Source organism: Dryobates pubescens, chromosome 5, assembly GCF_014839835.1.
Source record: "Dryobates pubescens isolate bDryPub1 chromosome 5, bDryPub1.pri, whole genome shotgun sequence".
Classification (NCBI taxonomy): domain Eukaryota; kingdom Metazoa; phylum Chordata; class Aves; order Piciformes; family Picidae; genus Dryobates; species Dryobates pubescens.
Window position 1 is genome coordinate 19,893,862 of NC_071616.1, and position 144,179 is coordinate 20,038,040.

Here is a 144,179-nt window from a genome sequence, read left to right on the forward strand (position 1 = left end):
TATCAAACCTGCACTGAATAACTGGCTGTGGCCATGGCACATTATGGGTAATGTGTTTCTCAGCTTTCACAGACACTTTTGAAAGCATGTTTACCTTTATACTGTCCTGTTCTGTGGACATATTTTCTTGCCTGTGAAACTGCTCATTTGTGGTCACTAAGCTGATCACTTCAGCCCAGTGTAATTCCAGAATTCAAGCACAATGGAGCTGGCTAAACATTCATGTGGGTAAGAACTGAGCCCCGTGTTCATTGCAACATGAAAAAAAAAATCTCCCATAAATATAGATGCCATGTAAACTATATGTGACAATAACCAATTTAACTCAAGTCATTTCTGCATTCCCAAAGCTTTCTTCTAATGGTCTTTTGAGAAGATATTTTAAGCTTTTATGACAGACTAGTGGGCAACAACACAGCTCTGTTAATCCTCTCCTCTCAACTCAGAAGCTGAGGATGAATCTTCTTAATCAAAACTACAGAAGTTCAAAGATACATTATCTTAATTCATTAATTTCCCCATTGTTCATGTCCAGTGCACTGGAAAAAAAGACACCTCATTTCGACATGCATCACCACCAGTGCTTCCAACATTGCCTAGGTGATGAGTAAAGGTTACAAATTAGACAAAGCTGGAAATTAAATCTCCTGAAACAAAGCTACCATTTCTTCCTGTGAATCCTGTTAGAATAAACTCATAGAACTATCAAACTAATCAAAATCCAGCCAGGAAAACAAATATGACAAGAGTCCCAAATCCCAGAGCAGCACTTGGCCAAACCAAACCAAACCTCAGCACAGCATAGACCCAGACAGTAAGAAGCAAGAAGCTTCAGCAACAGACAAAACCAAATCTTCCACTCTGAACACTTTGTACCCTATAGGGAAATGTGGATCTCAGTCAACACTTTGAGTCCTCAGACTCTTTTCAGTTGTTCATCACCCTGTTCCTAGTGATTTTAACAAGCTCTTCATGAATGCAGTCATCCCACATCATGGGAGAAGGGCTCACAGAGATCATATGGAAAAATAGGTTTCAGCAGGCCTCTGAGGAATAAACTCTACAACCATACAAAGACAGCTTAGGTGACCGCAGGGCTGACAGTTTGCTGTTTTCTAACTTGGGTCACTGACTTGTCAACAACTTAAGAATTAACAGGGGAGGCAGATGAGAAGATTGAGAAATTATGAAGCTACTCCATTCATCTATGGCCACTACTGCCATGGCCACATCACTCTGTAACTGTCTCCTTGCAATCATGCCCATGTCCTTTCTGCAGAGGTTTCCATTTTAACACATCTGGAGAGCGCCAAGCACGTTCTTTGTGAAAGAAGAACAAAGAGGTCATGCTGAGAGCAGACACAGATCCCCCTTTTTACAACTATCGTAAACCAATCCTGAATATTATCTTTTAGTCACAATCCATCTCAAAACCACTTCTATGAATTGAGCAAACAGCAGGCACACTATTGCACAGGAACATGCCATGACCTGTGAAATGTCAGCTCCAGCACAGGACAAACAAATGCCCTGACCATGAAGTGTGTTGATATCTACTGAAACACAGGGCATTATCAAACACAGCTCTGTCTTGGAGGGAAACATCTCTCTGTCATTGGGAAGATATCTCTCATTACAATTTATAACTTCTTTACAAATTCTAATATCACAGCAATAATAATTTCATTCTTAAACTGAAAGGTCAGGCCAAAGTCTGTAGTCTTCTGCATATGCAGATTAAGTGAGAGGGTACCACAAATTCAATTTCATGGTGCTACTGATACACACCTCTGCTTTTCTTCAAGCATGTTTTATATTCAGCAGTTTTTGTAAGGTATGACTACTTCAATTAGACAGACAAATGCTGGTAAAAAATAAAATGCTTTTGTCATTTAAAGACACTTTCAAACCAGAGATCAATTTACTAATATCCATCAGTCTAACAAGACAAGTTTCATACTTCACAGACCTTTATACTGTATTTGATTCTGATGTCTGCTCTATCCTCTTATGCTCAAAAGTTCAAATATATAAATCATGGCTCAGTATAATAGTTGCTTGTTTTGCTGGCATGTGGGAAACAGATGCTGAAATCCAGCTGTTTAAATCCTTGATCAGCCATTTAAGTTGAAACCCAGCAACAGAATGACGAAAAGGTATGTTTTCAGAGCAGTGTGCCAAACTGTACCCCAGGGATTTCCACTCAATATATTAAAAAGTCCTGAATCCCTTCAATATGTAAAGAATACAACATACAGATGTTGCTTTGTAAGGAAAATGCATTACAAATTACTCACAGATTAAGCTGGGAAGATAATGTTGAGTTTTGAGTTAGTGTTGAGTTTGACCCTAATCATAAGGCTAAAAATTTAAAGATTTGCCTCTTTAATTACCATCAGTGATGACTATATGAAGTGATCAGATATCCTGCATGGAACTGAATTTCTGAATTCATGAACCTTTAGTGTCACCCAAGAGCAATGCACACTGTAGGCCAATTTACAGAAGTTAGCAATGGCTAAACTTCCACTGGCACTGAGAGAGGAAAACTACACTGGCTTATACCCCTTTTAGAAAGCCCACCCCACAGAGATTGGCCCCAGGGCACTAAACCACCATAGGTACCATATGGTCCCCAGGGACACAGTCCAACAGTTACCAGTTTCTTTCTTTGGGTGATACACTGTGCAGCACAGAGAATTGTGGAGGAACTAGCAATGTGTCTCAGTGACAAGAGCAGCCTCTGTATGTCCCAGGTACACAGTCTTTTTCAACTGAGAAAACATCTCAGTTTCTTAAATGCAAGGAGCCAGTGTTAAAAACTTGATTAAAATTGGCTGCTCTGTTGTTTTCGTGTTTTGGTTGTTTTATTGCATGTATAGGCCTGTGTCTACATAGAGTTTGTGTGTGAGGCAAAGGTTTCCCAAATCTCCTTCTAATATGTAAGAAACAGGCAGTGGCTCTAGGCAAAGCAGCAAAGATTTTGCCCACTCAGTATTCCTGCCTGACCCAAAGGCAAATGTGGAATGAGAATTCTCCATGTCACAGGAACGCAGGAACTTCAAACCATGGTCCAAGGGACTGTTTTGGGGTGTGGTCTTGTAACAGCCATTAAGGGAGTTTTAGCACTAAATCCCCTGGGCATTCAATCTTGACAATGTGCCTAAAGAAGGCTCAATGCATTTCATTCAGAGGTGGTTTTATTGAGAATTTTTCCTTCACCAAACCTGTTTGGCAAATAGGAGTAGGAAACAGCTGGAGGCACTAAGTACAGCTCCCTACATCTTCTCTAATCCTGTCTTCAACACTGAGGAAAAGAAACTTAACTTCTCTAATTCCCACACAGAGGCCATCTTAAAGGTGCCACACACCTATGGAGATTGGAGACAGGCAACTTTTCAGGTTGCCCCTCTCTACGAATTCCTATCACATGGCATGAAATTTCATCAGGGCTACCGGAGATGTCAGATGCACTGCCAATGCATCAGTGAAGTGCTCATCTATACCCAAACAATTGTTGGTATGTGCAACAAAACTGTAGCGTCCAACCACTAGAACAGCACAGGCAATCAAAGAAAGGGATCTAAACTCAGCCTCTGACTGACATGGCTATGACAACCTTATCCATACAGTAGGGGGACAGGAGTGTTTTCCTGGATGTAAATAGATTGGACATATTAAAAAATTACTTGTTTCCCTAATTTCTTGAACACTTGATCATCCCTGAAGGAAGATAAATGTTGAAACGTACTTCACCTCTTCTGCTTCCACCTCATCGTAGCACTCTCAATTACAGCACTTCTTTCCAAACTCACATTTTTCCCCAGAGTCCCTTCTCTGCAGGCGTGGGTCAGAGTAGTGCACTTTAGAGTCATAGAATCATGGAATTATTTTGATTGGAAAAGACATCTGAGATCATTGAGTCCAACTGTTAACCTAAGGACACCATAGCCATGCAACCATATCCCAAAGTGCCATGTCCACATGTTTCCTGAACACCTCCAGGGACAGTGACTCTACCACCTCCCTGAGCAACCTATTCCAATGCCTGACCAATCTTTCTGCAAATAAATTTTTCCTAATAGCCAATCTTAACCTCCCCTGGCAAAATTTCAGGCCATTTCCTCTCATTCTATTACTTAAAACTAGGAAGAAGAGACCAACACACAACTCACTGTAACCTCCTTTCAGGTAGCCGTAGAAAGCAATGATCTCCAGACACTTCACCAGCTTTGTTGCCCTTCTTGCAAGGTACCTTCTTCCATGGTCTACAAAACATCAGTCCATTTCCATTGCAGGGTGCAAAACCAGACAGTGGGATGCTTCTCTGCATCACACTGCCATTTACTGCAGTCTGCACAAAAAAACCTCTCCCGTACGTATTTGGTACTCTACACATGAAGAAAGTGAAGAAGCTGCTTAATTTCCACTTTTTCCTCACACCAGAGACTAGGTAAGCAGTTTTTTCTTAAGACAGGATGTTTTAGGTAAGTAACAGAGAGTCTCAGTGGAGAAAAGAGAGCATCTTAATACCACTGGTCAGACACCACATCAGGAAAAGGTTGCTCCTGCTCTTGAAAGAAAAAAAAAAATAAATATTCCTTTCAGTTTCCCCAGTAGCTGAGAATCACCTTTTGAACAATGCTGCCCTGTTCATAACCTAGTTGTGTCTAGACAGCCCTAGAAAAAAAACTACTTAGCATCAAGGGGTTGTGTTTTATTGTGCGTGCTAAAGTGTTTAACTGTAAGCTCACGTACTGGTCACGAATAATGCAGTGTAAATGTATTCGGTATTTCTCTGGAGCTGATGGGTGCATTACTGCAAGACAGGCAGGAAGCAAACCAGAATCACATCTTCTCTCTGAAGGTTAGATCCATAAAAGCTTTTTAGAGGTCATCCAGCTAATATACACACAATAGTAGATGATATTAATAGGATAAATGTACAGCAGGAAGAGGAAATGAGTTCACATCACTCCCATTAGTTTCCCATATAGACACAGCAGATTTGTCCAATCTCTTCACAGATCTTTATTTCACTTTTGGTGACAGCAACATGACTTCCATCATTGACTCTGGCAGGAAGAGAATTAAGTCCTGCAGTTTACAGGAGAGCTGTACTTAATCTCTCTCATTATGATCTGTACTTAAAAAAGGGAGGATTTCCATTGTTCATCAAGTGTGAGTGTGCCCAAGGCAAAAATAACAGAATATTCTTCTGGGGTTTGTTTTGGGGATTAAAAAAGAATTCCCTTCTGCAGTGGAACAAACTCTGTCCTGAATTAACACACATCTTTTTCCTACATATCCTCAAGTCTGAGCATCCGATTGCATTTGGGTCATTACTGACTGTCCAGGTCTTTCACGTCCTCACTTTAGCAGAGGATGCCTTTCTTCTAGAAAAGGTAGGTGAGAATCTTGATTTGATGTGCCAGGGGATCCCACAAAAGGGTGGGTAGTGAGAGTATGAGATATGGAGGGTAGCAGAAGCAGGTTCAGACAAAACTGCTGGAGCCTACATGAGTTCCAGGTCACAGGCATATAGCTTGGGAGTGCAGTGACTTTGGCATTATGGGTTAAGGGTTGCCTCTTTCCCCAGAAAGAGTTCAGGACAGGTTGAAATACGGACTCTGATTAAGAGGAAGAAAAAGAAAACTGAATGAGAGTGGGTACATGCCAGCTGGGATAAGGATGGAACAGGAGGTGCCCAGTCACTGAGGTGCTCAGGGAGGTGTGTTGTGGGATGGAAAACCTAAGGATTAGGAAGCCATGGGGGAGTGTGTGAGGGTTACTCTATAGCACTCTCTCTTCAAGAGAGGGAAAAGTCAGACCCCTAGACAGCAGGTACGTCCTCCCTGCATCACTCACGCTCCCATGCCAACAGCAAAGGAACACTGAAAACCCTTCTTCTCATCATCTGCCCAGTCTTCCCTGTACAGGCAAAAAGATAACCACCCCAACTCTGCAAAGAGACATTTCCAGACAGGAAGACATTACTCACAAAAATGTATTAGCATGAACAAACTGATGAAAATAATGAATGAGAATGACAGAATGTGAACACATGGAAAACAATTCAAGGCTATAGTAAAGGAAAATACATTTCAAAGCTGCATTTTGGGGACTTCAATCACTACCATGTCAGGCAGCACAGATGGAGCAAGCCCATAAGAAAGTGAAGTCATAATAGTTTAACTGACAGCTAGTATTACCATAGCAAGCTTGAGATAACTGCTCCTAAGCCTAACATGTATTTTGCACATCCTGGCTATGGAAAAAGATTGTTGCAAGGGAAGTGCTTCTCCTTCACCTTTTTTGTCTTTCTGTTCTGTTCATTAAAGCACTGAGATATGCTACTTAGCCCAGTTCTGCATTAAAATTATCCTACCATAATGAATGAAGGTTGGTCAAACAGTCATCCCATGAAATCAAGCTTATGCAGAAATGACAGCTTGAACACTGGTAACTGAGTTATGTATTACTGCAGGGTCTGGATTTCATGCTCACACTCCCTGCTGCCATCATGATGCAATCAAAACAGGATAGTCTATGTCAGTGACTAATTGAAGACCAGTCAAAAAAAAACAAACAACAAGCAACAGTATGACATTAAATGGCCTATTTATAGGCTCTGCATTTCTAGGGAATAAATCCAAGCATTTACATTTAATTATTAGATTTCAAATCCTGGTAATAGGTTGGGCATTGTTCCATTAAGTTATCTGCTGCATACATTTCATTGCCAACGATTTGAAACTGGTTTGGTAATTTAGAATAGGAAAAGAAAGCAGTTTAATGACAGTGGATTTAGCAGGGATGTAAATAATTCTCGATTAAAAGGGCACCAAAAAATGGGGTGGACTATGTGGTGCCTTAGCAGTGTGATTAGTTTAGTTATCTCTTTTCCTAGGCCCTGAATTCATAAGCTAAAGGGTTGACTCAGTACAGAGATAGTACCTGATGCAAGGCAGCATGCCCCTGCATTTAAATGCTAGGCTCCTTTTTGATTTGGAAAACTCTGAAGCACTTGATAGAAACCAGAGAGCTGCTGTTGGAATAGCAGACAAGGAGCCTTGTACACCTTTATGGTGAAGTTTCCCAAGGAAGCAAATTCTGTGTTATCACATCACATGCTCCTGATTGCAGGAAACTGTCCTCTCTTCTCCACAGCTTCTACCTCAGTTAAGTTCAACCATGAGAGGTCACTGCCTCAGAATGGCTCCTGTCAGCCATACCTACAAAACTGTACAGGAAAGACATAGGAAGCCAAGAGTCAGTAGTTGTACTGATCTGGAATGGTTTGATCTTTGTTACTGAAGTGTACTTGAACTGCACAGGAAATTACTAACATGCGCTCTTTGCAACAAAACAAAACAAGGAGATGGAAATTCAGAGAAAAAGAACTGGAAAAAAATGTAAAGTTGGTGAACTAAAATATCATGGGACAACAGACACCTCTGCTTTCCCACATTTTGACAAAAACCTGCAAACAGCAGTAACTCCCTATTAGAAGATTCAAAACAGCTTAAGCAGCCTGTGAGGACCTGATCTTTACAGATATCAATCTCAAATACACCTAACCTGAGGCGTTACATCTCAAGGAGCTGGGGGGGTGATAACTGCACTCTACTTTCTAGGAACAGAGGAGGGCATGACACGTTGAAGATTAAAGGGGACTTACACAAACCTTCTCTGAAGCAGAGCTCTTGAAAGCAGCTCCTTTTTTTCCCCCTCATTTGTCCTGTGTTGCGAATTTTCCAGCTTACCATTGGCAGAATTAGCTCTAGAGCAAGAGGAAGAAAAAGTGGAGGGAAAAAAATTCCTTCTTTGGATGATCTTTTATTAGTCAAATCAAAGCCCTCATCTACTCTGTCTTTAGATGTTCTGTTGCATTTATGGCAGAAGCACTTCTAAACATTGCAGCAAGTTTATAGAAGTCAAAGTTTTCAAAGTACTTTACCAACAAACTCTGAATAAGCAAATAGACAAGCCCTGGGATTTGAAGCAGGGGAGGGGCCTTTTAATTATTCACATTGGAAATTTTACATATATTTGATAGATTTAAGATCATTACACAGAAATAGAATTTAAACTGAAAAAAACAAGTTTCTGCCAAAGTAGGTCCAGTGAGGTAGATTCACAGGACCTCTCTCTTGAAACAATTCGACCCCAGAGTCAGTTCTTTAGCTAATCACATGGAAAGGTATTTGGATAAGGCTAAAATACCCACAGGTCCATCATCACTAGTCCTCTCTTTTGATAATTTTGAATGGAACAATGATTTTTGCTTAAATTCAGCCCATTGGAAGCCTTCAAGCTTGTGTTTGCAGAAACAGGAGCCTGGCATCACTCAGCAGCTTGAGAAGAAAGGGGGAGTGGGGCACCACACCACAGCAGGAAATACTTTCCTTTGTACCCCCAGGAGCTGCTTTTGTCTGGCTAGAATTGGTATTTGAAATCTAGTGCATAATCACCAACCATGACAATTACAGTCTGATGAATGCCATGGACAGCAAAGAGCAATAATATCCCTTCATGTTTTTTAGTCTGTGGACTAATAAACTAATTACCACTGTCTGAATTTCCTTGCTACAGAAATCAAGACTGTGTTTTACCAAGTTTCAGTTTACCCAAAGATCTGTCAACTGCAGACTTCAGCCTGCTGCCTCCAAGATGCTTCAAAAAGAACACCAAGGCTTGTCTTGGATTACAGCAGTTATGTATACAATGATTTTCCACATTATCTACACAGCCAAAGTAGCATCTAGAAAAGCATGGGAGTCACCACACAGCCTTAGTGGTGACAGATGGGCATAAACTGTAGTTGCACTCAGTCCCTTTTACAGAATTAAAAGATAAAACTGAGCTGGACTGTTTGACCAGTTTGCTTATGACGTTCGCTTCCTCAGAAGATTCAAAAGCTGACCCAAGCCTGCTCAATGCAAAACAGGTTTGCAGGTAAACTCTGCCTTTTGCTGATGGAGGTCTACAAAGGTGGCTGTACAAAGGCATTGTCTTTGCCTTCTTTGCTTTCAGAGCAGTTATGTTTGCACTTCCTTCTGCTTTGGCTGGCAGCTGAGCACACACATCCTCAACATACCACTCCACCAGCCAGATGTGCTATATGTATTTCCTCCTGCGTTGCTGCTTCCTCTGTTGGTGAAGTGCAGAAGCTTGGAACACAAGCAAAAACTTGTCCCAGGTGGTGACGAGGGAAGAATTTCAAAACCAAGAACAACCCTTTCTGATTCTCTTTTTGGAAGACCTTCCTGGATTCAGGGATAATGCAAAAGAAGTTCCCAGACATTTTCAACTGTGTATCAAAGGTATAAGCCACAGCCCAGCCACACGAAATATGTATTCCCATCCCTTCCTGAGTGACTCCTAACTTCTCACACCTTCTGCAATTTCAGAAAGTACCAAATGGCCAAAATTAATGGAGAGGGGAAAAAACAGCAAAACAGAACACAGAAACAAACAAATTAAAACACAACCCAGAAAAACAGTGAAACACAGTGTTTCAGTATGCCGGGTTTCCATGAGATGGAGACGTTCAGAAAAGCCCACAGTCACCACTTACCCACACTGGGTTGGTATACTTTCTTTCAAGGAATTTACTAAAAAATTCAGGATATTCACTTTGGCTTCATCATTTCATCTTTAAAATCATAGATAGTGCTGAACTTCTAATGCAAGACCTCATACCAGTTTCTAATTTAATGCACAAGCTATTGCGTTACTGCAGATTGAAGCAGTAATTGAATACAGACTTGGGGACAGCCTCCACCTGCACATAGAACTGCTCTCTGTAGGCCACAGACTTGCGAACTGGCGCCCCAACTTAGTGCAAGATAAACTAGGCACTCTATTATATGAGAAATCAAAGTGTTTGGGAGAAGGAAAGACAGACAAAAGATTAGCAAAGCAATTATCGTTACCCAAAAGTACAAAACTCTTTTTCTTTTTTAACCTCCAATCCTTCAAAGTTTGTTTTCTACTTTGCAAGTCCTGAAGGCCAGCTTACTGCATGTACTCACTTGGCTTTTAACTTTTTTGGAAAAATACCTGACTTGCAATAAGAAAGATACATAAGGTTCTTCAGTGATCAGAATATTGTCTTACAAGTATTTAAAGAGATTTGTGAGAATGAGTTCTTCTGGGGGGGAAAAAAAAGGCATAGACAAGCCAACTGCTGAAAATATGATTTGGAAAAAAAGATCAAAATTGTAAAGAATTGGGCTACTAGAATATCCCAAGCAGGAAAGACGTAGATGTTTAATACATCCTGCCTTTTTATTGTAGCATTCTCCTGTGCTTCTGCTAAGGCCATTTACCAGCATTGACTCTTACCCAGGCTCTATCCATGGCTCTCTCCAGAGGGTGTTTCCTGTGTATGTGACCATCTTAAGCCCTTCGCTTCGCTTCCAAACTGCAAGGTAAGTAGCACAAGGACTGAAACAGTAGAATGATGCTGTAGAAGAAAAAGTTACTTCAGCAGCTGCAAAGTGTAGAGCTCAAAGGGTTTATAAAGAACACTGTGTGGTTCTTTTCTGCATCGAGGGCTCTTTACCTCCCTCACAAGCGTAGCTATATGCAGTACAAGGATATTCATCACCATGAGAGGACCTTTAAAAAAAAACAAAGCAACTTAAATGAAAAATGAGCATTTACTATTGCAATTCTAGCAAACTTAAAAAGTACCACCTCACCATTTTACTTGGTTTTTTGTTGGTTGTTACCTCCTCTCCCAAGTCGTTCCCCATCCCCCCCAAGAGTGTCCTTACATTTAAATACATGCTAATTGGTATCTGATTGCAGGAAGCTCGCCATTGAAAAGGTACAAGTTTAGAGGGAAGAAAGGTAGAATAAAAAGCCAAGCACCTGGAAAACACTTCATTGCTTCTTTATTTAGATGCACCCACAGTACAGAGCCTCTTGAGCATGTGTAAAAGAGGAAGATTACACTTTTATAGCTGGGAGCACCATTAGTTATTTTCTTTGATACCATTTTAAAGAAAGTAAACTATTTCCAAAGAGTGACATTTGAATCCGAGATCTTAATAAGACCTGCTTGTACTTTATCCAGAGGTGGAAGGTGTTTTCCTTTTATTATTACTTTGAGCAGAAGACATTTTCAAAGTCTGGTTAGACCAGTCTATATATTTTCATATGCACCTTTTAAGATATATAAAAAGTGTTCCGTTCCCCCCCACCCACCCACAGATAGTTAAACGCATCTAAGATTAAAAACAGTAATGGACCAGAGCATTCCTACGGGGAAAAATGAACTTTTGCTGCCCTCTCCTGCTTAAACAATGAAATGCTAAAATATTAAGATCTATGGATCTAATGCTAACCTTTAAACAAAAAGCATGACAGGTCATTCGCTATACTACAATCAAAAATAGGACAACAACAAGAAAAGTATTGGTACTATTTATATTTGAAAACTCCTCACTGTTACATGAGGTTATGATTACAACATATTTACAGGAAGTGATCCAAATAACAAAACCTTGTATTCAGAGAGGTCATGATAAAAAATGTACGCTTCTGTGGATGGGAAGCAACACTCAGATAAAGGTTTTGAATCAAAATTAGTTCCATTCTGTTTCAAGATACTGTATTGTAGACTTCAAAAACTGGGCTATACAAAATCTGCTGCATGTGCCAACTAGAAAGACTAATTGGTGACTCACTCCAGAGCTGCTTGGGGAAGCAGGTGAGCCAAACTAAAAAACCACATAAAAATAAAAACATTCTTCAGTCTTGCGCTTTGTCACCTTTCTTCTGTTTTAGGGCAACTGCTTCAGGATGGTGCTGTTACACAAGAGAGAAAAGGCCATCTTTGTTTTCCAAGACAGAACTAAAAGCAAATTATTTCACTTTTACTTGGGGGTAGAAGAATTTAGTCTTTCCCCCTCCTCACAAACAACAAAGAGGATTTTAAAGCTCCTGATATTTTCCTTTCCAGAGAGTGAGAGACCCTGAGGCTGTACTTACATATAATGTTAAGTACAGCTACTGCATTTCTTACTCAGGCAATTCTTTGCTCGAACACCCTCAGTTATTCCATATCTAGGAGGAGCTAAAAAAATAAATTAAATCCTTTTATTTATGCTAACAAACCCAAGATTACATTTACTATAAGCCTGCTAATGAATGCTCCAATGGCATTAGAATACTTTTTATTGAAAGCATTCCAACCTTTGGAAGAGAAACAAAAAACACTCAAAAGCAATGAAAGGAAAACAGTAAGAAAGACTTCCAAGATGAAGAAAGCAACGTGTGCTCAATTTAAAGTACGTGAGAGTAACTTTACTTCTACAGTTGTTATATCCCCATGACCTGATGCAATGCCCTACTATTGAAAACACAGCTTTTTCCTTTTAACCAGAGCATTCAATCCCTTCTCCTGAAACCAATATGGTACAGGACACAAGTGACCACGCAACAAGTGCTGTACACACAGTTAATAAAGACATTTACACAAACGAAAGGTAGTTTCTAGAACTCAAGAAGCAAACAAAAGCGTAATTAAATGGATGCACTGATCATGCTTGGGCCCATATGCTGCCACCTTCTTTGCCTACAACTCCAACTGATAGCAATGGGAGCTCTGCAGAGCGGCAGGACATCACCTTTGGATTGCGGCAAACAGTGGATCCCGGGGGTACAGTCGTATCACTGTGGCAAGTGCTTCTTCAGGTACATCGCACAGTGCAACCTAGTGCACGTCAGCCTCTTAAGAGTCAAGTGACTAATATCACATCATCTTGTTCACTTTAAAGAAACATTCCTTCTTGGAAGTGATAAATCTTCTATAAACTTTAGATAGTCCCCACCATCCCCACATCAGAGGTAACATCAGAGGTAACAAAATATTGCAACCCATCAGGTTCTCATCATTTTTGTATGATCAATACCAGAATGTCACATGAAAACAAAAAAACCAAACAGGTATGAACAAACAACACCCACCTAAGCTCTAAGTACAGGACAAGGTGCTTTTTCTAATTTCATATTGTTGTGTTTTACTCCACGAGGTGGAAAACATTTATCTTTTGTTTTCACAACTGAATATAGTCTTGGAGCATGAGTCTAAGTCCACTATCCTGTATAGTATGATCATTTCACACAGAAATCACACTAGCAAGTATTTTTTTGGTAACAGAAATAAAAGACTGTCAAAATCAATGGGCTAAGGGACATGATTTGTTATAAATTTATTTAATCTTCAGTATTTCAGCTTGTACCTTTGCTTCAGCACTTTAAAATAAAATGTTTCAACCTTGACAGTAACTGCCTAATTTACATTGCGTCCCAGTCAATGTTCTTAAAAGCAGCTCATATTAATCCCGTTAAACCACGTTATGTTTGGTGTTGCGTGACTAGTTCCACTGTTTTTTCCCCAGAATTAACAGTGTCAGGTTTTTACAAAATCATTGAGCTTACAACATTTGTGTGCGCAGACCCAGGAGTACAAACTGTGACATGATAATCCTGAAACAGTCAGTAGTCTGGAAGGGAATTCTTTTTCACCTCTTTTCCTTGCCTGAAAACAAGAAAACTTCAAATCCTACTGCATATATAAATGGTAGGAAGAAAAATAGACAAGCTTGTATTTATACTGTATTTCTATCAATGGTAACAGGTCATAAATTCATGTTTGCAACTATCACAAAGACTCATGAACACCAATTCAGTTTTATACTCTAAATACTGCTGGATTGATGGTTTAGGATTATCAATTCACTGTTGTCATATGTCTAGAACAGTTCAAAAGCATCCTGGAGAAAAATCCTGAAACACATACCTTTCGGTATAGAATAATGCAACTGCATTAGCTAAATATATACTGTACATAAGTCTTATCAGCATTTTACCTACCAAAGATGTAAGATTCCACTTTCAAATACAAAGCAGATAGCCAATAATGCATACTTATAATACAGCCCTCCTCTTTGTTTTTGTATATTTTTTTTCTTTTCTTTTAAACAATTTGGTCACAATGCACCTTTGATATAAAAGCATTTTAAACTTTATTATTAATACTCAGAACATTAGGATTTCCAGAATTTTTTTTTTCAGTAGCATTTGTAGAACCACTTTTGGTAACAAATACAGTAGTTAGGAATGAGCATCCAGATGAGAATGCAGAAGTATATTATCCAGAATCCTTTCCAGCTAAGACCATAGGGCTGGTACTGTGATGAGTAATAGGACTAGAACCACAAAAACACTATAATATGTTTCTTAGAGGCTACATCCTCTTTTGCTGGAACACTTTATAAATACATATTAAAAAGTAAGGCAACAACTCCAAACAGTTCAAACTGCTATCTCAACTCAACTTCCAATTAGATCCATGACCACTGGAGATCAGTTTCATGCTTGCACTGTTTAGTGTTTGTCTTTATTCTTACGAAATGGTCCAATAAAAACATACTGTAACAATTTAGCAATTAGTATCTCTAGAACATCTCCTGTATGTGTGTCCAATGCTGTGTTGCTAATACTGGTTAGGTACTGAAGTCCAGCGTGTTACCACTGCCCATTTTTAAAGGATTGTGGACACTAATTTGGATTTGCAATAAATAGGTGCATGAATCCAAAACTCCCTTTCCCTACTATGTTTATCACCTACTTGTTTTTTAACTCCTAATGTTCAAATTAAGGAAGTACCAGAGACACTCTGATACTAAAAAAAAAAAAAGAAGAAGAAAAAAAAAAAAAAAACCACTAAAAAAATGCTCACACCAGTAAACAAAACTTTTATTCAGGGCCTTTGTTTTTCACAGCCCTGATCTGAATGGACATTCAATTCATGAAGATGTGCAAAAGGAAAAAAAGTCAAATTACAGTAAAGTTATCCAGAGAAGGAGGATGTTACACAAACTCATAAGGAAATGACAGTCTTTCTTCTCTTTTACTATAAATACACTGAACATTTTAGCAGAAAGACAAGCTAAATTTTAAGATTGTTCACATTTGAAAGTTGTATTATACTCTCTGCTAACGATAAATAAGGAACAGGTCCTGACAATGGAATTTGACATTGCAATTTTCATCAACAGATCTTTGAAGACTGGTTTTAAAGAAGGGTTAAAACAATGATTATGTTTGCAAAGTTCTGAGAAGTCCATCTGCTGTCCAAACTTTGGATTAAAGTCCTTATTTTTTTCCTTTACTTAGAGACAGGTATATACAGTGCTGTTGTAATAATGAAACAAATGTGAAATCTACTGTAAAGTTGCACAATACAGAAAACTGTTGCTCCATCTTCTACTACATAAATGTGTGACTCCACAGGTTAATAATGTTGTTTTGTTTTTTTGTTAAGTTGGAATTATTCCATCACGTCTAAGACCTCTCTTCAATTCCAGATCCTCCAGTTTTTTCCACAGTTCTTCACGTTCTTTCTCTTTCTTCTTCTCACTGAGAGATGAAATAAAACAAACAGTTAGCAGGAGAGATGACTGTAGAATGTTTATGTTATAAAAGAAATAGCTGACATTAATTAGCAGTACTCATTTTTTTGAACACAATTGTCATTTTCCTAACTTTTTAAAATGTTTGTTACCTACATAAATATCACTACAGATAGCAAATTCCTACAAGATCTATGGAGCATTTGCTTTAGCATCAGACTTTAATGGGTGATTTGATCAAATTCAACAGCTAACCTAACATTTCCTGTCTCTGCCATAGCTTACTTTGAATAAATCTCCTCGATACTGCAAGGCACAAAATGCTTTGCGTCTCTGCTACATCACTTTGTAGGTTCATATGAAATGGACATCTAGTAATTACAGAGACAGAGTCTCTGCCAGTCACATTAGGGAATTCTTGGAAAAAAAAAACATTTCAGCAGAGTAGGAACATTCCTACACATCTTGATTGAGTGAAAATGCAACATCTGGCTCATTTATTTGGAATTTTAATTTCCCAAGAGTATTTTTAACGTGTATTTTTTAAAAAATACAAACAACATTCAGATAAATCCCTGAAGAACTGTAAAGCCCACCGGGACTAGAAATTATTTAACATTAAATAGAAGTGAAATAGCCTGGCATTCTCAGGCTACTTACTGACATTTATCTCCTAATTATGAAATACATGCCTGCTTACCTAAAAGACTGCTAGAGGATCACCTCATCCAACTTATCTATTAATATAGAATTATCTATATTATATATTATCTATATATTATATATTTATATATAATATATATTATATGTTATATATTATATATTATCTCTATTATCTATATATTATCTATTAATATAGAACATAGTTCTCAAGATTGAAGTGGTACCCTTTGAAATGTAGTTTTATTAAGATGCAAAAAAGTCTCTGTAAACATTGAAGTAAATAAACCCAGTTTATACATTTATCTACTTGTTTTAAAATTACAAGCAGCAAGAAAAAATAGTAAAATGGTTAGCACCAGGCTTGACAGGATACAGTGTCAGCAGGTGCAAGAAAAATTCTTTGTGCAGTTCAGTCAACGAACGTCACTCATTATCCTGACACGGGACATACTACCCCAGTGTCTAGTCTTGTAAAGAGCAGAGTTCCTCATCATAAGGGGCAAAGTGCAATTACAAGTTGATTTAATTCACTGATGTCCCTAAGTAAATGGCTGGAATACATGACCAGTCCTAAGATTCTCTTCCTTTTCTGCTAGAAACCCATGCAGTGTTGTTATGCACACCTATCCTACATCTTAGCTCAAACCTACACCCAAGTCCCTAAAAGTAAAATACTGTAATAATGAAAACAGTACAGACTTTTGTTGTGTAGAAAACTTTGTATTTTGCAACAACCACACAGAACAAAAGGACAGTGTGACTCCAGTCACGCAGTTCAAAAAATAGGGCCTCCAAGTGACCTTAGAGCCCATAACAACCTAACAAGGTCTGACAATGTACAGTACACTTTGCCTTGCTCAGGGGAGCCCTGAGTCACAAAAAAGGTATGACTTAAATATGACTTGCAAACTCTCCAGAATTCCTAAAACTTCCTCATGTTTGTGCCCTGATGCTTTGGTAAGCTGATGCTTTTGAGGAAAAACAATGCATTGTAATTGGAAAAGGAAGATTAAAGAAAACAGGAAAAATAACGAAAGCATTTTAGTAGAGTAGAACTAATGATCATGTGAGTGGTGTATCTAATGGATCCTACATGCTAAAAGACTCAGAGCAGATACTGTGAAGAAGAAATGAAAGGGTTGAGAGATGCACCTCTTTGCTTTAGATAAAATCTAGCCTACAAACAGTAGTTTGTAAAATCAAGTCTTAGAGTTTTCCCTCATGTTTCTTCCCAAAACTCAGTGTAACTTTTTTGAAGTATTTAAGCAAAGTGTTGTCTTTAAACCCTCGCTTTTATTTTATCATTAAAGGTCTTGATACATTTAAGTCTTTTGGAATACAGAGTCAAAAGATTCTGCATTTCACAGGGAGAAGGCTAAAAAGCATGCAAGGGGAAAAATGAGGCATTGGATCTATTATGTGCGATATTACGCAACTGCATCTGAATGTAAGGGAAAAACTAAACAGCAGGCCTTATGCACAGCTGACAAAAAAAGCTTTAAAAGTTACCGCTGACGATCTGACTTGTAAGTGGCTGTCAGCTCATCAAACATGGTGCTGTTCATTTCCATAAATGCCTTCAACACATTGTAGACTAAAGCCACAATAGCCCTGTGTAACATTAAAAAAAGAAAAAGAAAGGAGTCTATTAGTTTCAGGTGAAATCAAATGCAAAACAAGTGCTCTTACCAGTGTTTCCGCAACCATTTCTGCTCTTGCAAGCATGATAATGTGAAATTACTTTTGATTAACATATTTAAAGGTGAGAATCAGCTTTCACGTCTTTACTGACTACTTAAATGGAGCAAGCCAAAACTCTAGGGTAAAAGGTAACAACAGAAAGCTATTACATATAACTACACTCTTTCCTCAAGCTGTGGAGCAGTTCTGAATGTAACTCCAGGGATTCAAATCATCAATGCTGGCAGAAGGAAGAGAATTTAAACATGAAATGGAAGTGATTCATATTTCTTTATGATTTTTCTAGGGAGCTGAATATTCAGTGCATTTATACTAAATACAAAACTGTTTTTCAAGAGTAATTTCCTTGTACTCATACATTCACTTTGATACGGTAAAAAACCTCAAAAAGCCAAACCCCACAAGCCCTTCAGACGAGTACTACCACATCTGTATAAAACTGCATGGCTTATGTATGCATATATATAAAATGCATGTAGCATCTATAGGTCTATATAGGTGTATTTCTAAGTATTTCTATAAAGCTCCACCTTCTTTGCTTATTACTGCAACCGACCTTACCCAAAAGCCAATACAAAAGATGCTTATTTGAATTTGAGTTGCTCAGCTGCATAAAACATGACAGGCATGATCTGTTCATGCAGGAACAAATGATGTATAATAACAATTTCAAGAAGACATCAATAGCATTCTGTCTCACAAAGGTTCAAGAATGGTAGAAGCAGCTTATTCTTTCATATCATCTGACTAGATGACTCATCTAAAATACACTAGAATGTACAAAATAAGATGGGTCTGACAATAGTCTAGAGGTCAAAACTTTCTGGAAGAGTTGAAGACAAAGAAACAAGAAATGAAACTGAATAGGTAGAAGGGAAAGAAACACATTTTGAAAACTTTCAAGTAATTTGGAATAGATAATCAATCAAGAGATCCTAGTTCCCGATCAGACATGGGGCTTAGTAAGAAACAGCTTTTCAGCCAGGAGGCAGCCAACCAACATTTCAGGTTCCAGAAACCTTTGGAGCACATCCATACAGCAGATAAACTATGTGCTGTTTCTTACCACCCCTGTCTATCATTCACCTCTTCAATAAACTTTCTTTTTTGTTGCCAACATTTGCAAACGTTCTTAGAAAGGTTCTTTAGATACCGTCTTTATTTTACATGTATCATAATGTGCTTGTGTGTCAAAGGTACAAAATTCCTGTGGGTATGAAATCCACAAACTGGGATACTGGAACATTCTCGTTACCAGAAGCATCCCAGAGCATATGATAAATGGTTGGGCAGGAGCACGGGCAAGCTGGAGATCAGTAATGCAGTGCTATGCCATGGAAAGTGTCTTTGTGTGACCAGTCCTAGGCCAGGTACAGAACAAGAAGACTAATGTTTGAAAAGATGAAATATTTTACAAATACTTTACAATAAAGGACTTGCATCAACTGGGACCTGAACATAGCACAGCTTATTAAAAATACTCGGTTTAATAAACAGTGACCATCTTGACAGAGGAAAACATTTCAACTCAAGTATAGAATACATCTAAGTGCAATAGCATTTTTCATTAAAACACTTTCTACTGGGTCACTCAGTTCAAAAATAAGAATACCAAATGAAGAGGGTATCAGTATGAAGCAACTGTTCCATTGCTGTGCACACGGGAACAGCTGAATTGAAATAAATTTAGGAAGAACAACCCAACCTAAGACTGTAGTGTTGTCTAATTACTTCATAGATCTTTATTAAAAAATGCTAGTACCAGAGCTATCAGTATGATCCATGACATAGTCACAAAGCTTGAGTAACGCAAAGCAATTGTCTTCTAGACAATTTACAAATCAGGCTGAAGACATTAACTAGTTTATAAAAAACCGGTGTGGGAGAAAGGCTGGATGAGTAACACACTTTCTTCAATAACAATGTAACATCTAATTTTTCTTTTTTTTCCAGCCTGTGAGAAGGTCTATTTTTATTCCATTTTTGTACACATACCAGATAATTAAAAACGTTTTGAGATAAGATCAAGTACAGACTAATTTATATTGGCATTAACAGAGCTGCACCTGCTCGTGCTAGCTTTGGGTTTGCATCACTTCCGTTCAGATGTTGTTCTGCTACCACTCCCTCTATTTATCAGCGGCACGTCAAATGTTAAGTGTAATAGCAAAAACTTACGGATTCCAGTGCTCTTTAGAAATCCTATAAAGGCTGGAAAACATGATGGGAAGTATAACATTGGAATTCTCCTCTATCAAACTCATGATGTATTCGTTATTCCAATAATACAGTGCTCTTTCAGCCACCTTTGAGTCAAAGGAAAAGAATAATGGAGATTCAGATACCTACAATTTTGCAAATTTCTAAAGGAAAAATATATCATAGAGAAATTTCAAGAAGATAAATTAACAAGCCATTATCTTTGGAATTACAACTCTACTTTATTCAGTAGCATAACATGCATTAAAGGAATTAAGTTTTTAGCCTATAATTCAGATCCCATAGCATCCACTCTCTCTTTCCCCTGAGCAGTGTGTTGTTACTCACTGAAGACCAGGTGCAGACACTGCATTAACGCTGCAGCTGTGGAGGGGAAGAGCAGACAGACTTTCCATCACCCCTTTCCCTTAATCCTGTGACTGCAGTCAGAAGGAAGAGAGCAGTGCTAGGATACCAAAGGAAGTAGACAGGGAAAGGCCCAGTAGCTGGGGAGAAGCTGTGGGGGTAGGAGGGGAAAACACTGATCTAAATTATAGTAAAAACAAATGTAGTCCAAGGAAGAACCAAAGTTACATCTGCCTTTGTGCCAAGCTAAGTCATTTAGCTTATATGGAGATGGCACAGGCCAGGAATCCTCTCTCCACATATGTTCCCATTCAAATCCTATTTATTCCCCTTCTTCCCATTATGCAATGGGAAGGAAACAAGCTATCACTTCTATCACCTCTAACCAGAAAACTCCTTACAGAAGGAAGGAGGAAAACAAGAATGCTGCATAATAGTGCACTAAGAAAGGGAGCAAGTAAATCCTACAGAGTATATCAGTCCAAATGCCATATGGTGAGTTCCCATCACCTACAAATCAGGACTCAGGCTTGGATACAGTTCATGACCTTATGTAGCTCAGAATGGCAACTTCTTCACTGTAAACCCAGAAACATTCATGAAGTTACTCGTGGAGCTCAGAACTAAACGTCCACTGCAACACACCTTCCTCCATAGAAAGCCAGAAGAAAAGTATTTAAAACCATGTGACATACAATAATATTTACACTGCAGGGGGTGTTATGTCTGAAATTGAAACTATGCACTCCTATGTAAACAACAACATTTACCACTAACCTGAAAATGAGGGCTGGAGACACACTTGGCAATTTGTTTAAACAAGGGTTCCTGGATTTTGACAAACTGTGACGGTTCAATTACATCCAAGATCTCCTCCAGCTCTCCTAGGAACATGACCTAAAAGCAAGGAAGGAAGCATTGAAAATAAAACATCTGAGTCAGCAAAACACTGGAACACTGGTAACTCAAATTCTACCATTTCAGGAATAATGGAAGCCTCACGAGCTCTGCAAGACCCTCTCTCAAAAACAAATCCATACTGAAAACTTAGCCTCATACAGATAAAGAATTTGGCCAAGGCTTAAACTTTGTTAACTTAGGAGAGTCTCTTAATTTTACCTCATTTTTGGAAGCAATATTCACAGGAACAGTTTTGCCATGTCAAAATCTCTTTAGGTAAAAATCAGTTTTGCATCAAGAATTTGAAATTCAGGAGAAGACTTGATAGGGTGCTTGGTTGCATGGTTTAGTTGATTAGGTGGGTTGGATGATAGGTTGGATGCAATGATCTTGAAGGTCTCTTCCAACCTGGTCTATTCTATTATATTCTAAATACAAATGCAAAGGTCAAACTGCACCTTTTATATGTTTACTAGGTAAAAGTCAGACAATAAAATACCTTCCAACCTACCTGGAGAAACACTATCCTCACAACTCCAAATCTAAGTTTTCCAATCTAAAACCTCAACTATGTTTATTTTCTCCTTTCTAAAACAAAAAGAAATTCTCTGCAGAAGCATCAGTGTTTGCTTATTTTATGAAGAGAAACTATGAATATAAATTTTTTTTTTCAGAGGCAAAACTGACCAGAACAACCAGAAATCAAGTATGGAAAAAAATCACCCACAAGAAGCAGTATCGAGATCTACTACAGCATGTGTTATATACCTGAAAATATCTACAAATTCCCTGCCTATTATATAATAGAATAAAAATAACTGTTGTGTTCATACTAGCATATCACATACCTCTTTCTGACTGCAGGTTTTTGGCCAGAACTTCATTAAACCTCTAATGACCTAAATTAGAAAGGGGGAAAAACAGGGGGTTTGTTAACTTTTCTTTCAACTGAATGAGCCATTTATGATGTTAAAAAAGTATGAAAGAAATACTTACTGGTTCTGTGAGTGAGGGGTCTTTCTCCAGAAACTGTACTATGCAATACGCCAGCTGTGAAGTGTAAAGATTTTAAAAACTGAAGTTAGGACTTTATTTCTATAAAGAAGCCACAAAGAAACTTGGCCTTTCTTTAGTTTTGTTTTTCAAATAGGACAGACTCAAGGCTACAGAGCATTCTCAAACTGCATCCGATTTTAAACTGAGATGCAAAGTCCACACTGTGCATACTCACTCAAAGTTCAGTTCATTATAAACATGAGAACACATCACCAAAAAAAAAAATAAGGTGACAAAGTAACTTTTACAATAAAAATCACATCAATTTGGAATTTTAAATACAGTTATACAATAAGCATTTTGAAGCTTCTCTTACTCTCTGAAACTGCATCTTTCTGCACATTCTATACATTGTCAAAAAACATGAAAACTCTTGTAAGATGAGCTGACATAGCTAAAACCTGGAGTAACATATTTAGAAAGCACAGCTTTATCAGCATAAGAAAGACTGCACTACCTGAACACGTGAGAGAAAGGCAACAAGTACCACTTATCAAAGGACAAATTATATCATGAAATCTAAATGCAGTATTAAGAAATCTCTGAGGGAGAATCTCAGCAAATATGCAAAAATGTGGGTATTGGTATTCAGAAAGTTGTTGGGGTGAAGCAGTATCGTATTTATCATGCAAAGCCTTTTAAATGAATTTCAAGTAAACACTCTTATGTTTTTTCCCTATTCCAGACTTCCCCCGCCCCTTTTATGTGCTACACAATTGTATTTCCATAGCAACTTAAAAAAATATATCATTCTAATTAAGCAGAAAATATTTTTATAGTTTCTACCTGTGCATGGAAGAGTGATAAACTCCTGACAGTATGTAAAGGGATCAGCACCTTCACCAGAAACTGTTTATGCTCTGCCTTAAGAGGTAAAGCGAAACCATTGATAATACTAGAAAATAGAAGAGGAATATTTGTTAGTGTTATCATGACAGAAAACATTCTTGAAGTCTAAATAAGCACTTTCTAGATTAAGATAATTTAGGAGTCAGCAAATAAATAGCAGACCCATGCTATTTGTAAACAGGTGCTAACTTTTGTCCAGCTTGATATTAACAGTGCAGTACCTATCTAGGTAGTAATTCAGTCTTAGGAATAATTACAAACAGCTGCACTAACTTTTTGCCAAACGGATAAGACCTTCTCTCTGTGGTCTGTAAATTCATATAAGCAAGGTGTTCTTAGTAACTAACTTACCAGAAATAGATTTATTTAAAATATTCACAATGTTAGTGTGGTCAAATATATTACACAGCACGTTAAGGATGAAATACGCAAATTTTACACACACAATCACTTTTTACACACTTTTGGCTGTAACTTGCATCTAGTTCTATACTCCTGGCAAAGACATGACAGAGATTTGCACATGGGCTTAATGATGAGCATTTGTGCACATCTGTTTTCAGTCTCAGGGTTAACAGCAATACTTCTTCCAAACGTGACACTATTCTGACATGTCCAGAAGGGAAGCTTCAGATAAATAATAAATAAAGATTCATTTACCTTCCTAAAATTTCCAACAGTTCAGCTACGCCATTGAAGTGTTCAGTTTCATAAACAAATCTAAAAAAAAAAAAAAAAAAAAAGGAAAGTTAAATATAAGTAATATATCAGTTTCCTAAAATGCTCATAAGGGAAAAGCACCTTCTTCCATAACTTACCGTAGAAAAATATTATTAATCTGTTTTCGGATAAATGCTCTAAGACCCAGAAACTTGCCGTAAATTCTGTGCAAGACTGTTTTTAGGTAGTCTCGTTCTCGAGGGTCTTCACTGTCAAACAGCTCCAACAGCTGTGTTTAAAGGAAAGAGAAAACAGTAGATATTTGACAAGTAAGACACAGGCTCATGACAGCATGTGCATGTAAAAATGTGGTATCTGTGCTACCAAGGTGTAGAAATACAGTATTTAAAAGTCTGGTTTCAGTGTAGCAATTTCCACTTCTGACATAAAACTTTGGAAATGTGCAAACAACTGATAACCTTTTGATTAACTGGCTCCAAAATGCTGTCTTCCTTCTCTCCCAAAATAAATAAAATAAATTCTTAGATGCTGTTACCATCTACAAAATAAGACAATTTGCCTCTTAACATCTAACTTTCATTCACCCTGAAGAACTAAAAGATCCTCATTTGCTCTAATACTTTGTTCCCACAAAACTGTGTCAAGGTCACTTTTTTCCTAATTGCTTGGCATTGATATTATGAGCTCTTGAGCCCTCGTAGTGATTGTTTGGCCTTCACACTTTGGAAAGACTCAACAGTGAAGTCTGTGCCAGCCATGGTACAGATCTCCCCCAGTCAAGGCAAATCAAAGCATCAGGGCAAAATTAATCCTCCAGGTTGAACAAAATGTTAACTTCAATACTCCATTTTAAAAAAACAAAACAACCAAATAAAAAAATCCCCAACAACAAGAGAAAACTCACCTTTGATAAGTAAATCTTAAATAAAAATTTAAGAGAGCAAAACAATTGTGTGGTACTCAAAGACAAAGCCATCAGTGTCCTGTATTGTATAAAATACATCCTGAAACACTGACACCTGAATGTCTCTAAGAATGAAGGCATGAAATGAACAGAAGGAATATCATCTTAAATGCTCTACCATGAAAGGATGAGCTTCCCCTTACCCCTTCTTTGCCATTTTTTTGACACCACAACACTGGCTATACTGGCAGACATTTGGAGTAAGTTAGAAGGTAAACAGAAAGAAACAAAAAAAATCTCAAACCTCCAAGCCTCCCCCCAGCAGATGCACAGAAAATAGGGAAGCTTAAGGTACTAATCTTAAGCAAACAGTATTTCTCTTGCTTGAAAAATAAAGTAACTGTCAACCAGTACCCATCTTCAACAGAAAGGAGGACAGTTTGTCAAAGAGCTCTTACAAATGCGTAAGATGTCAGAGAATTATTACAGGAACAGTAGAAAACAAAATTATCTTGGATTCACAAATATATAAATCTTAAGTATCTACTATAAGCAGATATGTCAGTGTATGTATACTACCTGTTAAACTGCTACATAAGTTTGAGGAGGTGAAAATGAAAAAATGACAGAAAAACATGATTGCAGTTGTTAAGCTGTCTGGTATTTTGCTTTCTAACATCCAAGTTCAGGACTGATGTACGGATTCTTCACTATTTTGCACGTTTCTGTAACTTGACATGAGGTCTCACTATCTTTTCTTTGCAACAAGAATCCAAGTTGGAAACTTCATGAGGAAATTATGAAGTTTGTCAGCTGCCCTCCAGAGGTTATAAACACATTGCTTTGTTCAATTAGTTCTATAGTTAAATAAATAAACAGTCACCTCATCCTTCCTCAAATCACAAATTTTACCCAAAGACAGCAAACAGCTGGAAACCCTTATGCTTTTAATTTCCTTATTGGATTACTTTTAGGAGTAAAATATTTGTATTTCCAGTTCTGTCACACAGATCCTCTGTGGAAACATTGCTGAACTAAGACTCAGTCTCTCATTTAAAATAAAAATTATTATTTTGGTATGTCCAATTTATTATCAACAATAAATTCTTATTTTTATGGATAAGCTGCACGACTTCCATAATTTATGTGATTATTCTGACACTAAACATACACAGAAAAGGGAAATACATTTTCCAAAATAGCAGCCTACATAACACAGACACTTGTGGATATATTTGAATAGTATGTCTCTTAGCAACCACTGCCAACCATTTCAGAGTGTATAAAAGCAGGCTTTAGAAATTAACAGTTACACTCTTAAGAACAGCATTTTATCAAACTATACAACTGAAAGCTAGAAAATATTCCCCAAAAAACCAAGTAAACAAGTAAAAGCTTAGAAGATGCACATTAAAAAAACCCACTCATCACTTTTTCTATATAGGCATTCTTACTGCCAAGAAACACTTCACTAAAGTTACTCAAATATTTTAAAAATAAAAGTCACAACAAATAAATTAATTTGGAGAGAAAGCTGATTTCAAAGATTGTGACACTTGTGCTGTCAGTGTCATGAAACATCAAACATGTTTGTCTCAAACTGGTTTCCTATGTAAGTGTCTAGTCACAGATTCTTAGGAGTTACCCTAGACACATAAGTGCAATATGAAATGGAAAGCCACTCCAGTTCCTACAGGCTGGACACAAACATACACACATGGAGAAATGTATCTACTTGCATGTAGATATAAGGCCGGAGGGAAGTTTTACAGAAAAAAGTGAATTTGAAATTGACGCAGTGTGCATAGCAATACATAAAAATGCATCAACTAACCATGTGCCTACAACTTGGACATTCTCAGAATTCTTTCAGGCTCTTAATTGTCACATCATACATTTTCAGATAGCTAGGTTTTAAAACCTCCTATTCCCCTCATTCAGTAGATACCATGCTTTCATTAGCAGATCTAATAAAGACTAATGATTATTTTTTTTTAAGTCCTTGTTTTACACCCATTCTCCTGTGCCAAACTGTAGCAAGTTTGAACACCTTGAAGGAGTGTGACTGTGATGCTACCAGTCATGACCATGTTCAGCAGCATGTAAGAAGAGCATCTAGGAATTATTTTCCCTATATTTTGAAGTAGAACATAAGCCTTCCTGTGTGGCCTAGCTTGTGTACAAGGAGACAGATGAAGTATGTGCAAAATACTTGGCTGCCAGCTGACCTACAGACAGAGGCCATCTCTTCCATTTGGCCATGAGCATGGCAAGCAAACAATAAAAATAAAGCTACCCATTCTTTTCCAGTATTTTTTATTATCGATGCTACTACTTCTTAGATGCTTTTAATAGAGTTTGAACATTTTATGGCCTTTTGATTTACTTCCTCAACAACCACTACAACATCACTGTTTTCAGTACTGTGCTGGGAATAGGTTTGTCAATGAAATTCTGCCCCTGTAGCCAGCTCTCCAGCAGACAAGAAAGGGAGAAATACTCTGCCCTTCCAACAGAAATATTTTAGCAATATTAAGACACATTAAAACTGGCATTTAAGTAGTCACTCTAGATAGCAGAATATTTAGACTACTTGAAAGTAAACCTTTCGTTTTTCAGCAGTTACTGTTTCAGCTCCCTCCCATAACCAGTAAGTCAAATATTTTGATTAAGGTATCAAAACTAGACTCAAACCACCTATTTTATATATCTATAGCAACAGAGACTGACATATAAACACACACACATTTCCCTACCTCCACAGAATGAACACTTTTGTACATGCTTTTTCAGCCTTTTTCTGTTGCAAATAACATTATGCTTTCAAATTGTAAACTAAACCTTTATTAAGAGTCTTTTTAAAAAGGCAAAAGGAAGCCCCCAAGAAAACAGATCAGCTTACCTGCAATACAAATTTCTGATCTATGTACTTTTTGGCAATGCTGGGCTGAAATTCTTGGCTTTCCAAAAATCGTATGAAAAACTCATATACAAGCTGCAAATGAAGAAACAAAAACATGGTTTAGTTAATGGCTGGATTACTATTTGTATTTAAGTATTTACCTGAATGTTGGTGGGTTTTGTTTGATTTTTCCATAGAGCAAAAGGTTAAAAAGTTCATTTCTCCTGTGTCAATTTGCTACTAATTACATGAGCTTCTAAGTTAGTTTTGCTTATTTAATTCCAGTCAAAGGCATTTCATCACCAAGAACAGGCACTGCCCTGCCATCTTTTAATGCTTGTTATCACCATGTAAAGCTTCCTAGAGTAATTGGGAAGTACATTTTAAACTATCCTCTGAACTGCTAAGTCACATCAAATACAGACCTTGTAATTCTGAAAGGGCTGGTGAAACAGCTGGAAATATTTAAATTAAATTAGAAACTGCTTAGAGTAGCATTCTACTACAACTTGAAACACAGAAAAAGAATACAAACTGGAACTTACTCAGAAATTCCTAACTTATTGTAAAGATTAGCCTCAGGGCTGAAGAGAACCTGCTTACTTTCATGCAGTTCTAAACTATTCAGTGGGACAGCCACAGACTTTTCACTTAGTGGAGAAAAACAGAAGTATAAGAATCAGGCAAAAAGAAGTGAAGTGAAACAGGAACTGCTGTGGCCTCCTGAGACAGCAATTCTGACCTGTCATTGATTGGACGAGCTACCACCTACAAATTCTGTGATGAGCCTTTTCAAGAAGAACAAACATTGAAGTTTTTTTTTCTTTCCTGACTTCCATGACTTTTGATAATGAAAGGAGAAAGGAAGTAAAAATTACATTTTAAAATAATTTTTAAAACTTTTCCATGCAAGCCCCAATATACTGCTGCTTTACATCTGTTTTCTTTGACTTCTAAAATGAGCAGTAGGAAACCAAAAAGGGGGAGAGAGGTTTAGAAATATGACATGGGAAAAGTGACAGCTTACATAACTAATATTCATCAGGAAATCAATTCCATCAACTCCTGAAAAATACTTTGGTGAATTTCTTTCTGACAATGGTAGATCACCCACTGGCTAAGAGATAACACCATTTCCATGTACATGACTTTTAAAACTACCAAAGTAGTATTAATGAACGTAACAGCCATGTGTGCCTGTACTGCTTCCACACAGGTACAACTGTTCAGAGCTGCCTTGAAGCTTTTAACATTCTTAAATTTTGTGGAAATTTAAATATAAATAAGGGATGAAAAAAAGAGATTCTAAATTTGAAAGCACAAAAGGGTGAAACAAACTGCTTACTGGCAAGGACTACTCACGCAACTGTCAAATAAAATCCTCATTTCGAGCTGCAATCAATTGTGCTCCTTTGCTCACTGAAATTCCCTGACTCCACCAACTGTTATTCAGGCAAACTTCTAAATTTACTAGTGGTGTAAGTCATCGTTCTGACTAACACAGACAGGATCTGCATCTATGTTTTCTATAAAGGAATTTAATGCATTAGCATCAATGATGCTCCAATACCAATGTCTGTTCTTCGTTCAAAATGAGATAGAGGAAGGGATGATACACAATGGTTGAACATGCATCCTGCTACAAACATCTTGAGTCAAGGAAAGAACTTGTAGATAGGGAAGTAGCTGCCAACACCTGTGTACTTTTGTATGAAAATTAACTAGACTCAGTAAAACGACACTGATAGCAGTGTCATCCCCACAATGCTCCTGCTGAAGCTGCTGAAAAAAACCCTTATGTATCAGAGCAGTTTCTAAAGCAAAATAATTCTTTTTGCTGAAGGGAAACAGGAATGAGGGACACCACCAGTGCAATTTTGAAACAAAGCGTTAGCATTTTGCAACCTCTCCAGTCTTTGTAAGCACTATGTGATGGCCATGAACAATATTAATAAATGTTAGTGCCTGACACACAAGTTCTAATACACAGGTTTAAAGAAACTGAGAAAATTATCAGACACATTAAGTTACAATAAATATTTCTGCTGAGATAAATGATCCAAAACCTGTAAATGTGGCCATGATGCCTCCAAGGTGGGCTCATCTTCTTCTGGATCAAATTCATTGCTGTCACTAGGTGGGAGAGTTCTGAAGATATTGCAAGATACCTGAAAAGTAAAACAAATAACTATGAAATCTGTTTTTCAAGTAAATACTAGATTCAGGACTCTGGAGGTCCATAGCTACTCTATCCTCCATCACACAAGCAGCACTTTTTTGCCTGCTATCCAAAAAAATTCTTCAGCAACAGCACAGGTCTAAGGAACCTGTCATTTTACAAACCTGTCACCAGCCTTGGCTTTCCTTTCCCAGCAATTTTTGTTTCATTTTTCCACAGACACTCCAGCATTATCCAGCCTTCCACCAGCTCTGTGCACCATGTTCCAGATGAGCCCAACATGTAGTCCCCAACCCATCAATGGGCTGAGATCAAAGACTGGTTAGGAGTTACAGGAAATGCCACCAACATGCATTTACAAGTGTTCATATAACACCTGGTTATTTTCCTTTGCACAGGGAAAATACTAATGATATCTGCTTAAGGTCTCATCTGTCAGCACTGGTTAAGAGTTGTCAGTGTTATTCACACATTATATGGCTGGACGCCTCATGTCAAGTACAAAACTTGGTACTAAACGCAAGCAACAAATAGCAGTTGCTTGACACAGCCTACATTTTATTTCATGGTTGGTTCACTTAATCTCATTTAGAGGCATTTTGCTGAGACTGCTTGGCTTTGTGAGGTTCATGCTATCAGCAAAGACTGAACCAGTGAGTTTCCCTGGGATAATTATAGTGCTGAATGGAGTGTACAGCTTATTATGCAGCAAATCTGATAAACTGCAAACATGCTGCAGGGCCTTTTCTGCACTTTGAAGGTGCTGTTGTGCCTTCTTTGCACTCTGCTACTGCATTTGACCCATCTCTAAGCTGGTTAATCAAACAGCTAGGAAAAGCAGTCCGTTATCTCCTAATCCCGTCTACACATGACCTCTTCATAGTAGTTCAGCCAAGCTAAGCTATTAAGAAACAAAACCAGTATGTGCTCCACTATCCTTATTCATCTTCCCAGCCTTTTACTTGCATAAATGTTTTAGTATTAATCAGCAAGGCACATTTTCAATATCTTTGTGACTTAGTAGGAAAGGGCATTTTAAATCCAAGAGTTTAAACACAATGCAAACACTGATAAAACCAGACTGAGACAGACAGTCAAGTTTTAGGATTTGCAAGACAAATAGAACAGATTCAGGTACTGCATAAACAGAAAGTTAAAACAGCAAAAAAATGGTAGGAAGGCACGTGTGGTGCATACCAGTGAGGAATATTCACTGAACACAAAGGTAAAACAAGAGTAAGAAAGGCAAACCAGTGAGCACAGAAAAGAGGTCACACGGGTTTCTGCCTGAACTTTTTCCTTCTTGCCACAAGAGGGTGTTACAGTAAAACATACTTGTAGGGAAGCCTCCACCAGGTATGTAAATCTCACATTTTCAAGTCGCGTGGTTTTCAACCTTTACAGATACAGCACTTACAGCCTGTGCTGAGAGGCACCAAACTCTGCTTGCCCCGTATGCAAACCTGCCAAGGGATTACCAGCATTTTTTACAAGATATTCTTTTTTCACCTGTCTCCATCCTCTTCTCATGACAATTACTTCCCACAAGAGCCTCTCTGTGAAAAGACTTTAGCCTCATGAGAAGTCAAAGTATTCCAGGAACACACACATGTTATAGCTTCTCTTTCCTCAAAGATTCCTGAGCTCCTCCTTCTACTGTGATATGAAAAAGCAGGAAGAAAAGTGATCAGAATTAGCAGGGCAGAGTTGTTTCTGTGTTAGAGCAAAGCTGCAAAAGAAGGTGAACAGCCTAAAATATTTTTAAATAAAAAGGGGGCGAAACATACCTATCGGTGCCTTGGATTCAAATATCTGGGATTCTGCAATACTTACTGAAGCATTTTTGATTAATGCTTCACATTCAAAAATCCCAGCTTTCTCAGGACTTGGACCAAAACAGGGAACTATTTGTTCCACAGCTAGGCATTCCACAGCTTTTTTTTTTTTTCCCTTCTTCTTTTTCCCCTGCTTTAAACCTCATTTGAAACCAGAAAGATTTTTTTTCTGCAAATTTAACCATATATAAATTAATGAAACTTGTCCCAACAGATTAAAGAAAACATAACTGTTCATCAGCTGTTCTGTTTAGAAATGGAAATAAATATTGAATTATGGCACAAGCAAAACCTGCAAAGAAAAGTATATACTTTCAGAATAAAACTAAGAAATTATTGGAAATTTTAAATTAAGTCAAACCAAGCCTCAAGCAGTTAGTGCCAAGGCCTTAATAGCTTGACAGAAGTATGGAAGGGTTCAGCAACAATTAGTTAACTGCCAGCACTGACACCTGAATCTTGAGCTTGTAACAAAACCAGTATGTCTTCTGTTGAATGCCTATTGAAAAAAAGGGAAGTCTCAAGGCAACAGAAAGTAGGTCTGTTGAATAAAATTGCTGTGCAGGATTAAAGAAAATGCAAGCTAGAATATGGTCTGAGTATACAGTTTGCTCTCTTTTAATTATTTTATTTTTTTTACACATTAGGAGTAAAGATAAGCTATATGGAACCAAAATGCAGCCACTCTCCTGAGAAGAACAGACAGAACAGGTTATCTTTAAGTGATTTCCCCAGGTTATCATCATTTTAAAAGATAATGTGTGCCATTACAGCTACATTAATCACCACAACACAGCACGATAGCTCATTTACATGCAGCGTCAATTTACAGCATGCTTATCTAAACCAGTAGCCTCTGGGAGGCTAATGTTTATAAGCCTCTAAGGGAGAAGTGAAAGCAGGAAGTTCTTCCATGCATGAACTGCCCAGCTGTACTTTCCAGAGACTTTGACAGACACCACACAAAGATGGGAATGCTGCATCAAATCTGCAAAGAGACCATGTTCTCAGATAGGCATAAAGTAGCTCTTTATTCCTGGGCCTAAGCAGCAGGCCAAAATTCCTTCAGATAGACAGCTGAATCATTTCTCCCCTGACCTCTGTTGAATCGTCAAGCGAAATGACATCCATGCCAGCCTGCATATACAGTCCCTGATGAGTCCTCCCCCATAGCCAACACCAATGATTACTGATCAATACTGACTTCCATCTTCCATTGATCAGGAACAACTCCAAGCCCAGATGATATTTTTGTAACACAAACCACAACTCTAATATTCTGGAAAGTTTAAGCATGAAAGATCTCCCCTATTATGTTGTCAAAGACATATGCAGGCTGCCCTCAATGACTGTCCCTTTCAGAAGCACACAGCAAATTGGGTATAGAAAAGTACATCACTGCTCCCCTGCTATGCAGAATTTGAACACCCAAGTGCCAGAAATCAGTTTATCAAATCAGTAAAATCTACCCAGGGCACTGAATATATAATTCCCAGGATCAAGTTGGAGATCCTGCAATGATGCTTTAATTGCAGATGCCCAGAAATCTCGAAGTGCCATGTCATTGTGTATGTCAGGCACAACTCCAAAAGCAAGATAAACACTTTTCCAAGTAATTACAAGTCAATATGTCAATTCACTGAAAACAAGCAAGATTGCAAAGGCTACTCTGATAGCCCACATAGAATGAGCTGCAAGTTCTGCACAGATCTGATGACTGGTACCTGGCAATGCAAACCATGAACATACAATTAAAAGCAGCAAGCTTCAAGAAAGCTTTGATTTTATCGCCACATTTATATTTGAAATAACTTTCCAAAAAGAAACTAAGAGGCTTAAGTCTCAAGTAGGAATAAACGTTTTGCAAAGTCCTCTTAGTCCCTCACTGAAATGTTGTGAAAATGACAATGCTGTAACAGAAACACTTCACAAATTCAATTTCAGCTCAGTGCTCTTACTCTGTGCTGTTTGAAACAAAGACTTTTATCACTAATAGTTTTCCTGAATGGAATCTGAAATGATAACATACATGCAGGGAAGCTTAATTCATTAGCTAGAGAAAACCAAGCTAAGTGAATACCCAATGAGCTCACAGGGAACACCTGTTCTTCTGGTATCAGGATCTGGAACCACGAACATACAAAACTGAAACAGAGTATCTCTGCACACACAATGTTTAAACTATTGCGCAGATTAACAACATACAGTAACAATCAAATGGAATTATGCCATAATGCAAAGCCAGGCAAACTGGGAGAAAAAATGGCCCCTGGAACAAACACTAGCTTTTGAAATATGTCTGTATGTGGGTTGTTGGTTTTGTTTTCTGGGAGGTTTACATTTTTTGATACAGATTCAGATATTTTAGAGCCTCATTTTACTACTGCAGTATCACTCAGTTATAACGTCTCAGTATAAACCATTGAACTGTTCCCAGAAGTTTGACTAGAGTACATCTTACAAAAAGTAGTATCTAATTTTATCTTAAAAGACTATAAATTATTCCATCAGCTCTCTTATCCTGAAGTTCTAGCACTAATTACACCAATGTTTCTGGCTTCAAGGTTGAATTTGCCCAATTCCCCATTGGTTCTCACTAAACCACCATACCTCTTCTAGATCTGTATATATATATTTACTTATGCAGCATCTATCTATTTATATATAGGTATTTTTGTAGAGATGGCACTTCTCAACCTCCATGCTCCTACATGGAAAGACACAGCTTCTGAACCCAGTTGTTGGTTATTCTCTATCTAATCCTGTGATTGTTTTTCCTTCCTTCCTTTGAGCTTCCAACTGTGCACAAGTGTACTGGGGTGCATTTAAATAGCCAGACCATCATCCTCTTGTTTTTTCCTGCACACTGCCATTTCAATTTATAAACATTCACTTCTTTGAACAGTGCACTGTAGCAGAAACCCATATTAACATACTCCGGATAGTAATCCACAATGCTCAGGTCCTTTTCTGCACCACTGCTTGCCTGCATACAGTCTTTTAGGGCTTAATATTAAATGCCTTCTTTTTGCCCTGCAGCATTACTCTTGACTTGGCTGCATTAAAATGAACTACATTGGACTGTGAACGGTCACCAATCCAAATCACAAGGTGAGGAAATGCTGGTTCTTGTCATCTTTTCTTGATCTCTAAGTCTTCTGAAATGCAATCAGTAAGTGCAAGAATTTAGCTCTACATCAGGGCTCCTAAACTTGTTAGCTTAGAATCACCCAAGCAGCAAAACTGAGACCCTTAGCCAATGACTCCCGTGGTAGAGAAATGCAATAGGAGCAAGCCTGTAGAACAAAAGAGCTGGTGCTCAGGTGCAACATCTACACTACTTATGTCTGGAGGGAGACTTCTTGCACTGAAATCCATTAAGCAAATTGAAAAGCATTAGGTACACTCATGCATTAGACGTTTTCTTTAAAAGAAACTTAATTTACAAACCCTAAGACTTCTCTATAACAAGCATCAAAGTCAAGTGAGAACAGAGAGGAGATCCACTTCAAGATCACATTTGCATTCTGAGTAGAAGTGCTACCACAGACCCCATGCCCAGGCAGCACCCATGTAGACCTCCTTGCTACTCGGCACTGGAGCTCTGGAATTCCACTCTATGTCTGTCACCTAGGCCTGAACCACAACAGGTTATCCTACCAGTAACAACCCTGTTCATTGCTATCTCCATGTAATTATGTTTTGAGATGAGCCAGTGGAGCAGTTATTTATTGAATGTGCCCAGATAATTCTACACAAAACAATCTAAAACATCACAGCACTAACTCTTGGACAAATTAAAACAAAGTACCACACAAAGAGATCCACACCTCTAGAGCAGGCATCAGATCAAGTGAAAGCCTGCCAACATATGAATTTGAACTCTGGACAGCATTACAAAACTCACGCTGTCTCAGACTACAAATGGAAGAACAAGCAATTCAATACCCAAGAAAACAATCCTGAGAAGATTCACATTGTGCTTACCTACAAACACAATGCTCATAAGGTAACTAAGAAGAGGACACAGCCAAAATGGGGGGGGAAAGGGGAGTGTGCAACTAAATTACTTCTTGGAACAAAAACAGATTTTCCAGTTTATTTCTTTGCTTTAGACCTAGTCACTGTACTATTATGCAGATGAAGTCTGACAAATGAAAGGTCTATGTAACCACCAGGAGGAATAATGGATGCTGGGAAATGTAATTACATACTGTCGGAAAAAATTATTAGGGACAACTACTGCAAGAGGAGCTGCCTCCAACTGATTTTTTTGAGAGGAGCATAGAATATTGGAGTCTCTGCTTTTAATAAGCATTGTAGGGTTTGTACAAACTAGGTGTATGAGAATGCGAACAATAAAAAGCAGCTAACAGAGGAATTTGGAAATCATGCATAAAAGAAAAACCAAAGTCAGATTCTTTCCTCACTTTAACAGAATTGATAACCTTCATGTTAAAGAAACTAGAACAGAATTTACAGTAAGGTATTTTTTTTCCCCCCCAACATCAATAGCATGTTTGTTCTATCATGGCTGTACCTACAAGGCAATTTTTAATCAAAGTACATTTTGGGGTGGGGAGATGGTGTCAAAGGATATTGCACCTTCCTGTCAGCATTTCAGATGGTTTCAAATCAAGCTGGTCAACTTCTACTGATTCAAGCTGAGTTTGACTCCAAATATTTTAAAGAATTCCTGAAGTTATACAAAATTCAAATCAGAAAATAAACACCCATCAATTCTTTTAAGAATATATTATATGATATGATGAATAATATTTTAAGTTCAAGAGAAATAAAGAAAATTATATGCTCTCATATCTTTAAATCTAACACAAGAAACAACAGGAACATTTGCACAGGATTTTTGCCAAATCGAAGAAGTAAGACTGAACATAGGTAAACTTTCATAAAGGTCTCTATTCAAGAACATTTTAACGTGGAAAATCCTGAACAGGATGAACATTTAGCAAGTATTCATAAGCTACAGCTAAAGCTACAGAAAATAAAGAACATCATAATGCTTATGAGGTCTACAGCTAGAAGAATACTTCTAAAAATAGGTTCCTTAACATGCTAAAAAAACCATGACTTAGTAAGATACTCTTTATGTTTAACAAGTCTGGTATAAACAAACTCCTGATTAGACTCTGCCCTCTTATCTGTTGAGACAAATCTACAGCAAAAGGAATGCAATCCCTCTAGATTTGTCAGTAGAAAGAAGAAGAAAAAAACCAAAACCAAAACAACAACAACCAAAAAACCCAAACACACACCTGACCTTTGAAATACAAATTTTGGTATTTATTTGGGTCTTCGTTTAATCAAGTGTCTTTTTCTGTGCTGCTCAAGGCAGCTTCTGAGCCACAAAACATCTAATACGATGTTTCACTTTGGCTATAGAGATTACAGTCTCATTTAACTTGATTCATCATTACCGAAAAGATAAAGCTGAAGGCATTTCTAGACCTGAAAGAGAGGAGAACAAAGTAATACTATTCTGTTCTTAAAGATTTATCTTAAAAAGTTTTATTAGCCATCTCTTATGGGCTGGCAACTGTCCACGGATATTACATAACCGTCACAGTAAAGGTCAGAGGTTGTGTTTACAATATTTGAAGTAGCCAGCAGGAGAGCTGAAACATTACTCACCAACACAAAACATCATCCAGGTTTCTCCATGTAACAGCTTGTCAATTTTTCCCATCTGATTTTTTTAAATAGAAGAAATCAGTTTCCTCAATCTATGTCTTAATATCCCAAAACCACAAAAAGCTCTACTACATACACCCTTTAGGATTCCACAGATAATAACAAACATTTATTTCTTTCAATTACCATTGTTTAATCTACCAGCAAAATCAGCATCATTACTCTAAGCGTCCACATTTTGTTTGGACAGGAACAAATTTTAGATTGTGTCCATTTACTGGCTCATAAAGTCACATTACTGCCATTTCCTTCTTACCAGAGTGGAGTTTAATTGGCAAGGGCCTTTTTTTCCTAAGACTAGCCTAATTCTAAAGAATGTCATATGTCCTTCTGAACAACAAACTGCTGGCAAAGCACACTGAGCAATACCCTCTTGAATAAGTCTGTCCAGCTTACAACCATTAGCACAAATCCCAACTGCTCTTCCCATCAACTGATATTGATGACAATGACAAGGCCACTGCAAGTCTGCTCTGGTGGCCATTAGTAAATTCAATATTTATTTTTTTTACGTTTTAAAATGACCAATAATATGTCAAACACTTCAGTATACATCAAGCTAAAGAGAGTGGTTTAAAGAAGCAGGCATGCATACAGATTGACAAATAGCCAAGTAATTTCATCTTCAGCTATATACAACATCCTATCATATGCTCAAGAGAATGAGGCGAAAGTATGTGATATCATGATTCGGGATTATGGTTTTAATGGCATGAATTTAGGACAACTAGCAGTAAAAATATACCAGAGCTGTTATGCTGGCTACCACAAATGACTGTTTTTCAAATCCTTACATCATCCTTACCATATTTTAGAAGTAATTAAAAACCTCAGTAGTAGCAGTAGTTAAAAATATCAAGAATTTTACAAGCAACGTTTTTCTATCCTAGTATCTCTAAAGTCAAACTCTTTTGGGTCATGGACAGAGAACATTAATATACACATATGTTATAAAACTTTAAAACAAAAAAGGCTCCTCCACAGATATCACTTTGGACATATTAGATAATTAAGGTAAAAAAGCACTTCAGCCATTAATCCTTCCTTATAAGTGTTAGCAACATTTTAAGCATCAAGTTCAGACTGGTGTGTCTTTTTTTATGCTTTTAAATGGTGCCAAAACTCAGAAAACAGCTTCTTTCTTTTTCACCTGTTTACAATACTTTGCTTCACCTCCAAATCACACTAGCCCAAAGGGTTAATCAGGAAATACTATCTCCTGGATTCATAAACACTAAACATAACAGTGAGGAGACCTGCCAACGGTACAAAGAAGACTTGTGCTCCATTTTGATTAATGATACTTGGTCTTTCAATCAAAACACTCCTATGACATTTGTGGCAGGCAGTCGATGGGAACACTAATGTGGTCAGAACATAGATACTGCTCTTTTCTTCACTATCATGACAAGCCAGAGATTGTCAGCTTCACATCTCCTTTGTGAACACAGTTGGAGATCTAGATGAAAATCATCAAAAGGAAATAATCGTGGCAGTTGCTCTCATGAAGCCAACTGCGTACAAACAAGTCTGTCTCCATTCATGATTATGAGCACAATGCTGTGTAAAACAAGAACATTCACTTGCTGCAAACAACAAGTTACACTGAGCATGGTACTTCAGCACAAAGTGCCCAATGCTATTCACCAGGCAGTATGTGCTGAAATTTATTTTATATAACATTAGGAGTCATATCTTTCCCTGCAGGGCCTGTATAACCGCACTCAAAAGTATAGGCAGAGACTAGGAGTAAAAACAGCACTTTTACCAGATAGCATATCTGTAAAACACAGAATACCTGCCCCACACAAAAGCCTAGTTGATGTGGGTTAGTAGAAACACTCCATTAGCATTCATTGGGATGATCAACAGATATCATTCAAGCATTTGCCATGGATTCACTCACAGAAATTCAATACCAGAGTGCAGCATCCTGCTCACATGAAATACAGCCACTGAAGTGGTTTCCCAAGAGCACATGCACCAAGAATGCTGCTTGTTGTCATAGGCACAATTAGGTATCTCCAGCTTTCCAACAGCTTACATCTTCAGCAAAGCAGAGGTGTCTGTGGCAAGCTCAAGTTTCTTACAAAATTTGAATACTACAGCGTTCCAAGGAAATTCTTTAGGAAAAAAAATAATCACAAAAATCACAGAATGCCAGGTCGCAAGGGACCCCAAAGATCACCTGGTCCAACCTTGCTAGGTGATGACCCAGAACCCTGTCAGGTAAAACTGTCTGATGTGGGAGAATCCACTGCTTCCTTTAGGAGATTATTCCAATGTCTATATGTTCTCCTGGTGAAAAAATTTCCTTCTGTATTCCAATAAGAATCTCCCCAGGAATAACTTGTACCCATTGCTGCTTGTTTTTTCCATGTGACTCCTTGTACAAAAGAAGTCTCCATACTCCTGGTAGGCATCCTTTCTATCTTGGTACATGGTAGTAAGATGTCCCCTAAGCCTTCTCTTCTCAAGGCTGAATGAACACAGTTCTCTCAGCCTTTTCCTTGTATGGAAGGTGCTCCAGTCCTGTCATCATTCTCTTGGTCCTTCTCTGGACACTTTCCAGCCTGTCTTCATGTATTTTTGTAGAGCAAGCACCAAAACTGCATGCAGCACTCCAGGTGTGTAGTCTGACAAGCACTGAATAGACCAGGATAATAACTTCTTTATCTCTGCTGGTAATGCACCCCGCGGTTATGTGTTCCCAGGTGCAAGACTCTACAATTGTCCCCACTGAACTTCATGAGGTTCTTGCTAGGCCACTCATTCAGCCTGTCCAGGTCTTCCTAGAGGGTAGTTCTCCCTTCTGGAGTGTCAACCTTCCTACTCATTTTGGTGTCATCAGGGTGCTCTTGATCCCCAACATCCAGATCACTAAGGAAGATATTGAACAGCACTGGGCCCAATATTGATCCTGGGAGACCCCACTTGTGACTGGCTGCCACGTTGAGAAAGAACTATTTACTAATAAACTCCCTGGGTAAGGCCTGTTAGCCAGTTCCCCACCCATCACACAGACCACCTATCTAGGCCACAATGTGTTGGTTTCTCTAGGAGTAGGTTGTGGGGGCCAGTGTCAAACACCTTAGAGAAGTCCAGGTAGACAATGTTAACTGCTGGCTCTGCATCAAACATGGGAGTTACTTTGTTATAGAAGGCATTCAGGTTTGTCAGGTATGATCCACCCATGATGAATCCATGTTGGCTTTTCCCAATCATGTGCTTCAGTTGACATGTCCATTTCCCTAATTACTCAGGTATCTTTTTATTAGTAAAAAATCCAAATGTGGGTAGTCAGAGGCCACTGAGTAGCCAGATACAGGACTTCTGAGTTTATTCTCAGTCCTCTCTTACTTAAGTACCCTGATACTGAGAACATATCTCATGTTCAGCACTAGAGGACAAATGCAAGGCAGAAGAAAGTAGTAGCACATAATGCAACAAAAGAATCAGGGAAATGCTGGACAAAAGTATTAGACCAGTTTTCCATCAAACATGACCAACCTGAAACTGGAATTCCTGAAGCTCCATAAGCAAATACCTGTGAAATCCACTGGAAAAATTCAGGCTTTGCCTTTACATAAAGTGACTCCTCTGTATCATAGTCGCAGACTATACTTAAGAAAATTATTTAAAACCATACTTTTCAAACTATTTAGGGCATGCATCATTTCCTTAAGACAAAAATTGGTTTGTAAACTCAATATAAGTGCAGGGACAGTAACACATGCTAGTAAAGGGCTTTGGCGTTTCTTCTACAGTTCAAGTTTGGATTGCTTCACAGGTTATGATTTATGATTCAAATTGAACTTTATGAGCAGCTATAGATCAATTCTTGTTTCTTGGAGCCAAACCTAAGACAACACAAACTTGCAGCGTCTTTATTCTACAGTTGCTTACTGTTGCAGCAATAAACAACTATAACCAAAAGTGAGAATATAACCTCAACAACACAGACTTTAAAAAAATACAACCAAACAAAATTATTCTTCCAGAAGATGAATTTGGAGGCAACTTCTACACACAGAAACATACCTAAATTTTATGAAACTAACCTATGCATCAGTGTTCTGTCTATACAAAGGGCGTGACATAATTTGTTCATCACAAAGGGTACAAGTAAGATTAAGGTAACATTTGCAAATCATTTAAATACTACAGTGCAGCACCAGCAGAAGAATTCAGTTAAAAAATCTTGTCATTCAGTATTCAGACCAGTGTTCAAATGCTGCATTAGACCACATGCTGAACAAATAACACCACAGACTGAAAAGCAGTTCATTCAGAAGATTGGCCCAATACAGAAGCGAGAAAGGGAGGGTGAGGGAAAAGGGGAAGAATCTGATCATGTATTTATATGCCTTCCGACAACGCACACACACAAAGAAGCCATATTAAGATTTTTCCATACACTCTTATAATTCTGGGTTTTTGTTTGTTGGTTTTTTTTCCCCATTATTAACTGCTTGATCATTCTGTCACAATTTACAGCTATTTTCATATATTACAGACAAGCAAGAGAGCACAACTCTGAGTGTCATAAAAGGAGGAGCATATACAATTCATTATAAAATCTATTCATGTTTTTCTTATGGCACACAGCCAGTGGATTCCACAACCACACAGTACTATTAGGAAACCAGCATTATATCTCTACTTCACTAACTGCCTTCTAAGATAGGTAACAGATTATAAGGGTTCTGCATGGTAGTACAGAGTAAACATTTTAAAGCAGTGGTTGATTTAGCCAACTGCAGTGAACATTCCTCACCAAACAGTCAGTAACTTGCACTGTTTCCACTTTTACACTGGAAACAGTATTATTTGAAAATTTATATACACAAGGCTTTATTTTTGTGCAGTTCTGCTCACCCTAGTGGCAGCTTCTATGAATCCACATAATACAACCAGGAAATTTTCACACTGATTCTGGGCAACTTTTTTAACATTAATTATTTAAAAATCATTATCCATGCACACTTTAAGCTATCTCTGCCTAAAGTACACACTCTAGAGCTTGGATAAAGTTCAAAGAAAGGTAAGAAAGTTGCAAAAATTATTGTATTATTTATACTGGGGAGGAGAGGAAGGGTAGGTGGGTGGAAATGTGAGGAACTCTGATTTTATGGCTTCTAGCTTTCTCCATTAGGAAACAATCCAGATTTCCTTTCATACACTTGTGACACTATAATAACCATCATCTACATGACTTTAATTAAGAATATATAAAAATTAATATTTTTGTCTTTGGAGAATTATCCCCAAGTGATGTCTAGTAGAAAATACAACCAAAGGCCTCATTTAATCCACCTACTCCAGGGTTCAATTTCGCCCACAATGCGTAACTGGAATTGCAAGTGGATTTAAAGAGACCATGAGAAAGAAGGAACTCACCATTCTAACTACTTCAGGGTAAGTCTGCTCTGTCAAACAGCCTCTGCTTATTGTAATGTAGTCCACCAGTTCATTAAGAGTGGAGCGCTTGTATTCTTTCATTTTAAGGTCTGAAAGCGTGTCCATGAAGTCAAATATGACACAGCACTGTTGAAGTTTCTTTAGGAACAGTTCAGGCTGCTCTGAAGATGGAACGTCTATGAAACAAGAAAGGAAATCTTTGTGAGTCTGGCATCTTATTATACAAAACAGGATTTCTTTTTGAAGATCAGTTTCAAAGGAAAGCAGCATTCATACAAATTTTTGTCAAACAGAGCTCAGATTAACAAATGCACCCCTTGTAGGAACTTTATTACTATTGTGTGATTGAGATCTTGAACAATATATTGCAGAAATAATTTAATCATTATGCATTATTAAGAAAATTAAGTTCCCAGCAAAGTCCAGGCTTAAGTGCAGAACACAAACACAACAGCATTCAAGACTTAACTCCAGCATATATCACTATTTTCATCAGTGTGACATTCACCACTGTTAACTTGCACTGCAAAGAACGATGAAAGAGCTGTCAAACAAATCAAACTTGATTAATTTATAATTCTACACTCTATCATTTATAACTCTAGACAAATACTCATGAATACATATATGAATACACAGCAAGACTATAATTCTGTAAACAGTTTCTCAGATTCAATCATCCCCACGTTGACACTTCCCATAGCAAAATCAATTTTACTGGAACACAGTGAGAATTTTTTGATGTACTATGAATATACAACATGCATTAACAGAAAAATCTTCACACAAGATAATAGCATGTGCTTGACCAACAAAGGAGGCAGAATGTCCTGCTTAATATTTTGCTTTCTTACTTCCCAGCAGATAAGAGACCTAACAATAAAACAAACTCCAAATTCTCAGTGTTTTGTTAGTTTAGCAACTGTACCAAGAGTACACAAAGATTGGTTTACCTGATGCTTACATATGGAAGAGGGTACTAATAGGCAGAAAGTTGCTGTAATGAAGTATGCCCCCAGAGTAGAGGGCACTTCACTTGCTTTGATCTACCTTTTTTGTTTTTTAAAGGCACAGAATTCAATGAATGACCAGTACAGCATGTAAAAGAAAAAATTTCCTAATTAAAAAAAAACAAAACACCCAAACAAAAAAAAAGAATTAAAATCTACTTTTTTATTGGTTAACACATGGACATACTAGTAAAAGACAACCCAAGATGGAACTTGAAGACACAAAAATATGTCAAAAGTTAAGGAATATTTCATGAACACTGGAAGCTGTTTGTAGTTGTGTAATAGTTTTAAGGATAAAAGTACCATGAACCTGTTTTAATTAAAACCACACTCACAACTGTTACTAGTTTCAAGTTCAACAGACCTATGAGACGTTACAAGGTCATAGCAGAAAGCTACATTGCTTTGAAAAGTACTGACAGGACCCCAAGGCACTTCACCTCACCTGCCTGCAGTGCTTAATCACTAAGGAGAACAAATATGGATAGCAGTACAAAGATGTTACAGGCCTCCTGAGCTGACATGGTAAAGCACAATAGTTCACTCAACCTGCTTCCACTTACAGCACTGTGGCAATAGCAGGGTTCAATAGGTTAGCAAAGTGCATCCTGCATAGAATAACCAAGATCTTGGCAAATTTCTATTGACCATATGAGGCAGCACACAGCAATCTCAAAGGGTACGTTCTAGGACAGCTTTATCCAAAGGAAATCAAAGATGAGGGAAAAGTAATATAGTTATGACAGCTCCTATCACCCTAATTGTTCACCCCATGTTCCCACAGGCTATATTCATCTGTATCAGAAAAGATGCGGGAAACATGGTCCTGCAGAGCTCCAACAAGAAAAGCTATATGGGAGAAGAGCCCCCCACTAAAGCCCTCTAGCAAAACCACAGTCAATGCCAGCTGGCTCCAAGACAGATCCGCTGCTGGCCAAGGTGAAGTTCAAGCCCAGCAGCAATGGTGATAGTATGTCTGAGATAACATATTTAAGAAGGGCAGCTACAGCCAAAGACAGCAGTGAGAATACATGAGAAACAGCTCTGCAGACACGAAGCTCAGTGAAGGAAAAGGGGGAGGAGGTGCTCCAGGTACCAGAGCAGAGATTCCCCTGCTGCCTGTGGTGTAGATCCTGATGAGGCAGGCTATCCATTCCCCTGCACCCCATGAAGGTTAATAGTGGAACACCCACCTGCAGCTTGTGGAGGACCCCATGCCAGAGCAGGTGGATGACCAAAGGAGGTTGTGACCTCATGGAAAGCTTGTGCTGGAGCAGGCTGTGGACCCACGAAGAGAGGAGCCCATATTGGAGGGGCTGTGGCAGGACTTGTGACATCCACATGGTACCATGAGGTATCCATGTTGGAGCAGTCTGTTCCTGAAGGACTGAATCCCACAGAAGGAACCCACAATGGAGCAGCTCATGAAGAACTGCAGCCTATGTGAAGGACTCAAGTTGGAGAAGTTCATGGAAGACTGTCTCCCATGGGAGAGACACCATGCTGGAGCAGGGGAAGAGTGTGAGGAGTCCTCCCCCAAAGAGAAAAGAGCAGCAGAAACAACCTGTGATGCACTGACCACAACCATTTTTCTCTCCCCTGTCCAGCTAAGGGAGTGAGAGGGGCTTTGGTGGGCACCTGGCATCCAGCTAAGGTTGAGCCAACATATACTTATGCTATCTACCATCCCACATAGAGCTTGAAAACACTGAAGTGGTATCAGTAAAATCTATGACATTCTATGAACATAATGTGGTTTTGGTTGCATTGTTCTACATGCTCTGCATACATTTTCATTGACTGACAAGGATATCCTAGTCAATGAAAAACATGAGCTGAAATCAACTGGGTATCCATTAAAATAAAATTCAGCCCAAGTAATAACCAGGCTCAAATGACTAGGTAGGGTTGGTATTGAAAAAAAACATTATAGACAATTGCTAAAGCATTAAAGATTTTTTCCCCTCCCATTAAGTAGTTGGAGGTGTGGGAACAAACCAAAAAATATAATTAAACTCTTCTCAAGAAAAACCACTCTAGAACACTAGAGTGATTTTTCATGCCAGCTGTACTACATCATGGTCTGCCAGCTTTCATGCCAGCTGTACTACATCAGTAAGTCATGCAAACTACAGAGGCAGACTAAAAAAAAAACAGCAAAGAACACCACCACAAAACAACCACAAAACAAACCACACCACCTACCACACTACAAACAACCAACCCAATCAAAAAACCAACAACACATAAATAAACAAAAAACCTTGAAGTATCCACAAAATAAAATCACAAACCCCAAGTGTTCTGGTCATATCTGTTTTCCCCCATTGAGCATTAAGTTCTAATCCACACTACAAAAATAAAATTGCAGTAAGTTTCATACAGTAATATTTCTTCTTGTTCTTTGGGGTACCTTTGGAACACCTAATGCCTAGGATTTTATTACTTGGAAACAAAAAAACATAGGGAAGTAAATTCGAGGGAGTTCTAATACACATAGCATAAGCAAAGGGCAGCAGAAATCCATAAAACCAGTACTGCAGCCTTCCCACAGGCACAATGCTATTAATTGGTATCAGGTTTGGATTTTTTTTGTAGTGGACTGGGGGGTGTTGTTTTGGGGTCAGGGTCTTTTTGTGTTTTCTTTAATCCTTTAACATCTCTTTCAAACTGTGCAAACCTTACCAAACAGTCTATAATGGATTTCCCAACCCAGACTCACACCACTAGTTGGAGGAAGGAAGGCACTGACTGGTACTTGGGGTACTTGCCTACTGAGCCCCACAGCAGAACTCAATCCTTTAATTCAATAACTTGAAATGAAACATGTAGCTCATTACAGTTGTTCATATTTAAGTGATGAAAAACAGCAAACCATTTCCTTCTCAGCAGACAGATGCTTAGAAGTTTTAATTAAATTTGCAACATTTTGCTCTTCTGCTAACACACAGCCAAGTATTTAGGCCCCTAAATTTAACAACTTTCAATATTACCATTCAGTCCATTTTCAGTTGGGAAAACTAAAAATCAAGCAACTGCTCTATTAAATCAATGCAAATACCTAGAATACTTTAATAATCTACAAAATAAAATCAAACTGACACCACTAAGTGATACGTGATTTGTATCTAATGCACAGGAGAGTATACATTTATTAAAAATCAAAATTTAAAGAAAGACCAACTTCTACCTGGGCTTGACTGTGAGAGCTCTCCTGATTTACAGAAGGTCTTTGCTACAAGTTATTTTTCAAGTTTGCCAGTTTTGTCTTTAACCATTTACAACTGCACAGAGCTTTTGACATCCACAGATTTAAAGGGAAATTAGCAGAATGAAAGTAGATACTAACACATCCAAGCAATAATCAAGACAGAATCAGAGCTTTTAACAAAATTAAGTGTTTTATAAAGTTATCAGAAAAGTTGACAGAAAGTACTGTAATTTTATTTCAGGCACAGATCAGTAATTGTTACTGCAAAGGCTGAAATACTAATTCTAAAATGGCCAAGGCAATTCAGTTTCTCCCTTAATGAACTTTAATCTGAATCCAACCAGCCCATCCTTACCAGTCATCTCTGCAGTCTCTGCCTCCTGTATCCATTTGTCAAATAAAGACACAACAATCTGCAAGCACACTTTTACTGAAAGTCTCTAACAGACATTTTAAATAAAAAAGTTTATACTGCATTCATATTTAATTAATTCACAAGTAACTGATTTTGTATCAATGTAAAAACAAAAACTGCATGAGACCAGCAAAATTGCATCCAAGAGATGAGCTATGGTTCTCCTCTCAGCAGAATCCAAGAGTGAGATACCAAACACCTGGATCAGTTCTCTGATCGTCTTCAGCCTGTAGTTTTGCCCTGAGGAGTATAATGCCAGGAAATTAATATGAGGGCAGGGATTTTGTTGCTTAAACCAGCACACAAACTGTAAGGAAAAGTCACAGGATTGCAAACAGAACACAGCATAGGGCCTAGAATTATAGGGGGGGAGAAGGGTATGGATTACATACAAAACATTAAGCAAAAGTAGGCTTTGCTCACACTGTAGACATGGAACTTAAGGACATAACAAGAGGACACAGTCTCAAGCTGCGCCAGGGGAAGTTTAGGCTTGAGGTGAGGAGAAAGTTCTTCAGAGAGAGAGTTGTTAGCCATTGGAATGGGCTGCCCAGGGAGGTGGTGGAGTCACTGTCCCTGGAAGTGTTCAAGAGGGGATTGGACGTGGCACTTGGTGCCATGGCTTAGTAGTCATGAGGTGTTGGGTGACAGGTTGGACTTGATGATCTTTTAGGTCTTTTCCAACCTTATTGATTCTATGATTCTATGACATGGTTTAATGGCCATAGTGGTGTTAGGTTGATGGTTGGACTCAATCATCTTGGAGATATTTTCCAACTAAAATAATTCTATGATTCTATTCTATACACTAGCCTGCCTGCACATATGTACTACCAGAACACATCCTAATAGTTATTCTGAAGGCATTTTGATTTTAATTGTTTCTTCCAGTATATACACTACTGTTATTAAATGGATTGAAGATGACATTTATAGAACTAGTACTGGCTTCTTTTATGATAGTAAAAGCAAACACATTAATCATGAAAAAATAAAAACGTGTACTAAAAACCAATGTCCAGAATGGACAATAGATCAACAACCTTAAGAACTTCCTTATAATTTCTCAACATCTGAGAACTCTGTATTCACTCACCTCCACCCACTGAGACTGTTTCCTGTATTCTTTCACTACCAACTCAATGGCAAAATAATTCCCCAATTTTTTCTTCAATTTCCTTATCTTCAGGATATTGAATAAAAACATGACTATTATTTTTCTAGTTATTTAAAAGCTCCTTGGGTTTAAAAGGTTTGGGGTTTCTTTTAAAATAGTATTATAAATCAAACCAACCACTTCTGCTTTGGCGTCACTTATCAAGCCACCAACTTAACCACTACTGAAAGCAAGGACCTATCCGCACAAAGTAGGTAGTTGTGCATAAATCTCTATGTCTACATCTATCCACCCTGGGTTATTATGAAGATTTTCTTTTGTAAGAAGACAACTTTCCAGTTTTTATTCATATAAAACCAGCACATCTCAGTTTGAAAGCCTTTTGGTCTTCTTTGAGAAGTACATTTCAAGGGAAGGTTTAGCAACGCCCTGCTCAAAGCTTTTGCTAATGCAAAGTCCTGTTACACATACCCCAGTACACAATGGGATCACATTTCTACAAGGCACTTTTCACAGCAGAATATTGGTCTTGAGATGCCAAGAAGTACAAATGTTTGCCCTCTCTTTATTACACACACTTCTTGAGAAAAGTAATCGCTATCCTGATTGCATTCATTTAATTTTCTTGACTGGATGTCAATATTATGAACGTTTTGTGAAGTCAGTAATCACTCATTTATAATAGGTGGCTTTTTCAAAGCTGTTTTCCCAACTCATTCTCTATACTTGGTAATTATACAGGCAGGGCAGCAGTTAGGCATTGTGTTCCAAACGTGCAGTCTAACCAGTACCAACATCATTCACACAGCAATAAATACAGTGGGACAAACTCAAGCTGACTTTCATGAGTGAAGCCACACAAAAAGAAAAGTACAATACCATCATACTGTTTGCAGCACATTCAAAAGGCATGACTGGAAACTTAACAGAGGACATACTCCACTGCTTTTCCCGGTAATCAGCATCTCTTCAGATAATCAGCCACAAAACTGAGAATTATTTGCCTGACCAAAAATTTCTCCTTTGATTAAACTGAACGAGTTCTCAAGTGGGAGTCCCCTGAGCAGTTCTGCAGAGATCCTGGATACTGCAAATCCCTCTACTGCTTGCCAATGCTCCTCAAGCATTTCACTGAGGTTTTCAACAAACATAGTTTACTTGCACAAGTAGTATGAAAGCAGTGTGGATTTGTGATTCGAGTGCACATGGAGTAGCATTACAAGCAACAGGAGATACCTCTTAAAACACACACACACACATCTACCCATACCACTCAACCCAGAGCCACAGCAGTCAAGGTTTCAATGAAAGGATTCCTTTAGGAAACACTTCGTCAGTCTGCGACCAACATTTGGTCACCCTACCACTAACCGTGCCAATGTTGTCTGTGTTATGAACATCTTTTAACTTGAGAGTGGAACAAAACCGTAACCTTGACTGTCAAAGCTACTGATGAGCCATAACAAAACACTATTACATCCATACTCGATGCAAAAAGACTGTATTATCAATGCAAATTAGCAACAATGATGTGTCACTCTGAAGTGAACAGAGAGCTTCCAGGGTGACACAGGCTTTAAAATTTGGGTGCTCTTACTCATCACTAGCATAACATGATGAATCCATTATGAAACAGTTAAACATCTCAGGTAACAAGAAGCAATCAAGGAAATACATAGGGCATATTCAGAACTGATGAGTAACTAAGAGAAGACAAGATTGCCATGGTTATTAGGGTACACAGATCACTGTTCTAGGTCTCTCAAAAATAAGAGACTGGGTAGCATACAGTATTCCTCACACTAGTACTAATAGTCAGCACTTAGTAACTGTGTAATTTCATAATCAAGCAGTAACACTTTCTTCCTTAGGTAAGTGAACAGTGCTTTTCAACCCCTTCTCATTAGGTCTTCAGTGAATGGCAGGAGTTTAAAGTAATTGAGTAATCCAAAGTAGTCAAAGTTTACTTCTCTATCTAGAAGTACATTCAAGCCAAAAATAATTCAGGTCAAAGAAGACAGCAAAGAAGGTATGAAAAAAAGTATTCAAATGACACAAATTTTAGAGAAAAATTTTCTGGGAGAAAAGCAAGTCAGTGTGTGTAGCAAGAAAACTCAGGAGACGCAGAAGAATGGGAGTACAGTTGTATTATGAGAAAGGGAAAGAATGGGAAGCCAAAGGTGGCACAGCAAGAACACAAAAGGGTATTAAAAGACCAAACAAGAATGAGATTGATCATGAACAGGAGATTTGGAAAAGACAGGGAAAAAATTGTTTAGGGAATAGGCAGCACAATAAAAGCAGCAGAACATTTTAAAAGGACTGAAAGCAGAGTTCAAAGTGTTTAAGCAAAACAGGAATGCTGAGTCAATGGTTGGGGACTAGATTTGACTAAGCAGTTACATTATCTGGAGGTGCCTGACACTCTGGAGCATCTTTAACATATCTCATTTTGTTATTTATGGTGAGTTGGAACAGACATCACATTAACTTATTTTTTTTTTTTAATCACAGGATTTGTAGGTTGCTTTCTTTCCACACCTTCTTTTTACCAGCATATCAAAAACAACGGTTGCCAATTTTTATCTTCTTTTGAAAGGAAGCAAAAAGCCTGTCAAAAATACACATAAATGTTATTTTCATTTCCTAAATTGAATACATGGCACAAAATCCCTTAATAAGACAAAAAATAGTTTGCTGAAACAGTGAGAATTATTGTGGCAAATTTTTCCTGGACTGACTGAAGTTTCTTTTATACTGGCTCAGAACATTTATGTTAGTTGTTTTAACTAGGTTATGACTGAATTGCACTTTCAAAGTACAAGCTAACCTTGCTTCAGAAGAGTCAAAGTCACTAGGTTTGCTGAACAGTCACCAGAAAGAGCTGCTGCCTGAAGTTGTCCTGCTACTTGGGAATACCAAGATGAGCTAGTGGAGAAACTATCAGGATACTTTTGCCACATACCTTCATACCTTCTTTCTTTCTTTTCAAAGTCTTCTCCAAAGGCAAGAGGTGTTTTGTTTTTAAAAAGGGGGTGGATTATAAACATTCTTTTTTTCAGAAATTGTGTGCCTTGTACATTTATAGTATTTGTAGGCAAGTTGTTTTGTTTTTTGAGGTTTCATGGTGTTTTTTTTTTTTTTTATAGGCCTGATAATTTAGCTGAGGTGTGTAAGAAATCCAACCCAACACTGTGACTAAAACCTGGTGTAGGCTTGGAGCTCCCAGAGCAGTGTTAGAACATTCTTAGGCTAATAATCAAAATATCCACAACCATAAAGATCTCTGAACTTTAACACTGTCTTCTGTTACAAACAAGACTACATGAAAATTCTTTGCCCTTGGCTTTTTTGAGCCTCTGGGATTAGTATTTACAGAAGCATCACTCCTTATACACTTGCTTAACTCTAGCTGCTAATGCTTCCAAGTGACAAACCTTCCACTGGTTCCTTTATGCTGTTACCAGGAGGAGCAGTACACCAGACTTACAACTCAGGTCTTTCTTTAGACACTTGAATAGCAAAAGCTACAAGCAGAGCAAATGCAAATCCAAAATAAACTGAACTTACCGACTTACTTGGCTCCTCTATGTTAAAACATATGATGAAGACCAGAGAGATGAACACCATATAAACAAAGTCATCTCGTTTTCCAAGTGATTTCTCAGATTACAAATGTAGAGGATAGCTACACAATAGTAACTTAGTGCTCCACTGGATCATGCAACTGCTGTCTTCCTCTCCTTTAAATTCACCAACTCCTTCAGGCTATTTTTTCAACCTTTTTTTCATTGCTTAGCTAGTCTCTAGGACCCTCCCACCCTTCATCCATTCCTAAGTTCTTAGCAGAGCAATGGAATTCCAAATGTCAATAGAGACACAAATCTCAGCTCATTATCTCAATTTTGTCATGCTATGCTTAGATCACTTTTATCTTGTACTTCATTGCTGTTAATTTTAGAAAGAATGATGGATTACACCTCAGCTTCAACTTTATCTTGCTACATTGTGTGCTCTTTTCTATATTTTTTTGGCACAGGAAATTAATGGCAAATAATGAGAAAACAGCAAGACTAGCAATTTATAATGAACATCTCATGGCTTACAGGTTCCTTGGAGGCGGTGGGGGAAATTAAAAAAATCTAAGACCCAGAGAAAGTTTTACAAGTTCCAAGCTACAATGACCTTCTGACCTAAGACTAAAGAATCCTTAAGGGGATTACTGTCTTCCTTTTGATAAGATTCTTATCAGATCACCTTTTTTTCCCCCTAGATGTCTCCATAATGACCATTAAATATAAGAACACTAACGTTACAGCAATCTTACAGTTACCTTCCATTCTAACTGCGGTCACAAGGCAGCTCAGGATTTGCAGTGAAATTTGATTGGTGCATTAAGCACATAAGGAAATCATGATAAAATCGTGTATTTGTGCATGCTTCCTGTAAGAGTGCAAAAAAAAAATGTACCTCACTTAGTAAGTGCTCTGAAACTGCCATCTGCTGAAATAAAAATATGCAATACTTGTTCTGCTCAAACTATAGAGTTGCTCTACGAAATGTATTCAGAAACACTTAGACACTTGCAAAAAAACTGAACCAAGAACACAGCAAACCCAGAACATCACTGTCATCCAAACAGGCTGTGAATAAATGCCAGGATTGCTGCTCTGTTTGATACTGACCCACTAATTTATCCCAGAAGTCACAGGAGCACTTCATTCTCCAGTGAAAAAAAGTAATTAAGTGAGAGCTATTCTACATACACAACCCACTGCCTAAGAGCTCAGGCTTCTATTTTAAAATATTTACATTAATTAACTTAAATAAGACACACACACATAAAATATATATTTCTATAACCCTATTTATACATTTACAAGAGTTTAATTGAACTCTGAAAACATAACTTCCATTCTCTTCTCATTTGGTAGCATAAATTTAATCAAGAACATACTCTACACTGATTTACCCTAACATTCTCCCAACACTTTCCAGTAGTGCTCTAGGCAATTCAACTGTCCATGATGTGTTTGCTCTCTCATTCTCTCCACAGAGGGAACAATGTGTGTAATGCCATAAGAATTGTACGGGACTGAACAAGTTTTAAGATGCTGTGGTCGTGTAAGAAAGAGACTTTAGATTTAATAATGTATCTCAAAGTTATGACAGGACGATGTGGAAATAAGCTGAGAGTTTACTCTAATGTCCCAAAACAGACCCCTCTGAAAGTTCAAGTTTTCACACACGCTTCCTCTTTACTGCAGAAGCTCCATTATGACAGAACAGAATTATTGCATTTGGCCTTCACTCTTCATTTAGTCTTCTAATACTAGTTTCAGCCCACTGAGATCCTTTCAGATGATAATCAACACCTCAAGCTGGATTCAATGCTATGCCAAAACGAGCCAAGCTGCAGAGCAAGATGCATCTGCAGCAGCACATCCCTCAGGAATACCAGCCATAGCATTCATTGCTCATCGGTGTTTCCTTCCTAAGCACAAGAACTTAACCCCTACTGCATTCCAGCAGAGCCATGAAGAAACACAGGAAAACCTGATCTATACACTGGGATAACATCTTCTGGCCAACTTATAAACTAGAAAGTACTACTCAAAAGATGCTGCATTAGGACTTTGAATCCACCAGCATTCCACAAGGCTTATTTGTTAAGAAAGGAGGTTAACACATCATTTGCCCCTTGAAGATATTTTTCTTACACAAGACTTTCTGGTGCTTAGGCTGAAACAGCTGCCCTGAGATATGGTCATCTGTAAGGCTCAGACTATGTTATTCAATACCTCATGACAGTAACTCAATTAGTCAAGCTGTTAGTCAAGGGAACACCCTTTTTCATATTGTCAAGCCCAGTAGATCTGTCTAAATAACATATCAAAAGCAAAATAAAATAAAGCAGGTTTATTTATTACTGTACAGCATTCCCACATTCCCTGGTGCTCAGAAATTTATCTCCATTCTAGAACAACCTCTTGATCTTCACATTACTCAAAATCTGAACAATTCACTAGTAAAGGAATAAAACATGACATTTATATAATACTCCACTATAACCTGTGAAGTTAGTCTGTGTTACGCTGGATACTTTATGTCATTTGTCATGATACATGCCTGTGTAGAAATACCAGCTATCCTTTTAAAAAATAGGATCTCCTCCATCACAGAATGTTCACTGTTCTGTTATACCTAAAGTGGGTATTTTTGTTAAAACTTGGAAATCTGACTGACATCAAGCACTAGGCCACTTTTCTCTTTTAAACAGCAACTTTTGGTTTGCTGCTTGAATCCTAAATGGGGTAGCCATTTTATCTCCACAACACAAAGTTCTAGAGATCTCATTTCTCAGTATTTGTTACAGTCTAAGGAACAACCCTTTCCATAGCCTTGCATTATCATAATGTGTGTGAATGTTTTTTCATATTATCTTTACCTCTGAACTCTCCCATGAAGAAAGAGGGCAAAGAACAAAAACAAAAAAAAAAAAGCAGTTTTATTTTGGCAGAACATATTTACCTGCATGCATGTATATTAACCATAGAGGTGTTTGTCCCTCAGAGATGCCTTCTGCTACCGCATGGACAAATCTATCTGATTATCTCTAGGCCCTGGCACCTGAAGTGAATTGTAATAGAGATTATCTAGCCTCTTTGCAATGTCATAATCAGCCTACATCCGTGTATTACCTTTAAAAATAAATATTTGAATCATTACAAATAAGGAGTTTTGTATTAACTTCTTCAGATTCATAAGCAAGCTCAACAAAGCTGAAAAGCCACAAAGACAAGGTTAAATACTAACTAGACATAACAGTTTAGGCATTAATAGGCATTAAACATAATCAAAACCTTTCCTCTATGGTTACCAAACAATATTCTTCATCAACTGCTACTCTCTCTATTTCTTCCAAACTACTCACTAGTTGAGGTGCTTCTTTACTGAAGATGATAAACTGAAATTAGATCATCAACAATACTTATCCTCAGCTGTTCTATGGCTGGCAACTTCCTCTTCAGTTGACACCCTGGCCAACCTGAGTCAACAGGAGCATTATGTTGATTCATTAGAATTGCAATTAGACCTCTGCTCTAATTGGCAGAAAGTTCATTTCTTACAAATCAAAAAAGAGCAAGCTCATCAATTATGTATTCCACTAAAAGAAAAACCCCAGCAAGAGAAGAGTGTGTTTTGCAGGTTAACATAAACATAAGTCTGAAAGTTCCTCTTTGTGAGGCAATGCAAATACACCATGGGGGAATTCACACACCTTACTTTTAAAAGTCATTTTTATAGAGTCTTTGCAAGTACAGACCACTGATCAAGAAAGCACATGTAGTACAGCAGCTTGCCCATACTTTTTAGGAAGTAGCAGGCTCACTATTAGATCACCAGGGAGAACTCAACTTGCACACTTTTGTGCATTTAAGAATAACACTTCAGGTGCATCCTTTTCTTTAATAATATTAATGTATTATTAAATGACAAGTAGAGCACATCATTTAAATTAAAGTGAGTATTTTAAGTAATTACTTCCAGGAGACCAAAGTTTATGAAGAGAAGGCAGGCAGCATTCTACATTCTCTTTACATGCAGGCTGTATCAGCAAGCACATATACAGATGGCCCTTTCCCAATCCAATAGTTAACATGCAGTCAAAGTAGGTCAGTGAAGAACAAAAGAGTTTGAAACTATACTAATCCTGTTACTTCAGTTTGCCAAGAAATGACAAAGGAGGGATGTGGAAACTGTTGTGGTCACAGGATGAAGTTGTAACTGTGAAGGCTAGAATGCAAAATACAGTCCCATGCTACCAAGTTCTCCTCCATGTACCTGGCATGTTACATAGGTACTTGCTCTCAGACTCCAGCAGCAGTCAACTAATGATGTTCAAGCAAGGCAACTGAACCAGCACTTCTGCGTGCTTTATTCCTTCCTCTGGCAGAGGCATTAAGTATCAATCTTTAACTTAAGACCTAACAATCTAGGGAGCTTTACACCCACTCCTCTGGTTCCTGTCATTTTCAGAGGATGTTAGAGCTTGTTTCATTTTAATATCAATGCCAGCATTATCTCTCTTGTCAGAATGGAGTGAAGAGCTCAGCTCAAGCATTCCTTCAGCAGCAGAGGCCCTTCAGTTTGAGGGCCCAATTTGGTATTGCTTCTTGACATTTCCCTGGGCTGTTCCTACCTTTGCCTGTCCATGGAGTTTCTCACAATCATGCCTGTAATACTCCTTTCTGAAGCTTGCCTCTTTGTCTTCTTTCTCTGTCTGCAGCTGAAGTCCTTCTCCAAAACAGCCCCCACCTTCTCCAAATGCCATCTATTTTTACCTAGGCGCTGCTGTCTCATTCTGGATGCTGCTAATTGGCCCCTTAGTCACAACTGGAAAAGTAACCTAGTTGAGTAACTCTTTCTGAGCATTGAGGAATATGTATGTCTCATACTTGCATTAATTCAGATGAGGAAGCTTCCACTAAACTTGTTCCCATGCAAGATGAAGCCCAGAGTTTAATTCAAATCAACCAAAATCTAGCCTCTAAGATTCTCACTCACACACATTTTTGAAGCAATGACCTTCCCACACCAGAGTTTTATGTATTTTAAGTTCTAACAGCTGTAAGAAAGCACCACGTAAAATAGGAGCTAACTGTAGCACCAGAGATCAACTGTATTCTACCCATTCACTAGTTTTGGGGTTGGTTTTCCACACACCATTACTTAGACTAATCTGCAAATTTGAGAGGATCTACTCAAAAGAAAGAACAGAAACCCCATGTACAGTTAGATTTTCAAAGAGTGAAACAAGTGAGGACAATACACACATAGAAGCAACCCATTCTGAATCAGATGGCTTTCCACCTTTCCTACATACATGACATCAACCAACCAGCTTCACAGCTACAAAATGATGTTTCAGACAACTCAGCAAGTCCTGCTTGCTTTTTAAATCACTTCAGCAATGAAAATTGAAGTTGAAGCCTTTTGGCATTTCCTCCCAATTGTTCTACTTCTGTGTAGTTATCAACCAAATTGGTACAAACAGGAAAAACAAACCATGAGACAGAGACTAGTCTGGGAGCTTTTACTAGGAAAACACTGGGAAAAGTAAATAAAAAATTATCTAAATTCATTCTAAATTACTCAGTCATTGCAATGTTTTATTATTTCACTAGAAAGGCAAATTTAAATACTGAGTATTTAAAAGCCATCACTTCGGAAATATAGAATAAAAATGAGAAAAATACCATTTTATTAAGAGACTTTGACTCATTTTTACTAAGGAAGACTGCAATAGTTTAGTAACATAAGGAATCCCTTCTAGAAATTCTGAGGCTACCACAGACACACACAGTCTGCATTTTGACAACACAAATGCAGCTATCAGATGTCCTGAACATCATCTGTAAAAACTAAAAGCAGAGCTTTTCAACAGATTAGTAATCCTGGATTCAGTTAAATACTGGCAGGATTAATACTATTTCCTAAGACGAAAGAAAGATCCTGTTCCACCCCATAAAGACAGCACAGGCTGCCAAGAGTAAAGGGAAAGGCCTTCAGCTGTGGATCATTAAGAAACAGCCATTTTAGTAAGTGGGATGTTTTGGAGAGCACAGCATCCAGCAAAACAGTGGAGTTTTTCCACATGGGCACAAGAGAACTTAAAAGTCATTTATTCTGCAAATGAGAAACTGAATGCTTCTATGGTGGTTTGTCTTGCTAAGAAAGGAACATCTTTTTACTTGAAATGAAGGCAAAAAAGATCTGCTTTAAATGTGATTCTGCTAAAAGGAACATGTCCAGCAGACTGCAAAATCCTTGCCCTACAAACTACCACCATTAATCCTGCACATCCCTACTTCCCACTCTCACATTAGTTTGGCTTTGTTTGGGCTGGTTTTGCTTTTAAAGAAATAGTTCTGTATGGTTGTGTACAGCTTTGGTCCAGATTGATTATTCCAGTAATACAGCAAGAACCCAAGGTAACTATTTTATAGAAAAGGCACGCACATCTATTTGGGTTCAAACATAAAATGCCTCAAAACCAGTGAGGAATCCTTACTTCCCATGATAGATATTCAGCGCCCAGACAGATCAGTGAATACAGGGAGAGCAAGCACCCACAGAACAACTAGAGCCCATTATATGAGCACCAAAGCAACCTGGACTCCAGAACCCAGCTCAAAAGCATCCTCCAACTCCTCATGTTTGTTGATCCAAAGAAAACGTAGAGGATTTTCTAGTTGTGGACACAACTGGGCAGGACATGGTTGCTCCCAATTACATTCTCCATGAGATATCCAGACATAGCCAAAGTAGTTTTTACACAGACCAAGGCCTGATGGTTGTTGATAGTTTTGGAGAAGGCTCCTTTCCTCCAGTCTCTGAGACCAGATGAGGTGGGCAGATAACTCACCCTCAGAGTTATGATAATCTGTGACAAGCCTAGAGACTCAAGAGGTCTCTGGTGGTACTCAAATCCACTCAGTCCAAATGCCCTAGGCTGGGCTCAGTTGCAGGAGAGGACGTAACTGCCTTTCCATGCAATGCATCCATTCACCATGTTCCCCTCCTGGCTTTGGATTTAAAGGTCCTTAGTGCCCATGGGGCTTTTCCGTCATTTCAGTATCATCTCTTGCACTCAACCAGGCCTTCCAAACATGGACGAGCTCTCCTGAGTTGTTTGTCTTCAGCTTAGACAAGGTGCAAAGAAGAACCCAGTTTGTCCTCTCTTACTGCACACAGCCTTACCTGGCCTAATGTGAGGTTTCGGTCAGGATACAGCAAGGCAGAGAAAATGTAAAAAGGCTGCTTGTGCAATGAAAAGGAAAATGGCAGGTTCTTCTGCTTTGGGCACTAGTCTTCCTACTATGAGATAATCCTTCCTTGAGGCACTGGCACCACCTTAGGGCACTCATGGTGCAAATATTTACTCCCAGCCTCCCCTTCTATTGCACTGATCAAAAAAAACCCAACCAAAAACAAAAACAAACCCACAAACAAACAAAAAACCCCACCACCCAAAAAAACCCACAAAACCAACCAGGCTGTAGACTGATACAAGTTTATGCATAGGTACTTTTGATCAAAGTTCTTGTCAGGCAAATAAAATCATATTATTGGACAATAATGTAGTTCAACTATTCAGAAATAAAATTTTATGAACATTTGTCCACATCCTCACTATCTCCGAGTTACAGCACACTAAGTAATTCTTTGGACTTTCCTCTTCTTTTCCCAATATTACAAAATACTCAGAGTTAAAGTTAAGGGAAAAATGGTTTAGGTATTAGAGCAAGCTCAGATATCACAAACAGCTTGTCTGCAGTAGCACTTCCTTCCTCTCTCACTTACAGAATAAATAAGCTCATGTAGAGCTCTCCCTGTTCCTCTGTATTCAACCCGATTCTGGTATCAAGGAGCTCAAATTCCCCTCCACTGCATTGCACCTGACCAAGCAAAGCCCAGCTCCTCCTATACAACAGGTCTGTCCAGTTCTTCTCTGCTTCCTGATTCTGTGACTGAGCAACAACTTTATTTCCTCCCTTCCCTGATCATCTTACCTTTCCCTGTTACTACTTAGCAAGTTGCCACTAACCCTTCAGGTTTTGGTTGGTCTAAGATAACAATCATACATCACTGTACATTTCTGAGCTTCCTGCACTAAAGGAGTAATGAACTCCTTTAAGTTCATGGGAAGAAGAATTTTAGAACTATTTGAAAATATTTATGTAAAGAAAACTCCAAAACTGATGTCCAGAAGAAATGTCTCAATAACTGAGACCCCTTTTTCAAAATGTTCAAAGGGTAGAATACACAGGCTAACTGGAGGTGCAATGCCAGTGCCCTTTCTTAAATCAAACAGAACCACAGTATGTTTTTTTCCCCTATAGAAATATTTAAGAACACATCACTGGTACAAAAACTTCTGGATTTATAATGTTCACATAAAAACTTGGGACAACTGAAATTCTGACCTGGATTTAAAGTCACTTTTACCTTCATTCTGCACATAATTCTCTATCTCAAATTTGAAGATAACCAGCTTATGCCCTGGTACGTTCAATGACAACGTCAAAACTCATCTTAACTTCAGCAAAAAGATGTGCAAAAATTAAAATACACTGCAACCTCTCCTTTGAATTAAAATACAGACTCTCTACCATCATTCCATACAGAGATGAGCCCTTGCCTTGTTACTGTTGCTACATACATGCACTAGTCGCAGTAACACAGACATTAATACATATGTCCCTTTAGATGTCTGCCCTTCAAACCTGCTTTAGCAGCCCTTCATCAGGCAAAGTGTTAATATAATCAAATCAGACTTGTCTTAACTCTGAAACACAGGAAAAACTGTTTCACTGTGAAGACTAACCCTGAGCTTCCTCAGGTCTTAAGTCTCTCAATGATAGAAGAATTCTGAATACAAAAACAGGTTATAAATGGATCTAATTTCCACTCACTGTTTCATAAACCTCATCATACATCTTTAAATATAAATAAATAAATAAATTAAATAAATAAACAAAATAAATAAAAAAATTAAAAAAAAAAAAGCATCAACTCTCCTCTGAGTCCATGGCTTTGCACAGACAGAATATTTTTTAATGGTATCTGCCAATGAAAGTTTATGACTGCTGAAGAAACCCATCTCAAGTTATAAACCAAACAAAAAACCATCCTCCTCAAAACTTAGAATCTAAAACATAACTAGAAAAGGCAAAACAACAAAACCCAAACAACACTAAAAAGACAAGACACCAACACCTTATCTATTGATTATGCATGAAAGTTTCACAGTCAGTAGTCACTCAAAACAGCATCTCGGGGAATTCATCCTTTAAGTACACAAGAAACTACAAGAAAAAATAAAAATGTCTTCTTTTATCAGACCTCTCTAACTTGAAAATCCTTACCTTCATTATACCCGCAAGACAAATACTGCTTCTTCAACTCAGCACTCTGAAAAATACTCCTCCTTTAACGAGAGTCCTTACTGAAGGTATGTTTTAAAGTCCAACAGTAGCCTACAGTTTAATTCACTCGTCTAACAAGTGAATTATATTCATAACTGGATGGTGATTAACACCAAACAACCCAACGCTCACACAAACACCACAGCAAATCATTCTTTTCAACCTGCCAATCGCTGAGGTCAAAACATTCATGCTTTTAAGTCAAATTACAATCAACTTCCTCCCCGCCCATTCTATTATTTGTTATTCGTGTACTGACAAGAGCATGGAAGCAACAAAAAAATCAAGGGTATCTTGAAAGAACCTATATTACTTAAAGAAGAAACACCATTTATAAACCCAGAGAGGGAAAGGCTTTATGGAGTTTTAAGAAGGGAAAGGAAAAAAAAAAGTAAGAGAAAAAAAAAGGAGGGGGGAGAAATCAAACATAATTTCTTTCCCCTTTCATTTTAGATAGTTCCCTTTATGCTCCTATCATTGTATATGCATCTGAGTCCTGCAACAACAGCCACCTTTAGCACTGAGCCAAACCAATTCCTTTCTACTCCTTTGAACCACAAGCAGTTCACAAAGTTCAGTGCTGGCCTCTGAAAAAAATGTCAGATTTACATTTTAAAACTGTAGTTGTTAACAAAAAAAAGAAGGAAAACAAACAAAACCCTGTGGCTTTCTATTGTATTGGCATTCAGATTCATGCTATAGCTCCTCTTTCTAATCTATATTAATTCCAGGAAACTATTTGCTTATAACTCAAGTATTTATAACAAAATGTTAGCAACCTCCTTGAAATACTACCTATGACAGCAGCAGCAGCAGCACACAAAAGACAAAATTCCTCAAAACTTTTAAGAGATCAAGTTTCCATGGCAGAAACTCCAAGTAGTACTGCTGACATGTTTTTGAACCTGAGAGCGTTCTAGGTTTCTGCTTACCCACCCTGGATCTTTAAAGCAGCTGTGACGTAGCAGCGACGTCCATCGTGCCCAGCTGTTTACTGTCTCTAGCTCCACTCCAGTTTTGGTGGGTAAACACGCTGGTCAGTCCTTTCATTATCTGAATAATCCCAGCTGCTTCGATTACTGGACTGTAATACCAGTGCCCGAGTGAGCTTTCATTCCTGAATGATGGCCACACAGAACACGACCCGAGGAGTGCCAAACAAGATGATTAAGCAGTGAAATATGATGAGGCATGAATTATATAGTTAATATTCCTATCTATCATTAGCCACAGAAACAAGGGGTTTCTGCAGCCAACAGCAGCTACACATAAGAAAAGCTCCGCTTTGACACACTTTCAAAGTAAAAGCCACTATTTCTTTTCAGTAATTTTATTCTTTGGCTGTATTCACAATGAACTGTATTTCAACAGTTTACACATTACTTGCTTTTTCAAGTTTTACCTTGAAACAACATTAGAGGAAATTGCTTCTTAAAAAGGCAGGCTCAAATTAGAATCCCTGACTTGCAGAGAACCAAAGCATCATCATTTTTCAGCAACTCACTGCCTGTATTTAAGTATATATCAAATCCTCACAAGTTTTGGATTTATCAGCATATTCATTTCCCAAAATCATAATTTAAAAAAAAAGGCAGCCTGTTTAAAGGAGTTTGTGTAAAACAGCCATGAAGCCTCCATATTATTTTTTTTTAAATCATATCATCACCATCTCTGAGGTTTCACTCATATCTATAAGGGCAGCCATTCCCTTCCTTCAGAGCTTTGATGATCTGTTGGACTACTTTTAAGATGTGTCTGAAAACAGGAAGGCAAATGCCTAAGAAGGGCAAAAGCTAAACAGTATAAGGACATATGTTGCAAAACATTACTGTATGTTACACCACAAAATTAGTGCAATAAACACACTGGAAGTCCACACTGATGAACTTGCTGGCACTGTAAAATACCACTTCACAGTGCTGGGAAAAGCTGTTCAATATTGCCTAAAATGTTTTGTATCAAAGAAGAAGATAGCAGGAAAACATAGAAGGCATTTCCCACTGCACTGTTTTCAGCTGACAAGGAAGATCACACAAATGCACATGGTACCAGCATTTTCCACAGCAGTAAAGAAAGAATGGAGAAAGGGCATGCAAAGGCAGTGGTGCTCAGGGCAGGCAGAAGGAAGCGAGAAAATAGAGGAGCTTAAGCAGGATCGCAGTTTCAAACTATTTTAAATCTACAGCCCTAATTTAACCTGGCAAAGCTTGATAAAATGTGCTTGTGAAAAAAAATGGACCTGATGAAGCAACAAAATAAATTATGGATGCCAGTAAAAACAATAGAAAGTACACAGCACACCACTCTTAGGAAGAAAATTTAATGTTGCATAGTGAAAGAATTGATTGTATTCATGAATTTTTAAAAATATGTAATTTATTTGACAGTTTTAGTACTTAACAACAAATAGTGTGATTAAGAAGGAAAGGACTCCTCACTCAAAAAGCCGATGAAGCTACAGTGCTCCATTCCAGATCATACCTGTATCTCACTAGCCTGTATCATTACATTTAATCAAGACTCAAAAAGTGTTTGTGACAGTCTGATCTTTTAAAATAAAAATAATTGAGTCAGATTTGTTTCTATTAAAATACTTAGCTGCAATAAAAGCAGTGAGTCTTACAGTTTGTGTAATATAATTTTTATCTCATTTTCCTCAAACAAAACAAGAGTAACATTCATAAAGACTGTCGATTTTATGCTGAATCACAAGATACTAATTAAAATACTGAGAAAGAAAAAATATCCAAATTACAAACATCCATTAATTTTCAATGCCCAGTTTGAGAAAGCCTGATTTTTCTTAACATTTACTTAGCACTGTGTAGTATTCAGAATTATTACCCATCAAGTTCACTTGCATTTTGAGTCATCACCCATTCTGTAAATCATAACCCAGTGTCTCAAGCTGAGCAGCAAGAGAGCAAGCAGTTGTGAACTAGCAGAGTATCACCCAACATAAACAGAGCAGAGGAAACAACAAAGTCTATTTCCAAGGAAACATCCAATTTGTCTAATTCACGAAAAGTCTGACTATTCCTTCTTACCGCATTTTCCAGACACTTTCAAAGCTTCTGAAATGGGTAACGCTGGGCATTTTACAGCTGCAGTAGGACACAGCAAGCTAGGAGAAGCTACCAGACCAGATAGTCTAACCTAAATGAAACAATCTCTGAGATTTCCTAAAGAAGCAATCCTCTGTGAATTAAGTTGGTAACTTGAGTTCAACTAAAACACAACTTCTCTAGAAGTCCTGACTCTTGATTTGGAAGCACACAGAGACTTTAACATCACTAAGTGCTCCTGCCTGCTCGTATTTTTCCTCACTATTAAAAACACATGCCTAATTTCTGGCTTTAGGGCAATATTTTCCCCCCATGAGACACTGACCATGTCTGCTCTCATGCTTTTTGATAAACTATTCAAATAGGTATTTTTTAATTGTATCACATAAGACATTTTCTCTGGGTCTTTGATCATTTAATGGGTCTATATCACCCTCATTTCTCCTCTATCTACTTCCAGTATGCAAAGTCCCAGACTCCATGGTGCATGCTAGTATTGATGACACCGGTGCCACAGAAAGAAGTAATGCTGATGCCTCCATCACACATTAAAAGGAAACAAATCATGCTCATTTGCTCTGTGAGGAGGTTAATGACAGATGTTAAATGGCTGATCATTCTTAATTATGATAACCCTATCTAGCTGTTGCACACAAATAATAATCTTTCCACCATCTCAGAACTCTGCCAAATTAGGGCTAGTATTCACAGACAAAGCAAAAGGCTGATACAGGGCCCCCCCCCAAAAAAAAAAATCACCACTGACAAACAGTAAGGGACCAGTAGAGAAGTCCTAAAGCAACAACTTCACATGGGTAGAAGTGCACTCTTTCAGAAAGAATTCCTTAGAAAATCCACAAGAAAAAATGAAACTTTATGAAACTGTACAGAAATTTTAGCCACACTGGTGTACAGTAACAAACAAAAGAGTAAGCAAATGACAAAAAACATATTTATGACAATTGAAAATCTCTGTCAGAACCAGAACTAGTAGCAAAGATAGATCAACACAAGACTTAGCAAAAAAACCACTTGCTATTTCTCTGTCTCAGTTTAAAAGAGAATAGTTTTGGGGTTTTTTTGCCAGAGTAACTTCACTAATCTCCTAACTTTTAGTTAAATTTGCCTAAAATTAAATTATAATTTCTGGAATAATTAGGCCAGAGATCCAAATAAGACATTATTGTTTGTATAAATATTATTTTGTGGCTCAATGTGAGGTATGGATGGGACATGCTAAAAAGGTAATTTTTTTCCCTGTTTCTACAGCACCTGCTTTAGCCACACAAAATTTAACCTATTCCCACGATAAAAAACATTACTCACCTCTTTTCACTTTTTTGCAGGTAAGTATGAAATGTATTCTACAGGAAATGCTTTTAGCCACATATGCACAAATCTCAGCTTCTGAAGCATAAATATCTCCATTGATGTTAACTATTTAATGACCCAGCACAGAGATCCTGTAATCAACTCTCCCCATGGACGAGATCATAAAGGGAACCACATTCACAAATTAATTAGAAGCTCATACTCCCTGCTTAAATTAACTACCCTAGTCCTGAGCAATGGCTTCTTTAGGCCTTTTCTCTATGTTTAGTCACGCAGCAAAACAGCTTCACACAACTTCTTTATCTCCTCACTCCACTCCCCAAAAGGGAAAACAAAAATGCTGGGGTAGCTCATTTCACATGTCCCACACAGCATGTCACAGGTCAGATATGGATAAAGTGCATTTACACTCTGGCTTGGCAACAAGATGAAAAACCAGGGCAGCTCCCAGGACTATCCAACCCAGAGGAGGCCAGAGCAGGGTTGAAGGTGGAAAAGAAGAATGCTTCCCCTTGTGGGCTGTACACAGTTTTGCATCAACCCAGTAGAAATCCAGGCCCCAGTCCCATCACCTTGCTTCTGGCTTCTTTAGGATGGTCTCAAAGGCTGCAGCACAAAATAAACCCTTTAGGTACGTTTTCAGTGTAACAGCTTAGAAAACCATTAATAGCAGCAGATACACTGAGCTTTATGAAAACTTCAGAAGACAACACTCTAGAGCTTTCAGCTTAACTTATATAATCAGAAACAGTATTACACCCTTTGAAAAGCAAAGCCCAAATGTTGCATAAACTGACATAATTTACCAAAAAAAAGTATAAGACAGGTGGGAAGAGAAAGAAGGGCTTGGGGTTAGATTATTTTGCCCTCTCACATCAACTCAAGGAAAATATTTGTAGCTGGACTCTGAGTTTTTTTATTCAAGATAAACAGCAGATTTTTATCCAGGCAGTAAGTACCTTTTTAAACCAAAAATCCTCTGTCATTTTTCCCTGCAATTCTTTTAGTCATTAAATGTTTTTTAGGCAAATCTACTAAACAGCTGCTTAATATTTTCAAGCAGTTTTGGTCCAGGTAGCATTTGCCAACCTCTTAGCTACATTTAGTATCCTCCCACAGTTGAAGCCTAACAGACTTCTCTATTGAGACTTAAATCAGCAGCCTCTTTGTCTCCATGCAACTGCTCTTTTACTGAAAATGGTATGGCAGCACTGAGAGCACAACATGAATTTAAGCACTGAAGCTGGTAGAAAACTTCTCTTTGTCCAAAAGGGAAAAATGTGAAATTCTCACTTACTTCCTCCCTGGAAAATGTAAATTGCAGGTCCTCCTTCCTCCCAACGGCCACATGGATGCTATCACAATGGCATATGCGATTGCAAAATGGACATTCCGGTGTTCAGATTCACTAACTGCTCTGCTAGCCAGCTCTCATCCCTTCCAGGCAATGGGTTAGATAGAATAATTTTTAAGGGCAGGTAGCAGAGAAAGACCATGATGCTTTACATGGCATCTTTCTTCTTTTTTTTTTTCCCCCCCTCTGTAAAGGAAATCTCTACTCATGTAAATAAGCTTCCTTACAATTTACATGTCCTCCCAGGCATCTCAGAAGTTTTATGAAAAGAGAATACTGAAATTCCATGCTAACTTTTTCCTTTGCTTTAGTATTCTAAGGACGTGGGGGTTTCAATGTTATGCATGTTCCTAACCATTCATAAGAATATTAGGACTGATGTGCCACATTTACTTAGTATTGCTGATCTTTGCTGCTTTCTAATACACAAAACTAGTAATATTTGTGTTTAAGACCAACTACCTTTCAAGAAAAAAAACTTAACAACCGAAGTACTAGTGGTGTTTGAACCCAGGCCTGCTATGTAGAGTGGCTTCATTAACAAAAAATTCTGCTGTGCAAGTTTGACATTTAACATGATCACTATCCCACCCCAAATCCAAACATCTCACAAAATCATATTGTCACTAAGTGAAATGATAAATCCATCCACCCTGACAAATGACACCTAATACCTTACTATTAGACAAAGACCTGACCTCTGACAACTCCTTTACCCATCTTCGTCAGTTACCGAAACATACAAAAGCAAGAGTAACACTTAGAAAAATAATAATTCTGCTGGATTTGCATCTGACACTTCAGTAAGTCACTTAATAAAACACTCTACCTGAAAATTACAAGCAAACATAGGGGGTTTAAATAAAATTTCGAGAGTTGATTGTTGATGACTGGTCCTTCCTGTTCTCCTACTTGAAAAATGCAGAGCTTATCAAATCCATTAAAAGAGACACCCCCAAGAGCACCAATGATCTTGGTAAAATGTCATACTTTGCCTAGTACAGGCAATTTTTTTCCTAACGTTTTCTCCTCCATTATTCTAATGAAGCAATCGTAAGGGAAGCTCTTTGTGCAATCCTTAACAAAACCAACACAACAAAATGTCAAAACCAATACAAACCAGTACCAAGATGAACTTTTTCTTTCAAGAACAGACTTCACAGCATGCATGTGCATGCACACACACACCCCTCCTTGAACCCACGTTAATGCATTCACTCAATCTCAAATGCTCAGTTCTAAGAAATGTGTGCATTAGTCTCATGCACACAGAGGTAAACATTTTTAAGTTCAATTTGACTTTGCACAATAACCACACCAAAGCAAAAGAAAAAAAATCAAAATAAAATCAATCAATTTCGTTCCCTTAAAAACTCTAAGAGATATTTAAAATTACTCAGGTGGCAAATCCTACCCCTATTTTTATCATATTTCCAGATATGAAACACTGTAAAACTTTGCTTATTTGTCCATTCCCTAGGAATGAAAATAAGTCATTTCTTCTCTTATTTGCCAAAATCTATTAATATTGACCTCAGAAACAGATTTAACCTTCCCAAACTTATACCCTTAGATTCTATCTATCACACTATACTCTTCCCCATTCCAAAGACGTAGCTCTGTAGGAGATAAAGTGGATTAAAGACATATTGAGGATTATAGATTATGCAGTTAGAACAAACACAGGCAAGTATTTCAAATAGCTGACCCTACAGAAAGGAATCACATTCTGTACTCAAGATGATAGACAAAAATAGAAAGCACATTCCACTAGGAAAATGTTTACTTAATAATTTATCATTTAAGAACACTACTGTACAAATTAAAGTACAAAGACAGCATATTGGAATTGATGTGAAGATATATATATGCAATGATTATAATACAGCTTCAATTTTGATTCTGACCAGATTTACAAAGTTTACTCTATTCCTGCCAGAATCACACTTCTGTTTTCCACAGAAGTCCTAATTATAAAACTGAATCTTTTTTTTTTTTTCTTGTAATAGAAGAGACTGAGAGACACAATTATGCCAAAAAGTCTAGAAATAAAGGATAAAAATCTCAATGTATCCAACTGGAATGAAACGCCAGTGATATATAAGAATCAATTTAGCCCAGATATTAATAACTTCCTTAATGATCTATACAATTAAAATAGCACACAGATAACATCTGAGGACATTACATAGAGAACTCTGAGTAAAGTCAGAAATAATACAATGAAACCTAAGCAAATTCCTTACACGGCCAGAAAATAAAACTGAAATTCAGTTTGGAAAAATACCAACTAACATATCTGGGGAAAAAATAACCCCAAATATTCAATATGGACAAGAAACCTGGGAAACAACATACAGAAAAACTTGCATTAACCACAAATGCAACATGAGCTCAAAAGAGGGGGAGACATTGTCTATCTAGCCACTGAATCCTAGGAATGGAAGGGAAGGTTGAGTTACTTCTCTTTCATCCATTTGACTCCTCTCCCAAAACAAAGCCCAGGCAGGTGGACACTCTACCTTTGCTGCAACTCTGGACATGAGATAGGTCCTATTGCTTGAGACATTTAAAACTATGTGGCTAAAAATTCAGTCTCTGCTTTACTATTGTTTATTATGTGCTGTCACAGAGCATTTCCATTATATTTAAAATATCAGAGGTTTTTATTCCTGAAGTGTAATACTGATTCAGAAACAAACAATCATGAAAACATGTTCATTTCCAAGACCATTTGCTTTTTATTGACCATGAAGTTTTGGAGCCTTTTTTACCACAAGTAGAGTAACTTTGAAGATGTTGGCTCTCAAATGAATTTCTGCTGCAGTGCAATAACCATTCATGTTAGGATCAATAGTGCAAAACAAGGGGAGACCACAATGCACTCATGTCAAATGAGGTCACCCCAGAATCTATTCTGAAGGGCATGTCAATTCTCTCTGCAAAATCCTTAATCAAGAAGTTCCTGCAACAGGAATGATTGTTCCTTACCAAGCAGGAAATAAAAGATGCTCAAGATACTTAAAAATCTGTTTCTAGACACTTACTTCTGTTGCAGATATTTTGGCACTCTTTTATTAGAAGAATATCCTGAAATATCTATTAGAATCTCTCAAATTCCCTTACATTCTCTCAAAACCAGCTCTAAGAATGTTTGGGGGGTTGTGAGGTTATTTTTTTCTTTTGTAAAAGGACTGCTCTGGGGTGGAGATGTCCCCCTTGAGTACATTAGCTGGAAGAATCTGTCCCACTTGAGATACCCAAACCAAACCTCACACACAGCGCTTCTTGCCCATGAAGCAACAGGCTCCAAATGCTGTTTGTTGAATTTGACTGTGTACATTATGGATGTGATAGTTTAGAGAGAACAGGACACTGAAAGAACAGGAAGAGGAACAGACTTGCCCTGAGAAATTCAACACATTTCTCCTGCCTTTGCAATTTCCTACTATAAGGAGACAAAAATATTGAGATTCTCTGATGAAATCACTGGCTCAGTGGTTGTTCTTTACTTAAAATGATTCATCTTTTTTATTTATTATTTAGGGAATTTTTGTTTGCTCTTCCTGAAATTAAGGAAAAGTGCAAACTATCACTCCCTGACCTGAAAATTTCACAGTTACTGGGAGGACAGGTTAAGCATAAACTCAAGCATCCCTTTCCTTTCGCTTTCCTTATTAGAACTCTTATGGATTCCCTGCAATGAAATGTCTAGAATTTTTCCAGGAGCCTTTTCACTAGCTTATGCCTACCTCACAATGTAGACCACAGTTGTTTATTTCTCTAATATTAAGGAACTTGATGCAGTTCTTTTTCTTGTGGCTAGCAAGATTTAAACAGGTAGCTTAGATGATATTATAAAGCAGGTTACAGTAACACATTTTTTTTCTCTTTTTTTTTTTTTCCAGATTATGGCATCCAAAATATAGGCAACCAACCACCCTGACATGCTGTCCTCTCCTTGAACTGCCTCTAGAAAGCCTTAGATCCCAAACCTCCCCCGCATAACTAACAGGTCTGCTCCCATACCTTGGCCATCCAATATATCCTGAGACAACTGCACTGCTTTTCCAAGAGCCAAAACCAGGTGGCCACAATCTCTGTCACTGAAGACAGACAACTCTGGAGCTACTCTTCTCAGTAGGCAGAAAACCCCCTTTTCACCATTAACTTTTCTAACCGGAGTGGCTTCTACGTTTTGCCAGAAGCAGATACAGATTTCTATTAAGATCTAGTCATGAGGTCTGTGGTGACAGGTTGGACTCGATGATCTTTGACATCTCTTCCAACCTTAGTGATACTGTGATCCTTTCTTAGATGCAAATCACAGTGGTGGCTATTTTCCCTCCCTCTCTTTGCCTTGCATTTTGCACATTTTAAAGATGAGTAAGACATTTCAACCACTGAAGTTTCGTCGCATTGGTTAGGAAGAAGGTTCTGTTTCTTCTAGCAATACACAGAAAGCAGGTAAAATGCTGGGGGGAGGGGAGGAGGAATCTATCTGCACAATGCATGAAGAAGAAAGGACAAGAAAAATTATTGTATGAATAACAGAAAGGGAAGACTGTCATGCAGTAAAGTCTGATTACTGCAAGAGAAGCTGGATAGCACTAGCATGCTCTTCACGGGGTGGACCTTCATCCCAACAGGTCTAGTTTTGTCTCCAGAAGTGCAAATAACTACTCTAACACACTGATGGAGCTTAAGAAGATGATCAGACTATTTTTTTTCCTTTATAAATTTATCTAATTATATTATATTGAGATTGAAAATCTCAATCTCAGCAGTCCACCTGGATTGCTTGTTTTCACATGTATCAGTGAGTTTTATCACCCTCTTGTGGAAAAACAAGTGAATTGTATCAATCAGCGGTTATAAGAAGCAGCAGAAAGTGAGACTAAGGAAGACAGTGCTAAACAACAACAAAGAACAAGCAAAGAAGAAAGGAGAAGTATAGTCTAGGTGAAATAAATTCAAAATGCAGGAGAACCAAGATTACCTAAATTTCTTTAAAAAGCTATCCCAAAAATGTTATTTGAAAACATCAAGGATAACAAGCTGCCAAATTCATCCTCCCTTGGTAACACTGACAATATTCACCAAATCAGTTATATTCTCTACAGTGACTGAAGAACTGTCTCAGCTGCAATCAGTTCCTTTTGCACCTTTGTTTTCACAAAGATGGAAAAACATATTCCCTACAAACAATTTTGAATAGTTAACCTTGTGTGAAATCAGAAAACACTTTAATAAGATCAACTTTTCTTATTTATAAAGAAACTGCATGGAACATCTGTGTCCTGTTGTTGGAATGTGAAAGAGGAGAACACACAAGCTAAACTTGCAAAGAAATCTAATGGAAGTTTCTGCATTCGCATTACAACCAATCGGGTACCATAAAAGACAAATAGCAATATTTAATTCCTCTAAAATACAGACTCATCCTTTCTTCATTTTCTGACTATACCCAACATCAAATTTTAACATGAGAAATTTGATCTGCAGTAATCTTCCTTTACAAGGCAATCCATATGACAGTATTTTCAAGACTTTAAAAGCAACAAATACATTTCCTGCCACTTGCATTTTAAAACTCAAAAATCCAAGATTGGTACAAGCACCCCCACACCCAAAAGAAGAAATCAAGAAAATCAGGATAATATTGAACTCATGAATCTGCATAGAGGCACAGAAATCACAACCAAACGAAGGCCAGCTCAGATCAGATAGGTATGACAACAAAGATTTCACACAATATATGCAAAACTGATTGAATAAGTACAAAACTTTTCAAAAATCTTCCATGAATCCCACAGAAAACTACGGACCATATCCAACACAAACCATTTTTTTTCTGAAGTTCCTCAAAAAAGAGTTAGAAACCCATTAAAAACAGTAATTCTAATTAGACTCTTAACCTTATGGTAAAAGAATACCTAAAGAAGGACTTCCCTCCCATTACACAAACCACATTTATCCCCAGCCACTATTCACAATGAAAAGCATAACATGCAATATGACAGTAAAGTACTTCTCCAGACACCATACAATTTCAGCTCAACCTTGTTTTTCATGAAGGTATCTAATTTTTCTGAATAAAAATTACTCTGAGTATTTAACTATGACCTCCAACTGGGAGGTCAAGTCCTAAAATTAATTTACCAGTAGGTACACACAGTTACCTGCATTTATTCACCATCCCTGAGGTACCACTGATGATTTCCTTTAGCCTCTGCAAAACGCCCATCAAGTAAGGAAGGCTACGTACGCGATTGATGTTTTGCAGCAGACAGATCTTTTTTAATTGATTAAAATCTTCCAAATCCCCTAATTATGCAAAACTTGTATAATCAGAATAACAAACTGCTTGCCTACACCTTGCAAACCGGTCAGTTCTGAAGTCCAACATTAAGTTATTAAAACAAGCTTTTTGGGTCAGGGAACACAAGAAGCTACTGTTACAGAAGAACCAGCAATGCATCCAACAACATTCAGACTTTACAGCAACCTGCTGTTCTATTTTTTCTTAAAGGAAGCTCCCAGAAATGGTTCCTTTTCATCCTGCCATCCATTCTGCCCATTTAACCAGGTACATCAACTCTCATAGTGTCCCAGACTCTTGCAAATACTAGGGGAAGGACTTTCCTTGCACTTCATGGGCAGGGAAAATACAAAGTTATGAATGTGTCACACACATCAGAAAGGAAAAAGTAGTGGAGAAATTAATAAAGGCCATAAAGACAAACTAGTGACCTTTTCTTGTAAAAATGCATTAGTAAAAACATCATGAAGTGTTGAAGTATTTTAAAGTTATTGTATTACACACTTGTATTACAAACAGCATGATTTAACAGAATTAATATCAGACATACTGTGACTTGAAAAACAAACTTTCTAGATGATATTTAAAAATACTAAACCAATACATACATTAAATATATATCAATATATATGTTAAACCAATCTAAGAATACAGACATTTTCAAAATTACAGACATTCCATTATCCACTAGAAACATCTAATAGTGAAAAAAAAAAATATGTAAATCATTATTACTGCTTAAATTCTAGACTTTGTCCAAAACACAATTTTTTCAATCAAGTGCAACAGTTAAGGGCACAAAAGTATTTTATGCCAGTTCTTTCAACAGCTGCCTTATCTTTGGAAAACTCTTGACAAAGATCCTCAGACTGTAGCTGCAACTTATTTATTTATTTTTTAATTCTTAAGGAGAAAACCTCACAGAGAATCTATCAACCATACATGGAAGTCCACTACTGTTTCAGTTTTTCTCAGTTAACTGCTTGAGAGGACACAAGATCAAGCACACCACTAAAATCAGGAGGAGGCATAATATTTTTAACAATCTGTTTTACACTGTGGCCCCACAGACATTTATCTCATCAAAGATGAGCAGCAGTGTACTGTAGTGTATACTTGGGAACTTCTTGAAGAAGCTCTGCCATCAGAAATAAAGCATCATGTAACTGCACCTGCAATGACAACTGACACTTAAAACCAGCGAGGTTCCAAACTAAAAGCCCAGGCATATCCTTTTGAAAGAAGACTCTAATGTTTTTCTGACAGATTTTCCTTAACTTTTTTTCAAGTATGGTGTGCCCATTTGCAGATACTTGTGGATTAGACGATTACCAAGATTACACAATTCCATCACTAATCCATAAATGCCCAACTCTATCAAAACTCACTGAATTCAGCGAGTCCTCTTGCCTGCTATTTCTGAGGATTTTTGCCTGATGGAGCCAAAGAAACAGTAATAACTTGAAGGAAAAAAAACGTAGGTGAAAGGAAGTTACCCTGAATCTAAAAATAGTTTTCTGTCCTCCTCCCACTCCCCAGAAAGCATAAATGAAAGTGCTCTGTTCTCAGGGAGGCAGTCGCACACAACGGATGAATGTGAAGGGATTGCTTGCTTACTACAAAGCACTATCAATGAGCACAAGTAGTATCCCACTTTAAGTACTGAAGTTTAAAAACAGAAACAGTTTTAAAACCTTAATGTTATATATGGCATTAAATATATAACTTATTTATACACACAGATATACATTATACACATTTAATATACACATATTTTATAAATAAACATAATAATTCCAGAGACAGAAAACGTCCCTTTCACAACAGTAAACCTCCATATCGTAACTAATTATAAAAGCAGCAGTATACTACAACAACGATGTGTACTATATAGAAATAATTGCATAGCTAAGCCATAACTTAAATTTGTCAAAGGTGCTTTGGAAAAGGAATATAAAGGAGGTACTTATTACAGAAACAGGAGGTTCTATTACAGACCCACAGGGTTACACTTGGACACAGAAAGAAAATGGTAATATTATTAAGAGAAATATTAGAGAGACATAATGTATAAACACGGACTGAAAACAAAAGTTTCTGATAGTGGTAAAGTCTAAATATTCCTGCAGAAAAATATCAAGATTTTAAAGTTATTCTTGTAAAGAATAGGAAAAATCTATTCCATGTAGTAATTCCAAGTTGGTTCACTTTAAAATTTAATTAATCAAAAAAGACAAGGAAAAGGTGGGAATGACCAGCATGTAACACATCCAGATGGTAGACAGAAATACCACAAGTGAAATAGTTACACTGAGAGCTTCATTAAAAAGCAAAATAAAAGGCACATAAGCAAACAAAAAAAGCCACTACCACCACAGCCATAGAAATATCACCAGACTTAAAAGAGACTCAGAAATAAATGCAACTGAATGGAAACCCTAGAAGATCAGGGCTAAGCCGACAGACTTTCTCACCAACTGAGTTTCAGTAGCACACTTAAAATAAGGAGGTATTCTTTTACTATGATCTTAATTTCAGGTCAGCATTTCTACACATGTTCATTCTCTACAGAACTACATTCCAAATGGGGGAAACAAAAACAAGCAAGCAAAAACAAATCAAAAAGACCATATGTTATTATTGTATGGCCCCTTCTAAACACCATCAAACAAACACTTGTTAGGAACCACCAAAAATCTTTAAGATTATTGGAAAGAATTATTCCACAACTACCAGACATTAAAATTAAAAAGAAAGTTAAGTATATACTCATAGAGAAAAACTGCCAAGGCCACAAGAGAAAGTGAAGAAAATAATTCTGTATGATAAGAATCTCATACATCTTAAGAAAAAATAATGAATAGGCTAAGTCCCTCTCCATTTTGGGATTGTGGTCCTAATCCCAGATTTTACACAAAGATGTCCCATTATGTCCAGATTTATTTCAGCCAGAATGGGCAGAAAATTCCTAAAAGCAGTTCCAGGACTGATGCTTAAGAATGCTAACCAAGCTCTAGCATTTCTTCCACAAAATGACTTAGGAGTCCTGGGATCTACTGCCAATCATGGAAAACAATATTTATTCAACCACTTTGACTCTAAATTCCTGTTTGTAAGATAGTAGAAAGTATTTAGCCCAAGTATACTACTGTTTATTGATATCAGTAAAGCATTCAAAATTTCAGTGTAGCAGAGGAGACAAGTAGCCAACCCCCATGAACTCAAGAGAAAATAGCTCTATCTTTCCTCTTCTACAACTCAACAACTAATTCCCATATGTACAGTTCTGAAGGCAGTATCCCCAAGTCTGAAATAGCCAGAATTCTTTATCATAAAGGAGATTTTTTTAAAAACCAAAAAGCAGCTATTTGAAAAAATAAATGCACATCTTGCAATTCTCAGTCAAAAGTCTTTTGGAGCTGGTATGATTTTTTACTATTTAGGAACTCCACCATTTGACCTATAGATAGCCTGTAATAAAATCTCAACTTTAGGGAAATAATACAATGATCAAAAGCAAACAGCAAGTGAAAAGAGATTCTCCCTTTTTGACCATGCAATGCTCTGCTGTTGCCACTACAGCAATTCTTTAATGCCATGGAAACTATCTGATAAACGTATTAGAAGCTTGATAAATTTCATAATATTGAGGTAGCAAAGCAACTGGTATTGTTGACAGAAAACTTCTGTTCTGATGGCCTGTTCTAAGGAAGAAAAATTCGCCAGAAATAAAAATCATATTTTGAGCTGTTTTCAATAAAAATCTACAAGAGTTTAGAAAACTTAGAAGTAAGCTACACTAATTGTATTAGATCACTGGAAAACATGGGAAGTTGATAGGAAAAAATAAAAACAGGCAAACACTGAAATTACAAAAATGGGATACACTAATTTAAAATGTAAGTCTTACTTTTGGATGGTTTGCTTTAACATGTCTTTTTAATGAGGGTGAAGGAGATGAGAAGAATACTGTTAACAACATGCAAGTTTTCTGTCCAGTTTCTCAAGATGATAAACACATATTCGTAAGACATATGATCTTTTAAGTCATCTTTATGGATGTCTTCATCCAACGGACACTCCCCTCCACTACAGATACTGGAAGAAACACAAATTAACTCCCTCTTCACCTTTTAGAGGTAATACTGAAATTGCTCTTTTTTCACATGTCCAGTACTACGGTAATACTTTTTTCCAACCAACTACTTTCTAACAATTGCTTTCTAACACTGCACTCCTACCCCTTACAGACTTGCAAGAAAACCAAGGAAGTATGCAAAGTGAAAGTAAAATAACCCTCCAATAAATAATACACCTATCCAATGCACACATGGTATTATCTTTCTCTACCCAACAAGCATGCTCGGAGGCATGCCACAAACTTAGTTAACAAATTTGGGCTGGATTTGCCTAAGGTACAGAGGTGGAAGTACTCATTCCCAGAAAAGGGCTCTTACCCGAAACTGTTTGGCTACAAATCAGTTATCCAAGAGACCTGCCAGCCCTGACCAACAGCCTCTCTTAAAAAAGTAAAGCCAAAATCCAAAGCCATACTGCACTGGCAAGAGCATGCAAACATTTTAAAATGCATTTGAGATTAAAACATATGTAGGAGTACACATACTGAAAATGAAGGGCAATTCTATCACAACTGCCATAAGCACTTCTCAACCCATTCCTCTACACTTGAAACAATGGAAAAAATGTTAATTTCTAAGATTTTGACTGGACATTAGTCATACTAAAAGAAGAGGGGGAACAGCTCCAAAACAGGTTTAGTCACAATGCAAAATATAAAAATATAATTCAATTTTCAGAAAAAGTTTAGTTTTTTGGTCTGTAGCTTTAGAAAGCCTGAACTCAGCCCAACAAAGCCCTTCAGAAGGCATGTCTTATTCTCTAAATACATTAAAAGTTTGTTTACAAAAAGATACAATACATAGACTTCTGTTAATTGGGGGGGAAAAAACACATCACACAACAGTAACAAACTAATTTACCTATTCTGGAATAAGCAATACTGAAAATTCCAGTTCTTACTACATTTCCTAAATAGCAGGTTATCCTTCAGACTTGCACATAGCATCAAAATATACTGTCCCTTCCAATTTTCTTTCTTGAAGTATTTCAACCCACCACACCAAATGAACAACAAGAAGGGTGACTTATATCTATCAGTTTTTGCAAAACAGGAGGCAACAGAATGCATTAAAACACTACCAAAACAAGCCATTTCACTATGTATGACTCTGCCCCTAGGGAAAGGAATGAGAGCAGATAAGATGTGACAGATGTGTAGTCACGTCACTTAATACACTACTGCAAGGTGCTCAAATCATTATGGTGACAGCCATAGTATAGAAACTTGCAAAAAATGAACTAAGCACTTATCTAGTTTTCTGCATACATGATTCCTGTAATCAAGAAAATACTGAAGTCCATAAAAGTGCCAAGAGAAGACAGCCTGCAAATGTCAATATGCAATGCAGTTACCAAAAAAACCCACCACAAACAGGAAAGAAGGGAGCATAGCAAGTACAGTTTTGTCAGTAAATCCCCTCTGAGACGAATATGAAATACGTCTAAGGTTGAACTCAACATCTGTCCTATAAAAACTTCCTGTACTGAAATATTTCTGAAGAGGTTTAATTAAACTTTAAATTTACACAAAACAGTAAGCTTAAATAAGCTTAGGAACTAAAGATATCCAAACTTATTTCTTTTTTCTGAGACTTTAAGAAGTATTTTGCTGAAAACTCTTTCCTGTTTTGGTCTGAAAGATCCCAACAAAAAGGATAAAATTATATATCTTACAGTTAATAGACTAAAGCAATAGAACTAGTCACTTGTTGGAAGGTTAAGTGTAAACCTAGAAGCTTAAAAAATTAGGACTTTCAGATAATTGGCCAAGAAAAGCATGGAAAAATGGACAACATTATTTCCTCTCTTCTTTCAGGTTTAGTAATACTTAATATTGTAAATATTAATGTAGGTCAAGACTACAAACAAGTAGCATGATTTTTCACTGCCAGTGTCCCTTCAGCAAGGATCAATAGCACTGCTGTTTCAGATAGATTGTTAGGCCCAAATCCTGCATCTGAGCAGGTAGACCCCTGTGCCTCTAGGAATCTGCATTAGGTCTAATACGGAAAACAACTCGCAGGATCAGATTCTTAATTTGAAGCTGGACCACAGTAACTCATTATGACACTAATCATAAATGTCTCACCAACACTCTGCTCCCCATCTGTTTGTTTTATCTTATTATAGTTTTATATCTCAATCCACTGGACTAGCTACCATAGTCAAATTAAGCACCTGCCCATGCCTGTGCTTCTGCCAGACCAGGTATTCAGACAAAGGCAACGTTCTTCTTAATGCTTGTGCACATGCCTGGTTTATCTCCTGAACTACCTAACAGAGTGAAATAACTGTAACATCAGTGTCTTCATTTATACAAATACAAGTCTCACTGTTTTCTACTTAAGTCAAAGGATAAACTATTCACCTTCAGAAGTGTAGCAATTTTCAAAGGAAATTACCTGACTATTAAAAATTACCTGCAGAAGTTTTTAACTTAAAGGAGCATCTACTTCTTTATCATAGTCACAAAACAGTCAGGAAAAAGTCATAAAACAATACTCATTGCAGACTACAAAGTCAAGTCCACTGGCACCAACAGACCCTAAACTGAGAAACGCTGAACAGGGGAGAGCATTCTTGTAGAGCATTACTCCAGGCCTCCCACCCTTCTATTCTCTGCACTTCCAAGTAGGTCACTGTCAGGCACAATGCAATTGGGCTGCATAGACCTTTCTGTTGACCCAGTACAGACATGTGTGGAGTTTCACAGGTATCCCACAGAAAGAAGACGCAGAAGTTTTAACACCACCACTAGAACTAATCCGAGAATTCTAATTTTAATTAAATTAAATGACACACATTGAATTGTGAGTCTTTTGTGGAGGTTGGTTTGGGGTTGAGGTTTTTTTGGCCATTTCTCTCCTCATATGACCAAGTGGGGTTAGGAACTAAACCAAGTGCCATAAAACATTTAATAGGTATTCCAATATTCTGATTAACAGATCTGTCAAACAGGTTGAGGAGGGAACGTAGGAAATATTTGCCCACCAAAAGTGAGACATACTACAAAAACCTATCAATCTTGCTATTTTCCAGAATTATCAGCATCAACTATGCTTATTTTCACTACTTAAAGCAGAAAAAAAAAATAGCAATGAAAAAAATTCACAAAACTAAATAAACTGTTTGAGAATTCAGTGTAAAAGAAACACTTCTGAAAGGCAATTTCCCTTCCTCATCAGACTGACATAATTCTGGGAGGTGCTTTTGGCCTCTGGATTTGTACAGAAATTCAAAGACAACTAAGATTTAGGGGAAGTATTCAAGATATTATGGAGAGACCGGCATCCTTTCAAGAGTAGTATGCTGGATTGTAAGTCTTTTTCCGCAAATTAGAGGTTAAATCTGGCAGCAGAAACTCAACCAGAGATACGATATGCAGGCTCTCAAAACAGAAGTGTCTTGCCTAAGACCTGATCTGCAGCATCTTTCCTCTTGAGAGGCTGCAGCTCATGGGACCTTTCAATTTCAAGAAGCCAGGAGCTGCAAGCTACCTATTTACAAACAGTATGAGAGAGGGTCCCATCTCACCTCTAACATCTCGCTATAGGGCATTCAAAACATGCCTCTGGGCTGCATTTGGCACCACTGTCAAAGACTGCAACCCACATATCAAGGGAAAACACTAAATACTAGTTTCCCTCTGCTCACAACTCAAGTTTACCCTTACCAAAACTAATGTTCATTTGCCTCAACTGTTGAGGGTTCACAAACTAAAATACACACAGCCTAAATGTCTTGAAAATTCAAGTCATGATACAGGTTAGCAATAGCGTTCAACACTTTCAAAAGTACTGCAAACAATTACCACACCCTCAAATCACAGATTAAATATTTTTTAGCGCTTAAGTACATACATTTATGGCACAAAATATTTCTCATTGCTGGCAAAATTTCCCTGCAATTTCTGGCAATAAAATACTTTAAATTTAGATTAAATCTATTAAAAATCCTTCTTGATCTTACCTTTTAGCAGAGGCAGGGGAGTTAACTCAATAGGCTTGCCCTGAGACCTAAACTGGGAGGAGCTCTGTGACCTCTTCTGTCTGGCTTTTCTGACGGACTTCCGAGAAAATCCGTCTACTTTATCCACTGATGGAGGAGTAGTTGGTGCTGAGGACATATCCCTACTGAAGGAAAACAAACATTACAAATATATTCCAAATGGATGAGAGAGGTAAAGATTAACATAAAATTTTTAAGAAAAAAATCTTTCTACACCGGTCCTCTAATGACCACTCACCCAGATCAACTGTTAAAGAGAGCTAATGCACATACAAACCAACGTACACACAAATTGTACAGAATACACTTAATGGAATATTGGAGTAAGACTTCTCACTTTTTTTATCTGTGTCTCTCATTTGCTAAAAATCCTTTACAGGAAAAATCCAGACCTAATGCTGACATCGTAACACCAAGAGAACTCCAAACACCTAAGACTTGACATAGGATTGTAGCCCTAACCTGTATTTTCTTTAGGACAAAGTAATTTCAAGTCATTCTGCAAGGGATCACGCATGCTAAAAAATGGGTACACTAAAGGTACAAATGAGGTTTTGGCATTAAAGTCATCAATATACATAAGACAAAAAGAAAAAGAAGGACAGAAGAAAAATTCGGTTTATTTGCACAAAACTACAGAAATTTAAGAGAGCATAGCAAAAAGCAGTGCCATGCTTCACTAACACTAACAAATTTTACACATCACTTCTTTACTCTTCATTTTACAAATACTGTTACTTTCTTGTGAGTCTCTTTACACAGTTACTCCACGTTCTAGTATTTCTGTAAGAATAGCAGTGTGGTAGCCATAACTATTCCAAGGGCAGAAACCAGACAAGGTTTGCAGGGAGAAACAGAGCCAAAAAAGGTTTCTGCAAAGTTTGTTTCCCAACTGTATCAGATGGTCTATGAAATAAGCATTGCTTCTTCCTGTAAAACTTTCCTTGGCAGTACTCCTGTAGCTGATTCCATACTAATAAGAAATACCAAAATAAAAGATTCAAACAGTGAATTAATCTATCCAGCTATTGCATTTACTAGATTTGTCCTGTCTGTTAAAAAGGCCTATCACATCTTGGTGAAGCACATGAGTAATACTTAAGGGAATCGAGCTGGGAGGAACTTAGGCCTACATATTTCAAGCAGCTCTGTGTACAGTTAACTTGAGCACCAGCATGTGCATCTCTACGGAAATCAAGAGAACTATCTGCATTAATAACATCATCACATTAACAAGAGCAGCACTGTTGATTTCAGTAAGGCTACACACTCGGGCAAAGTTAAGCATCGGCATAAGCATTTGCAGGATCAGGGTCTTAGAACATGTCCTTGGAAAGCATTACTCATCCTCAATGTCTGTTGACTTCAATTACCAAAGTGACTCGTATGCTAAAAGAAGTTGATTTCACACTATAGAGAACACTTTCCAGTACTTGTTTTATTAAAATATTTGGTTACTCAATTACTTCATAAAATATTAAATCCACTGAAATAGCCATTATTGGGGTTTTTCTTAAGAAAAGCTTTAGAAGATATGATTTATTGCAACATAAAAGCAATAATGCAAAATTACATATAAAGTGCGCTGCATCTATCAAAAATGGAAGTATAAACTCCAAAGCTTCTTGGAGGAAGCATGTGCAGCCCCCAGGAGCTGAACTGTGCAGCTGGCATTACTATAATGAAAAAGCCTTATTCCATCTTTTTGATTTCTCCTGAGGTATTCTTTCACTACCTACTTAGACTTTCTAAATATAATATACTGTCAGCAACACGAACCTGTACCTTAAACTGGTCCTGTTTATCATCGGGGGATAAAAAATGCCACCATCATCAGGGCATTCAGGCCTCAGCCAAGATTAATAAATAAAGAAGTCCGATAAACTGAAATAGAATGGCCTGTACTTTAGCAACCCACTTCTACGATTTCAACAGTCTGCTACAAAACATACAAACACAAAGTTACCTGTTACATAAACCAAATCCTGAAAATATCAGCAAAAATATATTCTTAAAGCTTGAAGTGGTTGGCCCTATTTCATCTCATCAAAAGAGATTCACCTCCTCATCACGTGCATCATTAAAGTGTAACCATTTCTGCAGAAAGGTTTGCATGCTCTCTCAAAATTACATTACCAAAAAAAAAAATAATAATGGATAGACTAAAGTAGATCACTTAAACTGCAGGATCATTGTGTCAGCAAGAGGCTTTACTGACACTTCCCTGCTGTAAATTTAGTAACAGTTTCCCTAACCTGCTTTATAAATTATTAAAATCTAATTCTAATTCAACAGGACTACATCCAGCCTAACAACCCTACAATAAACACTGATCTTTTTTTCATCTCTCCAAATGAACGTTCGCTCCACTGAATACACAGTCAAACACACCGTTTCAACCAACAGCGGATTTAAAAAAAAAAAAAAAAAGCCCTAGATTATTTATTGTGTGCCAGTAGGAAAGCTGCAAACCCAGCCACTGCCTCTCGCTTCTTTCAGCAGGGAATCCTATTTTATTCCCCAAGTATTTTGGTAAATAAGAAGCCACGCACATCAGATCCGCTGGTCCCCAGAGCGGGGGGGTGTAATCTACGGAGAGGCGAGTGGACGTGAAAATAACGACGGTTATCACAGGGGAAGGGAGCCAGAGGCTCGCTCCGCGCTGGGGAAGCAGAGGTGTAATTAGCTGCCTCCCGCCTGCTGCTATCGGCTGTCATTTCCAGAAGGGAGCCGCGGAGCACCGCAGCTGGAACATGTCCTCCCCGCAGCCCCCAGCGCCTCCTCACCGCCGCCCGGCACCCCCCCACCCCGCCTCGGCCCGCCCGCGCCTCCTCCCCGCACCACCGCCGCCGCCTCGCCGCTCCCCCGCGGGCCGGCGCGGAGGGCCGGAGGGATGAAGTTACCTTGACCCTCCTGGTAGAGAAGCCGGAGACGGGAGGGAGGCGGCGGCGGCGTGAGCCGGGCTTGGTGGAGCGCAGCCGATGCCTGGCGGCGGCGGCCCGAGTATGATACGCGCCGGGCTCGGTCCCTGCCGCGGCGGCGGCGGCGCAGGAGCCTGTAGGCCTCGGCGGCGTTGGCGGCCTCCCCAGCGCAGGGCGGCGTTGGCGGCGGGTTCAGGAGCGGGCGGCTGCTCGGGCTCCGCTCAGTCCCATGCACTCGGCGCGGCCCCCTGCCTGCGATGGCTGCTGCCTCACTCACATTCCCGGCGGAGCCCTGCGAAGGGGCCCTGAGGAGGCAGTAGGGGAGGAACGCGAGGGAAGCCGAGTGCGGGCCGAGCCGAGGGGGAGCGGCGGGCGCGGTGCAGGCGACCGGGGTGGGGGCAGGCCAGGCAGGCGGCGCGGCAGTGCTGCGTGGGGAAGAAAGGCTTTTTCCACCGGCGGCTGGCTCAGGTAAGAGGGGGGATCCCAGTGGGCGTCGGGGTCGCGCTCCGGCTCGTTCCTATTGTCACTCTCAGCGGGCTCCGGCCATGGCACTCACTCACACACACTCACTCACTCACAACCGAGCGTGCTGCCACCGCCCCCCGGCCCGCGGCCCGCCCTCCGCACCCGCCCACTGGAGCCTGCCGCTGGGATGCGCCGCCTCATTGGCGCCCGCCGCGGCCGTCGGGACAGCCGGGAAAGGGGAGTGCTGCCGGAGGAAGAGGAGGCGGTGCCGGTCGGGGGCTGCGCAGCGTCCGCGGCTAGCGGCTCGTCATCGCCATCGCCATCGCCCTTCCCGTGCCTCTGCGGGCTGGGAGCGAGGCGGACGAGCGCCGGCTGACACCAGAGTGAGGTCTGTCGGTTGAGGTAAAAAACCCGGCAATGCTGAGGTAAAATCCTGCCAACGCTGAGGTACCGCACCGGGCCTTCTTGCTGGGGTCCAAATTCCTCTTTCCGGGGAGGGCTGCTGGCAGGAGGGGCCCTCTGTGGACCCCTGGGGCCGGCCCGGCCGGGCTGGACGCCGCCAGGACCGAACCCTGCAGGCAGGGCTCGCAGTATCTGATGTCCCTCCGTCATGAGAGCCGGAAGCAGCGGCTTCTCGGCGACAGGGTTTCAGCAGCCTTCCACCCCTCACCCCCGGGTTTCTCTAGCCATCTGTATGATTGCTGTCTGAACCATTCTGCGCTTTCGCCTTTGTTTTTTTTTAAAGCGTATTTATATGTATAGCGAACAGCACAACGAGAGCTTGTAGATAGCGTTGTTGAATGCCATAAATTGAAAATTGCTTACCTAATGGCTCGGTGTTTCGTGGGTTTTGGTTTTGTTTTCTTTTTTTCCCAGAAAAAGTTACTTGTGTTAATAGGACTATTACATTTTAAAATACTATCAACTCTTTGCCCTATATTTCTGACAGAGGGAAAAAGGAAAAAAAAAACAAAAACGACGACTTACGTGAGCAGCAGACCTCATTTAGTGATGTGACCAGAACCCTCTGAGATACAGCTGCCTTTTTTTTTTTCCCTTTTTTTTTTTTTTTTTTTTCTTCTTAAGGGAATGAACTCAAGGGCAGTGCTAAGAGGTGGTTGCTTTGATGGGTTAGTCTCATCCCCCCTGCTTGTGCAGGTAGCGAGTGTCTGAACCCTCCAAACATTACTAATCTTACAAAGGATACCTAGCTCAGCTTATCCTCCAGAAATGCAAGTACCAATGTTGACATAATGGAGAAGCTGACACTGGCAGAGTCGAGTGAGAGTGATTTAAACAGTTTTGAAACGACTTTCTAAACTGCTTATTTTCAGCCAGACAAGTTACCTGGTCCAGCTCATGCTGAGGGACCTGGAGCACTACTTAAAAGCTCACTGCTACTAAAGTGTATCTGTAATGGGCATGAACAGTTTTGCCTCTTGCATACCTTAAGAAATGTGGCTTCCCCTAATTTATTTTTTTTTTCTTTTAGCTGTAGACAAAGCAATTCCACCTCATTGCAGTCCTTCCTTGCATGTCACAGTTTTAAACCTCTCAAAACGCTTGTTTCTTCTCCCTGTGTTGTCTCAAAATCCTTCACATCCTTTTTGAACTGCAGCACTCAAGACTGGACACAGTACTACAATTAAAGCCTCAACAATGCCAGCATCTGCTGTCATGCCTGTCACAGACTGTGTTCCTATTTGCACGTGCCAATACAAATGCTTTTGAGTCAGTATGATCTATTCACAATTTTGCTGACCTGCTTTACCCCTGCATCCATTTCTGCTGACCTACCAAGCCAGCTGTTTCTCCCTCAAGCAGACAGTAATGCTACTCGAGAAATTATTTACTATAACAGCTCTAATGCTATCCATTATTATTGCTGGGCAGATGGACAATCAAGCAGTCAAGACAAGTTTTAAAATAAAATTCCACACGGTTCTAAATCAGGAAACTGACTTAAATTTATAGATGTTGTCATTCTATGTAAATCAGTTGCACTTCTCAGACTAATTGTATTTAAAAAAGAAAACTAGGACTGAATAGTGCCATAGTTACAGAATGGTTGTATAATGCTTAATTTCGAAGACAGATGTGTGCACATTTAAGACTTCTAATTCACTTAAACATAACAGCTAAAATAAACCTAAATGCAAGCAAGGGTTAATAACAAAGAAGGGGTGGGAGGGATCTTATACCAATATGAGGTACAATCTGGAAAAAACAGATTTTGTCTGGTTGTCACTTGTGTTGCCCCATCAGTGAGGGAGAGATGCACGTTTTGCTTTGTTACATGAACTTAACTCTGTTAGTTGTGTTTGTCTAATTCTCAGATTTACTCGCTATCCTATGTGCTGCTTTTGATCTGGACTGAACAGCAGCAAAGAGCAGCTCGTAAAGTTATTGGCAGTGTACTCCACAGAAGCTAAGTTCTAACACGGTCTGATGGCTAGACTGGCTTTTAGGTGAAGTTGAGCATGTCATTTTACATGGTTATACTTCAGTCTTAATGGTATGAAATGAAATCAATCTTTGTAAAACACTAAAAATCTAAAACTGAAACATGTGATGTGGGTATTTATTAAAGTAACTGCCACAGAAGGGATAAAAATCACAACTGCTGTCCAAGTCCACTACCCTGAGTACCATCAAGAGTTTTTTCCCTTTCATTCTACTGAATTACTTCTCAGTATAGCTGGACAAGCTGGTAAATAATGCATTCAGCAAGTGTATTTCTTATATGGAAAATGCATCGTGTAGTATGCTTTGTTCATTTTGATTGTGTAAAGCATTTTTGTGATGTATTTTATATCAGATGATGTTTGTATGGTAACAATTCAAGAAAAATACAGGCTTTATCAGTGAGCGATCAGAACTCTTACCTTTTCTTTATCACTTGGCCAGTAGAGTTTACAGAGTTGGCCACCCTTTTATTCCCAGGTTTCTTTCTGTTTTCTACTTTGTTCCACAAAGTCTCCATCTGTGAGAAGATCAAAGACCACAACATAAGATATGCATGTAAACCTGCCAGTATTTCAACAAAGCACTGTTATGTGTCCTTCTCCTGTTCTGTTTCGTGTGTAGTTTGTAAAAATTGCTACTTCAAAAAATGAACACATGAATCCTGAGCAGAGATGGAGAAGAAATAAGTGCTAAAGGTGTTTTACATAGATGTGTATCTGTATATATTTATGAATTTGTATAAATAATATGCATTTGCAAGAATAAAAACTTACTGTGATCAGATAAAGTTCACATGACCAATATCTCCCACACAAGTGGGCATATATTTAAAGATCTGCAACACCTGCAGCCTTTCCTGAAGGATGTGCAAGCATTAATAGTTCTTTTGATCAGTGTTTCTCTACTGCTATCAAACACACAAGCCAAGCCTTTCCTTTTTAAGTTACATTGCCTTACTGTCCTACAAAAGGGACTTTTAAAAATAGCTTAGAAAGGAATTTTCAAGGCCAGCTCCTCACCAGTGAGGCACTGTCCTTTTTAGCACCTGAGCAGTCAGAACAGCAGTCAAGAGTCCTCCAAAACAGAGATTTTTGTACCAGTGACTCACATGTGTGCTGCTTCATGTTTGTGTGTGTGCATGATTGAAGTTCCACTATAGACTATCTGCTATGGCCACCCAGTCAGGAATATGGAGTTTGCATCCATAGTGGCATTCTGCTGTCTATGTAGAAGCTTATCAAAACGGGATTGTACATAGATGCCATTGTGGAAGCCCTGCTCAGCTTAGTGATAAACATAAATGGATCTAGGTGGAGCTTGTAAATGTTTCACATAGCACATCTAACATATTTGTCTACAGTTAAGGGTCACATAATGCTCCATAAAGGATCTCCTATATGTCAAAAGGATTGTTCCTGGGGGTACCATGGGATTAGTTCAGATATTCCCTGTTCCAATACTAGTAAGCAAGAAAAGACTTGATCTCCCCAGAGAACTAATTATTCAGACCAGCAGGAAAAAGACCAGAAAGTGTTCTGGAGGAAGCAGCAGTGCAGTTTGAAGAGGCAAATCAGCATGTGAACAAGCCTTTTCTGATACATCTTTTAACAAAAATGAACACAGTGGAATACTACATCAAAGGAAGTGTCCTACTCCATCAATTTGATTGAAACAGTGCAATCTGAGATGGTTTGTTTACTTTTGAATCAAATTCATATGTAACCAAAAAGCATTCAATTTAGTCTGCTTACCCTGCAGTCACCTTCTGATTCGTATGTTTAACGTTTTGGAGATAAATGGTATGTCCAGCTTTTGGGCAACACTTGTAATCACCATAGCAAGTTTTTATAATAACGAGCAAGTTCTTAACTGTGTTTTGCCTGCTGCTCCTCCCTGTACCAGCTCCGTGATAACACTGTCCGTGCCCTCGGGAGCTGAATTCCTGAGGCTTGTGTAGGGTAAGGATTTTAGGGTCACAGACACAGCTACCAGAATGGGAACTAATTCTTCCTCTCTGTTTATAGACACTGCGTCATTTGAAGTCTGTTTCTGTAGTCAACAAGGCAAGATAAGTAGGAGCTTGCTCGCCTCGGCAGCTGGCTAGCTGCCTCCCCCTAGCACAACGCTGCTTTCAGTCATTCCCCAATTCACGGGTTTGTTCTCATTTTGTTCCCCTCCCCCAGCCTCTTCACTTGCCTCCAGGCCGCAGGCGCTCCTTTAAGCCTCGTTTTCTGAATTTTCTGTTAACTTTCCTTCGTCGCCTGTTTACCTCGGCCTCCTCCGGGCTTTGCGGTGTGTTCCTCAGCCAGCCTTCGCTCTTCAACTGTCACTCCCCAACCGCCGCTGCAGGTTCCAGCCCTCCCTGCCTCTCGTCTCCCCTGGGGCAGCGCCCACGGGGCTGCCTCTGGCGTTTGCAACTACACCTGGAAACCGAGCGCCTGCCCAAGTGCTGCCTCGGCGCTGTGCCACTGGGGTACCTCTGCGTCCCAAGTGAAACGAGCACTTCTGTTTCTTTGCTTTGTGATCAAGTCGTTTCAGTTATCTCCTCATTTAGTGTGCTAATAAGCCAGTTACGTGCTATTATGGGCACCCTGTATACGGCCATCGTCTTCAGATGAGCACCCTCTACCGTGACCCGGCTTCCCACATCATCACTCCCCAAAACAAATAAAAAGGGTAAAATACCACCTTGCTGTTAAGGTGTCCAGGCAGTGCTTAAGGTGCACGAACTGCTTTCATAGCACTTTTTACACCTCATGGTAGGTGGACTACCTACCAGCTTCCCCCCAAGCTTGGTGCATCTCTCATGGTTATAGCAGCAGCTGATAAAATACTTGAGCTTTTTCCCAAGTACAGAGACCCTGAGGAAGAGTAGGCTGAGGCAGAGATGGGTTGTTTTTTTTGTTATAAAACAGAACAAACAAGTATTTGTGTTGTACTTTTTTTTTTTTCAATTTGCTTTGTCGGTTTGGTGGGTTTTTTTGTTTGTTTGTTTGTTTGTTTGTTTGTTTGTTTGGTTTTTTGGTTTTTTGGGTTTTTTTACAGCTTTAACCTAATAGATATTTTTAAATCCAAAGCTTTCAAATTCTGGCAAATTAAAGTGTTCCATAGCTCAGCATTGTTGGGAATGCCTAACATCAGAGGGAGTCTTACAGCACTTAAATAAGTTTAAAATATGACTCCTAATGGGCTGCAAAGCTTTCAGTATGCAGCTGGGCAGAGAAAGGGCTGTACAGGTGGGAGGGCACTTCCACAAAGCTTCTGAAGATCTTGTTAAGAAATGTTGGGAGCAATGCTTCTTGGAAAAAAGCAGCTGCTAGTCATGGGTGTAAGCACAAATCTTCCTGGGACTCTGCTGTGTGGATATTGGTATTCTCACACTGAACAGAGCAGCAGAGATGGTACTGTAGAGGAGCATTGGGAAGGAATCTGTGTGAATGCTGCTGAAGTAGGAATGTCAGGAAATGAAAGGTTCTGAGAGCATTTTCTAAATTTTTTCCAAATCCATTGTCAGGGTTAAACAAGTAGAATCATTTCACCACTGAGAAAATTATGTGAATAAGTAGGTTCTTAATTCTTTCCAGACCCTGTACAAAAATTACAGATACCTTATAAATCATTAAATTGTTTAGGCTGGAAAAGACCTTTTAGGATGTTCAAGTCCAACTGTAAATCTAACACTGCCAAGTCCATCAATAAACATCTAGGTGTCTTTTAATTACCTCCACCACTTCCCTGGGCAGCCTGTTCAATGCTTTACAAACCTTTTGGTGAAGAAATTTTTCCTAATATCCAACCTGAACTTCCCCTGGCACAGCATGATGCCATTTCCTCTCATCCTATCACGTTTTACTTGGGAGAAGAGACCGACGCCCACCTCACTACAATCTCCTTTTAGGTAGTTGTGGAGAGCAATAAGGGCTCCCCTCAGCCTCCTTTTCTCCAGTCCCAGTTCCCTTAGGTACTCCTTCTAAGACATGTGCTCTAGACTCTTCATCAGCTTTGTTGCAGTGCTTTGGATGCACTCCAGCACCTCAATATCCTTCTTGTAGTGAGGGGCAGTGACTAGAAAGAAAGGACTTCACATGAGACAGGAACTGGAATTGAAATCCAAAACCTATGAATCGTAGAAAAAGACAGAAATTGATTCTATTTAGACAGAAAATAGCAATGGACAACTTAATCTCCGGACCACACAAAAATAGGTAACTGGAATTGGAACAAAAATGGTGATCTTCTGTTGAAATGCTGGAAGTTTAAAAACTTAGTTGAGCAGATGGGAATGCATAGGTTTAAAGGAGCACCCTGATAAAACTGATTTTTAGGAAATACTGAGAAGGAATTGCATTGAAGCCTCTCCAGTACCTGATGAAAAAATAGATGAGAAGGCTAAGGTTAGAAAAGGAATAGCAAATAAAACAGGAAGTGCCATTATACCATTGTACAAATCCATCATGCATCCATCCTTTAACTCTGTGTAATTTGGTATAGACTGTATTTGGAAAAAAAAGAATAAAGACAAAACCGAGAAACAAGATTACTTGGTACAATTCCTGCACAAGGAGAAGATGAATACACTGGGGATTTTGAGGTCAGGGGGAAAAAAAGTTCAGGCTGAATTTGATAGAGGTTTGTCTAGATCTTCAATGGAATGAGTGACTTGTTTTTCAAAACTGCTTTGTATTGCTTGTCCTTGTGCTATCTGGCAAGATGGAATATTACAAGCTTTCACATCCTCTTATACAGGCAAAAGGTACAACTAAAACAAAATTTAGAAGTCCAGCTGCCCAAGAGTAGCAAGGAGATTAAATTGTCCTTGTGTTTTAACAGGCTTCCATAATTGCAACATGCTTTACCTATACAACACATTAATGAGTTTAGAAGCTAAATGAAAATGCACCACTATCAACTTTAAAAATCTGTTCTGTAGAGAAGTCTAGACACCAGATTTAGGGTAAGATAACACAGTAAATATAGAAGAATTTGAGCCAGTATAAAATGTGATATGTGATGATAAGATGTGACATGTTATCATTACTGAGTGGCTTCTTTGACGTGCTATCCAGTCTCCACGTTTAGAGAATTTTCAACATTATCCAGTGTCAGGTGTGTCCTGGAAGAATTTGTAGCAAGGATCAATAGCCAAGGCTTGAGTGAGAGGGAGATCAGAAATGGAGTCAAGATTTTTCCTTTAAAGAATGTGCAAGCAGGAGTTTAAACCATGATTTGCTAAGGCACCAAGTGACACCAACAGACACCTTTTAAGCTATATTCAAAGAATTTGTGGCTCCCACTCGAGCCATTTCATCTCAAGTACAGATAAAAAATAGTCAGATCCCATAGACTGTTTGCTCATCTTAAATCAATATTTAACAGAATTGTGCATTTCTGAGTTCTAGGATATGTCTTCCTAGGTGAGCTTCTACCTCTGAACAGATTCATCTCTAATGGCAATTCAGTAGGTGTGCATCTGTATTACATGTGTTAAAGTCCCTCAAAAATATACTAGACAAATTCTAACATTGAGAGCTTTTAGTACACCTGTGACTAACAAGAACTCTTCAGACAAGTTCTTCCCTGCAAGTTTCTTTTTAGAATAATTCTGGTGGTTTAATGTTACTGAGTTTTAATGATATGCTGTTGAGACAATTTTTTTTTTAGTCCTGTAACCCAAAGGTAGAGCTAAGTTCTTGTCACTGTCTTGTAGCTTGAGCATGAAATACTCCTGTGCAGCGCTGCTCAATGATTGCTTGAGTATAACTGTAAAACATTTTTTTCCTTTTCACTGATTTCTGCCTACATCAAATTCATTTTATTATTTTAGGTTTCTTTCTTGAAAACTCACTGCAGCTTCATTTAGGATCTTAAAATATTCTGTAAGCCACATCCTGAAAAACATGAACATAAATTTTCACCATCTTCTACATAAAACATCCTTTCTGAGCTAGCAAACTTTCTTCCAAAGTACACTATGTCTGATTCAGAGATTCATTCCTTAACATCCAAACTCTTCTGATTGTATCAAATGTAATTCCACTGAAACCCACTTCAGCCCTTTTCCCAATGTGATCCAGGTATTTTTCACTGGGACATTCTAGGAAGTTGCAGACTATCATTCTAATACACTTGAGTATGCTTTAGAGATATTTTTTTTCGTCATTCCTGATAGCATTGCACTTAGCAAACTGTTTTGGTACATCTGTGTAAGCAATTTAACTTGCCTCCTGTTCCCCACTAGAACTCATTTCTTTGGTTTTAACAAACTCACAGAATTGTAACAAATATGCCTGCCAAAGCTTTCACAGGGTACTGTTGCCTATCATCCCATTCAGAAGTGTTTCTTCAAGAAACCAAAACAGTGTTGGTCCCGCTGGTGACCATCTACAGTATATTTCAACCAGAATGCCATGCGTGCAGAGTATTTTGGTTTAGTTGCAAAAATATTTACCATCTGAGATGTTATCTGCTTGGTCATGCCATTAGGCAGGAATACAAGTAAGGTAGTCTGCTTTCACCTGCGATTTACAAAAGTACTCATTACTTCCATGGGAAAGAAAGGTAAAAGACATTCTCAGAAAAAAAAGTAGGGCATCTATTACTCTACATGTTTCATTTTATTTGATTTACTATACTTAATTTTTTCCCTTTGTTGGCAAAAACAACCTTAGCTGTTGCTAATGCTGTTTGCCAGCTTCTCCATCTGCATCTTTGGTTACTTCTTGGATTTGTTCTCTCAGCGTTTGCAGAATTCTGCTTGCATCCTCTGAACTCTGAAAGGAAATTTCCTCCTTTGGTGGGAGCAACATGAAGGTAGTCTGTCCTGTTTTCTGCTGACCTTTACTTCAATGATTAAGTATATGTATGTGTGCATGTATGTTTGTAATGCCTTCTATCATGCTCAAGTTCAATTTTACTGCATAAAATGAGCTTTTCTCTTGAGATTTATGTCCCAGTTGTTTTTTGGTGTTGTAACAAGTCTGCTCATACAGGGCACATCCACAGCACATCTGAATAAAAGTAAACATCCTGTGTTTCTCAGCCTTCTCTAAACCCCAACAGATGGCTGCTACTTTTACAAACTGTGCTGAATAGGAAGGCTCACATTTCCCATGCAACAGACTTATTTCTGGAATCCAAACCCAGTACACTTCTTGCAGGTGGGAACATTGATCTATCCACAAAGCAGTTTAGCCCAAATCAGTCCTGTGTAGCGATTCCTCATAGCCCAGACCTCCTTGATTTTTTAATAGATGTGCAGTGGGGCATACTATATAATGCTGATCCATGCAGAACTGCAGGATAACTAATTAAAAGCTTCCACATATAGGTCCTTGATCATCAAGTCTAAGAGTCATGATTTCCCTGCTGCAGCAGTGCACTGATGTTGTCTGTGTTTAAGCCCAGATCTGGAGTCAAGGGCACTTCAATGGCTAGGTGATTTAGCAGCAATCACAGCTTGAGTGTTGACCCTGCATGTGTTATTTTTGTTCTCTTTTTTTGTTATTTTTTTTTTTTTCCCCTAAAAAGAAGCAACAATGGAGCTACTTCTTTGGCTGTAAGTCCAGGCAAGTAGCCTCTATTTAGTCTTCAAAACATGGTGAGCATGTTTTGTCCTAAGGGAAAGGCAGTTTGGGAGTGGAATTCATCTGTTCTTGCTTAAAGGTTTTCTCCCCTGAATAACATGCTTGGTTTCAGCTCCTTATGCTCACTTTTCATTGCATGTTAAGAGTACTAATCATGATAGGGAAAAACCTTTTGGAAGACCACCTTTCATTCTTCCAGAACCTGTGTGCTATCTTTTTTGCATGGATGGTCTTCAATGGGCTACACATCTGTTCATTCGGAGGCCTTTGAAAAATATGCCATTTGTTTAGGGAGGAGTTTTGAAGAATTAAGACATTTCTGATGTTTATCCTCCAGACACACCAATTATCGAAATGGCCGGGCACAAACTAGTCTAGCAGTATTTATCCTTTTGTGCCTTCATCAGCCAGAATTTCTCTGATACATGAAAGCCTAATACACAGTACCCATACATCATGGGATATTTCCCCCCATCATACCAATATAGAAAATTCCCAGTGGCTCTTGAATACATGTTTTCATTAAGGATCTAGTAGACTGGTCACACTCCAAAACCCATCCAGTCGTCATTATTTTGTAAATCAAAGTGAGTTACATATCTGATTTCCTTTACAATTAATTTGGCTTGTAACACATTGTTGTTAAGCCAAATTTCATGGTTTTTTTAAACATTTCCATTGCATTCTATTATTTTATCATTAACCATCCTGCCCTTCTACTCACTATTTGGTCATTTCAGAGCAATCCAGGAGGCAAGAACTGTGAAAGCAGAGATTTTATAGGTCTCTCACCAGCAGTCTGGTCACAATGACATTTTTGTAACTCCCCATAATGGGAACATCCTCCTGGAGTAGTTTTTCTGTGGTTAAACAGAGTACAGCATTGGCTAAAATCTCTAACTGGTTTGAGTAACAGACAACACTCCGTTCAGCCTGTCTTCCAACAGCTTCTTCTCTTTCCTTGAAGACACGCTCTCTAGGTGGTTGTGTCCATTTTCCCACTAATGGGACTGTGTCATTGACTAGTGTACATGGCCAAAGAGTTTCTTGAGATGATGGGGTTTTTACAGAAGGTGGTACTCAGAAAAATCAATATTACAGTAGCAAAAAAAATAGTAAAAAAATCAACATTTTCCATTATAGAGAGAGGAGTTTTCATTTACTTTATCTGGTGTCCTGGCCACAGACAGATGGGCACTGAAATCAGGTGGACTACCTTCTTTCATTGATCTCTGCCACTAATTTAGCATATTTTGCTAATTGCAATATTCCAGTTATTACTTTGGTTCCAGAAGAAAGATTTTAGGACTGCTTGCACTGACTTGCTTGCAGGTGTTTTTAAATAAGCTATGAACCACAAAGTTGTGTCAATGTCTTGCCCTTTTTTTTTTCCCCAATTTTTTTACCACAGCTATGCCTCTTTGGCTTTTCCACTGAGCTTCTGAAACTCAACAAAAAAAGCACCTGTGAACCATTTTGCCTACTGCAGTAAGAGACATATTTATGCATGTAGGCTTCCCTTCTCATCTGGAAAGCTGGGCAAGGGTATAGGCCTATGCACTAGAAAACCAGACTAACTTTGCCATCTGTACACAAAATTGTGGTTCTGGCACAAGTGTGCTCAAGTAAAAACATCATGAATGATATCAATGATCAAATGAGGCATCAAAATCAGTTATCTCACACCCAGAAAGCTGGATTCAAGTGTAAGCCAAATCATGAGAGCATGTATAATTTCTACTGATGTTTGCTATATCAAGAAGCAATGGGCCATGCATATGGCTTTGCAAATGTTAAGTGGGAGAGAAGCTTCATATGAAAATGTTGATTGTAATCTCAGCCTAAACCACATGCTGCCAAAGCCCCTAGTGAACATTCAGCCTCTCGCCTTCTTACTCCATACTCATAAATAGATCTTGCATTGTATGTATCTAGCTCATGGGTTTCCTCCATTAACTTGTAACTACTGTGCATGCCTCACAGCTGGCCAAAATCTACTCAACCCATCTAGGGCTACATCACAGCTGAGAAGAGGGAAAGCAAGGTCAAGCTAATCAAGCCCTTGCAGAGGGCAGGAACCTGTGTGGCTGTTAGAGAAGGCTCAGTAAGCTCACACTGTTCAGGAGAGAAATACAAGTAACTCCTTACGAGCATAACTAAAACACATTCAAATGTGTTTAATTGTGTATGCCGGTCTGAAAATCTGGCTTATCACTCTTCTTTCCATTTCTCACTCAGAGGGTCACTAGTGCCTGAAAATGCTGTTAGGCCAGGGAAGCAAACTTCTCATGGGAGTGTGACTCTGCTCTACACAGGCATTTTTCCTTCGTGGCATAATTTAGCATGTGACTTGAAAATTCAAAATATAAACAAGAGAGAGGAGCCAGGGCCAATGATAGTGTTGCAAGCAGAATTCTCAAACCTTCCCAGTAAGTGGAAAGTGCCAATCCTCTAGAGGATTCCCATTTCTCCCAATTTATTAGCATAACCACAACTAGTTCTTTGCAGCTCTTAATGTATGGAAAAATTAGGGCAAAAATGTCATAGTCAAACACTTGTTAGGCTGTAAAAGCACACCACTCAGTGCCTCACAGCGTGACACACAATGTAAGAGGCAAGTTTTTCCCATCTCATCGTTCTCCTCTTGCTGTGGATCACTTATTTCCTTTTTCTTCTCAGGATCATTTTCTCCCATATATTTTTCTTCTTTAACACTTTTTAAATATAGTTATGAAATATATAGGTATGTATTTAAACATATATTTGTTCCTGCTGTTCTCATCCATGTTACAAATGCAAATTAAAAATATTCGGTGTATTCATGCATCATTCCAAAGAAGAAAGAACTGTCCTCGACACCATCTTTTACTAGCTTCTGTCTGTTTCTGTGTCTCAGGATACACAAAATTGCTGCAGCTTTGCAGGTTCTCCTGAAAATTGATAAATAAGGCCCCTGAGGTAAACAAATGGAAAATACACCCTGAGCACAGATGGACTTCTTTTGAAAACCACATCTGAAGTGTTGCCTTTCCTTCAGTTCCTTATAAAACCCAGTGAGTGCTGACTCTCTCCCAGTGTGGCACTGAACAGCAGGAGTAGTTGCTTAAATAATCATTGGAAGTGAACTCCAAAAGTCATCTAGTCCAGCAGTGGGGGATCCTCAACTGGATCAGGCTGCCCAGAGCCCTCGTGAGCCACGCTTTGAATATCTCCAGGGATGAGGCCCCATCCACCTCCCTTGGCAACCTGTTTCAGTGTTCCACCACCCTCATGGTAATGAACCTCTTCCTAACATCCAATCTAAATCTGCTCTTTTCTAGTTTGAAGCCATTGCCCCTAATCCTATCACTACAGGCCCTTGTAAATAGCCCTTCTGTAGGCCCCCTTCAGGTACTGGAAGGCAGCTATTAGGTCTCCCCAGAGCCTGCCTTCTTTCTTCAGGTGCAGCAACTGATTCTGCTCTGCAAGGTGACACTGGGACGTTTTTGCATAGGATCACACTGTCCTATGTGTGGAGATTCTTTACTAACAGTTATGACATCTTCCAAATCAACTGCTTTAGTAATTGCACCACTGCCTCTTTAGATGCATTGCTCATCTGGTACTCACTAAATCTCTCCAAAATCCATTCAGAGCTGTTAAAAGCTTTCATGATACACCAAGGCAACCAAGTGAACAGGGAAGCGATTGCAAAAACTACTTGCTCTTTTGGCTACTCCCTTTCTGCAGAAGAGCTCATATGCAGTTTTATTATGAAAAAGTACTCAAAAACTAAGACAAAGACACAAAACAAAAGCATGACTCTCTTCACTCAGAGCTGCACCTGCAGCATGGGCCATACCCATGCAGTCCTGAAACAATCCAGTGTTGCTGATGGCTCAAGTGCCACTTCAGAGCAAGGTTTAGAAAGGTCAGGCTGGCACAGGCATTTTAAGGGAGATGGCTTCATCTTTTGAAGTGTTTGAATATGAAGTTCAAACATTTAACCTTTCAAATTAAGGACAGCTGAGCATTTGTGGGAGTGTGGAGGGCATGATGCCTTTAAGAGAATGATAAAACTGAATTGTAATAACTTCTTAACTGCAGAGAAGACAAGGCAGAAGACTTCAAAGTTAATACCTCTGGTGAAAAGGTTTAAATATCTGTTCTCTTGCCTTTTTGTCAGTGAAAAGAGTTTGAGGAGAAAAAAATATATATTCATTAGTGTTTGCACATAGTTCTGTAGTAAATGAGTAGCTGTCATTACTTGTAAAGAAAATCCAATCTTAATTTTAGTATTTTCAGTGCTGTGGTCTTGCATGAGTGTAGACACATTGCTGAACTGGTTAATTTTGGCTTCTGAGGTTGTAATGTACCTTATTTCTCCTTTGAATGATGCCCAGTTTTGGCACCCTGTCATTTATTGATTATTGTAATATTGTTATTATCAAATGTTATTCCTGTATGCAGTCATTAACTGAAGAGTCTGCAGCACTCACAGGCTGCTGAGGCAGGGATAAGAAGCCTCTTTACAACCTTTTGTCTTCTCTCTTGTGGTTTACTTCAGTTCTGAGGAGAGGTGAAGGACAACAGGGTCTTGTGTGGGAGAGGCCATGGTGCCAGATTTGTACTCTCTAGAGACCATATTTGAATGTACGTTTCCAAGGTAGCACATACCCTCAGCACTAAGCAGAGAACCTGACTTTAGCTGGCCCATACTCACATGCACTTCAGAGGGACTATCCCATCATTTTAATGACATACAGAAAATAATTCTACAAAGATTGACTTCTATGATACACACCTGTAAAACAAAACATGCTGCATGGGAGGGAAGGCTCTCATATTTTTCTCTCAACGTTATGTCCTCTGCATGGAAAATATTGATGTATTTAGGGCTCCACTCTGTGTAGTCATCTCACCAAACCTGAAATCAGCAGACGTGTGGCAGGATTAGATACTTACATTCTTGGCTGTTGATCAATTTTACCACAAATTCTAATGTTTTTACAGAAGCCTCTGTTTCAAAAGAAATTTTAGGCATAGCCAAAGTCTGATTTTTATACATATAATGTCGGAAGGTTTTAATCTGTGAGCAGATTTCAGTGACACACAGAATGTATTATCTACTGTACTCAGTTAAAGCACTGCAAGTTAGGAGGATGACGATTATTTGTAGAGTTCAGTCAGTTATGTATATCTCTACATTGCTAATGAAGGCTGTGTTGCTATGTGAACATGTCAAGCCAGCTAAGGATTTACAGCTTGCAGGTATCTAATGATGTTGGCACTTACTCTCCATTTCCTTATGGAGGAAGAAAAAAATGCAAAACTTCAAGAAGAATGAAATAAAGGTAAAACAAACATCAAGGAAGACATTGAAACACTAGGTTTTACTCCAAACATTTACACAGGGTTGACATTCACGACAAAGTTGTCTTATGGAGCTAATTCTAGATCTGGGTCAGGTTAAGTTAACTAAGGACAGGAAGAGACTGGGAAATTCTTAGTCCCAAATGAAAAACACATTTATGCAAGTGTAAAATCCAGCCACTGGTACCACTACTCCACATAGAGAATGCCAAAAGATCCCTCAAAATGAGCTAGAGTTGGGGCTTTTTTGAGTCACAAGTATTTGTGTCTCACTGTGAGAGCTGCCCCCTTTGATTTCTGGAACAACTCATTATTTCATTTCCAGCATCCTGAGGGTAGGGAATCCATTTCAGTAAGCACAGTCCAAAGCAGGTTCATGGTGCGTGTGGTGCAGTAACATTACCATCACCTTTGCTCACAGGTGAGCCTCCTAACAGTTATCTTGGCAAGAAGCCCTGTGGAATACTGGCACTGATGAAGATGACCAAGGCCCTTGGAATAGCACTTGTACACCCCAAAACCCTCAGAGTGTGATTTTAATACAAAATATTATAATACATGCATACAGTATAAACATCACAAAGCATTTGGAGGCAGCACTGCACCAGGAGATTTGTACAATTTTCTGAGAGGACAACAGTTGCCCTCACTTCACCCAAGAGTATCTCAAGAGGTGAGGTCTGCAGCTGTGTGAAGAGGTTTTCTTCCAAATGATTTTTAAGCATACAAGGGAGGCAGAGGCAATATGCAACTTTGATTCCCAATTACGATTTTTCAGAGGGCTTTTGGGTTGATTTCATACATTTTCAGGGAAAACCTGAATGCGAAACCTGTGGTGGATTGACCCTGGCTTGGTGCCAGATGCCCACCAAGCTGCTCTATCACTCCCCTACTCAGCAGAACAGGGAGGTACAAATAAGATGGAAAAAAGCCCTTGTGCGTCAAGATAAGAGCAGTTTAAGAAAGCAAAAAGGCTACATGTGGAGGCCAAGGAAAACAAAAGGGTTGCTTTCCAATTCCCATTAGCAGGCAATGTACAGCCACTCCCCAAGAAGTAGGGCTTCAGCACCCACAGCTCAGGAAGAAAAACTAATGCCCTCCAGTCTCCTCCTTTCTCCTAGCTTTTATTGCTGAGCAGACATCATGTGGTATGGAATATTCCTTTGGATAGTCTGGGTCAGCTATCCTGGCTATGTCCCCTCCTAAGATCTCGCCCACCCTCAGCCTCCTGGTGGGGAGGGTAATATCTGAGAGACATCCTTGATGCTGTGTGAACACTGCTCAGCAGTAGCCAAAACAATGGTGTGTTATCAGCACCTTTCTAGCTATCAAAGCATGGCACTGTGAGGGCTGCTACATGGAAAACCATCCCCATCTCAGCCAGGGCCAATACAATACTAAAAAAAGTCTTCATCCTTCCTGTGATGGTGATGGGTGATCACAGCCATTTAAGACTTGCCTTGGTTTCTAAGAATGGTGATTTTAAAGGGATTGTCAGTACCTTAAATACAACACTATTAAATTGTTGGTAACCAAACAGACCCACAGGAATGCTCTATGGGTTTATCAAGCTTTAGTGAAGTGAAACAAACTTGTTTTATCATCTTTTCTTACATTATGTACAGTTGCAACCAAGCACAGCCTTGGCTCCTGCACGCACGTCACGCTATTATCCCAAGTGTGTGTGGTGTTAAGAGCTACCGCTATTTATAAAATCCACACAGGAACACAGCAGGAAAATTGAGTCACTCTAACAGAGGTCAGAAAGCAACAGCCTTTCTGTGCCCCATGGTCTATTGGTTCACACCATCTTCTCCATATCCATGCCTCAGACTCACTTTTAATGCTCTCCCCTCTGGCTCTTTAGGGGTGAAAGCACACGAATAAAAACCCAACAAGATTGCTTTAACATCACCCATGGCAAAACATCTCCATTCAACTTTATGTTGGGGCTACTTAGGATAACAGCGTGGACTTTTCCCTCACGCCAACACTCAAGACCCTCTGAATAGGCTTCTGCCTCTTGTGTTCAACCTGAACCACTTGTTGTTGAACTCTACAATTAGAAACGTTTTGCCAGCTGCTGAAGCTGTGCAGCAGTCACACATGCTGCTGAGTTGCCCTGAGTTCAATCAGATCCCACTTCAGAGTTCCCCAGCTGTAAGTCACTGAACAGTGCAGGATGGGCAACTCATTATGTTTGTGATGTGGCCTTAGAGGTGAGCAGCTGGGCAATGGGAAAGGAAGCAGGACCAAGCTCTGCACTGTTTTACTGGGACAGTTTGTACTCTAGACATGTGACATGTGCATGTAGGTGCAAAATGTAAACTGGCACAAATCCTTACTCAGGGGAGAGAAATTGAGCTAAGCACAAGCCTCAGCCCCACATCCAGGCAGAGGTGGCAGTCAGGCTGGCACAAGCAGCTGCCTGTCTGTGCTTGTCTTCCACTAGGATTCATTAGCAAGGAAAACAAAGTTGGCTGAACAGAGCTGGCAGGAATCCTACCATTGCGTTTGCTAAATGGATCTACTAAAATGTAAATAGAGATCACACTGCAGGGCATCATCATAGACTACCACAGATGACATCTTAGCTGATTCCCAAGCAGCACCCCTTCCTCCTCTTCAGTCCTGTTGCCTTTGACACTGGCTGGCACTATGCTGCTGCTCCTGTTGCACACCTTGTTCACAGTTACACTGACTTTTCCTCCTCTCTCTCCAAATGGTTACCTACTGGGTCCTATGCAGGCTCATCATTATCCCTCTGTCACCTGTGGTATAGTACTGCAGTCTCAAATCCAACAGAAGCATTGCTGTATCGCCAGCACATTTTGGAGCCAGGCAATCTCTCTGAGGCTTTCTGTTTTAGGAAAACATGACTCTGGGACCTTAATATCCACTGGACATCCCTACAGAAACCTTAAGTTTGCAATTGAGCCTTTATGGAGCACACAACAGGCCACACAAGTTACACTTGTCTTACTCCTGCTTCACTGATACACATCTAGTAGGAGTTTCAATCTCTTCTTTGTCCAACTTTCAAATGAGCATTTTCCTGCTTTCTCCTTTGCTGCCACACCTTTCTCTCCCCAGGGACTCTCAGGAAGCAACCACCAAACCATGACTGTTCTCTTTCAATAGTTCTTCAAAGCCATGTGTGCATTCCCCTCTCTGCCACCAATGTCTGCAAAACCTTGACAAAAATTGGGAAGGGGCTCAGGAATGGTTAGAGTTTCTGGCTTTGTGACTGTGACTTGGCTACACAGTATTCTCAACTCTTTACCCTTCCTTTCCTGTTCATGTGTGATTTTTTCCCACAACTGCATGTTCCATGTCTCTGTTCTCTGGGGTTCCAGACTTCAACAGAGGCTTCAAAGCTATAAATTAACAAAATAACTTTACCTCTGTTGGTAACATAATAAACTCCAGAAGAGGTCAAAGCAACAGTAGCCTTGTGGTGCAGAGGAATGAGAGAGAAGCAGGAATTCTTAGCTCTGATCCTGTTCTGGCACAAATTCCTTAACATGCAACCAGGGAGCTTTTTGCCTCATTCTCCTGCCTCATGCAACATCCACTCCCTGATTGAGACAGTTAATAAGCTAACTGGCAAGACAAACCACTGTTTGTCCACACAGCAGATACGGAGCTGTTCATCTGCACAGGGAAGCCTTGGCCTCTGCTGGTGTCTCAGCCACAATGAACAAAATGAGTAGGTAGGAACATGGGTGAGGAGTAACTTAGTGGCACTCAGAAAAGAGTTTCTTAGGGAAGCTAAAGAGAGATGCTATTTTGTATTATTCTCTAAAAGCTGATATATTTTAATGGTTTTGAAGACCATTTCAAGCATAAAATGTATAACAAAACCATCTTGACAGAACAGAATGTACATTATATAGAAACCACTGCACTTTTAGAAACCTAGATCTGGTTCTAAAGTTTAGGAGGTTTAATTGCACTCTTGAGAATAACTGTGTAACATACCTTTAAACACAAGCTGGATTACTTTAGTTATAATGGAGATAATGGAAAAAAAAAAGAAAGTTTAAATCCTGTCTAAACTCTGGGAAAAACAATCTTTGAATGACAGAACACCATTTCTTCTAGAAGATTAGCAACAGTTTATTATTCCAAGTATATATTTAGACTATATTCACTTGCAGTTGCTTTAATAACAACCACATTGAAACCTTTCTGATAGCTGTCTTCATTCATAAGTGATTCCAAGCTCCTCCATGTGTTCTGTTACACCAAACACCTCTCAGAGCAGCATTTCAGGTCTCAGCAGGGATCCCTTCACACAGGTAACACGGCAGGTGGCTGCAACACTCTGCACTTTCCACTCATTTTTTCAATATACTGCATGAAGCTACATGGCCTGAAACGTCAGCAAGAAAAACAGTGCTTTCAGAGCACCCACTCGGTAACATTCCTGCAGCGTGGGGATTAAAAACATTTATTTTAAAACAGTATGTTTCCTGTTTCTTTGGTGCTGTCCCAGTGCTTGTGCTGGTGAGCCAGTCACTTGGAAATTATCCTGGTAACTGTTGTGTTCACCATTGCCTAGAGAACAGAAATAGTTTGAGATCAAGAGGAGCAAGGCAGGGAATAAGTACAAAAGGCTCTTAGAGATACTAGAGAACTTCAGTAACTGTCTTTTTTTTTGTGTTAAGCTGACCTTGAATTGCACAGTAAATTAAATCAACTTTAAAAAAAAAAATAGGCAAAATAATGGGAAGATGACATGAACACAGCGGGAGCTCCTCTTCATATTTCCTGTGACACGTGTGTGCTGTGTTCTCCGATACCTTGGATTCTGACCCAGCAGAATGCTCTGCTCTGCATCTCCATGAGCTGCCTAGAGCCAGCTGTGGCCTTTCTTCTCTAGGGTTTGTAGGAGGGTTCACGAACATGGCACAGATGGAAACCTATGATCAACAAGAAAAAAAAGTGCAGTGGCTTTCACTTGCCCAACACTGGGGGAAAAACCAAACCAAACCGAACCAAACCAAACCAAACCAAACCGAACGTTAAGAACTTGAGGCCTTTTCTATTTTGCAAACAAAAGGAAGTTCATTTCCTCTGCTAGCTCCCCATAGCATTATGTGTGCAAAAAAACACACCTGGAGCCCTTGAAATACCTTTACTTATTTCTGCATCTACCCAATTTATTTATAGAGCCATCTGGAAAATGCTGGCTTTTCATTTCTGAGACATTACGGAACTTTTCAGAACTCTTCCATAGAACAAGCTCATGAAAAACACCCACACCTACAGAAATTGCCAACTATAAGCAAGACTTAGTATTTTTTTTTTTGGTTTTGGGTGCATCTCAGGAGTATTGACAGGACAGCTGAAACACCATATTAATGCACAAATAGGCAATTCTGCATGTGCTACCTTTACCAGGTCAATAAACCCAGCAATCAGCCAAGGTGTCTAATGTATCACACATCCCTGTACAAAACCACAACTAAAAAGCTACAAATCTCATTTGAATGCAGTCTTGGTGCATTCTAACAGTTTAGAAAAATAAATGGAAGCCAATTCTTCAGTGAAAAACAATAAACATACAGGCTTAGAACATCTGGAACAACAGTTAGGTGAAAATTGGGAAGCACAAGTGTCCTGGATGGCAGGTGAAAAGGGAAGAGAAGCTCTCACCCACTGCATGTAGCACTGAGCTAGCTCCTAATAACCAAGAATTACAGTTCACTCACCGTCTAGGCATGCTGGCAATAAACCACAACAGAAATGTTAAAATAATAACACTAATAAAAGGAAATAAGGATTTGGGCTTATTTTAGCCAAGAAGTTTTAACAAAATGCCACCATTCATTCCTTGGCAAGTGGTGGGATGCCTGTGTGCCCCTATTACATTCCTTAATTGTCTTCATACGTTCTATTATTTGAAACAGTAATTTGCAACTCAATAAATTCTACTCGACTATAAAAACTAATTCCAATAATCATTTTATTTTCCTGACACTCTAATACCACACACTTCTAGATGACTGCCCAAGATCTTTATTACTACCTTGTCAATGGCATTCCTTCTGATCCATTATATGTCTTCCTTTAGCAAAATACTTACTGCTTTCTAATAAACTTATCTAGACTTCAATTTTTGGGGTAGGAAGCACATCCTAGTTGATCCAAGAGACTGTTATCCTTATGGGTATTGTCTTTGCTGTGGCTGCATAATGAAAAGTTTAATTGTTCCCCACTTACTGATCGAATGTTGAAATACACAACTGCTTGGCATCTGAATGCTCATTTGGTAGCATAATTGTTAAATTTCCATGTTCAAGTTCACTAAGTATACACTTTTAAAAGTGTCACAGCAAAAGCAAGTCTATTTCTGTATGTTCCTACTGCTACACAAACCTTTGAAAAAATACTGTACCTCAACAAGGAACCTCCCCCTGCTTCTCCTGATCCCTCACTTATCAGTCCTAGACTGAGAGTCACCAAGGTTATTGTTACAGTGAAGTCTCAAGCCTTCTTTCTGCAAATGTTCCCCAAATTACTGCTAGAAAATGTTGCACTGTGCATTCTCTAGAAGTCCAAGTAAATAAATTCTAAAGCAGCATTTAAGATCCATCATCAAAGTGTGTCAGTCTTGATTTCTTCCAAGACCCAATGATTGTATCACATACCAGCTTGCATTCTCTGCAGCACTCTGGTGACTTCTTGTGGGCTTTGTAGTGCTGAGAGATACCCAAGAAACATCTTGAATTTTACCAAACACAGGAACATACTTGAGAGGCATGTGCAGCTGGGCAACTGCTGACAGTGCATCAGCAGAACCAGAACTTCCAGTCCAAGGTCTGTACTTCTTCCTCCCTTGCTTCTGATATGATAAGCAGAAACAAAAACACATAAAGACAGAAATTATTTTTATCTATGACAGGAGACATGAAGCTGTGAATGTAAACTTTACATTCACCAGCACAGAGTAATTCTTGGCAGGAATAATTACATTTTAAGGCAGTGTTACAAACACTTTATTTGTTTACCCTTCTGCCTCATTCCTCATATATTCACAGTACTGAAATCAAAGACTTTAAGAAATCCAAACCACTGAACCCGATTTCTACACATTGCTCTCTAGCACCTTCCAGAAATCCCAGTAAAACTTGAGTCATTTCCAGCTGGTTTGCCTGCCATGTGTGCATTCAGTGCTTTTTAAACCTGAAGTACAAAGTGTTGGCATACATTGTACTCACGGGTAGCCTACTTTGTTAGCAGTTAGGAATTCCTGTATTAAAAACACCCCAAAAGTGAATTGTGGATCTGTATTTGTCCTTCAGCTTTAGTCTGATATACTTGCCAGTATTGGCAATATTAAGTATGCTACCTGGGACACAATAGCCCTTTGCTGATGTGCTCTGCTTTTATGAGACTTCCCCAAATGATTATTTTAAATTAGCACTGAGAACTCTCTTGGTCTCCCAGCATTTCTCATTGCCAGTTCTGAGTTCATGTGGCAACAGGCTGCTCAAATACCATATTTACAGGATTCTAGCAGTATTGAATCTTTATTCAGAGCATGAGATTGTAAGACTGAAATTGATATTGAAGACATAATATACTCCCATAAAAATATTGGTGCTAAGATTGCAGCAGGATATAGAGTAGTGTTTTTTCATCCTTTGCTTCTAGAAAAGTAGGTGTCTTCCAAAATACAGATTTCAAAGTATCTAGAGCCATGAGGACACAAGACTTAGGACAGAACACTATGACAGCAAGCTGATGCCAAGCAGCCAGTGGCAGTAACTGAAGTTAACCTCACTCCCATTAGTCAGTGTATCTGTGGCAGTTTACATACTGGTGTAGAAAAAAGAAACAGAAAACAAGTCACCACAAATACTTACAGTTGGCTGTTAAGGTATCTGCAACTAAGTCTGATAAGGACCCAAGGAATGGAGCATTGTTTAATCACCTAACAGCTCAAAGTTCACAGACTGAATTGTTACCTGTAGCAGTCATCTCCACACTCACTTTTGCCTGCCTTTTTTCCATGGCACTCAAACTCCTCAAAACCCATTGGTTCCTGTAGGTTTGAGCCAGCAGTACTGGCCTGACTGGTGGCTCTCCCCACTGCTAGCAGAAGTTGAGAGTACCCAGCCCTCTGTGAGCAAACACCTTCTACCTCTGCACGCTTCACTGACTTTTATGCTCGAAGGGTGTTTATGTCTTACATAATTTATTTCTGGTCCTACCCTGCTTCTATCAAGCTAAAGATCAAGCCATTACACGTATTTTTCAAAAGGTAGAAGGCCCAGCTCTTCAGTCAAAGAACTTCACTAGACAGACATCCTGTCAGAGGGTTGGGAGGGGCCAATCTCCTTTTTTCCATTCCTCTCTTCTGCTTCCCACCCCACATTTGCTGTGGTAAGAAGTTCAGAGTCCAGCAGCCTACACTCAGGAGGAGAGCTCAGGGAGGAAAGGGACAGGACTCATTTTCCTCCTGAAAAGCTGACATTAAGACATAACTCACTGCTAAACCCCAAAAAGCACTAAGAAGCCAAATTAAATAAGACTATTTTGAAAGGATAGAGAAAAGTAATGCCAAATTGGCCATGGTGAATGCAGACAAGCTTTATAAGGTTAGCTAAAAGTGTCAATTCTTTCAGGACTACAAAAGCTTTTCTGAAAGATTGACACTGCACTTAACTGCATCCACACAGAGCCCCCATTACACTTGGGCTGGGCTCCACCCCAGGGGGCATGATGCCTTCCCACAAAACACAAGATGTGGTGCATGAGGCTTAGAAGCTGGGCACCTACACGCTTGGGAAGCCTGTTTCAGAGTGAGCACTTCAAATAGATTGCTGCCTGTAACACCATGACCTATGACCCTACATTAGATTGCTGGCCAAGAGAAACCTGTCATTCAAAAACATAGAACAAAGCTTGCACTTTACAATGTTTTACTGTATCAGCATCTTTGCTAATTAGGATTTTAATGTAGATAAGCAGTTATGTCCATGTGTGTATGCATGGGGCACGTCATACACAATTTGGTCACAAAACAGCATGTGATTGACAACTGCCTAACTACATTCCACCTAGAAATGAATTCACACCTTTATTTAAATTTGTCAAATAATTTCTGTCATCCCCTCCAGTGTAGGTAAAATCCTACACTCCTCTGAAAGAAATGATGAAGTTCCCCACTGACTGTGAGACGTCATCTTGACAGGTCTCTTACCTGAGCAACATGAAACAGAACAACAGTACTCAACAAGAGGCATGTTCAATGAGAAGCTCAACAACAGAGAAAAGACAAAATTTAGGAAAGTGCCAAAGGTAAGTAAATTTCTTTGCATGTGTTTACAGCAGGATAATCTCCTGCTGCTCAGAACTGTACACCAGGTTTACTATTGTCTTTGAATAAAGATGGGCAGTGTTTTCTGCACTTAGGCAGTCTATCTGGATTTTTACTTTTCATTTACTGCGAAAAAAATCTGATACTGCTTCCGGGATTAAAGCTTCCCCTGGGGTTAAACAATTCAGAGAGTGATGACTTCTGAATGCCTGCTACTTGAACATAGTTTCAATTACATAACTTTTATAAAGGTCAAATATGTTTCTTAACAATGCTGAAGCCAACTTACAGACATCCAAACTAACCTAAGAGATTAAATACAATCAGAGAAGTTAACTGCCTAGTTTCAAGCCTGTTTTTTGTAAGATCTCATAGGTCTTCTGCCTGTGATTTGTGCTCTATGGAACTGTGTCTGCAGTTTACAAAGACAAAGACTGCTAATTACTTGCTAATGTGTGGTTTCCATCTATGTTTATTTTGTGGATATTAACCTGAAACTAAGTCAACACGAAAGAAAATGTTTTCAGAAGCAACACAAGCCTGAGTCTCCTGCTATGATTTTGCAAAATTTTAGGATACACATATACATTTTTCTCCCTCCAGTGTTATTTATGTATGTAAAAGGGAGAACTCCAGTTCCTGAGGAAAAGCACAGCTTTAACTGTGATGAATACTCATTTGTTATGTATTTATCCAATTCAGAAGCAAGGTAACAGATACAGGTTGCATACCTCAAACAGAACTTGCATCTCTGCTTTAATTCAGAGAGACCTGGCAGAACACATCAGAATCTCACTCAATACACTTGAAAGCAAGCAGGGGGCATTTCTGTATGCAATACACAAAACTGTCTTCAAGAAATCAAATGTCAGACAGACCAAATGACCTTACTGCACTGTGTGTGTCACGATAGCAGTAGGTGAACACTTAAAACAATATATATTGTACTTATGGGTATTGAATCAAATCAGGTTTATAAGGACATTATGGTAATTCAGAGGGGCCTGAAGCTTTTGGTCCACTCAGCTACAAACCTGGCAACAACTAGTGACCTGGGAGTGTCATAGCCAGATGTGTCACAGCCCTGACACTCGCTGCCAAGTTGTCTCAAAATAGCACAAAGTAACAGAGAAGGATGTTTGGTGTAACTTGTATTTAACACGAGTAATTAAAAAAGGTAAGAGAAATTAGATGTTTAAAATGAAGTGGTAGTTAAAAAAACCCAGCAGCAACAAAAGCAAGCAAATGATCTTTATTATCACCAACAGGCAAACCCAAACCAATCCATTGTTCTGGATGAAGGACATTAACAGTCTGTAAAACATATCATGTGTAAACTTGATACTTCTGGTTGGATAGGATTTGTTTTCAGAGATCTTCAGCCTGGCTGTAACCTTACACTAGAGTTATCTTCTGTACCTCAGAAACCACTTCTGAACTCCATTCAAAACATGTTTTGAAAGAACTACCTGCCCATCCTTAGGGAAAAACAAACAAACAAACAAACAACCCCTCTTAATTCCTTTGCCAACTATTCCATAACGTAGCAATTCTTAAACACTGTTGCACTGTTTTCAGCTGTAGTCCACATACGTTAAATAGGTGGCACAATTACCAACCACCATTTGATTGCAATGGTCCTCAGAAGGCAAAAGGTAATTGTGCATGCAGAGCCAGATGCACAGGCTGTAGTCTACCAGTGGAGCAGAGTAAGCATAAAGACCCAGCTCTTGCACCACATAATAGGAACTTGATGGAACACTGAAACAAAGCTGTCCCAGGGAGATATCTAAGCATAGAGGCTCTCTGTAAAGAGAAACAGTTCTTAGAGGACACACACTAACCTCTCTAAGGTTCTGTTAAAGTCTCCTCATACTGGCCTGTTACTGCAGGAGGACAGCCTCAGAAACAGTGTTCATTTTTGGTTTACCACATTCCCACTTAGCATGTGATACCAGCTTATTTCACACACATGACTTGGGATTTTTCAGCACTACTGCTGGAACTGTACCCACCAATTTCTTTACCCACTGAAGATATCTCCAGTCTTCCAGGTGCAGCCCACACCCCCCACCCCCCCCTCCCCAAGATGCACTTACCAGGAAAGAATGAATCTGCTTGCAAGATTCTTGGGCATTTTTATGAAGGAAATATGCTGTAAATAATGCCACTTTAACACTTCTCATACACCTACAAATTAGGTGCTTGGAATCATCTATTCCTGTTTGGTTGAGTGCATTCGTATCTTTGGTACAAAAAATATGGCTCTATCAGCTGTTTCTTTATGAGCTTCTTATAAACCAGTGATATGACAGAGCAAAACAGAACTTATTTTCTGTTTCATCAAGAAGTAATTCCCTCAGGCATTAAGATGTGACATAAAAATCTTTTAATATATTGAGCAATTTCATTAAGTTTTCTGTAAAGAAAGCAATATCCATCATGAAGTACAAAAGCTTTCAAAACATGCCAGGGAATTTCAGTGGGAAGGTAACAGATTATGCTAGCCACAGGCCTATGTTACACATTAAAAAATGTTGGCTGAGACATTAAACAACCACAGAAACATTTTTATATAATATGACTTAAGATCTATTGTTCAAGAATTCAAGAGTAAACATTCACTCTTTTCTGATTAATATTAGCAACTTTAAAAAACAAAACAAGGCATTCTTCTGATGACTGAAATACATTCCCAGGCAGAATTCAAGCATCATAGTTCCTTCCACAGAATTACACCAAATAAGTCACCACCAAGCACTGCCTGAGAGATTAAATACCAGGAAAACTCTACATAGCAGAGATTCCCACTTCCAGAATGTCACTTCTTCCTGCTTTTGGAGGAGCTGTTGTGAACTCTTACACTCTTCTGCACAGAAGAAGCAATCTTCAGGGATGTTTTCTTTGTGAGGGACCTTTCCACAGCTCCAGGTTTCCATAGTAACAGCTGAGCATCCTCTCCACCCGTCAACAGAGACTCATCTGTTAGGTTCCAGCAGAAAGAGCGAACAGTGGCAGAGTGTCCTCGGGAAAGGGTACCCACCAGGCTCAGTCCATCAGTGGCACAACTGATCAGGTGAATGTTTCCTGTGGATGTTCCCCCAATAAGAAAGAGTTTGTCTGCCTTCGCGTGGTACAAGCCACCTACCAGGTAATGTAAGCTGTCATTTTCAGTGCAGACTGTCTCTCTGACATCCAGAACATGCAATAGAGTTATTGGGTCTTCAGTATCTAACTGAGCAATGTCCCACCAACAAAATCCCTCATCGTGTGTCATGCAGTAGACCTGTTTATAATCTTTCCCAGACCAGCCAATAAAACTTACTGATGAATCTGAATTGCAAGTTGATATCAAAGCATCATCTTCATTATCCTTGTTAATGTCAAACACATTAACCAACCCGTCAGTTGACCCTGACACTACCAAATTAGGTTCAACAGGATGAAAACAAATTTTAGTGACATCATCATTGTGACTTTCAGAATAGACTCCCAAAGGCTCTTTAGTTGTGCTGGCACAGTTTGTAATACCTCTTGCATCCCAGAACACCAGAAATGAGTCCTTTTCAACTTTTTCTGTTCCAGCACAAATAATGAGATCACTGCAGTTGATATCAAAGCTGATGAAAACATTGGAAGGATAGCCACTAAATATCTGCACAGCTTTCTGAGTTGCTAAACGAATATCCCAACACTTGACTGTACTGTCACTGCACGCCGACAGCACCACGCTGTCACACGTGTGCGCAAATCTGACTCCATTAAGGATCCCAGGATGGCTACTGTACTCCCGTAGGAAGTTTAACGTGTCCCTGTTATAGACCCTAATTGACTTATTGGAACAGGAAACTGCCACATAGCAACTGCTTTCAGACTGAGCAGCCTTGGAAATGTCTATGTCCAGCAAGTAAGCAGGTTCCTCGCTTAGTGCAGAACGTTTTGCTATGCGCAGATTAGCAAGCTGCTCCTCAATCTTCTCCACCGCAGTCATCTCAAATGCTGTTCCCAATGCTGTTCGAATACTGTAAGAAATAAAATGAAAGGCAAGTTTTAGTTATAACACTCTGAAATAATATTAGCTTTAAAATATATATGGAAAGGCATCTTGCACAGAGATAATGCATCTAGTCCAAGTCCAATTATCCTGCCCACTACATCTTCATTTACAGAAACGGAGCAACGGAAAGGGCTCCCCGAGTTAAGGAGTCTCTTGTGACCGCAAGCTCAACATCATATAATCCCCTTAAAAGATTAAATAGTCTACCTGTGAATCCTGTGAAAGTCACTTAGTTAAGTTTGCTTTATTATTTTTATAAAGTAAATAGTATAGTGATGTTCTCCACACATGGAATGCAAATGAAGTCATCACCACTATCCAACAAGGTACAATTTTTGTTTTAAAAAGGTTCTGGCAGTCACAGCCCACAAAGTTTCATCAGTACAATTGTAGGAGGCATCTTAGGTGAACTGTTCTGCTATGGGATGCACAAAGGGCAAAGGATAGGCAGAGAGCAAGACTGAAATTACACAGCACTGCAGCCTGAAATGGCCAGATGAGATTAATTTTACAAGTATTTAGGTGCCCAATGACGCACATGAGCACCTGTCAGCATACCACAGGGCACCTAAACAGGCTGCATTACATCAGTGCAATTCACTGAAAGAAGCTACTTCGGCTTTTTCTTCAGTTGTCCTATGAATCAAAATGGGTTTTGAGCCTCCTATAAAACCACACAATGCTGGTTTTTAAGGCACTTGATAAAAATCTTCCCCTCAGAGGCAACTGTTCTGTGGCAGTGCTGAACACTTATAGAAAGCCAAACAATTTCAGTTATGCACAAAAATTCAGATTTTAACAAGAAAACCCCTAAATAAAGTTCTCTCACATCTAAAAACTGGTGTGCCCTAAAGAAAAACAAAACAAAACAAAAATTCCCCTTTCCACAACACAAAGGAAATTCTGTAATCACAGTAAAGAGTAAAGGCTTTCTTCCATTTACTCATGAAAAATACTGAAGCATTTACATTTAAAAGAGATACTTGCCATGACAAACAGTACATGGTTTTGGTGCATTCACAAACTACAGCCAACCATTTTGAAAAGAAAAATGGAGGTGGGGTATGTTGTGTACACATATCCAACCACTTCTGGTAAAATTACAGGTTCAATTAGACTACTCTTCTGTGTCTAAAACCCCAATTGAGGTTCCCATTGAGGGAATGACAGCAAGTTCTAGGGGGTCACCACTCCAGTGACTTCTCGCTGCTACACATACTTCAGGTACAGCAGTACTCAAAAATCTCCTCAAGGACTAGGTCAGTACCCAAACCTAGTGCCCACAGACATTAAAGGACACTTTTTGGAACAGAAACAACAACAACCACCACCAAAAAAAAAAAAACCCAAGGAAAAAACCCACCAAACAAGCAGCAACCCCAAAACAAACAAACAAATCCAAACAGAAATGGAATAAAGATCAGGCAGAGCCTGAATGCAAAAAAAAGCCCATAAAATTAAAAATCTTCTCAGGCCTGCCCAGCTGTCCTCTCAGAAATGCCAAAATGTTTCTGCAAATTCTTCAGGATGGAGCTTTAGGGATGGAATAAGCAAGTTTCCACCTATTACTTGTTTTAGGGTAATTATTCTAATGGTCCATGAGAGCCTAACAACAAAGGAAAAGTTGCTATGACAAAACTGCATTCTGCTTTTTCTGTCTTCTTGGTGTTATTTGTAGTTCCAGGGTTCCTGCTATTTGGTGCATGCAAATATTCATGATGCCAAACGAGCAAATTCTTAAGAAACAGCTTAAGTAGGCACACTCATAAAAGCTTAATTCCCAAGTCACAAATAATCTTACTAAGCTATTTGACTCAGTAACATCCTGACAATGAGGTCCCCAGGTTAATCTTCCACATCAAAGCAACCTTTCAGAGAACATCTACTAAGTAATTTTTGCCATAAAACGCAGACATCCTGTGGAAACTCCTTATCCCTCTGAAGAGAAGTTCAACATGTTTTCTGGCATTAGCCAGTGTCCAACCCTACCCACAGAGCTTACGCCTTCCTTACTTTTCTGGCTATGTCCTCGAATGGAACAAGTTTTTACTAGAACTATTACATAAAGTGAACTGTTCTCAAACGGCACTTGCTACGCTGCTCAAACACAAAACTATTAAAACCCCATGCAAGTAAGTAACTTGAATTTAGCATTAAAATATTTTCTTTCTTTCTAATAAGGACAACTACTCAATCCAACGTGATGAAGAATTACAATGGAAGCCTCTATTTAAATATAATTTCAAAAGCACATGCTTGAAGGTAGAGAAAGGAGTTTTCATAAACTAGCTATCCTGGCGTGCTATGGTTACTAAAAAAACTGGGTCCTCTCTGTAAACCTTTTGTAAGAAAAATGTAGTTTTCCAGACTGACCTGAATTTCAAGCTCAGACTTTTTTTATACTCAAAAGGCCAAGTAAACTCAAACAGACATGTTCCTGACAAATGTCATCCATTTGGAAAGCCAGCTGCAGTTGTTTAAATATTACTGACTTTGACAGAGAATGAGCAGTTTCTGCAACGCTTGTGTCAGAGCTTTTACTGCTGAGGAGAATGAGGAAACTGTACACATTTCCAGAAGTTGTAAAAGGCCAGGGCCTGCAAAAGCATGATCATTCAGATTTAATAGCATTTTCTGGGAAATAAAAGGAGTCCAATATAGCTCTTAGGCTTTTATTTCTGAATGACATAGGTACATCTCTTCTGAAGTATCAGAAAATGCTGGTCATGTGTCCAGAGAGATTTGCAGTTTAGATCATCAGGAAGCTGGAGGGCACAGTTTTCAGTTCTATTCCCACTGCAACAACTAAGAAGCCTTAACATTATGTTTGATGGCAGCCAGGATTTTTCTAAAAACTCAGTAAAACTCTTACTAGGGCAGACAAGTCTTCAGACTATTATGAAATTGTGATTGAAGGTTATATAAACAATTCATGCTCAAACTTCAGGGTGTAGCTGCCAGCCCTTCCTTTTCAGAAGGGGAAGTCACTGTTGTATTCTGATGGGAAAGTTTAAATGGCAGGAATAGGATCTGTGTTAAATTTATGAGACAAATAGGAAACAATGGTCTTCCAAACACAATAGAAGATAACTAAGCATTGGACTGCAGCCACCTACAAAGCACATGGTGCTCTGCACTACTGAAGCAAAGCACTTTTAGCTTAGCACTCCTCAAGTTCAACAATAACATAGGTATTTGCTTTGTTTCTGCCACAAAGAATCCTCTGGCACAGTCAGTATCTTTGAAACCTGACACACTTTGGATATAACACAACAGCCAGTTGTGATGATCAGGGAGGAAAACTCATCATGGTACTGTGACAAACTGTCGGACACAAAGACTGTATAGGGTGCAGACACCCTTGACCTTGTTCTTGCACTGTTTCAGTCTCAGAAAAAACCACGAAGAGCAACTGATTTAAAGTCTTCTTTCCCCAAAGCACCTCCTTTGCTCAGAATGTGAGGTAGTTAATTAAATTCAAGTTCTTCACTCATTTCAACTCACAGTGGTCTATGGTCTGGATCTACAGTCCCACCACAGACAAAATCTAGGTGATGTTAAGGTGGCAGGAAAACACCACCACTTGAATGACACGAGTATCTATGGCTAGTCACTCATGTTTCAAACAGAAGTCCAAACCTATCCTCAGTGATCATCATTTCTCATATCTAACAGTTGAATCTCTCATGGGCATTCCCTGAACAAGGTAAAGCCATCTTTTACATTTAACCTTAAAACTTCTATGTTATTGTATCTAGTCCTCTGGAACCACGTTCATGTGATCTTTTCTATGAATTAACTTCATGGTTGTATGCAACCCCTGCACATCTCCTTAATATCACAACTACCAGAAACAAGAAGCTTCTCGAAGGATACTCAAAACTCATTACATCTTGGGAACTTAGAATAAATACCGTCCTTTGAAATAAGCTAAAATATTTTGACCTCTGGGGCATCCTACAAGGCCTCTTTAAGATACAAACACAACAAAACCCCAACCCATCCAAACAAATAAAACCAACCAACCAACCCAAAACAAATGAAAGGATGTTGACTTGCTGGAACGAGTCCAGAGAAGAGCAATGAAGTTGGTGAGGGGTTTGGAACACAAGCCCTATGAGGAGAGGCTGAGGGAGCTGGGGTTGCTTAGCCTGGAGAAGAGGAGACTCAGGGGTGACCTTATTACTCTCTACAACTACCTGAAGGGAGGTTGTAGACAGGCGGATGTTGGTCTCTTCTCCCAGGCAGCCAGTACCAGAACAAGAGGACATAGTCTCAGGCTGCGCCAGGGGAGGTTTAGGTTGGATGTTAGGAAGAAGTTCTATACAGAGAGAGTGATTGCCCATTGGAATGGGCTGCCTGGGGAGGTGGTGGAGTCGCCATCATTGAAGGTGTTCAGGAGGAGACTTGATGGGGTGCTTGGTGCCATGGGTTAGTTGTTTAGGTGGTTTGGATTGGTTGATGGGTTGGATGTGATGATCTTGAAGGTCTCTTCCAAACTGGTGTATTCTATGTATGTATTCTATATTTCTAGAACAGAAGGTACAAATTGGAAGGGATGCTAAAGAGACAGGACAGGGTTTTCAGATATCTTTGTGTATTTCTCACTAGTAGAGTGTGGAAACAAGGACACAGCAAGACTAGAAGCAAACAGCCAGGGGCGCCAAAAGCAGCCCTTGCTTGATGACAGAGAAATGAAAGGTAAGCACCTATCCACACAAACTAAACTTTTAACATTGTCTTTCATTAATATGCTACTGGGCTCTTTGTGCAGTATTCTAAACATTGCAGTCTCAACTCAAACCAATAAGCTCCTGAGTCCTCCTCAATACAACAAGGTTTTTTCAAAAACTAAACCAGCAATTCCTAAGTTATTTTCCTTTTACTGATGCACACAAGAAACGACAAATTACATAGCTGTCACTTCCAAAAGGGAATATTAGCTCAACAACATATAGAAGCATAAAATTAACTCCCTGAAAAATACTGTGGAAAAAGTGGGAGAAATGAAACTTTGCCTCATAGATTTAACCAGTAACTTAAGAGTAACTGATGAGTAGGAGGGTAGAAACACGTCATAAAAATGAAAACAACCTGTAGTTTTGGCAATCTTCTCTGCAGAGGTCAAATACCAAAAATAGCAAGGGATCTGAACAGCAGCAGATGAAATCTTGCATTGCTCTTTCCTACTATAAACAATACAAACAGACCCTCCCTTTATTTCCATCATTATTAAAAGTTCAAGACCAAACTAAGAACAAACCTGGAGCTCTGGGAAGCAGAAAGCAATTCATGCATGCAACATGACATGTGGTTTGCATTTTAAAAGAAGAATGCAAAGCACAAGGTTGGCTGAGGAGCACACATTAGTACGCTGCACTTCACTAAAGCAAAATGCCTTTAGAGACCTCTCCTCACTGGCACTACTTCACAACAGAAGATGGATCAGCCAACTGATCTAAGCACTGAGGAAAAGCACAAGACACCCATCAGGCATGCATAATTTCTTCAGGATCCAAACTTCTATAGTTGATGTTGTTATTTTACCAAAGCAGGGAGATAAGGTGGTTTTCCAGCATTCCCATAAAACCATTTTAAGGCAAAGAGAACATCACTTAGCCTATCAAGCAGGAAGGGAATAAGATGTACGAGAGGCTAAGCTCGTATGAGATGTAAACTGCCAAGAGAATCATTTCATCCTTTCAAATCAGCTACATCTAGTTTCCAAATGTAAAGCACAGCAACAAAAAAAAAAAATCCACGTAATTTTGCCTTTGCAGTACAGAGGAAAATATTGTATCAAGAGAGCAGAAAGAAAGATGAAACACTGCCACAAAAAAGTCTATGGGAAGAGAAAAAAAATAGGTCTACTAACTACTTGCCTTTCATGAAGACAGTTCCTATCCTCCCACCCACACAGGACTTAGGGGGCACAACCTGTTCAGCAATGGAAAGAAGAGCTGTAGGTGGGACAGAGAACCAAGTAAACGCTCTTCAACAACAATGTTGGTTAGAGGAAAAAAATAGTCAGAGGTAGGAGAGAACAAAGGGATGTCACAGGTGCTCAGTGCTTCAGGGTTCGATAATATTTTTAAAAAGGAAGCTGTAACTTTTGTGTACTCATCTTTTTGGGGGTACAAGCAAGTGTTCATGTCAATACAGAAACAAAACCCTTTTTGAAGTATTACGCAGGATATCCAGAGAGAGAGAACACACAAACAACTTTGGGTTTGACCGGGTGTAGTTTTAAATGTATAAATCACAAAAACAATATACTGAATATCTTCATCAAAGGACAACTTTAAAAATTAGGTTTTTGGTGTGAGATCTCCCATTTCCCCTAAAAAGACTTATTCCAATTTTACATCCAACACTGGAAAATATGGCAGAGGCAGGTGAGATTTAGAAATGAATTAACAGTTTGAGTTGCATAACTGAAACTCTACTGATATAAATTCATGATCAAAGAGGTGGTAAAGAGCTGCAAAGGACCCAGATGACAAGTCATCCTAAGAAAAATCTAAGCGCAGAACAATCCAATGTACAATTAAAACAGTTCAAATAAGCCAGGAAACACCACACAAAACTATAACAAAGCTCCAATTACTAATTTTGACTTCAAATTAAAGCTAAAACTCTTAAAACGTGATGCTCAGAGAACTCAACTGCCTTCTCCAGAACAGTTTAGGAGACCTAACATAAAAACACGGGAAACAGACTCTAAATACTCTAAGAAGCTGTGTCAAATTTTATTTTAGCCATGTTTGAGATGTTTCCTATTTCAGTCTTTTCACCCAATTCTATGCTAGTGACACAGACTTACTAATGGAGCAGCAGCAAAGTAAGCTCTCTTTCTTGTGGAGAAGGAGGTCTCCTAGTGCTGACCTCACCAGGTAGAGGATGTTATTGCATCCAGGTGTTGATGAGGTGGTCATCCAATAAAGGAGACTGCAAAGTAATAAGAGGATAAGAGATGTTCTATTTTATTCTCATGGCTATTGTCAGATCAAGCTGACAGAAGCTTCAGAAGCAATCCTATTTTATAAAGACAGATCCAAAAGATTTCCAGTCTAAGGTTAAATTACAGAGAGATCCTGTAATGGGGACATTTATTTTCTAAATTCAACATACTATTCTTTATTTCTGTAAGGAAAAATTGTATTTAAAAACCCTCTGCAAAAGCTGATCTTTGCCTAAATTGCACACTCGTGGCCTCTGCACAGAGAAACAACAAACTCTGCATCCTCAGGTGGATTCTACAGAACAGGCAAAAGCTCAGCATTTGCAAGGGAGCAAGTCAAATGGAGGTCAGATATGAAGTTTGTGCCTACTGCCTCTCCCCTCTCTTCTCAGGCACAGCCAATGCCCAATCTCTAGTCCAGCCCAGCAGAGTATCAACATATGGGGCAAGGCATCCGGATCATCAACTAAAAGAAGGGCAGCAGCTACAGGGAAGTCATGGCTGATTCTGCAACAATCACTAACAATCATGTCATCCTTGGATTGGACCCAGGATATTGTTTAACACTTCACAAGCAGTGGAAGGTGGACTGTATGTGTATCAAATAGCTCCAAAAAACTTCAGCCCAAGTGCTATGCAAACATCATGGCTGCCAGCTCCAGTAGATGCTAAAAAAACTCAGCTTCAGAGCACAGCACCTTTGTGTCCTGGTGTCTGTTTGTAACGAACCATGGCTCTTCAGGCAGCTCACTGCAGAACTTGAAGGGGATCCAAGTCTCGACCTTCTGCATTTGTGCTTATCTCACCAGACCACAGCGACCACAGAAAAGTTATTTCCTTTCTCTTGTGAGCACCTCCCACTGTAGGCACCACACTGACACTGACATTATTTTTTGTAACCACAAACATAAGGAAGAAGATACAGAACGAATCAGAGTATCAATTATGTGCAGCCAGCAACTGCTGGAAATCAAATGTGTGGAGTACAGTGTTCTGCACATAGTGTTAATGTTTTCTCCACTCACATTTCCTCAATATGACCACAATCAGCTAAGAGAAAGTTTATTCCTTTCTCTGAACTATTTCTCACACGTCCCTTCCCTAACACTATTTTCTTTTGTTAAAAGGTCAAACAGCTTGCTGTTTGACCTTGCACCAGAGCCATGCACCAAGATGGTCACCTCACAGATAAAGAAGAGAGAAATAAAGCTATTCATCCAAGTGGATTTGAACAAGAGACTAATCTATGAACACTGATTCTGGCAGAACGGCTTATTGAGTAATTCCCAGCAAGCTGCAACATTCAGTCTTTCTTAATCAGTGAAACAAAGGCGGTGTTTGCCCATCTTGCAATACTTATGTACACAAACATTAGCAAGTGCAGTTAGCAACGGAATTTCAAAAGAAAAAGCCCTGTTCTGAACATCCACACTACAAGGAATAACGTGAAAGTCACAGTAACACCACAGTACACCTGCAAATTGCACTACGGAAAGTGCTTTGATATCCTTTCAAGTCTGGGATTACAAGAAAGTACTCCAAGAGCAATGATTTTTAGGGCCATTTTAAGGTGAACAAAACCACTTCATGAATGGGCATCCCCAATGATCCACCCTACTGAGGAAGGTGAAAGGAAAATGCAGCTGCACAAATATTTCAGTGACTCTGAAATAACACCATTTGTTTCCTTCAGTGTAGACATTGCCACTTGGTATCAACACCCTCATATGGAAAAAAAAATTATGGAAATAGGCAAGAAGACTCTTCCTAAATATTATCAAATTTTGTGGAACTTCTTCCACAGAATTTGTTTCTATGCCACAGGAAGACTGGGAAATTTCAGGCTAAATTTAGCAGCAACTGGAATAAAAGGGTATGAAGAAATTTAGCTACAGCAGGAAAAATAGCTGCTATTACCACACACTGGTGCCAAAATACCTATAATGAGATAAAATGTTTTATTTACCAGAATCTTTTAGAAGTTTTCTTTACAACAGCAATTTAGCTTAAGTACACTTCATTACCAGAGCTCACTCTTCAAAACACAAGACTATTATGTTTAGAAGACTCTTTTCTTAAGAACCCAAGCTCAAATCAGCCACTGTGGGTCTCATCTGCAGTAGGAATGTTGCTGGTGAACTGGTAAGAAGATACTGTCCTACCTGTGCTGATGTGGCACTGGTCTTTCCTGAAGACATCTGTGTGCTTGGCAATTTTTAACACTACGCAAGCACCATTGCCCAAGCAATTCCCTGCAGTTCCAAGTATACTGCACAAGCACAAACATCTGTCAAGCTTAAGCAGGGGAAATGACTTCTCCTCATTTTCCTCATTAGCTTCCCAAAGAACATGTAGATTGCCAAGTTATCTTTGCTGGTCACATCCTACAATATCCATTTTTCATACTTCACTAATCCAGAGAATCATCATGTCAAGTAATTTGTCAGACCCTCTCCAGTATCAAAGCAACAGGAGAAACTGGAGATCCCTGTGTGTCCATGACAGTTCACAGACTATCAATTTCCAAAACATGCTCTTTGTGCACAGCCTGACAGCTGGAGGTTCTACTGAATCCTTAACATGCCCTAAGCTCAATTTTCAATGCTTTGTAGCAGACAAAAGGAAAAGGTGTCATGTAAGTGACAACAGAAGGATGAAAGAAGCTGAAATACAGAGGTTTAGAACTATGTTGAACTATCTATCCTGTTCAGAAGAATTTACCTTTCAGTCTACATAAAAAATGTTAAGGCATCAAGTATGTGTACATTGTACCCATGCAAGACATCCACTTGAGGTCTTTTGTTTTCAAGAGCCTTTAGGCAGTGTTTGCACTTGAAGCATATGCAGCACTCCAGTACTAGCATCATCAATGCCATGCACAGATAAAAATTCCTTTTTCTCCTTTCATAACATCCAAATGCACAATAATTTTCCACCATACTGCACTGTAAGTTTGCATTCAACTTCTTTTCACTATAAGAGTGATTTAGGACTCAGTCATAAGAAATGGGAGTAGTGAAAGGGAAGGGCAAAATACCAAGTACACAGGTACTGATACTCAATCCTTTCTGATCAAGAAGCCTACTGCATGCAGCAATTCCTGCTAGCAAACCACAACAAAAACCATAGCACTCAGGAAACCCTGAGATGTGGGTGGGGAATTTAGTTTTTCTGAGATCCACACAGACCCCTCCAACATCTTTGGCAGACAATGTTGTCTCAAAACAATACAAAGGTAAAAAGCAAAGTCAAGAGTTTTATAAATCTCAATAAGCCTGCTCTCTCTCAAGCCATGTTTACTCTCAATGCTTTAGTCAATCCATATTTCACAGGGTCATAGCAGGTTGCTAGCAGGGCTCTTTGCTGAAGCCTGTCTCTTGATAACAAAACCAGAGAATGGGTCAGATGATCCATGGAATGGACTGTTTATTTTACAAGTAGCTGGGATGCTTTGCCTTGTATAGCTTGGCAAAGACAGAGACTGAGATATGATTACTATCTACAAATACATCAAAGGAATAAATGCTGGGGAGGGAGGGGGGCTACTCAAGAACAATGCTGGCACAACAGTTTAAGAATATAAACTGACCATAAATAAAAGTTAGAGCAGAAATTGTAAAGTTTATCTTTCAAAATAGTTTCCAATTAAAACAGTGGGGGCAAAAAACTTTGACTGTTTTAGCCTACATTTACAGCCTCATCAGCCTGGCACCCATTGCTGCCCTTGCACGGCAAAGAACACAGAACGGAAAGCAAGACAGAAAAACACGCAACTCCCGCGATAAGCTGGCTCATCACCTCTGCAAGACACCACAGCGCCAGGCAGACAATAGCAAGACACAACTGTTGCTTACTGCATAGTTTCAGAAACTGTAATTAAGATCGCGCTAAGAGGGTACATGTGTGCACAGAGAGAATGTAATTGCAGTGTTACGGTGGCTCCTCTCCTCATGCCTCTGAAATTGTCACACTAGAAATCTTAGGACTTGTGCATGTCCCTCCAAGCAGTCAGATCTTTCTGCAAAGGCTGCTGCGTGGGGGATGCAACACTTCCCTCTCAAGTCTGAATGTTTGTCGGTTACTGCAATGTAGAACTGAAGACTTTTTGTCCTGCGCTGACAGCATCTCTCAGTGCACCATAAACACGACATCAGCGTTGCTGCAAACGTGCACTAAAGCAATCTCACAGCGAGCTGGAAGGCGTGAAGGTGTCTGACGGACACAAGCTGTTATTTCACACTCAGCCCACTTGATGTCACTAATGACCAACACTCACGAGCAGCTCAACGGCTTCCAGGAGCTGCAGAGACATTTAGACCAGGCAATTCAAAAGCCGAATACTTACTCTTTTTGTTATACTTATATATTCCTACACTCATTGTAATCAGTTCCGATAAGGTGATTGTCTCCTTCAAAAGGGTGACGTTTAAGGAAATAAAAACCTAATTTGTCATGCCAGGCACAGGAAAGAAGCCTGAAGTACTGCAAAGAACATTATTAAGGTATCAGCATTTATTTTTATTCCTTTTAAAAAGCTTCAGACCCTCTAATTACTATTAATTAAAAATCACAGCCTTCACTTAGAACTGTCTAGCATCAAACACTGAAGAATCAAAAAACCCAGATTCAACTACATTGCAACTTTCTGATCTGTCAAAGAGATTAAGAATGAGTTACAGGCTCTTTTTTTAAGCTCACATTTTGCAAATTCAGTTCAGAGCTTTTGATCTTTCAGAATTCCTGACATCAGAAGATGAGACTCTGGTATTTCCATGCAATGCACACAGAAGCACACAGATAACGACTTACTTCTGTGCATCTGTATTTGCTCTTTAAGCATCCAGTAAGTGTTAAACTCATAAACATGCATCACTAAATTTTCCCAGGAAGTGGGAACAAACCAAACCCAACAGATAAATACTCCTTCTTCTGTCACACTCACACCTGGCTCCTATGAACACTACTGAAGAAGGAACAGTTACTGAAGATATTAAACCGCTTGAATTCATTTTTCCTTAAGTCTAGTTCTTCCCCTTTAAAAACTGGGTCATGTACTTCCTTAAATATATATCAACTTCACTTACCCAAAACCAAAACAAACCAAAACAAACCCCCAAACAAACAAAAAACCTCCACAAACTGTAAACAACATTTGACTAACTCAGGTTTGCTAGTAAGAGAGCTGTGTGTTTCTAAACAAGAAGTTCTGCTTTCACAGCCATCTGCTTGTCCCTTCTGATTCCACAAGGGAATAACAACCCTTAATTCCAGCTCTCTGTCATTCCCATAGCAACAAACATGCACACATGCTTATTACTAAAAGATCCTCAAATTACTGAAAAGTAATCAGTATCTGAAACTTGCTATTCTATGTACCGCTGGCACAGCTACCTCCATCTAGAAGCAATTTGCCCATTTTAGTTAAATGGTGGGTTGTCATTTCAGCAATTGAACTGCTTACCAATTGTACAGCACTTTGTACATCCAACTGCACATCTTATTTTCAATGGGAAACTGAGTAATAGCTTTGCCTAGAAATAACAGGTATGGGAAAAAAGAAAGATGACAATAGCTACAGCTAGCTGCAGAGAGGTGGAAGTGGAAAGTTGCTAATAAACATAAATATTAAGATTCTGCTGAAGATTGAAAAAAAAATAATTGAGTGGCTACAGGTATTAACAACATCTTAATTCATCCAACTAAAATCAAAGTGAAATTGCAGGAAGTATCAACACTTTCAAAGTGAATTACTGATAATTTTAATTTAAAGCAGTTAGTTTAATCCAGCATAAGAACTATTGGAAGTTTTAATGCACCTGTTTTTTCAGAAATAAGATTCAATTGCCATACAAAACAAAGGATCTCCAGAACCTTTGGCATCAATTTTTCATTAAGTTTTCATTTAGCTGGAAAAATACATGACTAAAGAGAAATAGCAAGTGCCCTATATAAGACTTCGCTGTGACCTTGTAAAACAAGCCTCTAAGAGCAAAACAATAGGGATTAATGGGTTTTAAAACACTCCTCCATCCATTGCAACTTTTGGTCTGAAACTAAATATTACGATCACCTCAAAACGTTTTCAACAATACAAATAATAACAAAGTTCTGAAACTATTAACAGTCTGTAAATGCCTTCAGATTAATCAGAAAAGGGGAGATAAAATTATGTAAAGTCTGTAAAGGGTATAAACAGTAGTACAGATGGTTCATCTTGCAAAGGAGATGAGACAAGATAATGCAGTAGTCCTTCTGGACTGAAACACCTGACATCATTGAACAGAACGAAAACATATCAGACTACAGAGTTTTTAAGAAAATACTAGTGTGAGCTTGCCAAAACGGACAGGCGCAAGATATTTTCTTCCTGCCACTGCTTAGAAAATATTTTGATTGTTGGAAACACTTGAATATCCTGTATAAGGCCTCAAAAGAAGACAGAAATCCCTAAAATGGGACTTTGGAACAGCTAAATGCAATTACTAGTGTTCATCCTTGAGTATGTCTTTTCCATGATATAGATTGGCTTACTTTCTTCTCCCAGTAAGCTGTCCACCCCCATCTCCTGCTTTTTTCTCCCTGAAATACTTTGTTGTAACTTGCATCAAAGTATCAGCTAAGGCAAAAAACACATCACATAAGCAATTTATCCAAACTGTCTAACCTGAAGGCAGCATTTCTGTAGAAACATCCTTCTATATCTACCAAGCAACAGTCTATTAACTACAATTTCACAATCCATCCCATTTATGACAGAAGCTTTCTGCTTGGTCACATCCATGAACCAAGTGATTTCCATACTTAGCTACACATCCCTAAATTAAACACTCTAAGCTTCTTTACAGACTGCCCTGAACGTGTCCCATCTTTGCACAGTGACTGCACCAGCCCCACAAATTAATCAGACATGCTTCTGGCAGAATCAGCACCAACTCCATTTGGTTTGTAGGTACAAAGTGCTGTGGTAGAGATGTCCTTTCCATGAGCTTCAAGAGCTGCTGGTAGAAAAAAGGGTACAGTCTCAGGGCAGCCTTGAGGGGAAGAAAGTGGAAAGGAAAGGAGGTGGCAGAAGGAATGAAAGAGGACAATGCACCACCAAGAATTTATGTAACCCTCATGCTATAAGGGAAGGGACAGTACAGGAACGCAAGAAGGGGAGAGCTAAAGGAGAAGGGGACATTTGGGTTAGGATAAAGTGTGAAGAACATTTGAAATTGAACTTCCTAACCCCACATGGCTCTAGGCAACACACTCTTTTCATGCCTTTCATATGTTCTCCATTGCCCATTTTGGACCTAAACTGCATGCAAGCACATTTGTCTCCAAAACCTGGCCTTGCCAAGTCTCTGATTCACCAGTCTCAATACACTTTTCACACTGTCTGGTGTGAAACCCAGACAGGAGTTGCTAAACTACACAGAAGATGTCTTTTCACTCACAAATGAAAACTAAGTTCTAGAAGCCTGCACAGCTGACTTCACATTGACAAAGCTCATCAGCATGGTAGTGCTGATTTCCTTCTGCTATGCTTTTTTTCATAAAAGCAAGACATCTCATTATTTGCGTAGATACAGGAAGAGCATGTCAAAGCTACAGAACTCACCTGGGAAGTGCTGTCGGTACATAACAGCAATCTGGGTTACATGAGACCTCCCATGCAGTCAGGTACAGAGCAGATTCTAGGATTGCCCAGCGAAGAACAGTTGTCCCCAAGAATGATACAGTGAAAGAAAGATGAAAAGAAAATATATATATTAAAAAAAACCTTATACTTCAGTGCACTAAAAAACCCTACCTGACCACCAATCCTCCCACATACAGAGGAACTCTTATGTGGCAAAAAAAGGATAATTGTTTCCCAAAAGTCTGAGCACAAACAAGAAATAGCCAAAGCCCCATGCCACTATTGATGCATGCAGCATATTTTGTAATACCTGTTGATTATATAAAATATAATTTAAGGACATACATGTTATAGCTCTGGCAATAGTTTCTACAACTGTTTTGTTGGGTTTTTTTCTTCAAAAACACAAGACAGGTCTATTTCACTTCCCCCCCCCCCCCCCGGGGTATAACCCAAAATCAAACCTTTTATTTATTTTTCCAGATTTATTTTTTAAACAGTTGTTTTAGACTGCAACTGTTATTAAAAAAGATCCCCATCTTCACTAAATTTAGATGAGATCAGCTAGTATTTGCCAGTGTAACTTCTTAATAAGCGTGTATTATCTGCCAGTACAGGTCCTAACTTTAAACCTGGCAGCCCATAAGCAACCAGTCACAGCTGTAACCACACATGCCTGCTCAAATTAGCAATACACTGATTTAGCCCTCATGCCAGGCTCAATGTTAGCCCACCCTCTCCCAGACACTGGTATCAGAGCCAGAAAGGGTGGTCAGGCCAGTGCCAACTCTAGAGCAGCCCTCTCGCCCAAGACGATCTTCCACAGAGTTACAGGTCCCACCCTCCCCACAGCAACGCTCACACGGCAGATAGTGCCCCACGGCAGCCCTTACCCCAGCCCGGCCGCTCCAGCGGTCCTTCCACGAGCTGCCCCAGCCCGTCCTACCACCACAACAGCGTGCGCGACGCCCCTCCCCCTGCGTGCTCCTCCCCCCGAGCTCTCCCCTGGCATCCGATTGGCTGCTCTGCCTGTCTCTCTAGCAGCTGCCTTCCTTCCCTGGCGGAAAGGGCGAAGAAGTGACGCAACGGAAAGGGATTGGTACAGGAAGCGGAAGGGGCTTGATGTTTCACTCCAATCGCCACTTTATTGGCTCCTCACGGCCGCGTGCGGTGAGCCGCGCCCCGTTGCCCTGGCGTTGGGGATGGAGCCTTCCTAGCTGGGCAGGGCCGGAAACCGCGGCCGAGAACTCGCCGTTAACGCTGCTTAAAGGGGAAAGGGCCGGTGGCGCTGGGGTGTGAAATCGCGGAGGGAGGCCCATGAGGCTCCAGCCAGGCTGCGGCTTAGCGCCTGGCCTCAGACATAGCTCTGGTTCGCTGGCACCGTCCCTGCGAACCCCTAAAAGAAAACGATCTCATGTCGGACAGAGCAGAGTTCAAGAGTCACCTTAACTGCGAGCAAGTAAAAAGAATGACCTTTAATAATCACAATGAGCCCGTTTCTTGATTTTTCTGTCTCCAAGGAGTACTCTGCTTCTGGGAGTGTCTATACACCGTGGCACATGAAATCAGATTTAGTCAACTGGATCATGGAGGGAATTTTCCTTTAGCCATAACTGCCACTACCTAATACCTGCCAAGAAGCAGAAAAGTGCCAGAATAGGGCTATGGAAGGACATGCCCAAATCCATCAGCCACTAGGTGTGCTGGAGAGATGCTGGTGTGCTGCACAAAGCTGCCAGTCTCCAGGAACAGAAAGGATGCCTATTTTTTTCCAAGTAACATTATAGCTAATTTTTTGTTTGGTTGTGTTTTAACTTGCACTTTAATAGACAGGATCTACAGGGTTCTAGACAAAGTATAACAACATCTACTTCTTGTAACTTCTTATTTAGTATTGCCCAAAGTATTGGAATTCAGAACTACTTGCTCTAGCCTTAGCTCTAACCCTAATTTATTGTTCTGAAGTTTGGCCCCCAACTGCAGTACTTGCCTTAGCATCTATGGATGGATGGATGTTACTCCATGAAAAAAATAATAAAACAGTTTGTACCTTCAATTTTGTACCAAAATCAAATCTGTTTTTTTGTGCTAGATGCTGTAAGTTGTGGTAAGTAATATTACCAAACACAGATTAAAAATACTGCTTGAAATATTTAAGACAGAAATATTTTTGTCTGTTTAGTTTTCACTGCCAGCTTGAAAATTAAACCCTAAACATTTGAGCTGACTATATTTTTCTAGCAAGACAAAAAAGAGCTTTAGCTAAACTTAATAACATGGTCAAGTCACATGGATACTAATGACAGGATATGATAAAAAACATGACTGAAACCTCAGTTTAATGGCCTTAACTCTGACATGTAACAAAAGCAAAAAGTCAATCAAGATACTTCAAAGAACTGACAATTTCAGTTGGCTGCTACTTGTAGTGCCCAAAACATTAATTAGTTCTACGTGCTGCAGATAACTACTGCTACTTTTATTACTGCAGCTATTTACGTACCTACTGGCACAATGATCCTTCAGTGAGTATGGAACACACTTCTTTGTGATCACTCTTGAGACAATCAGTTCCACTTGTATTTCATAGATGTGTTGATTCATCTAGTCTTTAGCTTAAAATTTGCCTTCTAAATACTTTATTAGGACCAGATTATTAATACAGCTATTTGTACTCATGAGGAGTCATAGGTGCACAGCTCACAGGAACTTCTTAGCTATGCAGGTATCAAAGGAAACACTAATTCAACAACTGCCATGAAAAAAGTGCACTTTGGTTTGTTTTTGCCTCCTAATTATTTTGGAGACCACTCCCCGCCCCCCCCCCCCCCCCCGAATGGTTCATTGAAGATAGAAAAATAAGCACATGGCATCAAAGCACAGCCCAAGTTACGCGCTTACTGTTTTTACAGTAAGTACCTTCCATTGTTGTGAAGCCTGGTCCCACTGAAGTTTACCTCCCAAGACTAATCACTGGCCAGAGTTCTGAACATTTCAGAGCAAGACCTAAATGATTTCACTGAAGACAATATTGAATTTAACACAGCACATACTGTAATACTTATGGCTGGATTTGTAAATGCCAATATTAGGATGAGAAACAATTTTAGTTAGTAGATTTTCATCTGATTCTCCAGGGTGGGGGTGGGGGGGGTGGGGTTAGCATTGCCACACATTCAACAAATACCTTCTGTTCTTTGTTCACATAGTGGAAATAGCTGCATGATCAACTGGCATGACATGCTTCCACAGACAGAGATTTCACATTCAGTACTCCCAGCTGAATCCAGCTATATTAACAGAAAGTACAGTTTGCTCAGTAGCACACTAATGCTGCTCACAGTATATATTAAATAGAAACATCTGTATATTTCACCACAGTAATCATATGGCAATAATTGCTTCAGACATTACTTGTAACTGTTCAGTTATTTTACAGACTGAACATAAAGCAAAAGACATTTTTAGAAAGGAATCCTCACCTGCAAAGAAAGTGGTCTAAACAAATATGAGCTTCAGCATCATGCACTTTAGGACTAAGGTCAAGTACTCAAATGGCAAGTTCCCGAGAATAAGAATTGTTTTCTGTGTGTTGGCATAGTATGACAACAGATGTGGCACATACTGTCCCAGCAACTTCTAGGTGCTCCTGTAACATACCACAAATTGTTTGCATCTTGCCTTTTTCTGTTTGTTTGGGGTCTTTTGTTTAGGTGAAATGCATGTTTTGTTTGCATGAAATGCTAATCAGTAAGAAGCATATTTCTTCCTGCCCAGCAAAATGAAGTTTTTAAAAAAAAGGAGGGGAAATTAAAGCACCATTAGTTTTAGAGTTGTATGTGTTGCATTCAAAGCAGAGAAGGAAAGTATCTACATGTAGTTGAAATTTAAGATGATTTTACATAAATAACGTTTGTATGGCTCAGTAATTCTGAATGCTGCTTTTTTGCAGTTTCAATTGGAACTATTCAGGTAAAGTCTGTCTATTGTACCCTATAATTATATCCTAATGACTTAGCTAGCTATATGTAGTTAGTGTGTCAAGGTTATTTATGTGGAAGTGTATTTTGGCCACCTACACCAACTTTTGCAGCATAGCAATTTGTAATTACCTTTTATGTGCACGTAGGTAAAGTGTTACATACCAGGGATTAAAGAACATAATTCTATCTGCAGCTAAAGTAGAAGATAGCAATGTCATTTACTGGAGAAAAAGGATTTATTTTGAACATCTTTAAGTTATAGCTCATTGGATTGTTTCCACTGTTAGGGTCTCATCTGTCTGGGGGAAGAGTTCGCCAATTTCTGTTCATGACATTGCAATTCTACCTGCATAACTTGAGAAAAGTGTAAAAATGAGGCAAATTTATTATGACTGATGATTATCAAGTTCCTGGATTTATGGAAGGTACTTAAATGCTTGATTGCTACTTAGTGCTGAATAAGCACTTAAAAAAACAAAATCAGATGTTGATTAAATCATATATTCTAATGACATCACACAATGAAAGGATATTTTGATTGCAAAGTCAAGTTGTTGAATAAGGACACCTTTCTTTAGAGGCCAGCTCCAAGTTAGAAGCCTGAGTTCAGAGAACCCAAGCTATCTTTCCACATCTGTGGTAAAGAGCTGTATCATCTCTCTGCTGCAGGAATTCTTGATTTTAATAATGCTGTTGGTAACAATGCTCACAGTCTCTCATGACCTGTATGGAGTGCCAATTTAAGATTTTATATTTGATCTTGTTGAAAGCAGAAAATTAGGCAAGGCACTGTAGACTTCTCATCCTCCCTCGCTGCGCTCTCTGTCCCTAAAATGCTCAGTGGATGTTCCAGGCATAGGTCAGGTAGGGAAAACAGACTGCAGACAAGTACCTCTGTTTTCCTGGCTAATGGCAAGAATTTTTTTATTCCTTCCTGAGGCAGAAAGATTAAACTGGATGCAACATGAGGAGCCTTTCATCTGAGTGGTAGTGAAGAGCACCCAGGGCACACCAGGGAAGTTTTAACTGACAGCATTCTTTTCCCACCCCCACGCCCCAGGTTTTGTACAGAGACCAAACAGGACAGCCATTGCCCTTCATCCTGGCTATTCCCAAGAACCTCAATATTAAGCCAACACATTCACATGTGAGGATCCTGAATACAGCACAGATATGCAATATGAAGCAGCTCAAATCTACTACCTATTCACTCCAGAGAAGCAAGTTCTTACAACTTTTTTCTTTCTCCCTATTACTTCAAGCTGTGCTCTTCTAACTGTTTGAACTTGGCTGACATCAATTACAGAAGAGCAGCCCCCCCCAAAGTCCAAGTTCATAAGAGAAAGAAGCACTAGACCAGATGGATATTTTAGAACCACCATATTACAGATATGATGTTTATGTTAACTAGTGCAGTGTCTTTCATAATAGCTTTGAAACAGGTATTTACTTGTATTGACAAGAAAGAAATCTCAGCAACATGTTTTAAAATGGGATCTAGCCATGCCTTAAAGAGGCAAAACCGACCATAAGAAAAAATTTTGGCTGTTTTGTTGGGAGGTTTTGTGGTGGTGGGTTTTTTTGGTTGTTGGTTTTTTTTTCCCCTTCTTTTTTTTTTCTTCCCTCCCCCCCATTATATATGAGTGAAGTTAGTCAATCTGAAGCCTGGACACAATGCCAATACTGTCACATAAGGCATCAGGGGGGAACAGACCTGCTGCTGCAAGGCAAGCACAATGCAGTGTTAATCAGTGTCGGTATGAATTTGAGTAATAGGTTTATCTAATTTATAGTTTAGTATCTGCAGCAGATCCACTGTAGTCTACAGCAATAACTGCTAAGCAATTAGTAGCCATTACAGCATGAATAATGCTGCAAACAGTAAATCACCAAAAATGAATAATTAAAGTACATGCCATGTACAGGGGAAGCACCAGTAACAGCCTCTCTAAATTTTCAGTTTAATGATTTTTGCAGGTTAGTGGAAATCTGGGTCATCATGTTCTGAAATTTAATCATTCTGTATAAGGCAAACATGATTACATCCCTTTGCTTAACGGTGTGAGACCAGCAACTGCAAAGTAACTCTTCCTAACAGGCTTTTTTTTTTGGCAATCTTCCCGAGGCAGTTGTGAACTTGATTAGCCACCAAGACTGAATTCCCTACAGCAGGAATTATCTAAATATGGCTACTGGCATACCAGTAGAGATGACCAAGCATATGATGGATTTAATAATTCAAGGGACTTTTTTTGGGTGTGTCTTTATTTAATAAGGAAGCAGGATGTATTTTCTGCTTATGCTTGCCAAGATATGATGTCACATTAGCCCTATGCATTTAAAGTAAATTTTGCTGAGTTTGGGGTTGTGTTGTACTTCTAAAATATTCTAATATTAACTGCCAATACACCTACAACCCACCTGGACTCAAACTGCATTGGAATTAGTACTGTTCCCTAGCTACTAGAACAGAAAACCACAACTGTAAGCCAAAAGAGTTTACCACTCTCCCCAAAATATTCAGAAAGGAAGTAGTTTCCCAGTTAAGTATATCCAGACAACTGCATATCATCTAAGAAAAACAAAAGCAGGAAGAAAAAAAATAAAGCATTTTTAAAGTTATTAGAAGATTGTATGTAAAAACACAATTTATTTTGTTCCTAACCCCAAAAAAGTTCTGAAAAGAGCATCCCCAACACCTCTGTTAATGCCATATGTCCTCTTTTACCCATTCCAATGACTTGTCTCCTCTGTATGCTAACACCTGACCTCTGCTACGGAGAGGTTCCTACACTTTTCTTTCTGCTATGCTCTAGTGACACTATCTTGCTATTACTTATCATCTACAATCTTCTCTACCCGTTTCAGGGCAGCTGCAGTGTTTATCACAAAATGGAGATACCTGACTATGCAGATAATGACCACATGAAAGAAACAATCTGGCACACAAATACTCTGTTGTGACCTGAAGGGCCCTTGTGCTGTGGTGTATCGCTGTGAAGTTTAGTAGGATGGTGATCTTTGAAGCTACTTGAAAGGAAAAAGCTGAGTAGATGAGAAGTAGGTGTCCATGAAAGCAAGGAAAAATAGCTTGCAGCACATGGGAAAGCTACAAACAGGAAAGCACCAGGGAAGCCAGAATTGGTCCCTTGTACTTAATCACTGCTTTCCAACCCAGGAAAGGCTGATCACAATCTAGTTGTAAGCAGTTTCTGCTATTGTAGAGCTGCTGTTTTCTATTACTAATTTGTAGGGGTTGCTGGAGCAGAACAAATGCTTAAGTTCCATTGAACTAAGGATTTTAGGACAGTATCCATAAACACAAGATTTTCTTGTTGAATTTGCTGTTGTCTAAACTGTACTGAATTTAATTGTGAAGCATATATTTAAACACCGAATTTTAGAGCAACATAAAGGAAGTTTACTACTGTGGTTTCCCCAGAAATTGCTGCAATGTACTTGGGGAGACATGCAGGGTGGGGGTGGGGTGTGTGGGATCAGACAAAGCCCACATATTAGGAAATTTAGAATCCTCTCATCTACAAGAAGAAAAAAATTCCTCTTCAGAGTGATCTATGATCAGTAGTTAAAGGGGCACAAGAAAGCAGGAGGCAGAGAGAGGGCCAGAACATTAGAGGTAAATATAAGCCAGCACACATCAGCCATACTTCAAAAGGGATGCTATATGCTGGTACCTAAAGCCACATCAGCTGTAAGACAAGCACTTGCCAGCCATCGAAACAAGCTATCGCCTGTGTTCAGAATCAGTCTGTTGGATAAAGGCAACGTATACAGTCAAGTCAATAATAATTGCTAAATAGTTTTTAAAGCCTTTAAAGGAGTGCTAAGAAAATATTTCAGAAAAGTGTTTCTACAGTCAACTGTTCTCCACAGACTATGGTTAAAACAGATGGAACCTGGCTCCATTACACAATGACAAATGGAGGAAGAGAATTTCCAGTGCAGGAACTTACTTTTACTTTCTGCAAAGTAATTAGCAAGCAGAAAGTAAAATCAAATTAGACAAACATGCAAATCATGGCTGAACTGGTATCAAAGAGCTTTTGAAGATGACTTGTACCTATGAAGGTCTGTGTTCTGCACCTGGTCCACACCTGTGACCTAAAAGTCTCAGAAATAAAACATACAACAGAGGAAGATCCATTTCTCATATCTATAGAGACTTAATTATCAGTTCAGTAATATTTGGCCAGAATGGGATGATGACGAGTTCCAATTACACCCTTCTGGTTTCAGTTCATGGCATAATCTGGAACTGCCATCAATATCTCAATTAAGCTCCATCAGCTGTTTAAGCAGAGAAGGAATACTTACTCCAAATCCCTTCAAAATTACTTTATTTAGAACAAAGACCAAGCACACATGAATCATTTTATAAGGCAATGCACCAGAGCTTTGCTTTGGTAACAAGCCCTTAAAAAATGAAGGTTTATTTCCCCATGGAAGGCTGCTGAAAGTTACAAACACCAATGGAATTAATTAAAATCTTACTGTCAAAAGAGGTGTGATTCAGTTAGATTAGCTGAGGTGTACATCATGTACTTTACCTGTTTTGAGGTTATCTTTTTTTAAAATCTCAATGCAATTTTAATCTCAATGTGTTTTTAATCTTCAATTTACAGAACAAACTAATAACCAACAGATCACACATTTCTATGGTCCTTGAAATTAATATCCTAGTTGTCTAAATTTTTGGCAGCTCTAAAATGACTAAAAGGCCTTGGTAGGAAAAAAAGACCCAACCAACCAAAAAACACCACCAAAACCCCCACAAACCCAAGCACCCAACCAAAAGAAACCAAAGTAAACCAAAACAACAAATACAATCAACAAATAAAACACAGCCAAACAACCCATCCATAAAACAATCAAAATACCTAACAACAACACCACCACCACAACCAACACACAGTAATCTCTAAGGTGCAGGAAATTTGCTTTGCATGAGTTTTTACCATATGTAAGAAGTAGAGCCCTGTGCACTAGCTTCTCAAACTCTCCCAGTGAGAAAAACAAAGAGGAATGGTGAAACTACCCAGCAAGTGAATTAAATAGTCCAACAGTTTCCTTTTGATGGGCAGTTCTCATCTCTTCTGGAGTGTTCTGTGTTAATGTTCTGACTTGTTATTTAAGTGCTCTAGCTTCCTCACTGTGCACTGTACAACTGCAGGAAAAAAAGGAGGAAAGCGTTATGCTGACTACTGTTGTTTTGCTGCACTTCTCCAAGCAACTTAAGGCTACTTAAAGTCAATATAAACATATAGTAGTACTTTCTTGTGCTTGTATTTTACATATCATTTAAAGTATTTTGGGACCATGGTAAAACAAAATTCACAGCTCTTTAATAGTATGCTGCAATTAGTCTGGTTTCCTAAGGAAGCTAAGCTCATGCAAATACTCTGCCTACATGCATTCCATGAAAATCTGGTAGATATTCCATTATCTGGGGGGAAGTGGGGAAATACCCACAGTTGGCCAAGTTACATAGCAGATTTGGGATGTGAGAAGTTACCAGAGGTAACCCAACAGGTTACAAACTCTTGTGGTACAAACTATGAGGATTCCAATTTTAAATAAAGACTGAGCTATCTGATTCACCTAAACCTGCAGCTTAAGTCAAAGTAGTCATCACATACTCACTGGAAACCCAAACTTCAATAGTTCTAGAACTTGTGAAACTATTTCTTCTTCCCCACAACAGGTGCTTTCCTAGAAAGCAAGTTCTTTGTCAGTTAAATATGAAAGTGTGCTTTTATTTCATTCCAGTAGTTTCATCTACTAAACAATAAAACAAACAGCCCAGACTTTAAGGCAGTGGAAATGCCCATTTCAGCATTTCCTCATTATTTTTCCTGAATGTTTACATCTAAAGTCCACACCTTACAAAGGCAATATTGTTCTAACCTAAGTTTTTCTGTGATCGGTGTTCTACATTTGTGGTATGTATCCAACCACACATCCCTCAGCACTGGAAAGAAGAAAGGCAACGATACATTTGAATCCAACAGTAGTTTATTGTCCACCCATTGCAGATGAAGTTAGACACTTCAGTTACCAGTCAATATGAATTTAAATATTAGTTGTCAACTGCAGAAAGTGCACAATGAGTACAAAATTATTAACAAAAAGTTCAGCTGTATTAATTTTTAAAACATCAGTTGTACACTATTATACAGCAACCACTATAGATCCTCAAATAACTCAGGGCTTGAATTTGAAAGTCCTTTTTATTTAAAAAGTTCTCCAAGACATTGAGAGACTGGGGGTTGCAACTGCATTTCCTAAAGTACTATTTATATATGCAGCTTTACCTTATACAAACAAAGCTGGTTTAGATTTTATGAACACTTGCTTTTATCAGGGAATGCAGTAACATGGGGAAAAAAGTATACAGTACAAAAAATTAACTCCAATAAGCAATATATTACATATATGTATCTATGTTGTTCTACAGATTTCATATAAATCAAGTATAGGCCAAATTTTGGCATAATTTTTAAGTGCATTAAGTTTAATACAAAATCCCCCTTAGACTCTACTAATTTTTTAGGTTACTAGCTCCTAAATTGATCTTCAGTTATGATGCTTCAGACATCTAAACTGTCTTAAGATCTAATTTTCATTTCAGGACTATCACCCTTGTCATTCATTACACTTTCTACCGAAAATAAAGCTGTGGGAAAAACAGTGACTAATTTAGTCAAAGTTCAGACACTAACAAAATTCTCCAGCTTGATTGGACATTTACATTTACTGGTCAATATCTTTAAAGGTAGTGTTCTCCTATGTACCCTGTATTCTTTGATCCTATGGGAACAGTTACTAATTGCACCCTGCAAGCACATATTGCTTTGCTTAATTTTTCTTTTGTTAAATGGTCTCTTACCAACACACAAGCTAGTTCTGGTGCAGAATGGAGTGCAAAGAAGTTTTTCTAATGCATAGTTAAATTTGCTCCAACTCCAGCATATGATACTTGCCTTGTAGAGAATACCTAAAGAGCTATATTTTCTTTGCCACACAGTATCACATTTGGTTTTCAAATCAAACTTGATCTTTGTTTCAAGAAGTACTATAGAAAGAAAAACAACATTAGTACCCATCTATCAATCTGACAAATACAGTATTTACAGTAAAATTTGTAACAGGCATATATATTTCTGCTGAAACAAAAAGGCCATTTAAGCTTTCCTCTTGAATAAAGTTCTGGCATGGAGACAAGACAATAAGACTTCCTCCCACAAAGTCAAAGCTTCCTGAAATACATTTGTAGAATGTAGAAATAATTTTTCTAACCTAGAAACCTTATACATTGGACAAAAAAAGACCACCAAGAATCAATTTACAGTAAGCCAAGTCACAATACCCCAAGAAATCAATTCTCTTGTCAACACTTTATCTGCTGACATTGTTTTGGGATCTCATCATTTAGCACAATTATGGTACAGAGGGAAAAGCATCAAATAAGTGGTGCAAATATACAACCAGCTCCAGCTACCACGAAACAGCTTCCAAACTAAGCCCTTTAAAAGTCTTGTAAAAAATAGACTAAATATAATTTTAAAGAGAACAATCTCTGAGACTTCAAAAGCAAGGATATTACATCGACACCTTAGAAGGCAAGTCACTTCACACACATTGACGTCTATACACATGTCAGAGCATGAACATAACCTTCAGGGTTCATTCTCAATGTAACAGGGAAGGAACCAGGTGCAGAACTCCCAGTAAAGTTAAAAGGAGTTAAGCAGCAATGCCCCTTCATACCATTCATTATTAAATGCCTTATGTGTGGGAAATGAAAACAAAAACCACCAACAAAAAAACAAACCCAAAACCAACCAAACAAAAAATCTCCATTTTGTATTGAGGAAGTAAATACTGAAATAGGAACAACTTTTAGCACAACAGATGTGTTTACTTACAGCATGCAAGCAAGCAGCCACTAGCAGCCCTTAAGTATTTACAAGTTCAAAATTACAATCCTCACATAAGCAGCAACTGCTTACAAAAACTCAGGACAATCCCTGGAAAACAAGCAAGAAATGGAGTAAAAATACTGAAAGAAGTAGTGAAAAATAATAGCAAAGAAAAATGTAATAGCTCTTAAAATCCAGACAACACTGTTCTGGTAAAAATATTTTTTTTAAAAAAGCCACATATTAGAGAGATGCCATTTGAAAAGAAATGCATCTTCCCCCCCCAGGATAAACACTGTACATAGGCTTTAAAAAAATGTTCAAAGTAAATAAAATACAACTTCCTTTGGTTTGCCAATTTCTTTTAGAATAGCTTTTGCAGCTCCTCTTCCCCCTCCAGTTTGCAGGGTAAGTGGTAAGCCAAATGTGATCAGAGACTGAAGAGCTTCATAGGTGATCACACAGAAGAAAGACACTTCCACTCACGTTCTTTGTACCAGAAGTAACAAGTAATAGCTGTTTCTTTTAATCAACATGAAACATTTTCAAAATACTGAATTCCAAAACTTACCCAAGATGCAACACTTAGTTCTGACTGAGGGTCAGGTCAGACAAAATCCTGCTCCTGTGTCTAAGGCAACCTAAGACTTCAGCCTCTTGGAACACAAAATTGTGCACCAAGTTACATTCTACGGGAGTGTTAGCATCAGGTTTTATTTTGTGAAGTAATCAAATGAGACGAATTTCACTCATAGCTTTTTGTAACAAATGTGTATGTATATTTACTTCTATATAGCTCTGGTAGTTTTCTTTTTAGGACTATACAACCTGGAGCTGAGGAAGCTGACAAGCAGTGACAGGACTGTTTTTGCACCACTTCATGAAAGGTTTCAAGTGCATCATCCTTCTCAAAAGACATTTGACTACATTTTAAAGCTATGGTACCAGATTATACTAGAGACATTTTTCATGTTGAACTCTAGGAATAGCTTAGGGTAAAGAAAGTGCTCCACTTTTACCTGCTGTTTTGTTAGGCCCAGTTTGAAGGAATCTCAGGTTATTAAACAAAAATATGCTAAAATAAAAGTGTTTACGTTTTGTTTTGTTTTTTAATTTTTGCATTTCTGTGATTCTTTATTCTGTAACAGTATTCATATTGCATGTTCTTTTGTGCTAAACTGCCCTCTTGCATACAGCTTCTAATAAAAGATGAAAATAGAAAACTTTTTTCATGTAAACTTCAGAAAAGTAATTGCAGTCTTGGAGACAGGGGTGTAAAGGTGCTGCATGAACATTCTGATGTACATTTCTTGTGTACTAGACTACGTGGTACATGGAACATAACATTCTGAAGTTACCCAATGCAACATATAAAAATATAAAACATGTATTTATAGCAGTAGAATGTGCTACAGTGCAGTTTTCCTTAGCCTCTTGAAAGCCATGCCTGAATGATGTTTTCACCCATTCTAGATCTTCCACAGTAGATTATTTTCCCTTAATAGTACAAAAGAGAAAGGACAGCTTTAAGGACACACTTATGCTGTAAATCTGAAGTTCCTAGAAGTCAAATACGTACCTTAACAAAAACAAACAAGCAAACAAATAGTTTTGCTCACTTGTCTCTTCTGTGCTAGAATTTAAACATTTTTCACTATCAACTTGAAAGCTAGGATATTTAAGAAGAATATGCCCTAAATTGTAGAGAAAGTTATCCTATTACTTTCACAAGTCCTCAGACTAACATAATAATTGGAAGTACATGACTTGCTCAGGGCTTTAAGCATTAGGCATTTTGTCTACATTCTCCCCAGCTATTCATTTAATTACTATTTTAGTGTGGCAAAGTCAAATCAGTGGAAATTCATCCCGAAAAGCCTTGGAAACCAATTTATCTTTTGCTGCATATTCAGCATCAAACCATGAAGAGAAACAGAACAAAAAATCAAATCCAGAAATATGCTCTGTAACAATTAACCATTTTCTACTAGAAGTCATTTAACACACTGAGTTCTGAATACATCAGTTTAAATACATTCATAGCTGTACATTCCAAATGCACTGAAGAGATGCATCAAAGTCAGCTTTTCACATCACCTAACACCAGCGTACCGTAACTTTGACTGCTTTGAAGAAAGAGATAAGAAGTTGATTTTGTTAATTTACATATTAACAGTCTGGAGATGCATGCTCCAATACAAAAAGAAGCCTTCCAATTCCAAAGACTGTTTACAAAGAAATAGAATGCAAAACTTACATCACTATACTGTCCAACTAAGATTATGTTTTTCCCGACAATAATATACAATACAAAATTAAGTAATTGACAGCCAGCCAGCATGACAGCTTTTGCTGCAATACAACATTTCCTGACATGGAAAAAAAAAACCACAAAATAAAGCAAATTAGGCAACACATTAACACAGACAAAATGAAACACAAAATAGGCACATGAGATTAGTTGAAGGGTCATATTCTACTCATCACTAAAAAGGGATCATGAAAAGCTGAAAAGTGCATTACAATTCAGTAAAAGTTGGATATGCATGAATCATTGGTTCATTGACCATGCTGTCCTGACTGCTCACAATCTGCCTATCAGAATGATTAAAAACTTAATTTGACCATTAAACAGTCTTGTAGCTATCTAAATCAGGTAAAAGTAATTATCACCTTTAAATATTGTATGTTAATGCATAAAAATACAACTATTTTCTCTAACATGAGGATTATTCCCAAGGAAGCATCTCAAAACAATGGTCCTTCTCAATTGCTTTGAATAATAAGAGAGGCCCATTTCTTTGCAGAATGGGGTGCTTTTATTGTTTGCATGTTTAGATAATAAATTTTGAATTATCTGTCCACTGTATAAACAATCTCCAGAAAAATATATCCTCTTCCAGTAGCTTACAATACACATTAAAAATACTTACAAAAGGGGTTATTGTCCATTTACAATATCTTGAGCTTAAGGACGCAATTCTTGGGTCATCCCATATACGCAATTTTCATTCAGGCTAAACTGAATATTCCCATTAACTTGAACCATGTCAGCAATGTGGACAATCTAACATTGAAAAATATCTGCCTAATTATGTAGGATTTTAAATAAAATTAGACATTTTTACATCACAGTATATATGGCATTTCTTAATTTAGCAACAGAAAGGCACAATCATTAAACCATAAAATACAGTACCTGAATCATACATGTTAGTGATACCTACCAATGCCAATCCAGACATTTTACTCTAGAGGGGGCTAAAGAAAAAAGCTTGTGTTCAGGTTTGGGTGGGTTTTTTTGGTTTTGTAGGGTTAGGTTTTTTTAGAAAAACTGAACCTCATTACTAGTTTGGTCCACTGGGAATGCCTATTAGCTGAAGCATCTTGAAGCAAGACTTCAGGAAAGAATAGAGGAAAGTCAATTTAGCAGTATGTTCCAACAACTTGAATAAATTACTATGAAATGGCAAACAGATCATTAATGGAGCCTTCTATGAGCTGTCAGACATACCTGTTAAAACCTCAATATATACAGGTACAGCATGACAGACATTCAGATACATTCATTGCATCACACACATACAGACTGTTATAGCAATAAACCCAGACACAGCATTTATAGAGTTTCAAGCACTTCTTGTGGATTGGCATTTGACTTGTGGCCCCATACCATACCCAAAGATGTGCAAACTTCTTTAAATGCTTTGCCTGATATGTATTGCTGT

The 144,179-nt window shown here is 38.8% G+C and overlaps 3 protein-coding genes across 4 annotated transcripts in view; all 3 read right to left on the reverse strand.

Annotated features, from left to right (window-relative positions):
• Window positions 1-14,734: 14,734 nt before the first annotated feature.
• PPP2R5E (protein phosphatase 2 regulatory subunit B'epsilon) lies at window positions 14,735-85,380 on the reverse strand. 2 transcript variants are annotated; one of them, XM_054161732.1, is made up of 14 exons: window positions 84,672-85,380; window positions 81,730-81,890; window positions 42,779-42,975; window positions 29,719-29,820; window positions 27,653-27,745; window positions 23,984-24,114; window positions 23,826-23,885; window positions 23,103-23,211; window positions 22,257-22,310; window positions 22,109-22,159; window positions 21,138-21,257; window positions 19,974-20,101; window positions 17,604-17,705; window positions 14,735-15,438 (listed from the first exon to the last, which is right to left on the reverse strand). In XM_054161732.1, exons 2-14 carry the CDS (start codon window positions 81,884-81,886, stop codon window positions 15,339-15,341), a joined length of 1,404 nt encoding a protein of 467 aa, XP_054017707.1. In that variant the 5' UTR covers window positions 81,887-81,890; window positions 84,672-85,380; the 3' UTR covers window positions 14,735-15,338. The 2 variants fall into 2 exon arrangements, with proteins under 2 accessions (XP_054017707.1, XP_054017706.1); XM_054161731.1 differs by having other exon boundaries at window positions 81,730-81,893.
• A 26,885-nt stretch (window positions 85,381-112,265) lies between these two features.
• WDR89 (WD repeat domain 89) lies at window positions 112,266-113,895 on the reverse strand. Its single transcript, XM_009903640.2, has one exon. The coding sequence runs from the start codon at window positions 113,875-113,877 to the stop codon at window positions 112,708-112,710; it is 1,170 nt and encodes a 389-aa protein (XP_009901942.2). The 5' UTR covers window positions 113,878-113,895; the 3' UTR covers window positions 112,266-112,707.
• Window positions 113,896-142,854: 28,959 nt separating this feature from the next.
• The window catches only part of SGPP1 (sphingosine-1-phosphate phosphatase 1), a 15,448-nt gene continuing 14,123 nt past the window's right edge, over window positions 142,855-144,179 (reverse strand). Inside the window, exon 3 of the mRNA XM_009903886.2 lies at window positions 142,855-144,179. This exon is cut by the window's right edge and continues 663 nt beyond it. The gene's annotated coding sequence lies outside the window, so the exon portion shown is untranslated.

Bases quoted from the DNA above. Each gene is read 5' to 3' on its own strand.
- PPP2R5E (XM_054161732.1), bottom strand. From the start codon at position 81,886: ATGTCCTCAGCACCAACTACTCCTCCATCAGTGGATAAAGTAGACGGA. The intron at 23,212-23,825 runs GTAAATGAATCT...TCTATTTTCTAG, and splicing joins CTGTTGGAAATTTTAGGAAG to TATTATCAATGGTTTCGCTT. The intron at 22,311-23,102 runs GTAGAAACTATA...TACACTTCACAG, and splicing joins TATCACTCTTCCATGCACAG to CTGGCGTATTGCATAGTACA.
- WDR89 (XM_009903640.2), bottom strand. From the start codon at position 113,877: ATGACTGCGGTGGAGAAGATTGAGGAGCAGCTTGCTAATCTGCGCATA.